The 134,601-nt window shown below is 36.6% G+C and overlaps 4 protein-coding genes across 8 annotated transcripts; 1 reads left to right on the top strand and 3 right to left on the bottom strand.

The window, feature by feature from the left end:
- Positions 1-19,222: 19,222 nt before the first annotated feature.
- LOC108710293 (dual oxidase maturation factor 1) lies at positions 19,223-33,713 on the bottom strand. The gene is made up of 7 exons (XM_018251435.2): positions 33,626-33,713; positions 29,300-29,461; positions 26,234-26,291; positions 25,184-25,318; positions 23,340-23,553; positions 20,221-20,435; positions 19,223-19,377 (listed from the first exon to the last, which is right to left on the bottom strand). Exons 2-7 carry the CDS (start codon positions 29,444-29,446, stop codon positions 19,223-19,225), a joined length of 924 nt encoding a protein of 307 aa, XP_018106924.1. The 5' UTR covers positions 29,447-29,461; positions 33,626-33,713.
- A 167-nt stretch (positions 33,714-33,880) lies between these two features.
- duox2.L (dual oxidase 2 L homeolog) lies at positions 33,881-78,073 on the top strand. Its single transcript, XM_041586725.1, has 35 exons — positions 33,881-33,962; positions 38,287-38,318; positions 40,027-40,092; positions 40,688-40,765; positions 43,325-43,489; positions 44,017-44,204; positions 44,428-44,629; positions 47,191-47,357; positions 49,305-49,365; positions 49,817-49,913; positions 50,155-50,245; positions 50,885-50,987; positions 51,324-51,490; positions 52,000-52,163; positions 53,539-53,654; positions 55,081-55,218; positions 55,829-55,945; positions 57,646-57,848; positions 59,201-59,386; positions 60,217-60,433; positions 61,768-61,861; positions 62,170-62,342; positions 63,891-63,933; positions 65,068-65,151; positions 65,434-65,618; positions 66,448-66,678; positions 70,516-70,615; positions 71,157-71,206; positions 73,161-73,288; positions 73,641-73,794; positions 73,907-74,136; positions 75,369-75,527; positions 76,043-76,198; positions 77,037-77,165; positions 77,601-78,073. The coding sequence occupies exons 3-35, from the start codon at positions 40,044-40,046 to the stop codon at positions 77,721-77,723; spliced, it is 4,548 nt and encodes a 1,515-aa protein (XP_041442659.1). The 5' UTR covers positions 33,881-33,962; positions 38,287-38,318; positions 40,027-40,043; the 3' UTR covers positions 77,724-78,073.
- A 3,997-nt stretch (positions 78,074-82,070) lies between these two features.
- On the bottom strand, positions 82,071-100,215 carry sord.L (sorbitol dehydrogenase L homeolog). 5 transcript variants are annotated; one of them, XM_041585110.1, is made up of 10 exons: positions 100,123-100,215; positions 97,602-97,804; positions 97,249-97,282; positions 96,138-96,302; positions 93,786-93,945; positions 92,246-92,364; positions 90,327-90,392; positions 87,297-87,472; positions 83,627-83,748; positions 82,071-82,321 (listed from the first exon to the last, which is right to left on the bottom strand). In XM_041585110.1, exons 2-10 carry the CDS (start codon positions 97,674-97,676, stop codon positions 82,156-82,158), a joined length of 1,083 nt encoding a protein of 360 aa, XP_041441044.1. In that variant the 5' UTR covers positions 97,677-97,804; positions 100,123-100,215; the 3' UTR covers positions 82,071-82,155.
- A 30,850-nt stretch (positions 100,216-131,065) lies between these two features.
- Positions 131,066-132,013, bottom strand: LOC108710291 (olfactory receptor 5F1). Its single transcript, XM_018251433.1, has one exon. The coding sequence runs from the start codon at positions 132,011-132,013 to the stop codon at positions 131,066-131,068; it is 948 nt and encodes a 315-aa protein (XP_018106922.1).
- Positions 132,014-134,601: the final 2,588 nt, after the last annotated feature.

Below are 134,601 nucleotides of genomic sequence, written 5' to 3'. Positions count from 1 at the left end.
TTTGGAAAAACTACCTGTCCATCATTATTGTTCTTAGAAATACCTATTCTTTATTTATCAGAAAATATTTGCCAGCCTGTCACAAGGTTGTAACCTTTTCTAAAAATATATATTGGCCTACCTATCTCATTAACTATTTTTTTTAATGTACAATACTGTGCAGCTGCTTTATTTACAACCCTTGCTTGGGCATCATAAAAGTGGAAGTGACATCACTGTAGGCCAGAAGTGGTATCATCAAAAAGCAGAAGTGAGGTCACATTTCCAACCCCCAGATGATCAGTTACTGAGTTCTGGTCATTGCTGTAAAGTAGAATCTATCCAATCTACCCTGATTACTTTACAGAAGGGGGAGGTCAGTGCCACCTATAGCTCAGTGTTTGAACTTCAACCCACCCAACTCATATGTTTGTAAATGGAATGAATGTGTTCTTCCAAGAGATCTCACCAAATAAAGAGAATAGAAGGTATGGTATTTCTCCTCCAAGGGTAATACACACGTCTCACTGTTTTAGGCCTGGTACAACGACACTGCCTTTATGGGGGATGTAAGAATACACATATTTGTACAAATAATATAACCACATATGTCTCTTTTTCTCTAAATGCAGGCATTTCTCTTCAGTTTAAAGTGGGTCACCTATTGTTACTGGAACATGTGACTGACTTGTCGAAAATGCCTTGTGATTTATGCACAGGCTTTCCTTACATCTTTGTAACTGTCTCAGGAGACTAATAGCAAGATCACAGATTGCCTATATCTTAAAGACCTCTGTTTTATATGTCTTCATTAACATAACCATAGAATGGGAATGATGCAATGATAAATGAAAGAATGCGGAAAAAAAAAAATTGTTAAAGCCATAATATTGTGCTTTGTGAATGAATTGCTTTACAAAGGCTTATTAAAAAAAAAACTACATAATCAAAGAACTTCTGAGAAACAGACACAAGCTACAGCTGTAATTAGCCCTGACCTAACTTGTGTTCTTTACTCTGATATCTAGGTAGAATAAATGTCGCAATACATTAATATATATATATATATATATATATATATATATATATATATATATATATATATATATATATATATATATATATATAGTCAACTACAAGAGGTCCTCTGCACTCAACCCATTATCAATATATTTAAGACAGCGACATTTTGTGCATACTGCTACTAAAAAATGCCTTACCCTTTAAACAACACAGGGATTGTTTGTCCATATATTGCAATATATTTAAGCTGGCCAACTACGTCAAAATCATCCCATATCTGGTCAGTCCTACGCTCAATTTTCATCTGATTCATTAAGAATTCAATTGCTTAATTATACATTTTACAAAGGGACTAAGTTTTACCTGCAACTTACTAGCTGCTTTCAAAGTAAAACTCCCAAACTTGGCTGCCCTTTTATTAGACACCAGTGGGATCACCTGACTATAGCTGGGAAGGGTGGGAGCTACAACATGGAGCTGGTCACTGCTCCTGTAGAACTATAACAAACAAGGGAAAGTTGTGCTCACCACTATTTTTTAAAACCATTAGGCGGGGGTGGAATGAGGGTGTGACCACAAAATACATATAGACAAATACAAGAGGTCCTCTGCACTCAACCCATATATATATATATAGATAGATAGATAGATAGATAGATAGATAGATAGATAGATATTCTCACAAAACTGGAGTACTCATGCATGAAAAAACAGCTGCCTGGGTGCAGTATTCTAAGATTATGTAGACCAAAAATATATATATACTTTCTGCAAAAATACATTATATCAGTAGGAATGATGTGTAAAATTGTTTTCTTAGAAATTGGAAGGAATGTAACTCCATCTTAAGGCACAAGTTCCCACAGCTTGCCTTATCACCCCATCAGCTCATTTAAACCCATATGTTATATACAGTAGAGTAGCCCAGTAGAAATTGCAAAGTGTCATATATCTGGTCAATACTACTATGGAGGAGGGCACTGAAAACACTGGGATTAATTATTTGTTGCTTGCTACAGTGAAGGTAAGAATTGCCCGGTGTTGGCAGCCTGTGACTGTTGTAACTAGTGTTTGTGAGCTTATATCTATGCTAAAGGAGTGTCATTCATACAACTTAGTGCTCCAGTAAGGGTTATATTTTGCTCCAGGTGTTCCGTGTAAGCACTGGGTGTATGTGTGAATATGCACATACATACATATATGCTATATACAGTAGATATTTTCATTCTCTCTTATTCAGAAAATAACAAGCCACAGCAAGCAGCCCAACCTTAATTATTAGAACAGGAATTCTAGGGAAGCTGCAATTCTACCTTCTCCCACACGTTCCTTCCATTATAAAAGAAAGTAACTACCTTTGTTCTGGCAAGAACTCTGGGTCCTGACATCACAGCTACTCATAACCAAAAGGACCATCAGACTGCTGCAAATGCCCAACATTAAGGGGGTTATTTACAAAACCTCAATTTTTTTCTGGTCAAGTTTTTTTGGGAAAAAAACTCAAATTTTTAGAGGAAAAAAAAAACTTGAATTTTTTCGAGATTTATTATACCCCAAAGCTGCTAAAAGTCTGATTCTGAAAAATTGGCATCTCAAACCTTCTGAGGTCATGTATAAATCAATGGCAGATGTCCCTTTTACAGTTTGAAAATATTGTGATCTGTACTGGGTTTCGTCCGCAAAAATCTGCAAAAAAAAAAAACTAGTGATTTGAGCATCAAAATCGATTTTTTTAATTATTTTATTGATAAACAAAATTACATTGTGGATGGGAGCTTGGTCAAGCTTGGTTTAAAAAAAGATGAGATAAATGTGAGTTTTAGTTAATAACCCCTAAATCTACAGAATCACTGACACGCGCCATCCTTTATTTGCATTTTCAAAGACAGGGTTTAAAGAAAATAGGCAACACGTCCAACCACAAAGGAGGCATTGGTCTTATACCATTGACAGACCTCTTCCGAAAACTTTTGGATTATGGGGTAATAAAGAATTAAAAAGCCCATAGGGGACTGATACTATCGCCATCTGCAGGGGGTATAGGGTAAAAAGTTCTGAGTAGTATTCAAAGTTATTGGCAATTCAACTGGAGGGTCTGCAATTCTCCAATCAGAGCAGTGTGCTCATTCTATCTCATTCTACTCATGTAAGATGGTGTAACACTGGCATTACTTGATAAATATGATTCTTAAAATCCCATAGGGATGAATAGAGAGTGAGTGATTTATTTCTGTGGTGAGCTCTAATCTCACATTTTGATAAATCTGCTGATTAATCTAAATTTACAGTATTTTGCTGTGCTTCTCTGAGCATTTTCACATTTGACGTTCAGTTGTCATTTTTAGCTATGCCCTGATTAAGTTTAAATCAATACATTTTTGAGGTTTAGATAACATAATAAAACAAGAATGTAATAACTTTATGATAGCTAGTAAAAACCAAAGTAAAATGGACCCCAATAATGTTAGTATATTAGTATAACAGTAGCCCCCTCAGGTTTAAGGGCTGTTAAGCTACCCTTCTCATCCTATTCCACTTCTTTGTTATATTATTGTTCTTATTCCCATTCTTTAATATATATTCATTAAAACAGCAAGAACAGAAAGAGTAAAGGGTATGTGCCGTTACCCGCAAGACAGAGAAAAACTGAATCGCGTCATGTTAAAGAATATGGAAATCACAATGCTGTTTGAACTTCATTACAGTGTCGAACTGGGACACTAGGGGCCCACCCAAAAATCTTGGACCAGGGGCCCACCAATTAATCTTAGACCAGGGGCCACTCTCAGTACTATTATTCTTCCTCTCCTCACTCAACCTCTATTCTCCTAGTCTCTTTTCTTTACCTACTATAATCTATTATTCCATCTATTTAGCCTCTTATATATATATATATATATATATATATATATATATATATATATACATACAGTATAAATAGGGAATGACCATGAAATAGACCAAATGGTTAGCAGCATGAGAGCCCACTGACACCTGGGCCCACTGGGACATTTCCTGGTATCCCTGTGGACCAGTCCGACACTGCTTCATTATACCTTCTTCTTGTAAGTATTTGTGATAACTAAGGTGAACCACCGTGTTTAATTGACCCTGATATACTGTATAATCTCCTGCACTTATTTTACATCTCAATTTCCTGGTTTCAGTTTACTAGAAAAGAGATAAGCAACAGGTACAGGAATGCAGACACAGTACTAAGTATTTCATATATTTAGTGAGACAGGTGATAACTGACTTAATAGGTATATGTGCCCCAGGCTGTTGTTGTGTGAAAGTTTTATTTATAAGCAAAGGACAAAAAGTGCTCAGTTGTGGTCTAGGTTTTTTGGGTAAAAACATGAATTTTTCATGATTTATTATACCCCGAAGCTGCAAAAAGTCTGAATTTGAAAATCCACCATCTCAAACCTATCGAGGTCATATATAAGTCAATGGGAAACATCCTTTTTACTATTTGAAGATATTGTGGTCTGCATTGGGTGTCGCATTGGGGTTTTTGGGTGATAACCAGAAAAAATTGGTTGTCAAATACGAAAGATTCGTACGATTGGGATTTTTTTTTAAATTTTAGCACGTTTTTTCCCGACCTGACATTTTCAAGTTATTTTATTGATAAATAAGATAAAATTGTGGATGGGTCGACCTTGGTTTAATAAAAATATGAGATATTTTTTAATTGTAGTTTTAGTAAATAATCCCCTTTAGAGTCAGTAAAATATGTACTTGTCACTGATAAGTTTGGGATTTACTGACACAGGAGAGTTTATAGCATAATTCAATAGGGGTGTATTATGTAGTTTCATTTTATAACGTTTTTATGGTCATTGCCTGTTCAAGGTATATTCATAGGAATACAAGTTAATATGTATCATAGTGACATCAAGTCGCTAGAAAGCAAGTTGCATGAACAGACATTTTAATACATGATTATGGGCAGAAGTAATTAGAAAATTGGGGGGTTGTGGAAGCACTCCTAAGGCTAAATCAAAGTATATTTAAGTATAATGGAAGTGCTACTTACAATGCACTTCCCTGGGCCCCTGTCTCATAAGCAATTCAGTATAAATGCAAGTGCATGTGTTTACAAAGACAGGGGTTTTTTAGTTACAAAGTCATGATCATAAAGTTGAAAAGCCACCATACCACGTCAAGGTAAACCCCATATGGCGGTCCCTAACTTGTTTATTCTCAGGTCATAATATAAAAAGACAATTCTCTGCATAATAGCATTACCTGTATTCAGTGTTTGTGGAACATTGGGGTATATTTATCAAAGAGTGAAGTCAGAGATAACTACAGACCGATAGAGTAAAATACCGCCTCTCTCCATTCATTTCTATGGGATTTTTAAAGGTGTATTTATCAAAGTTCACCCTTTGATAGCTACGCCTTTAAAAATCCAATTTAAATTAATTGAGAGAGGTGGTATTTCACTCCAGCGGACTGTGGTGATTTCTAACTTCACTTTTTGATAAGGATACTCCATTGTTGCAGTGCCGGGCTTAGTTCTATTAATGTCCAACCCCCCCCCCCCCCCTGAATGCTCCTAACCACCACCCCGCTGCTGCCACTATTCTGCCATCAACTAGTTCTGGCCCTGCATTTTTTCCAAAAATGACACCCTTTCGAAAATTTCTGACCTCAGTTGAAATACTCCCTGCCAAGTTCCAAGCTGTCCCTGGAAGCAACATCTGCACAAGAACTATTTATCAGGAGCATGTTTTTTTGGAGGGGGAAGGGGTGGCACACAAGCCAAGCTAGGTACATGCTCAAATGCATAAGCTATAAAGCTTAGTGAAAAAGAAATAATGGTCAATCAAATAATTAATCTAATAACAGTAAAACATAAAGCCACAGCATACAAAGACAGTTCTGTGCTTCCTACTGTGAAGCAACAGTTTGGGTAGGCTCTCTCCTGTGGCTGAATGGAAGCAAATCCCACCAAAAATGTTCCAAACTCTAAAAAAAACCTTCCCAGAAGAGCAGAGGCTGGCATAAAAGAGAAAGTTATACCAAGCCCCAATGTTTAGGGTATTTCATTTGTTTACATACCTATGCTTCTGAGATTGTAAGATTGCCATTTAGATTGTAAATTGTACAGGGCAAAGGACTTCCTTCCTACTGAGTCTCTTACCACATGGCACTTAATTTCTTAATATCTGTATATTTATACTTATGTATTTTTTATAACGCTTCTCCTCCCAGTGTGTACTTTTCTACATTGTACAGTGCTATGTATCCTGGTAGTGCTTTACAAATACAGTAAGACATACATATATGATGTATATAGCAATCCAATTGCAGAGACCCTGAGGGTTTGGCATCTCCACAAGCAGTTACCGCTGTAGTTTGGACACCTAAAGTGGTTCTTAGTGAGCCCTGGGTGTTGCTGGATGTTATCAGTAGATCTGGTTTATTGCTTGTCCATTAGGTGCAATTTTTTATAGAAGTAAGGAGAGCATACCAAATACAGATTGCTGCTGCAAGGTGCTTTATTTCAGGCTACAAAGTGTAGTAGAAGTTAGCACTCAGCAACGGAGACTTTTGCTGATGGGGTGCACGTCTCAGGCAGCCACTTCCACCCGAATTCTAGACTCTATTTTCGCATATATATAGCACCCCACGTTCAGTAATTTTTCTTAAAAAGCCTTTATTGGCAAGCTTGAGGAAAGGCTGTTGTTGGCCTGAAACGTCGCTGTATTCCTGTTCAACAAAAGCCCTTTTGCCAATAAAGGCTTTTTAAGAAAAATTACTGAATGTGTGGTGCTGTCTATATGTGAAAATGATTTAATTATTTTAGATTACATACACACAACATGTTTCGGGCTACAAGTACCTTTTCTCAAGTGTAACACAGCAGGAAACGTATTAGCCTTTTAAACCAACGCCCTATTAAGCCCGACCCCTCAGTGCCCAGGTGAAAGTTCAGGCTTTTGGGTTTCCATTATACAAAAATTCAGCACAAACCAAAGTGTTCTATTTAACAAAGGATTCCATATGCAAAAGTGGCTATATTAAGTCCCAAGTGTCCATTCTTTGTGAAACTGTAGCTTAATACGCCACAAAAGTCCAAATTCCAAGTGTCCTTGAATTGTGTAGTTAAATTGTAACTCCTCCTGTGAAATTTGTTAAATGTTACAAAAATGTTAGTTCACAAAATTCACTGATCATGCACTTGGGTACTGCGCTGCAGGCGCCTACCTTGCATATCGAAACACGTTAAAATAAAAAAGTAGAACAAAGGTATATGTATTGTCCAGTAGGTGGCAGTGTTTAAAAGTATAAAAGGGAGAGCACAAATGCTCAGGGCTCTATTCATGGGTCCAACTTTGCGTCGAGGTGGGTACAGTAGTAGGTCTGAGCAGGTTATAGGCCCTGGTTAGGAAAAGTTTATTTAGTGGTAGAAGTTTTATTAATAGTCGCTCTAGGAGCAAAAGTTAGAGGCAGTGTATTTAGTTTTGGAGCTTTTTTGGAACTTTCTAGCTCCAACAAAGAGGGTATTTGGGGTTATCACCTTTGCGATGACCAAGCTGCCAGGGACACAAGTGGGTGAGCTCAGGAGCAGAGAAAGTGCCAAGGAGCAAGATAACCATGGGTAAAATCACTAAAACAGGCTGCACTACCACCCTGAGAGGATCTACTTGCAATATCGGAAAATGTGAAGATTTCCATTAATTGATGTGACTGTATTTGAAGATTGTATTGCCTGACTGCTGTGAGCCAGATCCACTGCCACTGTTCAATAAATAAGTTATTTGTTTGAAGCAACCCTCTGGACTGCTGTTACTTTCCACCTGGTTGATCTGTGTACCAGGAGACACTAGATTCACCTGAGGGTAAGGTGCCTAAAGGGGTCAAAACACACTGCTGGGAGTTGCAGGGAGTCACCCACAGATTATGGGTGCCAGGTACACTGTTAGCAAGTCACACTTCTTCTTACTCACTTATCTCAGGCCTGCCTAAGGGTGTGCTACATAATTAAGATGTTAAGGGTACACTGATACAGATTCCTGGCTACTGGTGTAAATAATACTGAATATTTATTTTTCTGCCCAACGCTCACCAATAGGTTATTTTTCAGCTTTTCCTGTTTAGTGATGTCTGGCTCTTGTATTTATAGTGATAACTCTTTAGTGGTAGTGAATGAACATCGTTTTGTGGCTTTGCAGTCATATCCTGTCATAGATGTAGAATAACGTCATAAACAAAGCTGTTTATCTGATCCAGTCTTCCCAGTGATTTCCAGAGAAATATGTTTATCTTCACTAAGGGAAGTTGTGTCTGGAAATGGTTTCAATTACATATTTACTAACTGTCATGCCAGAAGAAAGATTGGTTTACTTTGTCAAAGGGCAAATAGTTTATTTACTCAAGCAATTCTCTTAGCTGTGCTCTTCTGTTAATATGTTGAAAGCTTGCAAATTCTCTCATACTTTTTATGAAAAGAGGCAGCATACTGCAGCACGGAAAATAATGAATGGCGTTTCCCCTATAACATATAAAAATCTTAAACAAAAATTTCCGTGTAAAAATAAAAACTGGGTAAATAGATAGGCTGTGCAAAATAAAAATATTTCTAATATAGTTAGTTAGCCAAAAATGTAATCTATAAAGACTGTAGCGAGCTCTTGAACTCTGAGTTAGTGACTTTAAGTGGGCCCACATTGGACATAAATGTTCAGCGAGTTTGCAATTGATCTTAGCATGCAGGTCAGATTCAAAAGCAAAAACAGTTATGACCAACGTGGCCCTCTTCAAGTCACTGATTGGTTAGTGACTGATAACCAATCATATCCTGGCTATTATGTTACACATTCAGTCACTCCAGCCTTTATACATTACATTTTTGGCTAACTAATTGTATTGAAAACATTTTGTATTTTGCACCAGTTTTTTGCACTGAACAATTCCTTTAAGATGTCTTCATAGATTTCATGAAAATGCTATTTTCTTTGCTTACAATGGGTATTCAGTTTCAACATCCTCTCTTGTTATAATAAACTTACAATAAGAGGGCAGTGGAGTAAATTAGAGACCAAAATGGTGTTACTTGATATCAGAAAGCATTGTTATAGGTAATTTTTACTAGAAGCAATTAGGGAGGTCATCAAAAAAGCAAGACAGAGGGGTCCAGTTCAAGCCTGTCATACTGTGGCAGGTCCCTGGCAATGGAGATACATTTGTTGGCAGTGCCAAGTTGAGAAAGTTCCCAATTTATTTAGTGGGACATGGTTTGGAGTGTCCTCTCTAAGAGTGATGGGTGTCTGGGAGGTTTTATGTTACTTGGTTGTAATCCTGCGTACCCACCACGATGGCCTGGTACAATTGTCATGCATCTAGTTAGTTCCACTGTCAGGGACTTTCGAGTTTTTAAGTATTACTGTTAATATTATGTTATCAACACTGCTATTATGTACCTGTTCTTTAATTTTTATGGTTATGTATTGTTATTGCTGTTGTCATATAATAAAGCTGTGGCCAACATAATTTCCAAATGAGTTCAAGTTGTAAGTGATAGTTTGGGGGAAAAGGCAGGTATTTCGCCCTGCCCATGTCATGCTTTTATTTAAACCAGGCTACTCTGTAGGATGTATAAATAACACAAATGTTCTTATATTAAAAGTTGAAAATATATATTTTGTTGTGTCAATATGTGTTAACGTTTTGCAGCTTGGCTAAATACAAATGGATACAGTGGATGTAAAAATGCACTTTTTTGCATTGATTTTATAGATGTGAGAGAAATCAGATAATTAGCATTTATGTATAACCGAAAATAGCAAAGAGAGAGAGAGAGTAGGAATGAGCACGAGACCACAAATGTGAATGTTTATCTCTGAATGTAGATCTCTTAGGGGCCTATTTATCAACAATCTCGTTTTCAAAACCACAACCAAACTCACCAACTCTAAAACTACAAATGTCATGACTTTTATTAAGAAATCAGAATAAAAAGAGTGCGAACAGAAAATGATTGCGCTAAAAAATCAAAATACCTCAAAAACCTCTATGGCAATTCCCAGTGAAAAAAATACGAAAATCTCTAGTACGAATGGCTTTAGAGCAGTCCAAAAAGACCAGCACAACTCCCACTGACTTCTATAGGACCCAGACAACTTTTACTTGGAGAAGTTTTGTCTTAGTGGTTTTCCTGGTTTTTACACATAAAGGGGAACTCCACAAAAACATAACTTAAGCTTTTTAAAATGTAAACATAATTTCATGCAACTTTGCAATATACATCAATTAAAAAATATGCAGACTTTTCATGATTTTTAATGGTTTCTGACAGTTCCCCTAGCCCTCTGTGCTCCAGCTGATCTGTCTGACTACTTTGCTGAGCTGGCTGACTACCCCACAATTCCCTGTATACATGATTTCAATAAGGAACAGAACATCACAGTGCAATGCATTGTGGGTTATGTAGTTCCTGCATGCTGTCTGTAAGCTGTGGAGAAGTTGTTACAATTTGTAACATCAGTGTTTAGTCCCTCCTTCCCTGCCAGGATTTCAAATGATGCAGAAAGAGAAGAACTGTTAAACAGCTAGATTTCAGCATAGAAAATGGCATTTATTCATACTTTTTGAAGAAACAGGTAACTGTGATGGATATATTAGTGGTTTCTGTGTTTAATTCTAATTTTCAGAGCTTTTTAAAATAATGAGAACACCTCATAAAAAAAAAAAATCAAAATCCGATTGTCAGTAAATGACCCCCTTAATGTGTATGAATATAACTGTAAAATGCAACATCAAAGTCTGTGTTTTTGCCAAAAATATCCGACACCCTTTCTACAATTTCATGTCTTCAGTTGAAACATTCACCAAGTTTCAGATTGTCCCTGGAAGCAACATCTGCACAAGAACACAATTGGGGGCTGGAGAAGTATAAAAGCTTGGAGTGATGAATTGCACTTCATCATCTGGAAGTCATCGGTTGGTAGATACTCGGTACATGCTCAACTCCATAAGATGACTGTAAAGAAATAATGGTCTGGAATAATTATTAATCTAATAACAGCAAAACATAAAGCCAAAAATGCAAAAAGACATTGACAGTTCTGTGCTTCCTACTTTGTTGCTTCAGTTGGGGAGGCTCTCTCCTATTTTAGCTGGATAATACTCTCTGTACAGAATGAATGTAGTGAAATGTGGAAAAGTGGAAGAATTTCAATGGCCTGCAAATCGCCCTGTCCTTATATAGCCGCCAGTGGAATTAATAAGAATACTGACTGTGAGCAAGGCCTGATCTCATCAGTTCCCACTAATGTTCATGTAGCTGAATGAAAGCAAATCCCGGCAATTATATTCCAAATTCTAGTTAACAGAAGAGGAGAGACTGCTATATAGCAGTAGGCCTGGCACAAAAGCCAAACCCATACACTGTATTTGTACACTTTATATTATTAATATTGTGCTGTATATTGTGCTAAGGAGGATCTATGGTTGCTGATTGCAAGTGAAAAGCTTAAACTTTACATACATCATTCTTGCCATTACCTATTAGATATTACCATTTAACATTTTTTTTTCTAGCTAATGACTTTTTTTCATTTTACACTTTGTATAATATCTGTAGTGTGTGAAGGTTTTGCCAATCCTGATTTCATGTAGTTCCCAGTAGGGTTTTGGCCAGCTAAGAGCTGGGCCCGATTTACTGTTGGGTGTACTGTTAGGTTTCCCTATCTAGATTAAATTATTTCCCTGATAGTTCAATAACTGAGCAGGGAGTGTCAAGATTGTATGAGTGTATGAAATGTTCTCCCTGTTTCTTATTCTGTTGTGTTCTTACCCTGATTGTGTGGGAGTGTCACTGTGCGTCACTATATAACTGTATGTATATGCTTGAATGAATATGTGTTTGTAAAAGGAAATAAGAATATTGTAACATTCGTCATGAACATTATAGCATGATGGGTCGTACCACCTCTAAATGTCTGGCTAAATATCCAGATATGAATATGACTAGATGTGGAGACATGATTGTTATTTGTCTAACATAGTTGGATACAATAGATTTATCTAATCTAAATATCTGTAATCGACTGTATTTTAAAAGAACATAAAACAACAGAAAATATGTTCTAAAAAACTAAAAATATACTAAATATACTAATACTAAAATAATAATGTATGTGGTCATTAACCAAAAGCAGCAAGCCCGGTTCTATTTGTTTTCCTGCAACATGTACAAATGACTACACAAAGTAGAAATACATTCGATTAAACTTGGATTTTACTGATGAATACATGGTTACGCAAACAGCCGATTTCTGTAGAATCCAGGGAATGCCTAAACTGGGGGAGTAGGTTTAAAAGGATTAAGACATGGGGCAACAGAAATAGGTAGTGGTGGGAAAAGTCAATTCAAAGGCATTCAAAGAATTACCCTTACAGTGGGGGATTATACCCTCTCTAAAGTAGGGGGGGTTAGAAGGATTGGATTCACAGAGCTCTAAAGACTGAATTCTGAGAATTCAGGAATAATAGGAAAAGACTATATTACCCTTTCTACAGTTTCTCCAATAAATAGTAACTGGGGTTGTTTATGCTATAATTCACACAAGCCTGACTTAGTCGTTTCTTTGGTGAACCACACAGATCCACTACTATTTAAACCTCCATAAACCAAATCACAAAATATGCCACAATTTGTTACCTCGGCAATATGGAAGCAAAAGAAAATAGTCTTTCCCAGAGTGTAAAAGTAAATACATTCCTGACTGAGAAGCTGGGTTTACCCGTCTGGGTGGAAATTACAGTACCAGTTTATTATCAGAAACCCATTATCCAAAAAGCTCTGAATTACGGAAAGGCCTTCTCTCATAAATTCCATTTTATCCAAGTAATCCAAATTTTCAAAAATGTCCTTTTCTCTGTAATAATAAAACCTTGATATAAGGATATAAGAAGAGGTCTGCTGCTTACAATGGAGTTTAGACAGGATCTATGCCCACAGTGATAAACTGCTCTATTACAATTAGGTACATAAATATTTGGACAGAGACAACTTTTTTTCTAATTTTGGTTCTGTACATTACCACAATGAATTCTAAATGAAACAACGCAGATGCAGAAGATGCAGTTGAACTGTAGAATTTCAGCTTTAATTCAGTGGGTTGAACAAAAAGAATGCATACAAATCTGATGAACTAAAGCCTTTTTTTTAACACAATCACTTCATTTCAGGGGCTGACAAAAAAACTGAAAATAAAATGTTCATTTCTAATACTTAGTTGAAAACCCTTTGCTGGCAATGACAGCCTGAAGTCTTGAACTCATGGACTTCACCAGATTCTGGGTTTCCTCTTTTTAATGCTCTGTCAGGCGTTTACTGCAGTGGCTTTCAGTTGCTGTTTGTTTGTGGGCCTTTCTGTCCGAAGTTTAGTCTTCAACAAGTGAAATGCAGCTCAATTGGGTTCAGACCAGGTGACTGATTTGGCCATTCAATGATATTCCACTTCTTTGCTTTAATAAACTCCTGGGTTGCTTTGGCTGTATGTTTTGGGTCATTGTCCATCTGTCTTATGAATCACCTCCCAATCAATTTGACTGCACTTAGCTGGATTTGAGCAGACTGTATGTCCCTGAACACCTCAGAATTCATTCAGCTGTTTCTCTCCTGTGTCACATCATGGATAAACACTAGTGTCCCAGTGCCACTGGCAGCCATGCACGCCCAAGCCATCACACTGCCGTTTTACAGATGATGTGGTATTTTTTTTAGCAAAGTCCAGTCTAGCCTTTCTATTCTTGATGCTTATGAGTGACTTGCACCTTGTAGTGCACCCTCTGTATGTACTTTCATGCAGTCTTCTCTTTATGGTAGACTTGGATATTGATACACCTACCTCCTGGAGAGTGTTGTGAAGGGGTTTCTCTTCACCATGGAAATGATTCTGTGATCATCCACCACTGTTGTCTTCCATAGACATCCAGGTCTTTTTGCGTTGCTGAGTTCACCAGTGCTTCCTTTCTTTCTCCGGATGTACCAAACTGTAGATTTTGGCACTCCTAATATTGTAGCAATTTCTCATGTGGGTTGTTTCTGTTTTTGCAGTTTAAGGATGGAATGTTTCACCTGCATGGAGAGCTCCTTTGACCGCATGTTGTCTGTTCACAGCAAAATCTTCCACATACAAGCACCCCCCCTCAAATCAACTCCAGGGCTTTTATCTGCTTCATTGATAATGACATAAGAAGGAATTGCCCACACCTGCCCATGGAATACCTTTTGAGTCAATTGTCCAATTCTTTGAGCCCCTGGTCCAATTACTTTTGAGCCCCTGAAATGAAGTGATTGTTTTAAAAAAAGGCTTTAGTTCCTCACATTTTTATGCAAACTTTTTGTTCAACCCACTGAACTAAAGCTGAAAGTCTGCAGTTCAACTGCATCTGAGTTGTTTCATTTAAAATTCATTGTGGTGATTTACAGAACCAAAATTAGAATAAAAAGTTGGCTATCCAAATATTTATGAACCTAACTGTAAAAAGGTTACTAGAATCTTAGTCGCAAAGTAGAAAATGACTACTGCTTTTTGTGCCTTTCAGACAGGATCTGGAAAGCTGTGTTGCTTGCAATTAGTGGACATGGGGACAGAATGTTCTATTATTAAAAAAAAGTTAAAATCATAGAAAAGAAACCATAAAGAAAGTTTACAGAGTGTCTCACTGTGACCAAATGCTATTTCATAAAGAGTAGAGAATGGTATTTGATTGTAATTACACATAACGCCCAAAAGTCGACTCACTAGGGGTTGGCAGAAGAGGCACGTGCCTAGGATGTAATTGTGGGAGAGCACCAGGCACATACCTCTTCTATCTGCTTATCCCTACTCCGGGCACTTATCCCCCTACTGCCTGCTGACGCACATACTCGTGCACAGCCCCTGCACCATGACCATGCATGGTTCATATGGGGGAGTAGGATGGGATAGGTGGCCAGTCGGGTTGCTCAGGGTACCCAGCCAGCTAGACCCGACAATGAGTGATTCCACCCACAACCACTCAACTTCCACATAGCAGGCCTTCTCTCTAGTGATTCATCTTCCTCTTATGCACTTAAACATCTCATCCAGATCACCTAACCCCCTCCAACCCTATTCCATAAATTTCTGCACAGTTCATTGGCTACAATCATTTATTTTATTTGCAATGTCTTCCCTCTCCACTGTTTACTTCATCTCTTCAAGAACAATTCATCAAGCTTTACCAGGTGTTCACAGACCTTTTCAGACAGAAATCTGTAGTGATGTCTGATGAACAGTAGGTATTAATGGTAGCGTTCACCCATCAGGAATAAGATATTACTAGTGATGGGCGAATTTGCGCCGTTTTGCTTCGCCGAAAAATTCGCGAATTTCGTGCGAAATGGCGAAAAATTCACGAAACTGCGACAGCGTCTCGTTTTTGAGGCCGGCGCCGTTTTTGACGCCGGCGCCCGTTTTTTTGGCGCCGGCGTCCGTTTTTTCGAAAAAAAAATTTTTATTCGCTGGGGCGAAACGCGCAAATTCGCCGCGAATTCGCGCCTGCCGAATAAATTCGCCCATCACTAGATATTACAAAATATATGTAAAAAATCAAGTCATTTACTTACTTTACCTTATGATTGTATCAGTAAACCTGTATGTACAGTAGATGCACGGCTAGCCATTATTCAAGCTAATATATTATAGTTTTATTAATTTGTACTTACATAAGTTTAAAATAGAAATATAATTTTTATTACAAGTGCACAACAGTTTCAGTTACAAATCTTTCATTAAGTATATGGATATCTTGGTTAAACCACACCTATAAATAATAGTCCTGCTGTTGCAACAGCACATGCTTATGCCATAAACTCATTTGCTAATAAAACAGCAATTAAGCCTATATCACGTATGCTACATTTGTTTAGTTTGGCTAAATAATCCTTGTGCCTAAGTTATATCACAGGGACCTTGCACATCATGTACACAAAAATAAACGTAACGACTTCATATTTAACATTTGGGGGCAGATTTACTAAGGGGCAGATTTATCAAGGGTCGAATTTCGAAGTGGAAAATACGATTCAAATTATTTTATTGTACGATCGTAAGATTTTCCTTCGAATATAAAAAATTTAGAAAATTGCTCTGGAAGGTCCCCTAGGCTAACATAGCACTTCGGCAGGTTTAAGCTGGCGAAGTATTGAAGTCGAAGTTTTCTTAAAGAGACAGTACTTTGATTATCGAATGGTCTAATAGTCAAACGATTTTTACTTCGAATTGAAGTCGAGGTAAATTCGAAGTCGTAGTATCCTATTCGATGGTCGAAGTATTCAAAAAATTACATCGAAATTCTAACTTTTTGTACTCCGAAAATTCACTCTGCCCCTTAGGATCGAAGTGAATTTTTCGAATTTAAAAAGTTCGAATTTTTAACACGTTTTTGGGTACTTCGACCATTGAATAGGCCTAAATTCGTCTTTGATTCGAAGTATAAAGTTCGACTTGAAAATCGAAGTACTGTCTCTTTAAAAAAGTTTGACTTCGACACTTCGCCATCTTAAACTTGCCGAATTGCTATGTTAGCCTATGGGGACCTCCTAGAACCCACAGCCAACATTTGGCTAAGTCTTTAGAAGTCGAAGGAAAATCGTTCGATCGATCGGTGAAATCGTTCGATTCGAAGGGTTTCATCGTACGATCAACCGATTTTCTTTTGACCGAAAACGTACAAGTTCAATACAAAAAAACATTGACTTCGACATTCGAAGTTGAAGTAATCCAATTCAATGGTCGAATTACAAAGTTTTTTCCACTTCGAAATTCGACCCTTGATAAATCTGCCCCTTAAAGGTATGGGGTGCCGTTTGTCCTAAATACATTCTGTATACAAAACTATCCCTAGTACACAGAATGAATGTCTCTTATGGTACATAAGTATTTGTGACCATATACAAAGAATTAAAAAAATATACAAAAGACCTATTTCTATTAAAGAATGGGAAAAAAATCTGGTTTGTGCGCAAAAGGATATCATTATATTACAAACTCAGAAATGTATAACATCCATGTTACAGATGCAGTTATGAGTTACTTACAGAATGAATTATGTAAAAAAAACTTGGACAGAATACATAATGGTGTAACTAACAAGTGCATGCTAATCTAGATTTTAATGACAAAATAGAGAACTATCTAGGGCAGTAGATGGGGCTTTTCTTATTGGGGGGTTAGCTCTCCTTTAATAATGCGCTTAGCTATAGGCTCAACTATGAAATAATATGTTTAGCTAGAGATGTGGGACTGATCATGTGCACACATTCATGGGCGAATTTGCACGATTTTTCTTCGCCGGAAAATTTTCGAATTTCGTGTGAAATGCTCGAAACAGCGCCGGCGTCCATTTTTTTGGTGAAAATGCCAGCGAATCGCGCAAATTCGCAGCGAATTTGTGCCTGGCGAATAAATTCGGCCATCACTAATTCTGTATAGTATGATGTGCAGGTCTTATGAGCAGTCTCCTAGTTATCTGTAGTTTAACTACTACATACAGTACTTGGTGTAGCAATACAATTCAGCCACTCCTGTGTACAGTGTGCAAGAGAAGAGATTCTCTAATGCCCTAGACATGAGCCCACCCTTAAACAAATGTTGCATGCCCCTCAAATAGTAAAAACAATGTTAAAATAAAATTTTAATAGTTACAACTTTTAAAGAAAATCCCATTTTAAAGTATGAAAAAATGCCAGCGTTTTTTTAAAATTTTTATGACTTTTCGGCATACAGGTATGATGTCACTGACATAATATTGAGAAGGATGTAGCTTCGTCTTATCAGTTCATCAGGTCTAAGCTGGCGAAGGAAACTCTGGCAAAAGAGGTAACGTACTGTAAGATTCGCACTTTAGTGAATTTGCGATTCAACAATCGCTCGTCTGAGAGAAAGTACACCTAGCGAAAGGGCCAAAACTGCACTAGCGATGGTCTCTTTCACTAGCGAACTGTCCTCTATGCCTGTTAAATCTGTCTACTTGTCTAGGTTTCAAGTGCAAACCCTTCCTTCCTGCTCAAACAAGTTGGACTCTGAAAATGAACCACTTGTGCTCAGCTTATATATTAGCAATTATATATTGTGTTTTCCACAGAAGCCTTATTTTTCCCTTTAAAAATATATAAAATAGCAGGAGCCTTCTGCAAGCTTTTATTCATATACATGGAAGCATATTAGTGTATCTAACAATCATATATACTGTATGTGATCATATGTCTGTCAGTCCAAAAAGGCAATGATCCCCAACTTGTGGCCTGTGAGCAACATGTTTCTCACTAACCCCTTGGATGTTGCTCTCAACGGCCTCAAAGCAGATGCAGAAATCCTGGTTTGGAAGAAAGTTTTGGTTGCATAAAAAGAGAAAGAGAGCATCCTGTAGGCAACCAGTCCACATAGGGGCTACCACAGCACTTATTTTGCACCACCCATGAACATATTTCATGCCTGTGTTGCTCCCCAACTCTTTTTACATTTAAATGTGGCTCACGGTTTAAAAGAATTACAAATGGGCCCTCACGTATTGTTATCTTATTGTATATAAAATAGGTTATGTAGTCAAATCTGTGTATATGAAATTATGAATTTACAAATATCTAAACCATTTTTTAAAGATTATTTTATTAAAAAGTTAACGTTAATTCACAAGTAAACAATATCAATCAATTCCTATAAAATAATACATATACATTTACAATAATGTCATGTGGTTCCTAACTTATTGTAACTCCGGGATTTCTAGTCTGCAGCTCTCCTGCAGTTGCTGACCCAGTAGCCATCTTCATTAACCTAACCTGTGAGGTTTTTGTTAGTGCAAAAAGATTGTAGATGTAGATTTGAAATGTTGCTAATGCTGCTTTGGAGATAAGATTAGCAATAGCATTGCTGTCTGATCAGTAGGTCATAGCAGTTCAACAAAAATCATGTATCAGATGCTCACATAAGTTCCTTTGTGATCTCCCATATCTTGGTAAAGATATAATGAAGCATTACATATGCTGCGCAGAATGATATAAAGTTCTGTGAAACTTTCCTCTTCATCTTTCTCAGTCAAGTTAAAAAACAATATTGGTGATGTAAATGTTCTGTTTCAAAATGCTATTGTTTTATGTCAAGTTCATCTTGTCTGATCACTCAGTTAAAACGCTGATATAAATAACTAGAAAGGTCCATTTGGAAACTCAAACGTCCGGTTGATGGCAATATTCATTAACATAAAGTTCTGAGGAATATTCTTCTTCATCCTCCTCAATCATGTTAAAAAAAACCTTCAGTTTTTCAGGGACACACCAATCCAGCACAATAAATATTATCCCAATGATAAAGCAGAAAAGACCTAAAAAAAATACAACACAGATGTAAATTTCAATTTTTTTTCTTACGGTCTATTTTGCTAGGAGAGGTTTAGAAATACTCTTAATTTTAACATAGTAATGTAAGCCAGCAAAGAAGCCAGTATTCGCACTACTAATAGATATATATAATCATGAAGAACAGGGTGGTTTTATGTAGTATGGAAAGACATTGTTAAAAACAAAGGAAAATATATATAGAGAGTTAAGCTGGATGATGTATTTAGTGGCTGTTGCCGGTCCACAGCTTCCACTGAGAGTTGTAATTCAGTAACCTGTGACTGTTTTCATTGTCTTTGCTCAGCTCCACTGAACATGTACAATCTGCATAGCTTTATGAGTCTTTTTTATTCCTCTCAAAAAGTGGCAGGCACTCAAAGACTGAGGTACCATTGTAATATATGGACATTTTCTGTACTTTCATGCACATGTACATAATGTTTAGGATTGTAAATAGATTTATAATTGCCATAAGGAAAGCTCAAAAAAGACAGGTGAAATAATTAGGAAGCCAATACACTTTCCTTGTTGCTTTTATTTAATTCTTGTGTGCACAGGACATTCTATGTCTATATAGAGTATATTATTAGCATTGATGTAAATAACAGGAGTTACATTCGCCACCCTAGTGTTTAGAAAACTGTTTAATTACTGATACTGACTGCATATAGAGATTAGCAGTATGGCATTCTGCACACTCCTGTAACAAGTCAATGTTCTGAAAAGGGAAGCTTTTGTTTTTTACAAGACTACCTAAGGGCAAATAAATGAATGCTAAAGATTTAAATGTGTATAGTTTTGCTAAAGTCACTCTGTCTCCATCTCACCTGTTGCAAGAGTCAGCCAAAAAGAAGCTCCAAACTCTGTTTTCAGAACGTCAGTACCGAATTGAATATTACAAAATGAGACATTTTTCACAGTGGAGAAGGAAATTAGTGAGAAGATTATAAAAGCTGCTGTCACCAAAGTCATATAAGCTCCATAAATGAAAGACGGCATGGAAAAGAGGATATTGCTGATGATCCAAGAGCAAAATGCCACCCTAAAATATAAAAAAAGAGATTAATTTATTAACGTGCCAATACATGGTGATTGTTGTACAATTAAAAACATGTAAGAGGTTATGTTCTTCTTAATATTTTGTTCTTATTATTTTTGTACCTTAGTCACTGACTCCCAAGGGCAAAAGTGTATATATATATATATATATATATATATATATATATATATATATATATATATATATATATATATATATATATATAACAAACAAGGGAAAGTTGTGCTCACCACTATTTTTTAAAACCATTAGGCGGGGTGCAATGAGGCTGTGACCACATAATATATATAGTCAAATACAAGAGTCCTCTGCACTCAACCCATTATCAATATATTTAAGACAGCGACATTTTGTGCATACTGCTACTAAAAAATGCCTTACCGGAGCAGTGACCAGCTCCATGTTGTAGCTCCCACCCTTCCCAGCTATAGTCAGGTGATCCCACTGGTGTCTAATAAAAGGGCAGCCAAGTTTGGGAGTTTTACTTTGAAAGCAGCAAGTTAAGTTGCAGGTAAAACCAAGTCCCTTTGTAAAATGTATAATGAAGCAACAGAATTCTTAATGAATCAGATAAAATTGAGCATAGGACTGGCCAGATATGGGATGACTTTGACGTAGTTGGCCAGCTTAAATATATTGCAATATATGGCCAAACAATCCCTGTTTTGTTTAAAGGGTAAGGCATTTTTTAGTAGCAGTATGCACAAAATGTCGCTGTCTTAAATATATTGATAATGGGTTGAGTGCAGAGGACTCTTGTATTTGACTATATATATATATATATATATATATATATATATATATATATATATATATATATATAATTCTGCTATCCAGACCTGATTCAGAATCTGTAATGTACAGTATTTTATATAAATTTATTCTATGGCCATGAGTTCTGTCATCCAAGTTCCAACAGGGCCGACATTAAAATAGCAGATAACAGATAAGCCATTTGGAATAAAAATGGTTTTTATGGAGATAAATAGGGGTCACAAACAGGATAAAAATGTCTTCATATAAAATTAAACTGTTACTACAAAGAAACGTTTTTGTAAATGCTAGACAAACAGAATTCCCATGTTAATACATCCTTTTCACTTGATGTTGTTACTGGTCCTTTAACTTAATTAGACCCTGTATTATTTATCATCCACTCTGCAGCTCAATAAATATAATCTAAGGGGCAGATTTATCAAAGGTCGAGGTGAATTTTTGAATTGAAAAAATTTGAATTTTGAGCTATTTTTTGTGTACTTCGACTAGGGATTAGTCCGAATTCGATTCGATTTTGAAAAAAATTAAAAAATTTGAATATCGAAATGTATCATGTACTGTCTCTTTAAAAACTTCCACTTTGACCATTCACCATCTAAAACCTGCCAAATTGCTGTTTTTGCCTATGGGGGACCTCCTAGAACCTATTTGGAGTCAATTGGTGGAAAACTTTGAATTGGATCGAATGCGCTATTACTTCGATTGGTACGATTCTAGTTCACCCGAATACAGACCTATTCGATCGAAAACTGACCTATTCAGCCAAAAAAAACCTTCGACTTAATTTTGGTTGGTCTCCCCTGTCTACACAGTTGTAAAGCAGCATTTTCTATAAGAAACACCAATTGTGCTTCATTATTACTGCCCCATCCTATTACTAGAAGGAAGTCTCCATTATGGTATCCAATTAAAGATGTGTCCTACACAGAGAATATGCCCATGTTAAGTAATTATTGTACCAGTCATCATTTCTTTGAGCATAGGGAGCACAGTATAAGTGATGGAATAATTGAAATACAGAAATAAACCCTATATGTTTAATCAGATCCCAGTTACCCATGTGATGTACTAAAATGACTAATGATTTTAATTAAAAAATAAGTTATTGAAGAAATGATCATCATTTTATGTCCCTGTGACTGACTAAACTCCAGCAAGCTGCCATAATGTGTTGTAATCACAAAAATACCCATATAATAAAAAGTAGTGGCGAAATACAGACTCTAGCAGCTTCTGCTGTATCTTTATGTTCATTTATCTTATCTAATCATGGGTACAGCAATAATTTGCTTCTCAATAAGGAAACATTAGCTAGATTATCTTTATCCCCTTTCCTAACATTTAGTCATTATTAAAGGATCCTCTCTGCACAAATACAGGGGTTAAAGCTCACTGTAAACAGAGGAATAGAAAAACAAGCCACTTGTTCTGACAGCCAATTGTTGGACACATTTTGCACAGCTGCAATAGCAGACTGACAGTCCCTCCTGCATATTTTAATGTAAAACTGAAGGTGGTTTATCAAAGCTGTCAGGGAGAAATGCTACATCAATGATATAAGAATAAAGTTAAAGGTTTTTGAAGATGTGCATATAGATAATACATGTATTACCAATTTTATTTTCTTATTCTGTTGTATGTAATCAAATCAAGTTTTGGAAATGAATTCATAGAAGACATTGACATAAATTGTTCATGTGTGTACAAACATACAACATTAAAGTTATTATTTTCATCCAGTGAATATTTTGGTCTCTAAATAAATGTAATCCTATGCGATTAGAAAATTAGCCACACAATGGGCAGCTAGATAGTTAATTCAAGTTAATCATGTTAAGTATGTAAAATAGTATTCAATACATTCTATTCATTTGCCAAGATGGTAGATGGAGATGAGCAAGAGTATCAACAAGAGTAACAGTCTTTATATATTTACTTTTTTGTTTGTCCAGGTAAAAATTATTAAAATAGTTTGAGGCCAATTTATCACAATTTGCTAATGGATTGGATCTATTCTCATCAGTTTGCTGATACCGCTAAACTTTATACCACTCTTCAAGGCAGGACGAAATTTTTCTTTCTCTTTAACTTCAATTTAACATTACTTACCACATGCAAGCTGATGCATAATGACCAGATATTCTGTACTGGGCGAACATCCCACATGGATTATACTGATTAAATTTTTCAGCCACATACAGAATGGGGTTTGGGAGACCTTTTTTAAGTCCATCATTATAATATTGATTGTAATCTGACCCCAAACGCCAAACAAACTCCTCATTGTAGTTTATTGTCTCATTAATTTGATGAATAGGATTGCCTGTTTGGAATAACAGAAGAGAATACTTGCTTAAGAAGTTACAATAGCTATTTCAAATATGGTTGGTGCATAATATAGTAAATAATGTGTCCCCTGTCGTAAATTATAAGGATAATATAAGTCACCGAGGAGTTCCATGACCTTATTAGGGAGCTAGCACACAGGCAGATTTTTATAATGAGAAAAAAGCCAGCGCCTATGCACTCGCGGCGCTTCGATTTCCAAAGTCGCACGTAGTTTCCTTGTGAGGCAACTGCGAGCGACTTCGGAAATCGAAGTGCTGCAAGTGCATTGGCGCTGGCGTTTTCTCATTATAGCAGGTGGAAGGCAGTTCGGGGAGATTGTGGCCCCGCAGAAGAGGCGATTAGTCGGCAAGTGACAAAATCTCCCCGAATCTGCCCTTGTGCTAAAGCCCTAAAAGCATGAGGCTTAATGACAACTTCTTTTATACAAGTCCAGGCCCGGATTTGCGGCAAGGCCGCATAGGCCCGGGCCTAGGGCGGCAAAAAAATAGGGGCGGCATGCCGCCCAGCTGCATTATGGGGACGCGTGCGTCCCCATTCAATTACAGCAGCTGCGCCGGCGTTTCTTCGCCGGCGCGCTGGGAAGGGAATGTGAAGTGGGCGCTAGGACCGCGCGGCCGCCTGGTCGGACCGCGCGGCCTAGGGGCGCCCCTTTTTGAAATCCGGCACTGTACAAGTCATGGAACTCCAATGTGACTTTTAGGGGCATATTTATCAAATGTCGAATTTAGGGGCATATTTAGCAAGGGTCGAATTTAGAATTGAAAAAACTTCGAAATTCGAATTCAAAAAGACCAACTGAAATTAAGTTGAATAGGTCTGTTTCAATCGAATAGGTCCGTATTCGTCTGAATTCGAATTGAAGGAATATCGCATTCGATCAAATTCAATTCGAAGTTTTTCCCAATTCGGCAGGTCTTAGATGGCGATTGGTCGAAGTCGAATTTTTAAAGAGACAGTACATGATAAATTCCGATATTCGAATTTTCGATTTTTTTTCAAATTCGAATAGAATTTGCACTATTCAATAGTCGAAGTACAAAAAAATAGCTTGAAATTCTAATTTTTTTCATTCAAAAATTCACCTCGACCTTTGATAAATCTGCCCCTTAGAGTTTATGAAAGTTTATAAAAAAAAAAAACATTTTGTGCTCAGGCAATCATAAAAGAACCCCCCCATTAGTTTACTAATCTAAAGTAAACTAATTATTTAGTAAATTAATTATTGTGCCGAAAAAAGCTTCTAAATCTTCGTAAGTTTGCCCTTACTTTAGGCTTTTGTAATATAGAAAAACTTTAGCAGCGTTTACATAGGCCCTAATATGTTAGCAGCATTTTAATAAATGACACATCCCAGCTGATAGCTGATGGAAGCTGAAATTCAGCAAATGCGGAGACAGCATAATCAAATCCCTGCAATTTTCTAGCTCAATATGCTACATAATATCTTTGCTTGCTTTCAACAGAATATGTTTCATGATTACTGTAATTTTTTCATTTATCATTGAGTAAAATGTTTCTCCAGATCCATTCACTACACAATATTTTCATAATTTTGCCTCTCCTGTGTTACAAATATTTTTCATTAGTAAAATAACTTGCCTTACCTTTCAGAGTAACATTAATGCCATTAAGCCCCACGTGTAGTCCAATATCAGCATTTACAACAGCATTACTGAAGCTTTTATATGTAGTTGTTGCATTCACTGATCCCACCTCCCAGTCCGAGGTAAAGTTAACAGCTGTAGATAGTAAATGATATATAAATCAAGTGATGTTACTTATATACATACTATAAGGGCTCTCAGCGACATACATATTACCCTTGACTGTAATAAAAATTGTAGGCTTCTTTTAAAGGAGAAGGAAAGGCTAAAATTAAGTAAGCTTTATCAGAAAGGTCTATATAAATACACCAGTAAACCCTCAAAGTAATGCTGCTCTGAGTCCTCTGTCAAAAGAAACACAGCATTTCTTTCTTTCTATTGTGTACACATGGGCTTCTGTATCAGACTTCATGTTTTCAGCTGAAACCTGCAGGGCAGGGCTTGAGCATGCTCAGTTTGCTCCTCTCCCCCTCCCTTCTCCCATCCCTGCTGTAATCTGAGCTCAGAGCTGTAAGTGAGCAGGGAGAGACTCAGGCAGGAAGTGATGTCACACCAAGGTTATATGGCAGCTTCTATCCTAAACAAACAGAGACAGCGTCTAGAGCTGTTTACTCAGGTAGGGTAAAGCATTCTGCAGAATAAATATAGCATTCTAGCTTGCACTATTGTGGCTAATATGTTGGCAATAAACTGTCTTTGAGCTTTCCTTCTCCTTTAAGTCTTGACATGGGATATTTAACTTTTAAAAGATGGAATTGCAAGACCATAGAACACTGTAATGGTAGTTGGTACAGGTATGGGATCTGATATCCAGAAACCCAATATAAACCCAATAAAAATCCCTTATATAGAAAACCCAAAATCCCAGGCATTCCAGATAACAGATTCAACACCTGTATAGGAAGGGCACAGGAATGTTATTGTTTTAAACATTAAAAAGAAGTCTGGAGCATCTGAAAATGTACAATGAACAACTATATTATTTTTGGAATACAAAGTGAATCCATACTCTTCAGTGACAGGTATCACACGATGAAAATATATACTTACCAACTATTACAGATCCAATGAATAGGCTTGTTATGATTCTGCACGCCCAGGATATTCTCTGTGAAAGCAAAAGTACCGGCTTTATTTGAAATATAATTTACTAAGAGTTGAATATTTGAAACAATTCAGTGACCTTTTCATATAATATAATTGTAAATAAAATCAGAGCTGTAATAAAGCCATCAGGATATAATAATTGTAACATATCTTAAATTCTAGATTTGCTGGAAAAAGATGAACCTGAGTGGGATTGTTTAGTACTTATGTAATATAACAAGAATATATTATATGTTGGACCTCCTTTCCTTTCCATAAAGAAGAGAATTAAAATTGCCCAATGATTACAGAAAGAAGATGTGGCAAAGAATTGGTTGCAGTTAAGAGCATGGCAGCTATAAAGTGAGAAGGGTGAACCAAGGCTGTAGGAAAGGCATTCTTACAAACCCAGGTGTAAGTATAAGGTGGGGGTCAAGGACCCAAGGTCTATCAACCTCAAGTTTTGGTGCCCAGGGTTTCTGACACTCATAAATAAGGATGAATATATTGCAGGTAAACAATCCAGGGATTTTTTTTATACTCCATCAAGTATGGCAATCTGTCAAATTACATAGCATTATCTTTTACTTTCTACTTGAACATATTAATAAAGATTTTGGCACATGGACAGATGTTAATAATGGAAGAATAAAGTTTTTGGCACATGTGCGTATGAGTCATTCTCTTTTATACAAAAGTCAGTCAGTGATGGCTCATTATCTAATTTTAAATTATTTTCCTGATGAAACATAATCACATAATTTTATCATTAAGTTGAAAACATTGTCTTATTGGTAATCGTTTATACTATGTAAAAGATTCCATAGAGCAGGTATCCTTGCAAGGTATAAAATCAAATATAGTTAATTAAATCTACTAGATACATCTTAAAGGGAAAATGGAGTACATTTCAGTGGTAATAATCTTTTGCATCCCTCCACAATGTATGGGTACGTAGTAAATCTGAGCAGCAATACCATTTAGTTATTATTTCTTTCTTGAGATTTGATATGTTGGGCATCAACCAAATATTTCTTGGCCAATTATATCCTGTGAATGACTTTCACAGAGTTTACCACCCTAGAGTAATCAGGAGTTAATAGAGTGACGTTTGGTTCATCTAGCTGAAAATCTTTAAGATTTGTTAAGTGGAATGAGGGACAATGTTTTCCCTTCAAAAGTAAACCAGTGGGAAAGCTGGACATATTTAAAGGGGATATAAATGCCATAACTATTCACCAGCACACAGGAATTGTGATAGCAAGGCAAGCCCTTGCAATTTTATTAATGCAGTAGTGCAACGTTTCGGGAACACGCCCCTTTGTCAAGTATACTCCAAGGAAAACCATCTTTTCATTGCCTTCTCAGCAGATGACATGAGTTATGTCCTTTGGATGATTTCGCTCTACAAGTATTTTCAAATTGACTAATTTAAAAAGTTCTAGCCTAATTTAGGTATTTTAAAAGAAGGGTATTAATTAGGTATTTTAAAAGAAGGGTAAACCTATACACTAAGGGGCAGATTTATCAAGGGATAACTCCCATAACTTTGAAATTCGAATTAAAAAAAAGACCAAGCAAAATTTATTTAAAAAATCAAATTGAGGGTGAACAGGCTGTAGTCGATCGTTTGAATTGAAGTAAGATCGTATTCGATTCGAAGTATTTAAAAAAAAAAACTTAGATTTCCACCAATTGACTCCAAAAAGGTTCTAGGAGGTCCCCCATAGGCTAAAACAGCAATTTGGCAGGTTTTAGATGGCAAATGGTCAAAGTTTTAAAGAGACAGTACATGATAAATTTCGATATTCAAATTTTCTAAATTTTTTTAAATTCAAATCGAATTTGGACTATTCTCCAATCAAAGTACACAAAAATAGCTCGAAATTCGAATTTTTTTACTTCGAATTTTCAATTTGACCCTTGAGTACAATGAAGTAGTAGGTGAATAAATCTTTTTGCACATACTATTTTAGCCGCATACTCTTAACCAGACTCAATCTTGTAGTGTCTACCTGAATTAATAGTGTCAATAAAAAATACTGTATATGTATTATTAGACTGCATCTATCCAATGATCTTAATTGTGGCTGTTACTATAATTAAACTATAGTGTTCTGGTTTTAATAAATTATATAATAAAACAAAACATTTTCATAAATCATGGGATATATTTATATATCCCTTGTGCATGTTCTTCTAATAATAATATTGCTTATTTAGAATGAGAACATACTTAAAGTGCTTATTATATCACACCTTGAAGGCACTAGTAAAATCATTATAAATTTATAAGCATGCTTACGAGTGTCTAGGCAATATTAAAACATTAAAATACATGTAAAGTGAAATTAATCCGCAAGGAAACCCTGCCAATATGTTAGGCATACCCCAGGTAATTGAATCACTATGTTTTTTCCCTGGGTTGGTTATCCTTTTAGGAAGAAAATAACTCAAACTGGAGAGAGCACAATGAACCCTTTACACTTCAAATATTCAGATTTTACCCTTAGGGGTAGATTTATCAAAATATGCATAAATGCACAATAAGGGGCAGATTTATTCAAATGTAAGTTTAGAGCTTAATGCATAAAAATTCACCCAAGTTCTATTCATTCCTATGGGATTTTAAAGCGTTGGTTGAAAGTTAGAGCTCACCATTTTTAAGTACGCTTCTAAAAATCCCATAGGAATAAATAGAACTTGGGTGAGTAAAATGGCACTGAGAAACTTTTTTCCTTGTGTTGGTGCATTTTCTCCATAAAAGGAGCACTGTGTGAAAAAACTTACTGATTGAAATCACTGGGGGTGCCTAACATATTGCCATACCCACAGTTATTTAAATTAAATTAAAGATAATATGTTCATTAAAATAAAATGAGCATCCTGTCTAACAGGGCTACAAGTCCTGGCATTATCAGTGAAGAAGAAGTTGTAATGCAAGAACAGATGCAAAGTTTAATTCAGGTCTTCCTATAAATACAAGCCAGTTTAATGCATACCAAAATGTAATAACTGTAAATGACTTACCCCTCTACCTCTTATTCCAGGCAAAATGACAAGAAAGGACAGGGCGAAAACTAGAAAGACAATGATGATAATGATGCACTGGACATTAAACACCCATGATCTTCTTTCATGAGGATAAAAGGGATACTGGCCATCATAAAAAGTCATGATTTACAGTGCAGTCTGAAAAAAAGATAATGACAGCAAACAATATATGAGCATCACCATTACATGGTTTCTAATTTATACTTTGCACATAGACATGTATATTTATATTTCCATGCTGAGCAGGTTTGCCTAGTTTTTCAGTTTCCCATTCCAAATCCTGGATTACGTGCATCCCTAATATGTGCACTTTAATACTTTAATTTGCATACACCGCAGTATATAGTCAATCATGTATTTCTGTAGTGTCAAGTTACAGAGCACAGTATAATAATATTATAATAAACAGTGGGCTTCTTGAACGAACTAAGATCTTAGAATAAAAGAGTAGATTGGCAGGGCCGTTCTCCCAACCTCAGGCTTATATAGTTACGTACTATTCAAAATGGTAGATAAATTGATTCATTCTAACACTATAGTACATGATAATATATAAAATTGACCCTAACATTTTCTAGAAGTGGTATGAATCTTAAGAGTAATAGGAAATCTTCATCATTATAGTCTGTGTTAAATGGGGAAAGAGGCAGAGAAAAGGGTAATCATTTCTATATTTTGCTGATTGAATAGTTAAGTTAAATTCCCTTAAAACATAAACTTTCCCTTAAAAAAAAAAATAATATTGGACAAGTTCATTGTGCCCAGAAAGCTTTATTTAACAAAATACTTCTGGTTAGTTAAAAAGCATCCAAACAGTTCCTGGTCAGAACAATCAAGTGTTGTTTTAGACTCCAATGCTTGCTTAGGTTTATCAAGCAATTACTTTTAAATGCATCATTGCTCAAACATGAGTGTACTCTTGGCTTCCCGGCAAACAAAGCTTTATAAAATTGTTACTGTTTTTACTAAATAACCATGTATAGTTAAGAATAAAGGGTAGCAAACTCAGTGACTGTTAAGGGCCCAGGAATATAGAGGGCGTAAATGGTTTACTAACTGATATTAGTATATGGGAAACAGGTAATCTTATTACAGGTATGGGACCTGTTATCCAAAATAGCTTTCCATATAAAGAGTCTTTCTGTAACTTGGCTTTCTATGCTTTAAGGAGACTTTTTATTATAGGGGAAAACTCGAATATTTAGAGGAAAAAAACCGTGAATTTTTGACAGACCCCAAAGCTGCTAAAAATCCAAGTATGGAAAGCACGTTTCAGTTCATGTAGAAGTCAATGGTAGATTGTAGAAGATGTCGTGATCTGTGCTGGTTTTGTGCGATAATTTGAAAAAGTTGGGGGTTTCGGGCAACAACTTAAAAAAATTGTACAATTCGGACGACAAATTAAAAAAAGTCACACGATTGGAATTGTTGCGTAATTTTGGCGAGACTTTTCCGGCACCGACTTTTATAACCTGATTTTTTAACAAATAAGTTACATTTGTGCATAGGAGTTAGGTCGACTTTGTTTTAATAAAAAAAAAATAGATAAATTCAAATTTTAGTAAATACCCCCCTTAGTCACCAAGAAAAGATTTAAACATTAAATAAACCCAATAGATTTGGTCTGCTTCCAATAAGGATGAATGATATCTTATCTGGTATCAAGTACAAGGTACTGTTTTATTATTTCAGAGAAAGAGGAAATATGTTTAACATTTTTAAATTATATTATTAAATGGTAGATGGTCTTTCCATAATTCATAGGTTTCTGGAAAATAGTTAAATAGCTCGTTAAGTTGGGTTGAAAAAAGACCAAAGTTCATCAAGTTCAACCCCTCCAAATGAATCCCAAAACTGCACTGCATTTTCCAGGTGAGGCCTTACCAAGGACCTATAAAGAGGGTTTATAAATGGGTTGTTGGACAATTGATCCTATACCTGTACAAGTTTGGCTGGAATTAAAAAGGCATGACAGTTTAACATCTTTGTTTTTTCATCATAACTAAATGTCCTTGTTTCAGCTCAGTTCACTCAAATGGATCATTTTGCTCCTGAATTAGATTCACATTTAAACTGCCATCTTTAGGAGTTGCAATCAATCAAACTGGTTTTGGTTTCACTTAATAACACCAACAGACATTCATATAATGAATTCAGTGAGCACAGAGATAAACTATAAGAATAATTACAACGATTAAAAAAAATCCCACACCATTCGGACTCTTCCTGATGATGCAATCAAACATTATTTGCAGTCATATTCAAATGTAGACCAATAAACTAACAAAAGGATATTCCCTCTTTCAGTATCTTATTTTAGAATATGATGTAATTCATTTACATGCGGAAGGCTATTCACTTTTTCTTATTCCCCCAGTTTATTGCTGCATTAATAGTGTGCACTGGTATTTCATATTGGTTCTCTATATTATCCTTGCTTGCACTGTGAGAACAAGGAAATGCTTCTGACATTTTCCCTTGATCTACAGCCAACTCGGTCAGAGTTACTGTTTTCAGATAGCCATTTGTTGTTAAGGATCAGTTATATTTCCACATACTGTATTTAAATAAGCCTTTCTTTTCAAGAAGGAGTTATTAGGACAAGTCAGAGAAGTGATCAAGGGCAATGACACCAAATACAAAAAACCAACCATAGCAATTGCTGCAATACTTGTATTGGACATCTAACAGAATACTTATACATTGTTATACCAAAACCAGCATTATTTGTATAATTAACACACACACATATATTATGTACTATATCAAAGCTTTTCAGACTTTTTGGGTTTAAGCACGCCTTAGAGGTCCAACATTTTTTTCAGGGCCCCCTTTGTTGAGAAAAGCTTACAGGTCCAGGAAACATTGGTGCTCCAGCTATATTCCAAGAAGTTAGGTCAGTGTTCACCTCAAATCTCACTCTAAATTACTATTAAGCTGGGCTTTTAGGTGTGGTTTAGCAACGACTGTACTATATGGTAGAGAATACATTTTTCACTTAAAACATTTTTATGAGGCTAATTTTCCCCCACCAAATACGCCAATACACCAAAGAGTTTTTATGATATTCAGTTTTCTTTTTGGACTGAATATGTTGCAATGAATAATCCTTGTCACAGCAGATACAATACTTTAAAAGTATCTGTTATCCAGAGAGAGATACGTCAGGTGTAATTGTGTGTGAAGCACACTTGCCCTATTCGTCTAACAACATGCTGTAAACCCAGGCAAAGTCTCACTCTTTCTACCAGCGAAAGGCTCTATAAGCCAAAGTGCCACTTAAATGCTACTTGTTTTTAGCTGTAGAAGAAGCTAACACACCCGGCTACAGGACAAGGTAAACTGGAATTCATCTTTTGTCTAGTTTCATTAATACTGCTAAATTATCCCATCCTTTACCCTCTATAAAAGTACTCATCTTCTATCCCACGCATCATTTAAAGCTGTCAAAAGCTCTGAAATGTATTTAATGACAGCCCCCTAATTTGAAGGTAGTACAATTATTACTGTACAGCCACATTAGTAATGCAGTAAAAAAAAACACAAATATATTTATTTAGTATAACAGCACATTTGTTAACAAAATAAGTAATGTATATATATATATATATATATATATATATATATATATATATATATATATATGTAAATCGATATCAGAAAATGCTTCATTCATATTCTCACACATACGCGTGTATATATATATATATATATACACACACACACACACACACACTCGTATGTTCTGATCTTCTTTGGATGGATGTATATATATGTATATATATATATATATATATATACATCCATCCATCCAAAGAAGATCAGCTCTCTCAGGGCTTAAAAATATGAAAAAGGTTTTATTGAAACAAACACAGCATAGGATATATTGATTGTGCACCCAGGCAAACGATCACTTTATTCGAGAGTGCTGGCTCTTCGTTGGTTATATATATATATGTATGTATATATATATATATATATATATATATATATATATATATATATATATATATATATACATACATATATATATATATATATATACATACGTATGTATGTATGTATGTATGTATGTATGTATATATATATATATCTATATATCTATATATATATATATATATATATATATATATAAATCAGAAAAAAAAAATTGTAAATATAATTTACTGCTAAAAAGACCCGCGCATACAGTGTTTTTCTTTCCAATATAATCATAGCAGCCATACATTCACTTGTGCGCAACCTTTATATACCTATATACAGAAAATCAAATACATCCAATATGTGTGAAAAAAGACCTACCTCAATGATACAGAACTTGCAGCAGTGTTTGCAGGTATCTGCCTGTTCCAGTAACCACTAAAGGACTGAGTTGAACACTAGTAAGACTAATGGTCCATCCAGGACTTTTATGGCAAAATTGAACTGCCCAACCATTGAATGACATCACTGCATCCTAATTGTATCATTTTCAAATTATGTTGTAACAGTAGGAAGTGCAGGTAGTTAGTCCAGCCCAGCCCAATAAATGAGTTATCAAGGATTTACTTCCTTTAAAAAATCACATACACAAGATCACCTAGCCAGATCATACGTGCAGAAGAGAACTCATAAAAGAGAATTCACCTGCTTTTAACAGGTAAGGTTCATCTACTAACATAACAAAGCCAAGTACTTCTTTTCTGCTGAATGCATTTGTGTATGGGCTACTATAAGCAGAACACACATTTCACACAGCAAAAAATTCCATTTGATAATTATGTTTGATGTTTATTTTTTCAAGTTTAGAAGCATATAATAACAAGTAACTTTTATTTCGGCTACAAGACTGTACTCGATTATATAATAATAATGTACAGAATTATTACTGTTTGTAAATGTGTTCTATACATGGCCACATGAGGCACGAGGAAGCTAAAGAATCTGTACTGTATGATATTATGTTACAGCCACACACTAACACACACGCCTAAGCACTAGCAGCACTTGGTGAATTCAATGTTTCAGAAATAAAAAAGAAAATACTGGCGGTTTGCAAATGATCAGTATCAGTATTATAAGGAAACATTTCCTTTCTCTAGTTGTCAACAATATTTTTTTCTAGTAGTTGCTATTAATTCACGTACAGTACATGGAGAGTCCAGACTGAAAGCTTTGATTCATGTACAGTAGATGGAGGGTCCAGATGTCAATGTTGCATCAAGCTGAGAATTGCTGAAATCATAGTGCTGTTCAGTCATTTTCCCCATAGTTATAGCATATTCTTTAAAAGACAGATTTTTAAAGGTGAATTGAACCCTTAAAGAATGAATGAATATACGGAAGCAATATTATGTTTCCGTTTACACAGTTAAAACTCACAAATCCTTCAGCAGACTTTTGGAACATGTCCCATGCTGCCTTTGCTCACCGGTATCAGTGTGTGATGAAACAGCTTGTTAGGGAAGTTGTAGGCAGAGATCCAGAAAGCTTGCATGCTTCATATTCATATAACAGACTATTTCATTCAACGTTTATATTGTATTCTGTTACTGATAATAACACTATGCACACTGTGAAAAATACATACCGTAATCATCATTTGAGATAATGAGGATTAAAAATGTGACAATATTTTTTACATCTACAAGTTTAGAATGATCTAGGGAAGAAATAATATCCAGCTCTGAATTACAAAGGTGGTGCAAGGATACATGAAGGGGCAGATTTATGCCATTTTGAGAAACATTTCTTGATTTTTTTTTACTTTTGTGAAGTTTTTATTTCTCACGCCAATTTTTCCTAGACATGACGACATGCAAAGCCGAGCATGACAAACATGACAGAATGAATAAATAGCATAATAAAATATTGATCTGTGGGAGACATGCTTTTTTAAGTGCCAGTTAAACTTTGATTAAACTGCCTCCAAGAATGTCTCAACAAATGTACAGTCTATGTAGTTATCTACAATCAGAAAATGCAATGTGACATTAAGGGGCAGTTAAAAATACCTCGAAATTCGACCATCGAATTGAAATACTTCGACTTCGAATATCGAAGTCGAAGTTTTTTTTCATTGAATTTGGGTATTCTGCGGTTGAAGTAAAATCGTTCGAACCAAACGATTCAAAGGATTTCAGCGATCGTTCGAATTATTTTACTTCGACTTCCAAAAACTTAGAAAAATTCTCTAGATGGCTAACATAGCACTTCAGCAGGTTTTATTTGGCGAAGTATTGAAATAGAAGTTTTTTTAAAGAGACAGTACTTTGATTATCGAATGGTCGAATATTTGAACGATTTTACTTCTAATCGCATTCGAAGTCGAAGTCTTAGTATCCTATTCGATGTTTGAAGTATCCAAAAAATTACAAAAAATTACTTTGAATTTCGGATTTTTTTACTTAGAAAATTCCCTCTAATTCACTTTGACACTTGATTAATCTGCCCCTAATAATAGAACAGGCCAGTGAATGATAAAGGCAACTTACACGCAACCTGTATGCAATGAAATATGGTCAAATTTGTTAACACTCCAGAAGAGAGTGCTTAAAGGGATACTGTCATGGGAAAAAAAAAATTCAAAATTAATCAGTTAATAATGCTGCTCCAGCAGAATTCTGCACTGAAATCCATTTTTTCAAAAGAGCAAACAGATTTTTTTATATTCAATTTTGAAATCTGACATGGGGCTAGACATCAATCCCAGCTTGATCCCAGCTGCCCCAAGTCATGTGACTTGTGCTCTGATAAACTTCAATCACTCTTTACTGCTGTACTGCAAGTTAGAGTGATATCACCCCCTCCCTTTTTTCTCCCAGCAGCCAAACAAAGAACAATGGGAAGGTAACCAGATAGCAGCTCCCTAACACAAGATAACAGCTGCCTGGTAGATTTAAGAACAACACTCAATAGTAAAAACCCATGTCCCACTAAGACCAGGGTCGGACTGGGGGGACCGGGGCCCACCGGGACTGTTGCCGAGGGCCCCCCTCCGGCCACCCGTCCCCCCACTGTGATGCACCGGCTCAGCAAGGAAGCCGCTCGGTGCGCATGCGCAACAGCGCCACTTGGCGCGCATGCGCAGGCGGCGCTGCTCAGCGCCGATAATTTGTATTTATTTTTTTTAAATATAAATATTTAGAGAGGGGTTCTGGCCCGGCGGGGGCCCATGAGGGTCGGGGCCCACCGGGTATTTTCCCGGTGTCCCGCCGGGCCAGTCCGACACTGACTAAGACACATTCAGTTACATTGAGAAGGAAAAACAGCAGCCTGCCAGAAAGCATTTCTCTCCTAAAGTGCAGGCACAAGTCACATGACTGGGGACAGCTGGGAAATTGACAAAATGTCTAGCCCCATGTCAGATTTCAAAATTGAATATAAAAAAAATCTGTTTGCTCTTTTGAGAAATGCATTTCAGGGCAGAATTCTGCTGGAGTAGAACTATTAACTGATACGTTTTGGAAAAAACATGTTTTCCGATGACAGGATCCCTTTAAAATCTTAATTAGATATTTCATTATTCTTCATAGGGAAAGACAGAGATTTGTTGTACTAGAATAAGCAAGAAGAAAACATTTCAGAGGTTTGGTCTGTCCTGGATACAATAAAAACCTGCTCTAATATAGCAGAGTTCTATTCACATCTATCTGCAAGTTTCATCACAAATAGACCAGTATTTGTGCATAAATAGCAAAAATTGGCATAGGTTCCATGAGTCAACACTCTAAATACATATTGCTAAATATGAGTTCTACTTGTTGACAGAAGTGCTTAAAAGCCACTGTTAAACCTTAGCAGGATTTCAGATAAAGCGACACCTGTACCCTGAAGCTGATACACTTTAGTGTCAGCTACTAAATATTTCTGTTTTAGGAGTGCTTTAATTGGACATACCTTGTGATATGTCTGGGACATATACCGGTATATAGTTTACAGATCACCAACTGTATCACTGTGAAATAATACGTTTTAGTATGTTATAGAATGACCAATTCTAAGCACGTTTCAATTAGTCATTATTATCTATTTTTTTTAGTTTTTTAAATTATTTCTTCTTCTGACTCTTGCCAGCTTTCAGATGGGAGTCACTGACCCCATCTAAAAAAAAATGCTCTGTAAGGCCATTATTTTTTTTATTATTATTGCTACTTTTTATTACTCATCCCTCTCCAGTTCATGTCCAGTCTCTTTTTCAAATGAATGCATGTTGCTAACATAATTTGGATCCTAGCAATGAAACAGCAAACTGGAGAACCGCTGAATAAAATGCTTAATAATTCAAAAACAACAAATAATAAAAAATTTAATCCGGTTGCAGAATATCACCCTACATCACACTAAAATGTAATTTAAAGGTGAACAGTCCCTTAAATCAACTACAGTAAAAAAAAATATGAAAAGAATGACATATATATATATATATATATATATAGTCTTAACCATACAATGGCCACATGAGGAAGCTTAAGCATCAGTACTGTATACTATTATTAATAGAACCACACACTCTCCTAAGCAGCTCTTGGTGAATTCTGCACATTTGCGTATGATTGTTTTGTGTATGACAGTCAGAATGTGATCAAAATCTTGTTAGAAGCAGTATTATAAGAAATAATTTCCTTTCTCTGTGTATCAGCACTTGTTTCTACCATTTAACAGTTACAATGTGTACTGGCCATTAATGTAATGTTGTAAATGTAACATTTTTATCGTCAAAATGTCTTTAATGCATTGTAACTTGCAGGATTCTTTGGTACATGGGCAAGATGGTCCATTGAATATATGGTTTTTATCAATGGAACAAAGAACAATGCTTATGTTAAAATGCTTGTTTTTAGCAAAAACCTTTGATTAATGTAGAGTATATGAAGGGTTCAGACATATGTGAAATATTCGATCAACAAATTAAAAAAAATGTTTGTGATATCTTATATAAAATGCCTTCACTATCCTCATACTTTTTCTTGTACTGTCCTTAGCACCAACATCAGAATTCAGATAGATGCCAATAGTAAGTAATGTACATTTAAGGTTATTGTACAGTGTGTAATACTGAGAAACTTAACTGTTATTTTTTCTGCTCTTATTGAATGCTCAATTACCTCATAGTGAGTTTCCTATCATACATCACTGCCAGGCTCTGTAATTGGAATTATTACAGAAAGGGAGTGCCCCAAGGTTAAGGAAATAATCAGTGATGCTCATTACTTGATACTTATCATTTCCATTCATTACATTAACACCAATGTGGAACAAATTGTTTTAGTAATAAGTACTTGTTAAAGAAAAGTTTAAAAGTAAGTAAGCTTTATCAGAAAGGTCTATATAAATACACTGGTAAACCCTCAAATTAATGAATCCTCTGTCAAAAAAACACTGCATTTCTTTCCTTCTATTGTGTACACATGGACTTGTATGTATCAGACTTCAGAGCATGCTCAGTTTGCTCCATTTTCCCTCCTCCCCTACCTGCTGTAATCTGAGCCCAGAGCAATGAGTGAGCAGGGAGAGACTCAGGCAGGAAGTGATCTCACACCAAGCTAATATGTCAGCTGCTATCCTAGAGCTGTTTGCTCAGGTATGGAAAAGCATTCTGCAGAATAAATATAGCATTCTAGCTTGCACTTTTGTGGTTAATCTGTTGGCAATAAACTGCCTTTGTAGCTTTCCTTCTCCTTTAATGAGCCAGGGGAAAGAGGCACATTCACGTAAAGATTGTTATTGAATTCATAAAATTATATAAGATATCTGGGTATGTGTAACACTGTTATTGCCCCCCCCCCCTAAAATGTAATATAAGGATCCCTCACGTTATTAGGCATGCCTGCAGCATATACTTCAACTACCATTTGGTAATGAGAATTTAATGGCATCAAGCATTTTATTTTGCTTGTTTAACTGGAGTGTTTTATCATGCCTTATAGTTTTGCTAGCCATTTTAGCTCATATTCTTACTACTTTATTATTTTAACCTTAATCAAGGCTACTTAGAAAAAAATTAAAAAGACACACTAATGTCTTAGGGGCAGATTTATCAAAGGTCGAAGTGAATTTTTTGTGTACTTCGACTAGGGAATAGTCCAAATTCGATTTGAATTTGAAAAAAACCCTGAAAATTAGAATATCGAAATTTATCATTTACTGTCTCTTTAAAAATTCTATAACCTGCCGAATTGCTATTTTAGCCTGTGGGGGACCTCCTAGAACCTATTTGGAATCAATTGGTGGACTTTGAAAAATCTAAGTTTTTTTGGGAAAAACTTCAATTAAAATTCGATCGAATGCGCTATTACTTTGATTCACCCTATTTGATCGAAAACGGATCTAATCGGGCAAAAAAAACTTTGACTTAATTTCGTTTGGTCTTTTTGAATTTTGAAGTGTTTCAAATTTGAAATTCGACCCTTGATAAATATACCCCTTAGTGATGTTTACAACTATATATCATGTTCGTGTAAAACATCTTATAAAATTCATAGCAAATCATCTTCAAACTACAATCATATCTTCAGGATAGCAGCTGAATTGAGCCATTCTATGGGAAGCCTTTTATGCTACCTGAAAAGTTATGAAAGATACCTGTAATTACAATTTTATTGCAGCTAATCTCTGATAAAACCACTTACTTCTGTTTACATTAGTTACAATGTGCATTCTTCTAGTTTGTAAGATGTGATTTGTTTGGAACACTTTTGATTGTTTGCTGTAATCTGTTTTAGACATCAGCTACAATAACATGATTTGGAAACTGAGCATTTTATTGGCCTTGGGATGGATTTTTGTAGGTATGTATATTTTAAATGTAATTTCAAATGAGTAACTTGGCATTGAGTTTTTTATGGCCATGTTCATTTCCAGGCTAATGTAAAAGAAAGTTCAACAATAGTTTATATGAAATTGTTTCCACTATTATTTTATATTTTATGTGATAACACATGTATTGATATCATATAGTGGGCAGATTGTTGTTTGTTAATTTAAGGCCTAGGTGAGACCTTAACTGGTTTAAAAAAATTTATGAGTGCACACAAGCACACACATGAGAACTCACCGTTAACTGAGTTAAAATCCTATGGATAAATTAACCATATGGAAGAGTTGTATTTCCTACATGTTGATAACTATATTGTACAGAACATGCTTTCACATAGTGATGTACAGGTTAAACATTAGCCATTAGATATGGATTTTGATCTATATGAGTGATAATCTACAGTCTTCTTGCTTATACTAAACTGTAATACCCAGAACCCAATGTGAGCTAAGAAGGTAATGGCCTACAGTGGTTGTGGGAACGAGTCATGATCTACTGTGATTTACACTGAAAATGTATTTTGTTACATGCTATATATATTGATATATGAACATGTGTATTTATAGATGCGAATATTAATTGGGAGGTACAGCGTTATGATGGATGGTACAATAATCTGGCACATCACAGTACCGGTTCACCAGGTGAGTAAAGATGCCAAAACTTCTTTTTATTAACAAATGTGATTGCTATTGTATATAATTTCCTTTGGAGTTCATAAGAGAGCAGTTCACAAAAATATACTTGCCTTTTAAATCAGTATCTAACAGACAATTTGCCAAAATCTATTCCAGAATCTATATGGGAGGAATTACTAGACACCATTAGACTTGCTGCAAGGTATATATAAATTTCAAATCCAACATCACATGCCAAAAATAAATAAAAGCTCCAAAACCATACGGTGATGTTGTTTACTCTTCAAACAGTCTAATACCACAAGCAAAAAGCAATGCTTCAGTACCGTACAGTAAATTTTTATTTACATTCTGCATAGGGCATATGGTGCAGGTGCTTACATTAATACTTGCTGTACAGAGGCATGGGTGCAGTATATGACAATAGGAATCATAGGAAACTTGATACCGCACTCGTAGAGCTTAGGCAAACATAAGGTGATTTATTAAACCATCTTTAGTTGCTTCAATAAATCATCTTATGTTTGCCAAAGTCCTGCCAGTTTTATTTTCTGATATTCTTACTGTAAAATGTTCTATGCCTTAAAGATTTGTTGTTACTTGAAATGATAATAGATAAGGGATGTAAGCGATGCCAACTTCTGGGAGAAAACAACTATACTGAGCTATTTTGATTTTCAAAGCACAAAAATGTATGGATGGTTTAAAGGGGGTTGTCCACCATTGAGTTGACTTTTACTATGATGTAGAGAGTGATATTGTGAGATAATTTGCAATTGGTTTTAAGTTCTTATTATTTGTGATTTTTGATTTATTTAGATTTTTATTCAGCTGCTCTCCAGTTTGCAGTTTCAGCAGTCTGGTTGCTAGGGTCCAAATTACCCTAGCATTGATGCATTGATTTGAATAAGAGACTGGAATATGAATAGGAGAGGGCCTGAAAAGAAAGATAAGAAATAAACAATAGCAATAACAATATATTTTTAGCCTTACAGAGCTTTTGTTTTTAGATGGGGTCAGTGACCCCCCCCCATTTAAAAGTTGGAATGAGTCAGATGAAGAAGGAAAATAATTTTAAAAAACTATGAAAAAATAATGAAGGCCAATTGAGAAGTTGGCCATTTTATAACATACTAAAAGTTAACTTAAAATTAAACCACCCCTTTAATGTAATGGACCGAACCACTATTATTTGCTACTGGTTTATTACTAGTTACTAAAAACGGAATGGTACAATTATAATGCTCCATACAAATATACTGTACATAAGAATCCAACGGTGTGGTGAATAAACTGAATAAAAAGTATGTTAGCAATTCACTGCAGATTCCTTGTAATTACACAGTTAAGTTGTAAAGAAACATTTAGAAAACAATGTTGTTAAAATACGTAATAAATGATTCACTGCATTCCTCATCTTTACACTGTCAACACTGCATTTTTGTCATAAAGCCTAAAAATAAGGAAACAAGACGAAGGGTCAAAAAGGGTGAAAACACACAGTACTGATCTGATTGCTACATTCATGGGTGGTGAATAAATAAGGGAAACATCAGGAGGCAGATTTATCAAGGGTCGAATTTCGAAGTTGAAAATACTTAGAAATTCGAATTGAATTACTTTGACTTCGGATATCGAAGTCGAAGTTTTTTCTTCATTGAATTTGCCCATTTTAGATCGAAGTAAAATTGTTCGTTCGAACGATTAAATCCTTCGAATTGAACGATTCAAAGGATTTCAGTGATCGATTGAACGATTTTACTTCGACTTCAAAAAACGTAGAAAAATGCTCTAGAAGGTCCCCATAGGCTAACTTAGCAATTCGGCAGGTTTAAGTTGGTGAAGTATTGAAGTCAAAGTTTTTTTAAAGAGACAGTACTTCAATTATCGATTGGTGGAATAGTCGAACGATTTTACTTTGAATTGAAGCCGAAGTCGTAGTAGCCTATTCGATGGTCGAAGTATCCAAACAATTACTTTGAATTTCGAAATTTCCCTCAAATCTACTTCGACCCTTGATAAATCTGCCCCTAGATGTCTTAACAAAAAATATGTTGATAAAATATCATGTTGCCTTTTAAAACAGCCTGCATTCTACGTTAAAATAACTGAGGTGAAAACTTGATTAAAGGAACATGTTGCTACATTTTTTAGTAAAATAGATTCAAGTTCCTTGGAGATATTGAGGTGTGAAAAGCTCGGTGTTCAAAAATGACTACAATGTCTCTATTTTATATAAAAAGGTTATAAGATTGGATTGGCTACTAGAGGTTTTGAATTTCATCCTTGCACAAACAATCCCTGTTCTGTTTAAAGGGAGGGCATTATTTAGTAGCTTAAGGCACAAAATATTTAAATGTCCTTAATATATTGATAATGGGTTGAATGCAGAGGACCTATTGTACTTGTCACTATGAACTGTAGTTATGCAACCTGTGATGCTAAGGGTTCCTACCCTTGTTTTTATCAAATACATGAAATATTTTCAGTGTATTGTAGACAGTGAAAATGTGTTCCCCTTGCTGTGATATTAATAGGAAGCATATGTTCTTGTTTATTTATCAGGTTCTAAACTGTTACGATATATCCCTGCATTTTATACTGATGGAGTATATCAAGTACCAAAGGAACCAGAGTATCCAAACCCACGTAGCATTAGTAATGCGGTGACAAAAGGAAAATCAGCTCTTCCATCTTCTAGGAACTTAACAGTTTTGGCCATATCTTTTGGTAAGATGATATATATTGCACTAGATACAGATGAAAGTAAGTTGACAAGAAGTCATATATTTTATTTATATATATATATCTTATATATATCTTAAGGGTTTACTATAACAGCAATATACCAGTCTACATTTGGTATTGTATGTAATGGCTCCCTGTAATTTCGAAATTCTGAAAATTGTAAGCAATTGTCTGAACAAAGACACACACAGTCGTTAGAGGGTGTCCATCCCATGCTATACTGAGCTCCTATGTTGGTAATAATATATGCAGTGCAGCAGTAAAGAGTGACTGACATGTATCAGAGCACTAGTCAAATGGCTGTGGCAATCTCGGAAACATGTCCATTATGAAATTAGGAAATTTAAAATGTCATCATTGAATATAAAAAATCTGATTGTTGTTTTGAAAAATGGATTTTAATGAAAAATTCTGCTGGAGAACTATTATCTAATGCATTTTTGTAAAAAAAAAAAAAAAAACATTTTCCCATGTCAGAATCCCATCATGCTGTTGACATTTGTTTTCAGGCTACCACATGCTTTCAGAAGTAGTGTTTACAGGGAAGCCAGCCTGCCCAGCTGAATTCATAAACATTCAGATTCCTGGTGGTGATGAGGTTTTTGATGGCAAGAATACAAGCAAAGTGGTAATACCTTTCCAAAGAAGTAAATGGTATCCAGACACAGGAAGAAGCCCCAATAATCCACGGGAACATGTAGGCACAACATTATTCTTATTTAACCTACTACATACAAATGATTTCTTTTTGTTGGTTTAAGAAAATTGTGTCCTACTAGTACATTTATTCAACACTGAATTCTAAGAAAATATTATAAGAATTTACTAGATCTATTCAAGCTGGGGCAGTGGGACTAATATGTTTGTATACAAATTCTATTTTTCAGTGCAGAAAACCCACATTTTCAATTTCTTTACAGGTGAACTCTGTAACAGCGTGGATTGATGGCAGTGCCATATACGGTTCTTCTCACTCTTGGTGTGATGCTTTAAGAGACTTCTCTGGGGGAAAACTGGCATCAGGGCCTGATGCAAAGTTTCCTAGATATGCAAAAAGTGATTTACCAATGATAAAAGTACCAAATCCTTCCACTGGTGAAACAGGCAATAATGGGTTATATGGTGAGTTTTGGGATTCATGTTTATGTGTGATTGTATAGACATCCTGCATGAACATTTATTTGTTTTGATCTATATCAAAATATCATTATCTTATCTTACGATCTTATCTTTATCTTACCAAATCGTTAGCAGGTGGACAGAACACTACAAATCATGTGAATAGAAATTACAGCAACAAACAAATACAGAAGTAAATGTTTAAAATGTAAATCTATGAACCATTTAAGATAGCAGTCTTTATCGAAATATATTAATGTAGGTTGTATTTATCTTGAAAATGCAATAGATTCGACTGCATACCATTTTCTTAAAAAATTAACAACCCCATCATTTTTCAATGTATATTCTCTCATTAATATGAAAAGGGAAACAAATATCCAAAATAAAATGGTTTTTTTTTTTGTCTGGTGGGCAACATTATTTTATACAATATACCATAACACTCTTCAGTTGAAAGTATTAACAAGTATATATTATAGTAATTTCTAAGAAGTGCAATCTATCCAGTTGTTTTTTTATTTACTAAGAATGTGTTGACTCAACACTATAGCTCATTTTTTCATTTAAATGCACACTTTCAACAATATTTGTTCATATTTCTTACTCCTTATAACAAGAACAATATCACACTGATGGCATATAAGATAAACTGTAATTATTTTATGTGACACTTTTTAATTATAGTACTTACATACATTCTATCAGGCTGCTACTTCTTATAATCAGTAACAAATAATGTGAATATGCTTGTAAGATAATTCATTGCTTCATTGTGCATTTCAGTGAGATAGTCTTCAAGAGTCACAACATTCTTATTAGGGATGTCGCGGACTGTTCGCCCGCGAACTAGTTCACGCGAACATCGGGTGTTCGCGTCCGCCGAATGTTCGCGAACGTCGCGCGACGTTCGCCAATTTGGGTTCGCCTTAGCTGCCGCTTATTTTTGACCTCTCACCCCAGACCAGCAGATACATGGCAGCCAATCAGGAAGCTCTCCCTCCTGGACCACCCCCACACCCCCTGGACCACTCCCCTTCCATATATAAACTGAAGCCCTGCAGCGTTTTTTCATTCTGCCTGTGTGTGCTTGGAAGAGCTAGTGTAGGGAGAGAGCTGTAAGTGATTTGAGGGACAGTTGATAGTAACTTTGCTGGCTAGTAATCTACTTGATACTGCTCTGTATTGTAGGGACAGAACTCTGCAGGGATTTGAGGGACATTTTAGGTTAGGTAGATTTGCTGGCTAGTAATCTACCTTCTACTGCAGTGCTCTGTATGTAGCTGCTGTGGGCACTGCTGCTGATCTCTCATCTGCTGACTGCTGCCTGTAACCCAATAGTCCTTGTAAGGACTGCTTTTATTTGCTTTTTTGTTTTTTTACTTTGCTACTATAAGAGCCCAGTGCTATTAGTCTAGCTGTGTTGGGGAGTGGGATTGGTGTGCTGCTCCTAGTAGTTCAGCACCAACCAGAGTAATTTGTTTTTTAATATATATATATATTTTTTTATTTTACTTATCTCACTGTTCTTTAACGTGTCCAGTGCTGTTTGCTGTTCTTCATAGTAGTGCACCAATAGTAGTGCACTTGCAGGCATTATTTGCCCAGTGTGTTCTTCAAACAACTGCCACCTAGCTGTGTGAGCTTGTTCACATTCTGTCTAAATATCAATAATAATACCGTCTCCAGAAACACCACCTGAGTGACGTTTTTCAAGCAGCAATAATATATTCCGTATCCACTGCTGTAGTGTATACGTTGACCTTGCAGGCATTGTTTCAATTTGTTTGCCCAGTGTGTTCTTCATTTTCAAACAACGGCCACCTAGCTGTGTGAGCTTGTTCAAATTCTGTCTAAATATCAATAATAATACCGTCTCCAGAAACACCACCTGAGTGACGTTTTTCAAGCAGCAATAATATATTCCGTATCCACTGCTGTAGTGTATACGTTGACCTTGCAGGCATTGTTTCAATTTGTTTGCCCAGTGTGTTCTTCATTTTCAAACAACGGCCACCTAGCTGTGTGAGCTTTTTCACATTCCGTGTCCAGAAACATCACCTGAGTGACGTAGTGTGATTTCTGCCCTTTACAGCACAAAACGCAGCGCTGTGTCAACAATGTATTTTTCAGAAACATTTTTGCCCTTGATCCCCCTCTGGCATGCCACTGTCCAGGTCGTTGCACCCTTTAAACAACTTTAAAATCATTTTTCTGGCCAGAAATGTCTTTTCTAGCTTTTAAAATTCGCCTTCCCATTGAAGTCTATGGGGTTCGCGACGTTCGCGAACCGTTCGCATTTTTTTCCGGAAGTTCGCGAACATGTTCGCGAACATTTTTTTCCGACGTTCGCTACATCCCTAATTCTTATTAAAAAAGCTTGTAGGCAATGGAAAGACAGCTTGTACATTATACTACATCAAGTTTTTTTTTCTGTTTCGTTTTGCTATATGAGTCACTTAAAATTATTTGTTGAACATGGTTATGCAATCCATATACATTATCAGAATCCTTTTACTGCCATTTGTCAAATTAACTTTCTTTTTTTTTTCTCTTTTTTTAAGCTTTTGGCAATGCTATGGCCAATGAAAGTCCATTTCTTCAAGCTCTTGGCATACTTTGGTTCAGATACCACAATTACAAGGCAAAAGAGTTTGCTCAAAAAAATACAGAGTGGTCAGATGAAGTGTTGTTTCAACATGCCAGGAAATGGGTGATCGCTGTTTACCAGGTAACACACTGATCTTTTACAAAAAAGGCTAGAATGCAGGCGTAAATAGTGAAGTTTCCAAACAACTACATGCTTCGATGCAAACTGAATTTACATAGAAGGTTCAGTTCACATGAATACAGAAGAGAAATGCATTACATCACCAAAAAGCTTTATACTTTATAACAATGATATTAATACGCTGTCAAGCAGTGCTCAGTTAAGACTAAATGGGGCACTGTTCTCATTCCACAATGCACTTCTATCTTATTAGACAGGATACAGCTGGAATATAAAGTATAAAATAGCTCACCAGTAGCACCAGAAGTGAGGGCCTTATGCCCTATCTATAACTATAGTTTTGGGAAGTAATCCAACCAACAAAAGATAATAGCAGGCACAAGAGATACCACAGATAGTGTTTTATTTCAAACAAACATTGCCTTATGTGTTTCCTGTATGCAGCATTTAGTTATAGGCTAAATGAAATGACAAAGCACAAGATATAAAACCCATTAATTAACCAAATGGGTAAATGGGGAGGGAAAATAAAAGCACGGTAGATGCTAAAAAGGCAAATTCCAAAAAAACACAATTATTCATAGTAAAAAGTTAGAATTTTATCCTATTGGTTGTCTAGTTTTTAAGTAACATGGAAGAGCTATCCCCTCTGCACCCCAGCATGAGTCTCTGTATTCCTGTTACAAATAAAGAATCAACTTTTTTATCAGAAAAAGTGTTTTGATATATTGATTTAGTTTTGGTAAGATATATCCAGAATGTGTTCTTGGATAAATTCTTTCAACATTCCGTAGTCTGGCCTACATATTGTTTACCCCACTTGGTACAAATTATAACTAAATCACATTCTTTGTATTATGTAGAGGGCTGCTCCTGCCATGAGGCAAGGGGAGAACCTTACCTCAGATGGCAGAAGCGGGCGGTTACAAGGGCTGGCAAAAAGCTGCCTCTTGTAACTTAAATCCAGAATTTCTGGGGGTTAAACCCGGAAATTTCAGCTCCACTATTGCACAAAGTGCTATTGCACTCAAGGCACTAGCGATGCTGCCCCCTTTGACTCTCTCCGACGTTGCTTTTTAAGCAAGGCGCGGGAGGGCAGCATCTGGGCTGGGGCCTCAGGGAGCAGCCCCAAAATCGCCCCTGGTTATGTATTGTCTAATGAAATAACTCTTTTTTTGGTCATTGTTGATATAAAGGTTTTCTCTACCAACTCTTGTTCAGGTTAAACATACGTACCTGCCATTGTTTGTAAGCAAGGAAGAAGTGGTAGGCCAGAACAGATCATGCTGGATGCAAAGATATTGCTTAACATTTTACATGTTATTAATCTACAGCCATTATTCAGAACTTTATCCAGAGAAACATGAGTCTGAAGTATAGACAAGTTCTTTTTTTAATACCCATTATCAATGGAAATTGAGTACTGTGGGTGAGGATTTATAAAGGTGCCTCAGATTAAGATACCACAGACAGATGGGGAACCAATTTGATTTTTTATTATACTTATTTAATAAATCACTCCTCGAATACAGAATCTCAAAGTTGAACCTCCTCCAAAGAGACTTTTTTCTGAGCGCATTGTGAGCAGAATCAGACCAGTCAATGTTAAGATTTTCAATTGTGGACAATGTTCAGTCATTAAATGTGACCCTGTCCAAAAGATTCTCATGGCACACCATTTCTGGGCCCCTTGCATATGACTGGCCCTTGGCGAGTACCTCTCAGGTAATCCAGCAGAAATAATGCCAGACAAATACTTTTCCGTCTACTATATAGTTATATATAAATACTCAACATGCAACCACCACTGTACACCATCTGCAGACTTTAATCAACAACCTCCCTAATTCACTTGCTGTGTTTGTACTGATATAGGACTATGACATAAGAATGGGCACTGTAAAACAATCCACATTCCTTTCTAATGAAAGTTTTTTATCTTTGTAGAATATTGTTTTTTATGAATGGTTGCCTACATTTCTGTCAAGGAACGTGACCGCATATTCAGGTAATTGATATTCAAAAGAGCTTCTTTGCTAAACATATTTACTGTTATAATGCAATTATTTAGTTTCCTTTTGATCTGTCTCTCCATATGCAATAAAAGGCACAAAGTTTACCCAGGTGCACTAATGCAATAAGATGTTTGCTTTTAAAGAGGGGACCAGTAAATGCTACCTGCTGAATGGTTGCTATGCGTGATTAGAACTATAACAATTTTCATGGAATACTTCATAAGATAAAGTTTACCCACTTGGATTAAATCTTAGCCAGGGTAGGTGCTGATACGATTTAAACTATAGACTGCTTTGACCCTCTCTCGGGTTTAATAGTTCCCAAGAAGTAAAAAAAAAATCAGCGAAACTGTAGCTAATAAACTGCAAAGTTTATAATCGTGATAAGAAGTAGTGTGGTGGTATTATTGCGGTGTATAAAAATGCATTTTTCATTTGTTTCAGGTTACCAGCAGCATGCGGATCCAAGTATCTCCCCAGTATTTATGGTTTTATTATCACAAATAATAAATACCATGATGCCTTCAGGTTTTTACATGAGGTAATTCCATTAATTATTTTCAAAATCTAAATTAAAGGGAAAATATACCCCACCCCATGTTTATAAATGAATGGTAAAGCACATTACCCATAGTCAAACTTTAAACTAGAATGGTTCTTGCTTTAATATATTCTATTGTCAAATGATTCCAAAGAATTACCCGTTTCCGGCCAGTATAATGAGTTGGAATAATTCTTAAAATTCTCCTTTGTTAAATGAATCCAACTTTTGTTGTATGCAGAAATAAAGACTGTGTTTTTCAAAATGTGTCTGGATCTAATGAAAGTGTGTGGCCCGCTCTCCGACTGTGTAATAACTACTGGAACAGAGAGGTTGGTATTTAAGATAACAAAGAGTGATTTCAGTTTTAAACAGTGATACAATCGATGATTTACTGAGAGGTTCAACTGTCTAAAAATAATAAAAATTACTTCATACTTCACAATGATGATCATGACATGTATATAGAATGTTTCATTGCAGTTGAGCGGTAATGCATTCTCCAGTTTATGTCAATACAGTATCTTCTTAGTATTTCTGGATGTATCATTCATTTATGATTGGCCTTTCTGGAAGAGTATTTGGTTTATACAGTATTAGCCTATCATATAACATCTCTTATAATATTATTTTTGATTAACTTATAAAAAAATAACAATATGGGTAGTGTACAAAATAATACATACACATTTTCTTTGAGCATCTGTAACTGCATCTTTAACTTCGCCAGCGTTCATCTGGCGAGACATAACTTTGCATTTTGATAAATAAGCATATTCACTGCGAATTCACGTTAGCAAAGTTGCTCGAAGTGTGGCGGAGCCTTCCTAGGCAAGATTTTGATTTCTAGAGTTTCTTGACATTATTTCCTACTAAGAGGATCTTCAATAGGTACATTTGCCGTGCTTTTTACTGGAATTAAGAAATGGCTAAATGATACATATTTTTAATTGCATTTTCTAATGTTTTAGAACCCGAACTTGAAGAATTCATCCAGTATAGATGAGCTCTTGATGGGTATGGCTTCTCAAATAGCTGAAAAAGAAGACAATGTTTTAGCAAATGATTTAACAGGTAAGGCAGTTTATTGAAGTTTTTTGAAGAGCAGGCTTGCCAGTGATGCCAAGAGTTGAATGTGTCTGCAAGCATGCCAGTGTGGCATATCATTCTTGTGGCTGGGTAACATATATAAGTGGTGTCTGCGGATCTTCTTGTTCATCAATAATATTCAAGGAAGTCTGAATTATAGTGCACCATTTATGAACTCCAACCTTGGGGTTCAGTTGGCCTAATTATTCATGAAGTGTTCACACACAGACACAAGCACTGGTCTACATAGCTGGAGTCAAAACATCTTAAACTCCCTGCTGAAAAAATGGTATTACAAGTATGTTGTATTTATGATTACAGATTTCTATTATGGTCAAATAAAATACTCCCGCACAGATTTATTTGCTGCTAGTATCCAGCGTGCAAGAGACCTAGGCTTACCTAGTTATAATAAGATTTGTGAATACTACCAATGTCCTCTTCTGCATGACTGGGAGAATATGAAAGATAAAGACCTTGGAAAAAAGGTTAGTATTGTTTAACTTCATTAATGAAAACAATGTAAGCAAAAGTAAATTTGCAATGCATCAGATAATATTAATACAATATTAAATAGAAATGAAACACCCAAAAGAAGCATAGGCTTATTAGTGCCAGAAGCCCTATGTGACTTTAAATTGAGTCCACCCAAGCAGTGTAATTAACTACTCAGGTAGTGCTAGAGCCTTTTCTCTTTCTCCTATTACTTCAGTAAAGAAGTACAACAAAGTCTTCAGAACAATTAATAGAATTACTGAGCACCGGGGCTGTGATGGATACTGTTTTGTTGTAGCCTGAGACCCATAACAATATCTTCTGCCAATCAAAGATTGTTTGTTGAATCATTCATTGCTTTTATGTATTTTGTACCATTTGCATATCTCCTAGGAATGAATCCATGTAATGAAGCAAAAGGTAATACAATTCTGTGAATTTTAATGTTTGAAAATGATTTTAATAACAATGCTCTCTTCTCATGTCCAATTGTTTTATCTAGCTTGCATCACTATATGGAAATAACATTGGAAAACTGGAGTTTATTCCAGGGCTCTTGTCAGAGATGGATGAGAATCTAAGCAACTTTTCATCCAACATCATTCTGGAACAATTTTATCGTTTAAGGGACGGGGATCGATTTTGGTTTGAGAATGTTAAAAATGAGTAAGTCTTTGTAAAGCCCCCAAAATTAACCAGCATGTTGGATAGAGAGATCATTCAAAAATGAAGTATATTCAGCAAACAAGATTAGTTAATATGTACAAACGAGATCACTTTTGTAGTAAACAATGTTTTGATTTATGAATGCAGTTTAATGCAACAGTATAACTTTAACCACTTTTATGTCTTGCTCTGTGTATTCTTGAGAGGTCTTGTGTAATACACGGTACATTTAATTTCCCATGATTTGGTGCCCATAAAATCATAAACATTTGACTGAGACATAAAAGTTTTTCAGTTTTGTAACAAACAATACACTAAAAATTTCTGTCTGTGTTATTCATATTTTTATTTAAAGGATAAGCAAAGGTTAAAACTAAGTAAGCTTAGTTTCATCATAAAGGTCTATATAAATTCACCAGCAAACCCTCAGAGTAATGCCACTCTGAGTCCTCTGTCAAAAGAATCACCTCATTTATTTCCTTCTATTTTGTTTACTTGGTCTTCTGTATTAGACTCAGTTTGCTCTTCTCTCTCTTCTCCCTCCTCCCCTCCCTGCTGTAATCTGAGCCTAGAGCTATGAGCAACCAGGGAGAGAATCAGGCAGGACGTTATGTCACACCAAACTAATATGGCAGCTGCTATCCTAAACAAAGAGAGAGATTCTAGAGCTGTAAGCTCAGGTTTAGTGAAGCATTCTACAGAAAAAATATAGCCTTCTAGATTGCACTATTGTGGCTAATCTATTGTCAATACATTTTGTAGCTTTCCTTCTCCTTTAAGGTAGTCAGATTTTACTAAACTAAACTGTAGTTCAAGTTCATTTTAGGTTATATATATATTACATTTAGGGGCAGATTTATCAATGGTCAAGGTGAATTTTCGAATTAAAAAAATTAGAATTTCGTGCTATTTTTGTGTACCTCGACTAGGGAATAGTCCAAAATCTGATTCGAATTTGAGAAAAATGTGAAAATTCGAATATCGAAATTTATCATGTACTGTCTCTTTAAAAATTCGACTTCGACCATTCGCCATCTAAAATCTGCCGAATTGCTATTTTAGCCCATGGGGGACCTCCTAGAACCCATCTAGAGTCAATTGAAGGACTTTTTTGAGGGAAAACTTTGATTCAAATTCGGCCGGATACGGACCAATTTGATCGAAAATGGACCTATTTGGCCAAAAAAAAACTTCAACTTAATTTCAGTTGGTCTTTTTGAACACAAAATATCTCTTCTTTTATTTGTATAACTTTTTTTTTAGAAAAGATCTTTCCTTTGTATGTTAAAGATAAGCACATAATAATTATGTTATTTGTAATTTTTCAATATCTTTATGGGAATGGTTTTTTTTATTCATGTTGAGTTGTATGCAGTTTATTTACAGAGGAAGACATAAAAAACATTAGAAACATAAAGCTCCAGGATGTGCTCCTAGCAGTCACAAATGCTGGTAATTCTGTTCAACAAAATGCCTTTATCTGGAAAGAAGGTAAGAATTTTTGTTTGTATGCTGTATGACATTAAGGGTAATGGCACACAGGACGTGTTGCTACCCACACTTTGCTGATGTGGGTGACAAAACGTCCTTTGTTTCCTTCCCATTGGCTAACATGAACATTGCTGGTGGTGAAACATACACTGCATGAAGCTGCTACTTCGGAAAGTGGCTGTGCAACGTATGTATCCCCACCAGCGATGATTGTATGATTGTATGATAGCTGCTGAGACCTATAGACAAAAGCACAATCATGTAAAGCACCTTATGTACAGTATGGGTTCATTCATTTAGGGTGCTATTATATCTGTAATCATTGTATTAAATGACATGGTAACTTTTGGCATATTACTGATATACTGCATTATAATACACAAGAGATATGAATATGCTACAAAATATGGCAAATTCAAAGTGGGAAAAGACTATAAGTAAAGCAGTAGCCCAAGTATTATTAAAGTTAAAAATACTTTATTAAGGCATGCATAAGCATGAGTGGGCACTTACTTATAGGCCTCAGAGATGTTTAATATCAATAGATGTTTCTGCTTTGTTCACTACTATGGAATTGTAATTTCTGACTAAAACCCTTAAAGAGATATTGACACCAGAAAATGAACCTTTTTTTACATATACCATAGAAGTGACTTTGCATGCTCTTATAATTTTGCCATAAAGTATTTGCCCAATGCTTTTACATTACCTTTCTGACTCCCTGTGATCGCTTATGAGGGGGCTGCCATATTTGTCCAGCAGAAGTCCGTTAGCATTAGAATCTCTAACTGACAGGCTGAGATGGGACAGTCAGGTTGGCAAAACAGTCAGGTTTAGGAACTTCAACTTACAATAACTTACAAAAACAATCCTTTTAGCAAAAAACTATCAACATGACCTATAGGTAACTTTAAAATGTACATACATATTTTAAAAAAGTCGTTTTTTTGTCAGTATCACTTTAAGGGACCAGTGGTATTTTCTGCCAAAAACACCCATTAGGGGTTGTCCTCTTAGTCGAATGTAGAGAAAAAAAATCAAAGAAAGTGAGGAGAAAAAAAAAATAGACAGAATCTCACAAGTAAGTGAATATGGAGGTGAAATTCATATGTACCTAAATGATTTAACTTCCTATTTTATTTACTTTATACACATGTACTTTCATGATATCAATGTTTAATTACCCTCTCTTCATTAAAATGTGTATGTACACAGTTCTTGCAACACTTTCTGCAATATGATTTGTTAACTAGGAGGTTGTAGTTTTATCAGAGCTGTATACACAGCAAGAAATTTCAACTCTTTTTATTGTGCAATTAATACTATATCATCTTCATAGGTCAGTGCCAAACAAGAGGATTGGTTTTTGCTTTGTATAACTTCTGTTTGTTTTATTTAAGGAAAATATAATTTCTTTTCTTGCCAGGTGATCCGTGTCAACAACCCAATCAATTAAATTCCTCGGTTTTAGAACTCTGTGTGGCTCTAACTGTTACAGACTACTTTGAGGGTTGTGCTGCTGGCTTTGGAATTAGCATTGCGGCTCTGTGCTGTTTGCCTCTAGGTATGGAAATGTTCCACGACTTTCTTGGATCTCTTGTTCCATCATAAACCGTATTAGAATATCAGCTGCTTTTATTTTCTGTTACCTTCTCTTCATTCTATCAGACAAAAAGTATAAACATATATAGTATCTATTTGTGATGACACTTTAATACTCATTCTTTGCTTAAAGTCATTTGGAAAAATGCATAATATCCTTGTATTCTTCAAAGCATTTATTGTGGTAATATGCGTGATTTTCTTGGATCTCTTGTTCCATCATAAACAGTATTAGAATATCAGCTGCTTTTATTTTCTGTTACCTTCTCTTCATTCTATCAGACAAAAAGTATAAACATATATAGTATCTATTTGTGATGACACTTTAATACTCATTCTTTGCTTAAAGTCATTTGGAAAAAAGCACAATATCCTTGTATTCTTCAAAGCATTTATTGTGGTAATATGCGTGATTAATTAAATCATATCGATTTTGCAAACATCAGCTAAAGTTCTATTTTTGCACCATATAAGTCCCCCCTACAAAAACTTATATTGTATTCAAGGTAATCATAGTCATGTTAAATTAACATCTATTCTGTAATATTTTTATTTCTCCCCCATTTCTCTAGTGAGTTTCCTAATTGCTTGGCTGATTGCAAGGTCACAGAAAAGAACATTCAGAGCATTCCAAAAAAAAATTACTAACACTAATAAAAAATCTATGCCAGGCTCAGAAGGTTTTCCAGGTAATGTTATTAAAGTAAAATGTTTCACTTCCATCTGAATAACGTATGGCTTGTACAGTAAAGTAGTGTAGTATTACAAACAGTTTCTTTTTTTTCTAAATTATTGAACTTAATCCATTACAGGGATGGGATCTGTTTTCTAGAAACCCATTATCCAGAAAGTTCTGAGTTATGGAAAGGCTTCCATCGACTCCAATTTAATAATAATAAAACAGTACCATGTACTAGATTCCAACTAAGATACAATTAATCCTTTTTGGAAGAAAACCCAGCCTATTGGGTTTATTTAATGTCTACATGATTTTTTAGCAGACTTAGGGAATGGAGATCCAAATTATGGAAAGAAAACCCCAGGTCCCAAGCATTCTGGATAACCGTACCTATACTACAAATACAGTTCCACGACATTTCCAAACATACTTTATAATCAAACAAAAACAGCAAAAATAGCTCTCAAATTATATTTTATGTCAAAATAATGAAAAAAATATATGACATTTATTATTTAGAATTAACTTGTATTTATTTTACCTTAACTGGATTGTTTCCAAAGGTAAATAGCTTGTTTTATTGAATAATACTGCTTGATATATTTCTTTTTATACACGAGTAGAAACTGCCATTGCACTGTATACCTATACAGACATAACGTCCTTGAAATTGATATAATAAAGAAATTAGATATGGTCACTAGATATATTTTAATACTATGTCTATGGAGTATGTCATGGATATCAACAAGTCAGCTTCTCCTCATGTAAGCAAATGTTAACATGGTTAAAAGAAAATATCCTTATTTAAAATAAGCAATCTTCTCAGTCGTCTCTATTTACAGCAAAATAATATTTAGCCGATTCACTAAATTCGAGTGAAGGATTCGAAGTAAAAAAACTTCGAATTTCGAAGTATTTTTTGGGCTACTTCGACCATCGAATGGGCTACTTCGACCTTCGACTACGAATCGAAGGATTCGAACTAAAAATCGCTCGACTATTCGACCATTCGATAGTCGAAGTACTGTCTCTTTAAAAAAAACTTCGACCCCCTACTTTGGCAGCTAAAAGCTACCGAAGTCAATGTTAGCCTATGGGGAAGGTCCCCATAGGCTTTCCTAAGTTTTTTTGATCGAAGGATATTCCTACGATCGTTGGATTAAAATCCTTCGAATCGTTCGATTCGAAGGATTTAATCGTTCGATCGAAGGAATAATCCTTCGATCGTAGATCGCAGTATTTGCGCTAAATCCTTCGACTTCGATATTCGAAGTCGAAGGATTTTAATTCCTAGTCGAATATTGAGGGTTAATTAACCCTCGATATTCGACCCTTAGTGAATCAGCCCCTAGGTGTTGTAATAATAGTATAAAAAGTTTTTGTTTTATACACTGTACATAGACATTGCAATTTCTTCTTTCATAAAATACATTATATTAATATATTAAGCAATTCTGGATTTAATTAGCTATGGAAACGTGACTTCCTCACAGAACCATATACAGTAGACTTTTTTGGGAGTGGTACAGAAAAGCTATGGGAATTAATGAATAAGGAAGCATGATAAATTACTTAAAGCTTACCTTTCTTGTTCTGTCATAATGTATTATGAAATAGGATTCAATGTCCTCACGGTGAAAGGCAAGTGAGCGTGGTGTCCAGTACAATTTATAATCATTGTCTGGATATTTTCTTCTTTGCTTACAGCTTCTGAATGGTGTGGCTATAAAGAACCTAGTCAAGATGTTATAGTTCAGCTCCATCCAAATCAGATACTCAAAGTTTTAGATTACAGCAAGAAAAAGCCCAAAGTTGTCAACTTGCATAAGCATCCAAATGTCAAAGTTGTCTTGTCAAACAGTGATGGCAACAGAACAGCACTTATTAAGATCCCTAAGGAGTACGACTTAGTAAGTATTTCTTTTACAGAAACTCAAATGATGTATATAATGGTAGGAGAGTCCATAAATAAGCACTAAGGCCCAGATCAAATTCACTGAGAAAAATTAATTATGTCTTACTTTAATTCCTGATTTCCCTATAGACTTCAATAGATTTTCACATGATAAAACATGAGAAATAATTCTTCTCATATTGCTCTGTGCATGTACTGTTAGATACTGGGTTAATTTAGATAACAATTTAGTCATGCTGTTAAATAACAAATTTTTAGCTGTGTCACCTACATACTATGTACCCTTTAAAATACACCAGACAGTTTCATTTCTATGTGTAAAATGTATCCCTGGTTATCTCATGAAAATATAATTGAAGTTTATGGGGCAATCTGGATCAGGTGATAGGTTTTTCTCATTGAATTGCATCGAACCCACTGTATCTGTACAAGATTCTATTTAGATAACAGTACAAAGAGTACATTGTTGCTTAATTCTCTATCTGTAAAAGTTGGTAGGAACATTAAACTGATGTTTAATCAAATATTATAATAGTAATCACTGTGTAAATGTCTGTCTGTGTGGCTATGTGCAAGATGTTTAAGTGAGGCTAGCAAAAAACTAAAATTGCTGCAATACTTGTATTATCAATAGGCATGCTCCTTTTGAATATTGTTTAATGTGGACACAGGGGACAGACCAGTAGGGTGTGTGAAGTTATTTCTAAGATAACTTATTGGGAAAACTGTTGACTCCGGCTGTGTTTCTTCATGTAACAGTTACATAATTGCTGAAATACAATTATCAGGAAAAAACACATTGCTATCAGATTTTCTTTTTATCCGCTGGGCTATTTTCTTTTTATCCGCTGGGCTATTTTCTTTTTATCCACTGGGTTATTTGAGCTTACCCTATTTCTGTTCTTGACTTCACTTGGTGAGTTCATAATGAAATAGTTTCTGTACTACCTATGAATATCTACACAATCCTTCATGTTTGCACCTACCTCTCTAACTTATGTCAACAAACTGTCCCACTAGATTAATAATATTTTAAGAATTATTATAAACTCTATCCTAGCAAAAGACTACACCTTTTTATTTACATTTTTTATTTTATTTTCTGCATCCTTTATTTAACCTATGAAAGGAAACCTTTTTATCCAGGAAAGGAAGACTATGTCTGCATTTGCTCTGAGTGTGTCTAATATGCTCCGAGTGTGTGAATTTTTCTCTGGTGAGCTTTACTCTGTTGCACACTAGAGGTGGTATAGGGTATATGTTTTAGCCCTTTATGGGTTATTGCATTAAAGTTTAGAAATATAGTTTAATATAATGTTGTTATTTTTTTTTCTTTCGCGATTCTAGGTACTCCAATTTAACAACCAAAGAGATAGAGATGTCTTTATTGAAGAACTCAAAGCATCTTTGGCAGGCAGCAGTATATCGCCCACTTTCTCCCATATGAAGGAAGCAGCCTTGCTAAAAGAATCTTTTACTAAAAAGCAGAGACAACAGATGCTGGAGACCTTTATTCGATATTCTCTTTCCCATGTAAGAAACATTATATTGAAATTGCAAAGGGTCTGTGTTTATGTGTATTATGGAAAGTGCTGACTGATTTGGTGGTACCATTATTACTAATATGATTATTCATATAACATATAAAACAGAGATTGTTCATTAGTCCAAAAGAAAAATTGAACACCTGTGATATACCTCTAAACTGTTTTCTAGACCTATACAGGGGTCAGTTTATGCAGTTAATTAGAAGGAGAAGATAGAAAGTACTTTCTATCTTCTCCTTCTACGAGAATGTACATTAGTCACATTAGTGTCTACCCAAGCCAGCATTACAGTGTATGCCCCCTATCATGCACACACAAACAAAGAGCTTCATTTCATGCAGGTCATTTAACTGGTCTGTATATTTGTTATATGTAACCCTAAGACCCTTGCAAAACCCATGGGCAGAACATATAAACTCAGTCCAGATGGTGCCCTGGTCATTATCGAACTAGAATTGCAGAAATATTTGGTGCCAGGACTAATCATTACACCACTAAGCTTCTATATAAAGAAATAGTGATGAAGAAGATGTCATAGAGTCTCTATGAGGAACTACTGCAAATATCATTGGCTGATATTACAGTGATCATTATATATAGTACAGATATTCATTTAATACAAACTTGAATATTAAAATGTTTTAACAGATTGAATCAAGTCCTTTCCCCAGTTGTACTTTTGTTCTGTGTGTTATAAAACCTTCAGTTAAACAACAGAAAAAAATATTATGCTTAAAGTTCACTACGGAAATAACAGGTTTTGTATACAAGGTTGATAGATTTCACAGTTCTCACTAATCTGTAATAATTATTTAGGTAATTGACATCAATAAGGAACATGCAGGAACCATGCAAAACCAGAACTTCAGAGATGTACTTCAGTGTGAGCTTTCAAGAGAGGAATTTGCTGATTCTTTAGGGCTAAATCCCAATGCCCACTTTGTTGAATCAATGTTTTCCATGGCTGACAAAGATCAAAATGGATACTTGTCATTTGAGGAGTTCTGTTTCATACTGTGTTCATTAATAAAAGGTAAGGGTATTATTGAATACTACAGCGTTACCTGGTAGTTACTTTTAGGTCCCAAACATTGCCATTTTTTCATGAGCTAATAAACAACCCACACTGGTTCAACTGCATCAGTAGTGCCATTGGTTTTTGTTTTGAATACTTTTTTTGGGCCCTTGGCAGTTTTTGGGTCATACACCTAGAATCATCTGATACCAAACAGGTAGTAGTAGCACTCCACTCTGTACCACCATAAATATGGACTTGGTCTTAAAAGTTCTTGTGGTAACATGGGTGTGGCTTAAAGTGTGTGTGGTCTAAACCAGGGAGTGGTCAACAATGGTTTCCAGTATCGGCTCTCTACCATGTAGGCCAGAAAAATTCTGACCCTTGGCACAACTGAAGTTTTATAGCACTGCTATATACTATATTTCTGCCTGCTTATTTTACTCTCTTATAAGGGCTTATGATAATGATTTTGGTTTAAAGAATTGTATTTTATCTTGGTTGGTATCATAAGTAGGGATGCACCGAATCCACTATTTTGGATTTGGCCAAACCCCCGAATCCTTTGTGAAAGATTCAGCTGAATACCAAACCGAATCCAAACCCTAATTTGCATATGCAAATTAGGGGTGGGAAGGGGAAACATTTAATTTCCTGTTTTGTGAAAAAAAGTTACGTGATTTCCCTCCCCACTCCTAATTTGCATATGCAAATGAGGATTTGGATTCGGTTTGGCCGGGCCGAAGTATTCGGCCGAATCCGAAACCTAATCCTGGATTCGGTGCATCCCTAATCATAAGTCAAAGAGGACTTCAGCACTGTATGAAGAGCCTCCTGAACCTAGTGGAAAATGCAAAATCTAGAGTAAATATTAACAATGAAACATTAAATAAACAAAATTGACTAAATATCATAAAGTATAAATCTGTCTGCCTAAAACAAGGGTACCAGCATAACCCTGTCTAGTAATTCCTGCCATTTTTCCTGTATTATTCATAAAGGTATGCTTATTTATGGGCCTCAACTTTATGATTTATTTATGTGAAGCTGTAATTTCCCATGTTTCAGCAGACAAGGATATAATGCATTGTAATGTGAAGGGATGAGTATGCATGTGAATTTTGTTTCATCAAACTAATTCCTAAATTTGCCAACAGCAAAAACCATAATTGCAAATCCGTATTTGGCTATTAAAGTGGCTTTTATTTTATTTTTTGTATTTTTTTTAAGTGTGCTTTCCTTTCAATTCATATGTCTTTATTGGTATGTAATTCCTAAAAATAACTTGTGCTATCTAATTTTTTATATTGTATTTGTAACTTCATGGAAAATGCTTCTGTTATAATTATTAGGTAGTGCAGAAGATAAGCTTAAATTCATATTTTCTATGCACGATGTCAATGGAAATGGAATACTGCCAAAGGAAGAGTTTTCCAGAATGCTTAGGTATGTCCATACTGCAATACTTAGACTTAATCTTAGACTAAGCTCCAAGCAAAAATGAATGGTGTATTATACTTTGCCATCTTAACAAGTACTCAGTAATGTTTGTATTTTGTAATGAAAAATGTAAAAGCACCATTAAGTAACAAATGGACTTTTTCTAGTATGATATTTTTAGAGCTATTATCTTGAATAAAGTATCAGAGTATTAAATGTCCAATAGTTTGTCAGTACAGACCAAGCAGTCTAATTGCCTCATGTGCATTTGATTTCAAGACTCAAAATAAATGACATAACATGTGGAATTGCAGGTCTTTCAGCAATGTATCAAACTTCCTTTCAAATGAGAAGATGGAAAATGTAATTCAGAGTATGTTTAATGAGGCTGGCATTCCAAATAAACAAGAACTTGCCTGGGAAGATTTCTACGGTTTGTTCAAGGATCACAAGAATATTCTGAACCAAACAAAATTATATCTCGATGGTAAGGATCTTGAGCTTTAAATTATTGTTTTTCTTTAATATTATAATTTAAAGCTTCAACGTATCTAGCAGCAGTATATATATATATACTAGAGTTGGGATACAAACTGCATTACAGAAAGAATGAGAACAATTACAAATGATGGAACATGAATACATTTAGATATAAGGCATAGCACAAGGACATGCCTGTAAGAGCTCTCAGTCTGGGGGGGTCACTTTACTCTTTATTATTTAGTTGTACAATAAAGAAACTCTTACTAGTCCTTTAAATGTGTAAATGTAAATTGCAATAGAAATTTTGTTCTGCGACTTGCATACATTAACACCTTCCTGAATCAAATATTTTCTTGCTTTGTAATGGCAATACAAGGATGCAAATTTTAAAAGAATAAAATAATAAATGACAGTGAAAGTCATGCACCTTACACAATATTACAGCTATTTCCAGTATCGGTTATAGGTGTAATGTATTACATGTACATGTACTACTACTATTACTAATTATTATTTTATACAAATAATGAGAAATAAATTTTAATATTTTAATTATATTAATCTTTTTTTTTACAATTGGTTTTGCCTTGCTATCATGGTATAAACTATTAGGGGATAGCTTTTATGCATAAAAAAGTTCAGTTTAGAATTAATAGATGGCAAGTATCTTGCTGATATTTATGCTGAATTGCCCAGAACCATCAAGCAATATGGGAGCATATGCACTGAAACCAACATGCACCAGATATATTTTGCAATCCATCTAAGTGAGAATTAAAAATGTAGCTGTTCATCACTGTGTTGCTCAAGTCTGTAACACTAGAGACTTTGTCCCTGACCTATGCTTTCAAATTGATTATCTCAGTTATACTCCCTTCTTCTGCTCTGTAGCTGGTGTTTGACCTGTAAAAGATAGTAGATTGTAGAATGATTACATACAAACTCAATTTATTTATCTATAACAAACAACATGTTATGAAATCAGAAGCTCTGCAGAAATGGGTTATACACACTTTCTAATGACAAAGGGGCATTTACTAAGGGTCGAATTTCAAAGTGGTAAAACTTCGAAATTCGACCATCGAATTGTAGAAAGTTTTTTTTTTGAGTGAATTTAGCTGTTTTCGATCAAATACAAATCATTTGATCGATCGTAGAAATCGTTCGAATCGAATGATTTGATCGAACAAACGATTTTCAAGAAAAAAACTTTGACTTCTAAAAACTTAGCCAAATACTGCTTATAGGTTCTAGGAGGTCCCCATAGGCTAACATAGCAATTTGGCAGGTTTAAGGTGGCGAAGTGTCAAAGTCGAAGTTTTTTAAAGAGTACTTCGATTTTCGAAGGGTCGAATATTCAAAGTTTTTTCAATTCGAACCAAATTTTGGCCTATTTGATGGTCGAAGAACCCAAAAATTACTTCAGCATTCGAAGTTTTTGAATTCGAAAATTCACTTCGAATTCACTTCGACCCTTAGTAAATGGGCCCCATAATTTGTAATGTTAGAAAACCATACTTTTCTAATACCATACAATATCATTTATTCACAGGAGTCAACAAGAAACCTATTACAAATACAGTCTCTATTAACAGGTAATACATCATTCCTAAATTTGTTTGTATTACATCATTGCTGTGTTTTTCCATCATTTTACTCCACATTTTGGCACATTAAAAAAAATCAAGAGATTAATAATATTCTGTTAAATAGGCCAAATAAAGGCATTATGAGGTCTATACAAAACTAACTGCACAAGGGGACCATAAAAGGATTAGAGCACACCTTTATTTCTTAAATCTTCATGATTAAAGCAGATGCCTAGAAAATGTTTTAAAAAAAAACCTAAGACATCAGAGGGGCTATTCATATAAGACCAGCTGAGATCAATGTGTCATATAAGGTTGGCAATTATAGTCATTTGTATGACCAGGTAGAATGTATTCATTTATAGATCCACTCATTTTCATTTTGTCTTTATAATAAGTCTTCCAATTTCTTTTTCATTAATAGACATTAAAGACACTTGTTCATTAAAACTGCCCAACAGAAATATGCTTAGGGTAATAGTTTTCATAGAGTGGTCGGAATTTATTATAAGTTATGAGTTTTCAGCAAGCTGCATTTGCACATAATCGGATATGCCACAATTAAAGATTATTAAACTTTTAATATGATGTCCTAGTAGGTTGTTATTCATAATTCTTTTAATTGTATCAGCATATTTGTTAAAGGAGGTGATAAAAATGGTTCTTGATTAAGTTGAATACTGGACAAAAATGCAGCTTGAAAATCAGCTTGTTTGTTGAAGGTGGATGATAACAAGTGATTCCTGATATTAACATTGCATTTACATTTTGTCACCTTCTTTTTCAGAGAACCACCAACTCTAGCCATTACATAAGCGGGAAAAGTACAAATAAAAGGGAGAAAAGCTAAATACATAGAACATTTAAAAACATTCCCAAACTATAATTCCCATTAGTGAAAACCATTAGTGTAATTCCTCTCTGCTTTTTTCTATAAAAAATTCCATGTGTTTAAATATCTTTTGTATACATAGAAGTACTGCAAATTTATTTGATTTTCTATTCCAAAAATGTCTTATCCTCGCTGTTACGACTGATAGATAAAAACGTACAACAGTATAAAAAGCTAAGACTAAGAAGTTGAATGTCTCAAGTTGTGAACAAAATTATTCTGTAATGTTATGTTTTGTTCCTATTTAGAAATACAAACCAAAATAATTATGGAAACAATATTTTTACCATGGGCTCAGTAGAACAAACCCTTCGAAAGAGGACTGGAAAAATGTAAGAATCGCTAAACCTGATTTTATATATTCATTAATATTTATTATATTCACATTTTCATAATAAAAACAGCTTGATGTTAAAGGCATTCTAAAACTGTTTGTAATTGTTCTCAGCACATGGGAATAAATATTCTAGACCAAAGTTAAGGTCTATGCACCATTTGTGCAGTGCATTAAAATATATACAAAGTATTCTTCAATCAAGCTAATGCTGTGTTTTGATCATATTTTTCATTAAACAATGTTACTTATTAAAAAAGTATTTATATCTTCCAATTAGGAACACATCTCAGACACAACAGTCAAATATATATACTGTAGCAAGAAGAGATAAATATGAAACAAGCAAGATCCGCCAAAAAATTCAACAGTATAAGCGCCTAGTTGAAAATTACAGACGTCATATTGTGTGTTTAGTTATATTCTTTGGTATATCAGCTGGTCTTTTTGTTGAAAGAGCTTACTGTAAGTATAAATATACTTATTACTATGTATTCAAGCTGTATGCAATTTATTTATTTTTTTCAGGTTGATATGCAATTTTTCACTTTGTGAAACAATGCTTTTTGTTAGACCTAACCTAAGTGACTGTCACACTAAATTCAAGTAACGTTATTGCCTTTTGTGTTAACTTAAAGGGAAGCATTCCTATTATTGAAAAACTCACGATACTGTGGTGGTTCTTTCACAAATAATCTTCATTTAATTGTGATCTGGCCCTGATAGATTTCAACTGTTCTAACTAGTTATTCCAGCATGACTCAACAATTTCAATTCACTACTGACAACATGGCTGAAAGAAATTGAAAGAAATTTTTTTAAGCTGGGGAAACACACCAATAACTAGGGATGCACTGATTGCACTGAATTTCAAATTCGGCTGAACCCCTGAATCTTTCGCGAAAGATTTGGGTGAATACCGAACCAAATGTGGTAAAGGGAAAACATTTTTTATTTCCTTATATTGAGACAAAATATCTTTCCCTGCCCCTAATTTGCATATGCAAATTAGGATTTGGTTTGGCCAGGCAGAGGATTCAGCCGAATCCAAAGAAGGCCGAATCCTGCCCGAATCCCAAACTGAATCCTGGATTCTGTGCATCCCTACCAATAACTAATTTATATCTCAAAAACCTTCCTTAAATAAAATGAATAATCTCTGTTGTTCTACCATGACTGTTGACTGGCTAAGGGTGACAATGGTTGCAGTTTATTATCTGCAGTTTGAGTATCCATTTCATGTCATTGTCTATATGGGCCCTATATAAACATACCATTTTAATTATTTTTGCAGATTATGGCTTTGCTTCTCCTGCATCTGGTATTGCTGATTCCACATATATTGGACTCATAATTTCAAGAGGTTCAGCTGCTAGCATCTCATTCATGTTTTCTTACATGCTTCTGACTATGTGTCGAAACCTTATAACCTTCCTCCGAGAGACCTTCTTAAACCGATACATACCATTTGACGCTGCAGTAGACTTTCACCGTTTCATAGCAGTAGCTGCCCTTGTTCTGTCAAGTAGGTTCCTTAAACTATTGCTTTTATTTTCTGTTTCTATGTACATTTTAATTAGGATGTAGACTACAACCTCAGTGCCTGCTATATATAAACACGATTTCCCCCCTTTTCTTTTCCTTATTGCTCTTACTTATCTCATATGCCATCAAGTATGTTTTTTAATTTGTGTCTCTCTCACGATCTTACTTTTAATGTGCATATGTCCGTCTGCCGCTTGCACTTTTTCTTTACGTGTGTCATTTTATCTCAGAAGCAATGTTCAAAATATTGCTCAGAAGCAATGTTCAAAAATGTCTTTTGACATTTTCATGGTTTCTAACAGGTTGCCCCAAATGCCCATAACACTGCACTCATAGAACTTTCTATGAATACAGTAGTGTCTGTGTTTGGCAGTGCTGTTTCAGGGGGTGTGGCTATTCTCCTGAATGCCCCCTAGCCTGCCTGAGGTGCTCAGGTTAGAGGTCCCAAGGTGCACAGATGTCCTGCAGTTACCACCTGGCTATGCAGGGCATCCTTGCACCCAAAATCATTTTATTCTGTACCTTGTATTGAAATTTAATCAAATGTATAGCCATTGACCTGGACACAATTGCTTTGCACATTCGGCCCTAAAGGGAGTAATATTTTGCCTCATGAAAATAGAAAAAGCCATTGTCTTTTTGACTGTCTATCTCTCTGTGTGCATTTCTTGAACTCTCTAATTATTGGCCTCTGTATATATACGTTCCTTTCTACATTTGTTTGCCTCTTTGCCTTTTTTCACCCTTTTAACTCTTATATAAAGAGCAAAGTTCACATAAACAACTGTTACACAGTTATATAAATTGCAAGGGTGCAGGATAGCTTTAAATCATGCATAGCATGCCAGTAAAAGAGGTCATATTAGTACAATGTAGGTCTATAAACCAACTTCAGATTTTGTAGTTTTCCATAAATATCCTATGTAGTTTCCTACACAAGCAGTTCAATTATAAAAATAGAACAAAGCAAGTCCCTTATCCTACATGCACAGATAGCAGATTAATTAAAGAATTTGATAACTGGAAACAATATTGAAAATATAATTCTTTAGTAGAGATGTCGCGAACTGTTCGCCGGCGAACTTGTTCGCGCGAACATCGGGTGTTCGCGCTCGCCGGAAGTTCGCGAACGTCGCGCGACGTTCGCCATTTTGGGTTCGCCATTGTTGGCGCTTTTTTTTGCCCTCTCACCCCAGACCAGCAGGTACATGGCAGCCAATCAGGAAGCTCTCCCCTGGACCACTCCCCTTCCCTATAAAAACCGAAGCCCTGCAGCGTTTTTTCACTCTGCCTGTGTGTGCTGAAGAGATAGTGTAGGGAGAGAGCTGCTGCCTGTTAGTGATTTCAGGGACAGTTGAAAGTTTGCTGGCTAGTAATCGTTTTGATACTGCTCTGTTATTGGAGGGACAGAAGTCTGCAGGGGTTTGAGGGACATTTTAGCTTAGGTAGCTTTGCTGGCTAGTAATCTACCTTCTACTGCAGTGCTCTGTATGTAGCTGCAGTGGGCAGCTGTCCTGCTTCTGATCTCATCTGCTGACTGCTGCAATAACAGTAGTCCTTGTAAGGACTGCTTTTATTTATTTTTTTGTTGTTTTACTACTACTACTACTACTACTACTATAAGAGCCCAGTGCTATTAGTCTAGCAGTGTTGGGGAGTGGGACTGGTGTGCTAATCTGCTGCTCCTAGTAGTTCAGCAGCACCAACTTTAATTTTTTTTTTTTAATATTCATTTTTTTTTTTTTTTACTTTTTTTTATTTTACTACCGCTGTAGTAGTGTATAAGTTGACCTTTTAGGCATTATTTGCCCTGTAGGCATTATTTGCACACTGTTTTCTTCAACCCGCCATCGAGCTGTGTGACCTTGTTCCCATTCTGTCTAAATATCCATAATATTACCGTCTCCAGAAAAAACACCGGAGTCACTTTTTTCAAGCAGCATTCATATATTTTACGTAATCCGTATCCACCGCTGTAGTAGTGTATACGTTGGCCTTGTAGGCATTATTTGCACACTGTTTTCTTCAACCCGCCATCGAGCTGTGTGACCTTGTTCCCATTCTGTCTAAATATCCATAATATTACCGTCTCCAGAAAAAACACCGGAGTCACTTTTTTCAAGCAGCATTCATATATTTTACGTAATCCGTATCCACCGCTGTAGTAGTGTATACGTTGGCCTTGTAGGCATTATTTGCACACTGTTTTCTTCAACCCGCCATCGAGCTGTGTGACCTTGTTCCCATTCTGTCTAAATATCCATAATATTACCGTCTCCAGAAAAAACACCGGAGTCACTTTTTTCAAGCAGCATTCATATATTTTACGTAATCCGTATCCACCGCTGTAGTAGTGTATACGTTGGCCTTGTAGGCATTGTTTGCCCAGTTTTTTTGGCCACAGCCACTGAAGCACAGAGGCCAGAAAAAATATGCCATATAAATGCTGAAAATAGTCATTTTTTGCCATACGTTGACTCAACGTATATGGCAAAAAATGACTATTTTCAGCATTTATGTGGCATATTTTTTCTGGCAACTGTGCTTCAGTGGCTGCAACCAAAAAAACTGGGCAAACAATGTCTACAAGGTCAACGTATGGCGAAAAATTACTATTTTCAGCATTTATATGGCATATTTTTTCTGGCAACTGTGCTTCAGTGGCTGCGTCCAAAAAAACTGGGCAAACAATGTCTACAAGGTCAACGTATGGCGAAAAATGACTATTTTCAGCATTTATATGGCATATTTTTTCTGGCAACTGTGCTTCAGTGGCTGCGTCCAAAAAAACTGGGCAAACAATGCCTACAAGGTCAACGTATGGCAGTTGTTTAAAGAGAACAGTAGATTACTAGCCAGCAAAGCTACCTAAGCTAAAATGTCCCTCAAATCCCTGCAGACTTCTGTCCCTCCAATACAGAGCAGTATCAAGCAGATTACTAGCCAGCAAACTTACTATCATCTGTCCCTGAAATCACTAACAGCTCTCCCCCTACACTATCTCTTCCAAGCACACACAGGCAGATTTTTCAGATACATTTTTGCCCTTGATCCCCCTCTGGCATGCCACTGTCCAGGTCGTTGCACCCTTTAAACAACTTTAAAATCATTTTTCTGGCCAGAAATGTCTTTTCTAGATGTTAAAGTTCGCCTTCCCATTGAAGTCTATGGGGTTCGCGAACCGTTCGCGAACCGCTCGCATTTTTGCGCAAGTTCGCGAATATGTTCGCGAACTTTTTTTCCGACGTTCGCTACATCCCTATTCTTTAGAAGGATCATATAGTTACGATAAGGATCATTATGGTTGTTCCAGTCATTATATTTTTATGATCATGATTAACCATACAGCATAAATTATTGTTTTCATCTTGTAAAGTGACTCAACAATAAATAAGTATTAGTCATTAAAAAAAACTGTCATAGCAAGTAAATTATGATAACTTTTCATAGATTTTAGCTTCAGTGAGATGGGTTCATTATAAGACTGAAAAAGTACAGTTAGGAGAAGCACATACACACCTGTCTCTTTGTAAATACACACAAACCAATATGGCTTAGTGACTTCGATTTTGCATTTGCCAGCCTTAGACAACCCTAAAAACCAGTGCACAAAACCATGGCAAATTTGAAGCCGTGGAGCAGAGTCCATCCTTCAGTTCATTAGAAAGCATTAAAAGGGTTCAATGTCTGTACTAAAGGTGCTCTGCAGAAACACAAAACCTCTATTTCATCTCAAATGTTTTGGTGATTAAATGCAGTACCTTTAACTTTTATACTGACAGATTAAAGTAATCATGTTTTTTTGTTTTCATTTTAGTTCTCCATACACTTGGCCATTTAGTAAATGTCTACATCTTCACCGTTATCCCCCTCAGTGTCCTCAGCTGCTTATTTCCTACTGTATTTGTTGATGATGGGTATGTATGAACAAATGTATGAATATGTATGTATGTAGAACCAACGAGACTTCAATGTAATGGGCAAATATAAGCAATGAAATAAAAAGATAAATAACTCAGAGTATGTTTGAAATTAAAACATGAAAGAAATCGAGACATTTTGAGAACATTGCTTTGTTCTACATTTAAATCTATTACAGGTTTTTGAAAATGTTGCAGCATCTTTTGTGGCCCAATATATTGGACAGCTAATCACTTTATAATGGATATACATATCACACATATTCTTAAGCAAGAATTTATCTAACCTGCTATAATTTTGCCATAAAATGACAAAATAATTAGTCAGTACATTTCAAAAAATCTAAAAAAGAAAATACCAATACTTGCTTCTGATGGTTTTCATTGACTTGAATTGGAAATACATGTCTTCGTTTACCATTCAATTCAGTTATGGGAAGTGTTCAGCTGATAATATGGGCAGTCATATATTAATACTCCACAAAAACATTGTATGAAATGTTTAGTCACACTGCTATTTTGTTTTCTTTTTCATTAGCTCTGACCATCCACAAAAATACTACTGGTGGTTTTTCGAAACTGTACCTGGTAAGTTTTAATTATGTATGGTAAAGATAACCAGGATGTCTTTACTAATGTGAGGGCATTTAGCAGTATATTTTATAAATATAAGAATTAGAGTACTATAATACTATATACTGTGTGTTTAAAACCATTAGGCAGGAGTGCAATGAGGCTGTGACCACAAAATACATATAGACAAATACAAGAGTCCTCTGCACTCAACCCATTATCAATATATTTAAGACAGAGACATTTTGTGCATGCTGCTACTGAAAAATGACTTACCCTTTAAACAACACAGGGATTGTTTGTCCATATATTGCAATATATTTAAGCTGGCCAACTACGTCAAAGTCATCCCATATCTGGCCAGTCCTACACTTAATTTTGATCTGATTCATTAAGAATTCTATTGCTTAATTATACATTTTACAAAGGGACTAAGTTTTACCTGCAACTTACTAGCTGCTTTCAAAGTAAAACTCCCAAAGTTTATGTGAGTGTATAGAGGGGTCAGTGTGAGTGTGTGTTTGGACGCTGGGGATCATTTGGAGGGGTTAAACTTGATGAACTTTGGTCATTTGTCAACCCATGGAAGTATGTAAACCTGTGGACTTACTGTACATTTCATGAAATGATCTCTACTTCCTTGTTCAAATTGTTATTTATTTTCAGGATGGCATGACATCAACTTCTATGCTTCTATGCTTTCAGTTGCATCTTCTACTGATGACTAAATTAGCAACAATTAGGAAAAAGGAAATGAAAAAATAAAATCATAGAATCATAGAAAAATATTATGTACATTCAGGAACTATATCATTAAAATATAAAAAGAAAAACAATACCAGTTGAAAGATGTCGAAACACTAACAGGATATGCAGCTACATGTATAAATTAAAAAGTTGAACTAAACATTATTTGAAAAATATGATAACCATAATTAGATAAAAACTTCACAAAACATAAGACTAGAAATGCACCCCTCAAAGATTAGACAGCAGAACATACTCCAAGTGAAGTAAAATAAAATAATAGTCTTTATTGGTTCTACTTTAAAAACAGGCAAGAGGATAAAAAATCTGATGCATTGTTTTCTCTTACACCCCTAATCATAGGCATAATTGTTACAGCTGTGATCAGGGGCGATCCTGGCCCCTCCGCCGCCTGAGGCAGCAGCACTTGCTGCTGCCCCCCTCCCCCGGAAATTCGCTCTTAAAGTACCAGGAGCAGCATTTTTGCTGCCCCTGGTACCTATTGGGGCGCTGCCGCCTGAGGCGACAGCCTCTACTCGCCTCATTGGCGGAGAACCCCTGGCTGTGATCGCCCTTATAGAGACATTGTCAACAGTACCATAAAAATTTCAAAAAAATAAAAATTAACACTGCATAAATAAATTTCCTTATTGTATATCTTTAAATAACTCTTTCACTTCCATGGAGAATGGGCCAAAAGCTAAACTTGCATTAAAAGTCTCAAATATTCTACACAATTCAAGATCTATTTTCTTATCAAAACATCTCCTTGGACACCAGAACATGAGTTATAGGAAAACATCACAGAGCATCACTGAAACCGGATATAAGAAAAGACACATTTGACACTGGTAGTACCATGTAGTACCGATAGCAACAATAAATGAGAAAGGGAAGCTTGCGGAAAAAAATGGAATTATCACCATTAACCATTAGATTATTACCATTAACAGATCACAGGATATTACAGAAGGCAGGCATAGGGAAAAACATATATGACCATGTCATATAACTATGTCCTACCAAAAGCAACTGTGTCCCAAATTCTCTGCAATTTCCAAGAGAGGGAAGTTTATTTAAAAATTAGATTAACACTATTTAAAGTTTGAATCACACCAACTCCATTTCACAGGGACATTTTTCATAAAAAAAAAGTGAGAGAAAATAAAATTGACATAAAACATTATTACAAAAGTAGCTAACATCCATTGGTATTTCACAGGTATGACTGGAGTTCTGCTGTTGGCAGTCATGGCTCTCATGTATGTGTTTTCCTGTTGCCATTTTCGACGTGTCAGTTTCCGTTGTTTTTGGATAACACATCACCTTTACGTCGTCTTTTACATTTTGGTAAGCAATGGAAACTACGTATATATATTATTTGGCATGTTGTTTTAAAACTTGCTGTATTCGATCCTCACCTTCTTCATGGTTATAGAGTGGTGCTAAAGTTAAGGTAATCCTATTGAAATGAATGGCAGATTTAATGTTTTAGACTTGATTGTGATGCCTGGTCATCATATAAATTAGTCTTTGATTAGACCTGGCCCTAGGAAATCATTCAGTAAAATGTATGAAAATTGCCTTCTTCCTTAAAGTGCTGTATAAAGTAGTGGTATGCTATGTAAGTCTATTTTTGTATAATAAACTCAAAATATATTGACATTAATGCTACATTAAAAATTATTCAATCGTTTTATAGACAATAATCCATGGCAGTTTTGCTTTGATCCAAACACCACGATTTCATATATTTTTCATCGTCCCTGCACTCATCTATTCAGCAGACAAACTGATAAGTTTGAGCAGGAAAAAAATTCATATTGATGTTCTGGATGTAGAACGACTTCCTTCAGGTATGTCTTAAATGTGCTTTTTTATATATATAGATATATAGGAAAATGTTTACATATGAGGATTACCATAGATAAAAGTATTATGTATCTAAATATACTGTAATTCTTTTAGATGTCATTCATCTCGAATTTCAACGGCCAAATGATTTTGATTACAAGTCTGGGCAGTGGGTAAGAATTGCTTGCTTGGATCTTGGCACAAATGAGTACCACCCTTTCACATTGACCTCTGCCCCTCATGAAGATACATTAAGTTTACATATTAGAGCAGTGGGTCCATGGACAACTAAACTGAGGGAGCTTTACTCTTCTAACAAAGAGGAAAATATTCCATATCCAAAGGTAATGATAAATAATTTAAATGTATAAATGGTTATGGCAGGGGGTGGGGAAATTGACATGACATTATGTTGTAACACTAGTTAACAAATCTATTTAATTGCATAAGACCTTTTGTGATCTAAATGGATAAATCTATTATATATATATATTTATTTTTATTTTTTTTATTTGTTTCCATATGGTAATTAAAAGTTGAAGTATCTGATGAGTTAATGTGTTGAAAAAATATGAAAAAAGATGATTTTGGAAAAGGCTGATGATACAATTAGTCATGGTAATGGCCAAAAAGTTATTTGATCTTGCATTTTAAGCATTACAATACATTTGCTAGCAATGTATCACACTAAAAAAACAGTCTGATATACAATTATTATACAACAACATTATCTAAATGCTTAATATGCACACTCAGAACCATCAGTTCTGCATATAATTCTGACATTTCTGCACACTTTGTTATTAATCACGTATGGTTAATAATTCAATAGCATTGGCAGCACACACCTTTTTGCTTTGAAAATAACTGGGTACACATCCCTCAATGTCCTTCCAACTCTTGGCCACTTCCACAAACAATTGGGCACTCCAATAAAATTAAAAAACCTTTATTATCACATGGGCAACAGCAGAAACATTTCCAACTTGGCCACATTTGTTTGCCTACTCCTGCCTAACTTGATAGTGATAATCAAATAAGTAAAATGTTATGAAGTGCTTTAGGCTGAGCTCAGATCAGTTTCAAAACACAGCAACAATGTCACCAAACATCCCTTTACATTCCCTTATAATGGGGAAAAATAGCTTGTAATATTCATATCTGGCCATAAGTGATGGTTATATTTCTCATATGTCTGTATCCCATGCACCCCAAAATACAATGTTGTATCCCAATTCCCACACAATGCCTCCCTGAAATTTCTTTAAGAAGAACACTATGCGCATGGCTTTAACAGTTACGGTAACACTGGGTTAGTAGAGAGTTAAATACTGTACATCAGGTGGAGAAATTAGTTGTTTTCAAAATCATTTAACAATTAAAGAGATTATAAAGATTAGATACAATTTTTAGCCTTCGTTATATTAAAAAGGTATATTTTTTGTAGTTAGCTAATATGTGGAGACTGCTATTTGCAACATTATAACCACTTTTAATATGTGTACTATATCATCAGTTATCAGATTAGAAATGCGTCTGTGCTAATACTGATGGTAAAAACTATTTTGGTTTCCAGCTTTACCTGGATGGACCATTTGGAGAGGGGCATCAAGAGTGGAACAAGTTTGAAGTATCCGTGTTAGTAGGAGGAGGTATTGGTGTTACTCCGTTTGCTTCAATTCTAAAAGATCTGGTCTTTAAAGCATCTGTTAATTCAAGGATCCATTGCAAAAAGGTAGGCTTACTTTATTTCAACAACATGCTTTTTCAGAAAATGCACTTTTATAATAATCTTATGGGTTAATGTAATAATAATGTATATGTTTGCTCCAGTTCTTGTAATCCATGGCATCCATGGCATCAGCAGGTAGCATTTAGTGGTCTGTCATTTAAAAACAATTAATCTAATCTTGAAATTATATCCTTGAATGAAATTCAGAAACAAAGGGGGTTATTTATAAACACTGGGCAAATTTGCACCTGGGCAGTAACCCACGGTAACCAATCAGATGATTGCTTTCAGTGTTCAACCTACAGCTGGCTGAAAAAAGCTAGTCACTCATTGGTTGCTATGAGTTACTGCCCAGGTGCAAATTTGCCCAGTGTTTATAAATGAGCCCCACAGAGTCTACAATGCTGGTGCTTTTTGGCCATAAATATATATTTTACGCGGCTGGCAGTTATATAACATATAAAAAGTTTTCTGTATTAACAATAAAGAGATATTCTTAATATTTCTTTCCCATTTAGGTTTATTTCATTTGGGTTACACGCACTCAGCATCAATTTGAGTGGTTAACAGATATCATCAGGGAAGTGGAAAAAAATGACCAACAAGACCTCCTCTCTGTCCACATATACATAACGCAACTGCCTGAAAAGTTTGACTTCCGCACGACCATGCTGGTAAATCTAAACCTTCTCTCTGTGACATTAGAACAGAATTAAGAAGATTGTATATTTGAAAAATATTACTTTTACAACATATATAAGGATTGGATTTGCCTGAATACCAAATACTCCTCCACAGATCTGGCCAAATACTGAACCAAATCCCAACCTTAAGCTGAAAATTTACATTTCAAATAAAATTAAAAATGTAATTATCTGTGAACAAAAAAGTATCATATCTCGTTGCCCAGAAAAGTCACCTGATTTTAAGTTTCCACTGGAACCAAATCCAATTCCAATGATAAATATCAATCCTGCAAAAAATGCTAGGATTAGTTTGAATCCCAAACCAAATACTGGATTCAGCACATGCCTAATTATATTTAATAGTTAAACCACCTAATTAGCGCTTTATCTGCAGAGTTGTTTTTGGGTGACTGTTTGATGGCACATGCAGAGCAGGCAAGAAAAATGGCAGCAATTACTACATGCGCCATTGGCCTAAGTGCCCTACAACCACTAAAAACTGCTCCACGAAAATGTGAATTATAATTCAACACCACAAGGTAGTTGCTTCAGTAATTCATGTGAATAAAGTTTCTTAACACTCCACTAGCCCTAGCTGTATGAAAAAAACCTTTGTATTGAGCTTGTATAACAATACACATATATACAGCTTTAGAATAGCTTTAGAATAGTAAAACCATATAAGCAGCGCCGGATGTGATAGCAGTATATTCACACTATTTAACAGACTTTCATTTATTTAAGGAACCATTCATGTTTTTATGATAACAGAAAATACAAATGGTAAAATACATTTGAATAACATTTCACCTTTCCTTTGTTTAAGTACATCTGTGAACAACACTTCCAAAAAGTAAAAAACCACAGTCTGATGACTGGTCTGCGCTCAGTTACTCATTTCGGAAGACCCCCATTTGCAGGTTTCCTCAGTTCTCTCCAGGATGCCCATCCTAAGGTTAGTAGTATTTCATAATTTTATTTCCTGATGGTAATAGCTCTTTGATGTTCAATATGTTAAAAAGTAACAAGGAAGTATGTTCTAGTCTTTATTACTATTTTATAAAATGAAGATAAGAAATACCAAAGTATGTGGTAATGAAAGAATGGGCAAAAGTTTCAACCTCATAACCACTAGTAGCAACCAATCATAGGAGTATAAAACTTAATTAGTATCCAAGCAATGTAGCAACAGGAACAGTAACCTCTCTTTTATAAAAATTCAGTTTTTAAGCTAGATAAAACACTGGAGAGCATTCTGTTGATTTATGAAAGATGTTTTAAAATTCCTTACATAATAAGCACCTTGTTCATACTGTATGTTGTAAACAAACAATTTGAAATTGATATTTCTAGTAATAAAAAAATAACAATACGCTGCATATATTTAAAGGTCAAGAAAATTGGAGTGTTTAGCTGCGGCCCCCCAGGCATGACGAAAAATGTGGAAAATGCATGTCGGAAGCTAAATAAAAGGGACGAGTCTTATTTTATCCATCATTATGAGAACTTTTAAACACCTGTATACAAGATTTTTTCAAGAAAATGTACTTGGCTTTTTTTTTTGGAGAAAGACAGAATCTGTATGAGTTGGACTGAAATGTCCTGTTTATAAATAGAAGTTTTGTTTGTTTACTAAATTCCAACCATTAAAAAAAATGTTACAAACATAAAATAATTTTTTGTGCAATATTTACACTTAAATGTTAAAAAACCCTTTCATAAATGTTTGTATGTGATAATGCATAAATATATGTTTGATAATACTGTTATGTAATGATTTCTGTCTGCATTATATTAAAAGCTGAAAAATTGTATAATTTATACTTGTTGATAAAGTACAATTAAAGGCATCTTTAAAAATGATTCCATAATTCTATTAATTTACTAATCCTACAATATTGTGAAATACTACTTAAGCCCAACATCGAAATTTTACAAACTTCTCTCTCTGAAGGCAACATAATATGCACAGCAAAAAACAAGCACAATATTTGCTACAATTTTGGGCAATTTCTCCCCATTTATATAAGGACTCATTATACTGACTCAAATCTTCTACTTCTAAGTTTGTCATTTTAAAAATCAGGATATGTATTTTCTTCTTTGCTTGCTTAAAGGAAAACTAAACCCTAAAAATGAATATGGCCAAAAGTGGCATATTGTATATACTGCTCTTATTGCACCAGCCTAAAGTTTCAGCTTGTCAATAGCAGCAATGATCCAGGACTTCAAACTTGTCATAGGGGGTCACTATCTTGAAAGTGTCTGTGACACGCACATGCTCAGTGGGCTCTGAGCAGCTGTTGAGAAGCTAAGCTTAGATAGATTATTATTTTATGATGCTAATTTCACTGGTTTATGTGCTGTCATGTAGTAAATATCTGTATTAATTACTAATCAGTCTTATATTGTGACATTTATATTCTATGTGTACTGCATATTGTGAGTTGGTCCCTAAGATTAGTAAGTGACAGCAGCACAGAGCATGTGCAGTGAATCAGCAGAATAGAAGATGGGGAGCTACTGGGGCTTCTTTGGAAACAAAAATCTTTATTGCTAAAGGGCTGTGGTTTCTTGGGCTGGTATAGAATCTCAAAATATAATGTACAACATTTCTATCCTACTTCTTTAGCTAAGCTTTAGTTCTCCTTTAACAAAGTTATTAAATTGCCACAGTTGCTGGATCAGTAAATTATTTATACAATTAAAGTTTTAGTCTGATTGCTGCTGTTAATTGCTTTGAACATAATTAAAGGCTCAGGAATATACCTAAAATAGACTTGTAGCTGTCAAAACACCCAGTACTAAAGAATGACAGCAAAGTGGGTCACAGCAAATGACACGGTCAATTACTCACAGAATTCATTGTCTTAGTTTCCTACCACATGAATTAAAATGTGGAGTTTGGCTTCTGCACGCAAGCTTTAAATAAGCTGCAATGAGTTTTTACAACCTGTTACTGCTACACTCTCAAATGCTTGAAAGAAACCCCCATAAGGAAACAAATCTGACTTCAATTTGTAGATGGGACATATCATCCCTACAGTACAAAGTTATCATTATGGGCAAATGGTGTATATTTCTATTCTTGCTTTTTCAGAACTAAGTTATATGTACTGAATAAATATACAATATATAAAACTTTAGGAATCTAGTATTGTGATTTACATGTAATTGGACTGCATTTTTTAATAGTTGGTTCTACTATAGAATCTATTGATTATGCAGACCTCATTTATAATAGTTTACATAGATACCATTCATAGTTAAGTTGGGTAGAAAAAGACCAATGTCCATAAAGTTCAACCATTCAAATGAATCCCAGCGCACATACTTACACACACCCACTGAATCTATATATATCAATATCTATATTAATTGTAAAATAAATCCTCCAAGACCCACTTAAAGGTGTTTACAGAATCAGCCCTCCAAACTTCACCCATCTTAACATTCCACAATCTCACTGTCCTCAGTGTGAAGAACCACCTATGTTGCTTGAAATAAAGTTCTGTTCCTCTAGACTAAAGGGATGGCCTCTGGTCAGATGGAACAGGCAGGCAAGCATACGCCCCGTAGGACATGTGATGCGCAGTTCCACCCTTCCCAGGGGTTAAACCACCTGAACCACATAAAAAGAAAAGGAAGAAACAAGCTCAATACAAAATTGTCATTATATACATTGTACCTAATATTATAATGAAAATTTTGTATTGAGCCCTGGGAGGGGTGGAACTGCGCATCACGTCCTAAGGGGCGATACGGGGTTGGGTGAGTGCTAATTGGTTTTACTTATTTATTGACAATATGTTTTATTGCATGTTAATGTTCTTGATAAAGGTCTCAGGAACAGACCGAAACGTTGACCCATTTTAAGATGTATTTAATAAAATGAACCTTTTAAACTAAACAAAAGTTCCCAGTATGCACCTCACTTTTTGGATATATATATATATATATATATATATATATATATATATATATATATCTCTATATATATATATATATATATATAAGGGATGCACTGAATCCACTATTTTGGATTCGAGTGAACCCCCGAATCCTTCGCAAAAGATTTGTCCGAATACCGAACTAAATCCGAATCCTGCTAAAAAAGGCTGAATCCTGGCCGAATCCTGGATTCGGTGCATCCATAAAAAAAAAAAATATATATATATATATATATATATATATATATATATATATATATATATATATATATATATATATATATATATATACATACATACAGTCTTAATGATCCGCACTCCTCTTGGCAATTCCTCTTATCCACCCGGGTGCTGCTCCTGGGAAATAGTAGATACAAACGGAAAATAGTAGCGCACTCCAGGGATTTCTTCGATAAAAAATTGGTTTATTTATTCATCATTACAGTAATCAACGTTTCGGCTCGTGTCCAGAGCCTTTATCAAGATTACACATCCATATAAAAATACTGTTTAAATACACACTGCCCCCCAAGGGGCGTACCCAGTGTCCCCCACCAACCACCAATCACTACATCCCATTAGACATCATCACTAAATAGCCATCATTCTTATGTTCTCATTTTTTTTTAAAAAAAACAGTCTCAAAAGTTCATTATTATCAGAACATATAGCTATTACTGTGGCATCTACTGAAATCACCTCCATGTAATAGATACAATAATAAATACGTAAATATCTTATAAATAATCCGCAGAATAAATATTTAATATTAAATGCTAAAACACAGGCTTTGAAGCTGAATTGCACAATAATCCCCTAACCAAGGACTTCATTCTAAATGTAACTATTTTATCTCTGACTGAGGAAACAGTTAAAGAAACATTGTTCATTCAAACCTTTTGGATACATAGTGCCTAATATCCTTATCCAATATGTTTCTCGTTGTAGCAGTAACCTAGATCTATCACCGCCCCGTCTAGGTTCTGGGACATGGTCGATACCAATATATTTGAACGTAGGCAATCTATGTCCCTTTTCAAGGAAATGTTTAGCGACTGGTTTCACAGATTTCTCATCCCTATAGGCTGTACTAATAGCGGATCTGTGTCCGTCCATGCGTAATCGCAAGTCAGTTTTGCCTACATAGGAGAGTCCGCATGGGCATGTTATCATGTATATGACATGAGTAGTTGTACACGTAATACGGTGTTTGATTTTTATTTTCAGTCCCGTATGTGGATGGTAAAACGCCTCCCCAGGTGACATGTACCTGCAAGACGTGCAGCTGATACACCTGTAACACCCCGGTTTCCCAGCTTTGAGCCAACCAGACGATGGTTTCTGGTAGCACCCCACTGGATCTGTCGCAACTAGCAAATCACGCAGATTTTGCCCTCTACTATAAGCCATCATTGGAGGATTAGGACACAATCTACCCAGATCCTTGTCTGCCCTAATGATGGACCAATTCTCTTTCACCAATTTGTCTATAACGTAAGAGGATGTATTATACCTAGTTGTATATATATATGGATAATGTATATTAATATGTGTGTGTTTGTATAGATTTGTGTATGTATTTAAAAAGATGCAAAGTTGGAAAACTTTTCTTTCCTAGCGAGTGAGTGATGCTGGGAGATCCAACAAGGGATAGACTTGACGAACCATTGTCACTTTTCAACCCAAATGAAATTTGCATCTCTAACCTTATTATTAACTAAAGGTCATCTGAAAAAATGTTATATTGAAAAAGGGGTCAAAAGCAGACATGCTTGCAGCATCAGTGTGCACATTGGTATACAGTACATAAAGCCATGTTTCAACCTTACATGTGAATTAGTGAAGACGAATAGATTTCATGTAAGTACAGTACAGAAATCAGTTCTGAAAAAAATGTCAGTGGAAACACATTTTTTAATAACTGTCTTGTGTTTATTTGAATTTTTTACTGAAAAGAATTACATTTTTGAAGAAACAGCCACTATTGCGTTCATGTTATGGTTCCTGGTCATTCTTGTCACACTTTAGCATTACTTTTACTCCCACACCTTTCTTTGTGGTTTCAAATGCCTCAACAGCCTTTTCTAAAGGAAAACGGTGAGTGACCAGCGGGGCGACATTGACTCTCTTTGACGACAGCATCGATATAGCCATTGGCCACCTACAAAACACAAAAACCCTATATTTACCAAATTACCTTAAAGTAAACTCCTCAGATTATGTCTGATTTGTTGTTCTTATAAATATCCAAACATGAGAAATCTGCAAAAAATACTATTGTAAATGTAAATGTGCTGGTTATTGCTGCCTCAGGTAAAAGGTAATTTCTAATAAAGGGGCTTTTCCTTGATTATGAAATTTAAAATACATTGCACTTCATATTCAAATCAGCCTTTTGTTAAAACGATTCAATAGGAGTCTATACCAGTGCTTAAATGAGGCAACATACATGCCATATACTGTTTCAGTGTAGTTTCTTTAGTATATAAGGGAATGGCTTGTTGTTTAAACACTGGAGTGTGACTCACTGAGGACTATATTTGTTTCCTGGTGTCAACTCCCTATACCAATGGATAGGTCACTTAACAGATACTTTTATCTCAATGATGCATGGTCTAATTGTTCCTTAGTAACTCTGAGTACCACAATCAATTCATAAATCAAATAATATGAGGGCTATGCTACTATAAACTGATTTAATTTTTCTTAAGCAATATTGCCAAAATCCGTCCCTTCCTTTCACCTGCTACGGCCAAGACGCTCATACATGCTCTCATCCTATCCAGACTACATCTCATCTCTTGTTTCTTTATATGTTCTTGGCCAAAGCCTCCGCTCCTCTAAGAGCAGCTGCTTGGTTGTACCCCCCACTACTACTGCTGTTTCACATATCAAACCTTTCTCTCTTGCGGCTCCTTATATTTGGAATGCCATTCCTGAATCTCTCAGGAGAGAATCCTCCTTCAGTGTTTTTAAAACAAAACTCAAAGACTACCTCTGGGAGCACCTGGATAACACTTGCAATTGGTACTGGCACTTATACAAACTTAAACTGTAACCTACAGCACTTTAATACCCCTCCGAATTGTGTGTCTGTATGTTACCCTCCCATTTAGACTGTAAGCCCTACAGGGTAGGGTCCTCTAGCCTTTTGTTTCCTTGACACTGAGCACTTAATCTGTATTGTAATTATATTTTATATTTATGTGAATTGTATTTCTTATAATGCACCTATTGTAACTTTTTACTTCAATGACCCCTTGTTTGTCAATACTAATTTATTGTTCTGCTGTTCAGTGCTTTGCCCTCAAGGAGCGCTATGCGAATAAATATACATACATACATTTAATGAATTGTAGAGGCTTTCCTTTTTTTTTAAATACAGGTATATGAAATGTCTACTTCTCAAGATATATGAACAGTTTGCCTTGTATCTACAGTATTAGGCACTGGCAAAGATACTTACGTATTGCAATATCTGAATATGCCTCTGATATCAACTTCCCTCACAGCCGCATTCACAATAGGAACATTAACCATAGCAGGACCCAAGCCAACAAGTATTAGAGTTCCACCAGAGCGAGTTGCCTGTAAAATAAATCAAACATTGAAACATAAAAGAATGAGAGAGCCCATAAAGAGAATAAATTAATTATCTGTGCCATGAAGACATTCTTCGATCCAAATGGCTCGTAGATGCACATTTGGTAATTCAGAAAGGGTGTGTCAGAATGTAAGCAATTTAGGCTATTAATGCAAACACCAAAGACAAACTTTAAAGGGGCTGTTCACCTTAAGCTGGCCATGGGACGTGCAGATTTTACCTTTGTATCTGATAATGATCGGACATCCCAATCTCCCAACCTACCACTCACTTCAGATTAAATAAAGTAGTAAAAGAACAAAACAGACCATATTCAGCCCGTGAGGGACAGGCAATACATGCAGTGAAATTATAGTTAGCTGACAAATATTTTTTTTTTTTTTTTTTATTATCTTTATTTAGGATTTTTTCGATACCAAAGTATTCAAAGGGGGGGGGTTACAAAAAGGAAAAAAGGAAGGGGAAGGTGGGGTTTGGGGGTAGGTGCCACATATCATATCATATCATAAAAATTATACAAAAAAGTACTAGACAGATAATCAAAGGATCTATCAAGTTAATTCTTATTTTGCCATATGAGTTTAGCGATTCTCTAAGTAGTCTATCCAAGCTGACAAATATTTTCACCTGACTGATCGCCATGGTACGAAAAATGTTGGGGCAATCCACACATGGTCCGAAAATCGTACGAGACTATATCTTTGCGTCTATGGCCAGCTTTATTTAGTATGTTATAGAATGTTCTATTCCTAGCAACCTTGCATTTTGTCTTCATTATTTATTTATTAATTCTAATTTGAGGTTCCAGCAGAAACAGGGATCAAGCAGCTGATGGCACACGAAAACAAGTGTTGAAAAACTGAACAAAATGGTGAAATAGTATTCAAATCAAGCAGTGTAATAACATTATTCTCTGTATGAGATCAATCAGCTCAGCCAGAATGCATCCAAATAGCTAATTGGGAGCACTGACTTATGCCCCTGCACAAAGGACTTTTTCCCCACCAACATTGTATTTATGGCGGTTTCCTTGTTTTTAATTCTTGAAAAATTCCACCTGGCACGCTAACAGACTATTAAACAATCATGGAATGCAGTAGCTGAAGCAGAACCTTAGAATCTTTATTTTAAATTCCTATAAAAGAAAAATAAATGTAAATCTTTCAATGTCCAGAGTATTTTAACAACCACATAAAATGCAAATAAAATGATTATACTTTCATATAGGAAAACTTCTGAATGCGGTGGTTCACCTTTCCACCAGATTTATTTCCTCCTACAGGAAAATGTAAAACAAGATATTGTATTTTACATGTAAAGCTACATTGTTCACGTGAGAAATAAAAAGAGGAAATATAATAATATAATAAAAACAAAGATATACAGGATGAAAGAAAACTTAGCCATGCTTGGTTTTCATTACAATAGCAGGGTTTGACAATAGTCAAGGAATATCAATAAAAGTGACACCAAGGTTGTAGATTTAATATCCTTGTGTCAAAGGGCTGTTGCACAACTCCACTAGTAAAGCAGAAATATGGCAAAAAATATGCAACCATACACACACCGTGCACATTAGAGGCCTAACACAAGATCAGTTTCAACTGGAGTTTTCTTGGTTTATGTAGACTGAAATGGCTAGATATCTCTCTGCACCTGCCTACCTGGGGTAACAGAACAAACATTTTGGGGGATACAAAGTGGAGATCTAAGTAAGTATGGGTGATAATGAGACATTCTGAGAAACATGCTTTTGCATTAAACTAATTTTAAAGATTTTACAGCTGGCTATTAGAACTACTAATCTCCTAACTCATCTACCAGTGCTGCCACGAGTGACCTATAACTTCCACCAGCTCATTTATTCTTATTTTGAAACATTTCTCTTGGTGTGGGTTACCTATATCAAATGCCTAAGCAAACAGAAAAACTTTGTTTTTTTCCAGTCAGGACTCGACACCTCTGATGACTTTCAAAGATTCTCTTTTGAATAGAGCATTCTGTGCTGATAAAAGATCCACATATAGCATATCATGACAAAATATATGAGTGTGTTAAAAAGTTTCCCCCATTTTGCATTCTTGCATTTTTATAATCATTGAGTTTCTAAAGAAACAACAAATAATTCATTGTTTATTCACAATTTTATATGCATCTCTGCTGAGAACTTTCTCCTACAACATCATCACACAATTTCCCAGCAGTCTTTATTTATTACATGTATTTCCTTGTGTTTAACCCTTAAATAATACAGCTAGGTGTTCGTAAAAGCTATTTAACCATCACTATTGCTGTTGCAAGCAAATGACCCATTCTCAATGCACTATAAATGAAAAGCTGTAGCACCCAAATATAAATATCACAATATTTAATTGATGTACACTAAATAAGTTAAATATGTAACAAGCTGGTATATTGTCATATGGGGGGGGGACGTCAAAAATTTAACCAACATGTGTTTCACCCATGCACCACCTTTATTTTCTCCTAGGTAAAATCTAAATACTGCGTTAACAAGCACTGAATTACAAAAGGAAAAATAAATACTGTGAAAAGAGGAAGACAGGAAAGGCATAGTAAAAGTAAAGTATATTAAAGGGCAACCAAGGACCTAGATTTCATATCAATGTTTTTAAGAACTCACAGCAGCCATACTGCAAAAATAATATATATCATTCAAACCTAGTGCAAGTCAGAGGGCCAACAACTACTTGTATGTATTTGGAGTGTGGAAGGAAACCTACACAGACTTTGGGAGAACATCCAAACTACTAGAAGTATACTAACAGTGTCACTCATTAATACTTTATCTTTTTTAGTATTTCTAAAGAAGCCCATTTAGTTAAAATCACACATACTGTCTGATTATACCATACAATTTAGTCACTTCCAGATCAACTGCATGATTGCTGGAATGAGTGGGCTCTCTGACAAATGACTAATAAATCACACAAGCACTGGTCAAACCAAGTGCAAAACCAGGCTAAATGGTGAAGCATCCTATCTAATTACCTTAGATCAATGAAATTTGTTTGTCTTCTCATATGGCTACACTAGAAACATTTAAATAAAAGGTCCACAGGATACTTGTGTGGTGGGTGATAGACAGGGTTACCAGAACACCTGATGGATCAACAGTGGAGGAACTTGAGGGGAGGTTGTATACTGAGAAACTGGTGGGGTAGAAACACTGTGGACCCCAGGGGGGCAGGCAGATATACTGTAAAAGATATAGAGTCATGGGAAGGGAAAGAGAGCAAGAATGTGAACACTGGGTTGTGTGAACCAGTCTTATTGATATAATTATTCTGAAAAGTTCTAAAGGTGACTATTTGGACTACTAGCCCACTTATCTGTCTGCTTCTGTGTGTATGAGAACACTGCTCCACAAGTTCCAACACTGTTTGCTTTTTTTTTTTGGTTATTTTGCAATAGCTGTTATGGTGTAGGCTACCTATTCCTGGTTAACAGTCAAAGCATTAGCACAAAACTGTCCCTTCCAAACAGTCAGGAGTCTCAATATTTAACTTACATAGATTCCTGCTTGGATACAGGATTCTGCTCCAGTGCACTCAATAGTAATTTCTGGCATGGTTCCAAGCAATTCCTCAACCTTCCGTGCAATAACCTCTGGTGGCTCAGTGGCAACTTGAACAACAAAATCGGCTCCCAGTTCTTTGGCCTTTTCTAACCTTGATAAAGATAAATCTAGTAAAAAGTAAATGAAGGGAATATGAACTTGGTCTGTTCATTAGTTAAAACATACCATTACTACTACATTACTACTACATTAGTTAAAACATACTATTACTACTACAATTACTAAGAAAGTTCTATATAACACTTGGAAAACAACAACTGCAATGCAAGCCTTGTTACCACATTTCATAGTTCTTTCATTATATAGGTGTGGGGCCAGTTTACAGATTGCTCAGACCCTGGGTTTCTCCAGATAAGGGATCTTTTGGTAATTTGGATCACCATACCATAAGTCTACTAAAAAATCATTTAAACATTAATTAATACCAGTAGGATGACTTTCCAGGAATTTATAGCTTTGTGCATAACGGGTTTCCGGATGATGGATCCCATACTTGTACAACAATTATGTTACAAGTCACGTGAATGTCAGTAAAATGATATTTTGCACCATAATCACAAGCAGATTATGGATCTAATGACATTTGAGATTGATATAGTGCATAGGTGGTCATACACTTGAAGATCTCTTTGCGAGGTCCCCAATCAAGCTGATCTTTCCCAGATATGCCCATCCTGAGGTGGACAATATCTGGCTCATCTGATCATTGGACCCTAGGGGCCAATGATCGGATCACACTGACGAGAATACAGGTAGTCCGAGCAACAACCGCATCAACAAAGCAATGCGCCCCTCACTCTGACAGGATTTTTGAACCTGTCCAATCAATATCTGATATTGGTCAGGCCTTTCAAAGGGCCCCATATATGAGCCAATAAGCTGCTGACTCAGTCTGTTTTTATCTGCCCATGTATGACCAACTTTAGTGTACAAAACAATACATGAAAGCCAACCAAACTGAAAAAGTTAGCAGCTTCACCGATGTCTAGGTCTACGTGTAAGACATGAGCATGTAAAAGAAGGAATGTTTTTCTGGGAACTGGAAATATACTGGACTAAGTTGGCTTTCATTTATCGAATAGCTTATCATGGTTAGAGCCAAAGCAAGCCTCATATCATATAGTAATTATTATGTGTACGTGCTTATTTCCTTTACACTGACTTTGGTCTTTCCCTGCACCCTGATCTGGCTGATTGGCATGCAGATGTTGTAACTACTCATAGGACAACATCAATCAAGCAACTGACAGATGATTGTGTCATGCAGCTAACTAACAAGTGTAAGCTGATACTGTAATAATGCATCTCACTTCCTGGAATCAATGTCTTGCACAGCAAATGTACGAGGAAATACAGCACAAGGAGCTCATGCATGGGGATACCCACAGCATTCCACAGCAAAAATGCTGACAATTTGTGCAAATACTAAAATTCAATTTTCACATACACCTTAATTTGAGTTTTCTCATGCAGTGAAAAAGAAAATGCCCTGTTTTCATGAAAGGCTGCTAAATCGAAATGTTATATTTTGATAAACATTTTCTCATAATAGATATTATAAAACAAAGTATTGCTTTGCAATCTGTATGGATTTATACTATCATACTTATCATCAAGGACAAAGTGCAGGATTATTATTACAGAATAAAACAAATCAATACATAAATAGCCTGTTCCTAAGAATTGCTAAGAAAAATGGCACTGTTGTATTTTAGAACTTTCTCAATAAATGATTTCAGTTTAACACATGCCATACCTGTATATGAATAAAATATGTAACAAAGGAAAACGATTTAGTGACTGATGGGAGCAAATATACACAATGAATGTACACTCCACCTGCAACCATTGACTCATGTCAGGGTTTTCTGAACAAGGAAATAGAAGCAATGACAAGATGGCAACACTCTGTATTTTACTAGTCACTGTATCTATAGACAACTGAAAATGTGAACTGAATACAGAGATCTCTATTGTAATTTAAAACAATTTTCTTGTGAAAATTTCCTCTTGGCTTCTCAAGGTGTGGAATAGATATTTAAAGGACTTATATTCTTTGTTGGCAACCTCAACCAAAATGATATAATTGCAAAAAGGATAATGCAACAATAGGCTGTAACTGAAGACAACATTTACCAAGCAGGCGGTGTGTTCCTTGTTTCATTTTTAACTAATTTACCAAAATTAGTAAGAGGTTTTGCATTACAGAGAGATGAATATCACCATACTAGCACAAAGGGGTAGATATATCAAAATGTGAGATTAGAGTTCACCACAGGAACAACTCATCCACTTTCTATTCATTCCTATGGGATTTTTAGATACATACTTATAAACTCTAACTTTCTTTCATTGATAAATACAATACTTTTAAAAAAATGTTTTTTTTAAATTTTTTACAACTATTTTGCACTTATTTTTATACCTATGAGTAGCTGTGTTAATATTAATCAGTACAACTTAAAGTAAACAGTATCTTTAGATTATAATTTTGCATTATATTTAAAGGTATTAGACACTGTAGATACATAGACAGACAGACAATATTTAAACCGTTTACAAGTAATAAGTAAACAACCACCATTCATCATCCAGAATTAACCTGGATCATATATATATATATATATATATATATATATATATATATATATATATATATATATATATATATATATATATATATATATATATATATATATATATATATATATAGACAAGAAACCTCTGTACTCTTTGTTTAAAGGGTAAGGCATTTTTTAGTAGCAGTATGAACAAAATGTCGCTGTCTTAAATATATTGATAATGGGTTGAGTGCAGAAGACTCTTGTATTTGACTATATGTATTTTGTGGTCACAGCCTCATTGCAGCCCCGCCTAATGGTTTTAAAAAATAGTGGTGAGCACAACTTTCCCTTGTTTGTTATAGTATATATAGATATATATATATATATATGCACTTACCACTTATTACAACTTGAGATGCTCCCATCATCTTCGCCACAAGAAGGGAAACCAGCCCAATGGGCCCTAAAATACACAAAGGAAATTAGAGCTAAACAATAATGACAAAAAATACAGATAAATGAATTTACTTCCTCAGGTTGGCCATGCTGTAGACCAGGGCAGCCCGCAACCCCCCCCCCCCTTGTGTGCCCCCCCCCATTAAAATCTTCCTGCTGTGTCTGCTTTCCTTTTGTAAACTTTAAACGGTATCACTACAGAGATTAACTGGCCCCTTCATTGTTTAATCAAATTCAGACATTAATCTCCTGTATTGCTCACACCTGTGACACCTCTATTGTTCATACCCTAAAGCCCTGTACTGTTCACACCTGAGACCCAGACTGAAACTGCCCACATTGTTCACCTCTTCACATTTTATTCAAAATGATAATGGGGCACCAGCATTGTGTCACTGTATGAAGTACATCTTAGATTGGTCCTGATAGGTTTCCCTGTCTCCTGCTCTGTTCTGCCCTTTGCTCCCTGTGTGTGCCATGCTCTGCCTGCCCTATGCTCCTTGTGTGTGCCATGCTCTGCCTGCCCTATGCTCCCTGTGTGTGCCATGCTCTGCCTGCCCTATGCTCCCTGTGTGTGCCATACTCTGCCTGCCCTATGCTCCCTTTGTGTGCCATACTCTGCCTGCACTATGCTCCCTGTGTGTGCCATACTCTGCCTGCCCTATGCTCCCTGTGTGTGCCATAATCTTGGCCTGGCCTACTCTGCCTGTGTGTACCCTGCTCTGCCTGTACCCTAAAGCCCTGTACTGTTCACACCTGAGACCCAGACTGAAACTGCCCACATTGTTTACCTGTTCACACCTTATTCGAAATGATAATGGGGCACCAGCATTGTCTCACTGTATGTAGTACATCTTAGATTGGTCCTGCTAAGTTTCCCTGTCTCCTGCTCTGTTCTGCCCTATGCTCCCTGAGTGTGCCATGCTCTGCCTGCCCTATGCTTCCTGTGTGTGCCATGCTCTGCCTGCCCTATGCTCCCTGCATGTGCCATGCTCTGCCTGCCCTATGCTCCCTGTGTGTCATGCTCTGTCTGCCCTATGCTCCCTGTGTGTGCCATGCTCTGCCTGCCCTATGCTCCCTGTGTGTGCCATGCTCTTCTTGCCCTATGCTCTATGTGTGTGCCATGCTATGTCTGCCCTATGCTCCCTGTGTGTGCCATGCTCTGTCTGTCCTATGCTCCATGTGTGTGCCATACTCTGAATGCCCTATGCTCCCTGTGTGTGCCATAATCTTGGCCTGGCCTACTCTGCCTGTGTGTACCCTGCTCTGCCTGTGGAACGTAAGCCTGGTATTTGTTCATATAAATGATATCCCTGCAGTGAGCACCAATCTTTTGGTGTGCTACCGCCATTAATGTGGACATGGTCTTGTGGTACAATGTAATTATCCTACCGCACACCTGCAGTTCACCAATCCTGCAAGCTGGTGGTGCGTTCCTTCCGTTGACCCGGCCGGGTCCCTTAGCAACCAATGTGTAAAAGAAACGGATCCGCACACACACCGATTAGTGCAGTCGGGGATTATCCCCTTTTATTCAGCCACCAAACATCAAGGTTTCGGGGGGGAACACCCACCCTTCATCAGGATCATCCTGATGAAGGGTGGGTGTTCCCCCCCGAAACGTTGATGTTTGGTGGCTGAATAAAAGGGGATAATCCCCGACTGCACTAATCGGTGTGTGTGCGGATCCGTTTCTTTTACACATGGTCTTGTGGTAACATGGGTGTGGTTTAAAGTGAGTGTGTTTTAAAAACAGGGAGTGGTCATCACTGGGTTCCATTATCGCCCCTCCACCATTAGGCCAGAAAAATTCCGGCCCTCGGTACCACAGAAAATGGACAGCACTGCTATAGACCATACCTGCACCACAGATAAAAACTCTGCTTCCAAGAGTCACTCCAGCTCTTCTACAAGCATGGATCCCAACAGACAGAGGTTCAATCAGTGCACCTTCCTCAAATGTTACATTGTCTGGAAGCCTGAAATAAAATGTAAGCCAATCAATTCATTGTTGATTACAGAGAACGTTATTGTCTCACTAAAGAGAAACAAAGGACAGAGGAGAAAGAAAAACAGCAAAATGGAAAGGTGGTGATAAAGGCAGACATTTGTAAAAACAAAGATCATGAAAAGAAGAATATTATGGAAGAGGTCTGCTAGTTGTCCTTCAATAATTTGTGAAGTAGCCTTTTACCCTGCTGTATTTTCTGAGATATTCCACATGCTTTAGATACTGGCTTTCAACCTGCTTTGTGTTCACATGATATAGTTACTTCAATGTTTTGATAATAGCACAAAATGGCATGGAGTGGATGAACAGAGCAACTTGAAGAGAGAGATAATGAAGCCTAAAGGGATTTTACACTGCAGATAATTCACTCTAACATATAAAATTTCATTACTAACCCAACAATTGTATTTTTTTAGTACTAATATTGGTGTAGGCAGCCATCTCAGATCATTTTGCCTGGTCACGTGTTTTCAGAAAGAGCCGGTGCTGCACTATGGAACTGCTTTATGGCAGGCTGTTGTTTCTCCTACTCAATGTAACTGAATGTGACACAGTGAGACCTGGATTTTGCTACTGAGTACTGTTCTTATATCTACCAAGGAGTTATCTTGTGTTAGGGAGCTGCTATCTGGTTACTTTCCCATTGTTCTGTTGTTAGGCTGCTGGGGGAGAAGGGGTGATATCACTCAAATTTGCAGTACAGCAGTAAAGAGTGACTGAAGTTTATCAGAGCACAGGTCACATGACTGGGGCTCCTGAGAAACTGACAATATGTCTAGACCATGTCAGATTTCAAAATTAAATACAAAAAAAATCAGTTTGTTTTTTTTAAAAATGAATTTCAGTGCAGAAGTCTACTGGAGCAGCACTATTAACTATGTGTTTTGAAAAAAACATGTTTTTCCATGACAGTATCCCTCTAAACAGACAGAAATAGAGGAATTGACATCTCTAGCATGCATGTGGGAGTTCTTTTATTCTTAATTAAATTTTGTTAAATGAGATGTGGCATAATGAGCTTTGAAAAGCAGCACTTTTGTCACTTAAAGTAGTACCTACCCACAATTATGAGTTTTGATTCAACATGTATAGGAAGTATAGTCAGTTCTGTTTTTTTAAGGCTCCTATCTCCTAGTGCACAGGAACACTATTTAAAATAAAGTTGAATAGAAAAGCATTACAGGCAGATATGACAAGACTTCCAATCTTAGAATTATTCTTCTAAAATTAGATCAATCAATGACAGCTGGTTGGGGAATCAGTCTGCACCATCTGGAGAGCCAAAAGCCCTTGGCTTATGTTGCATTGAAGTTGCTAAATGCAGGTTGCAGTTCATACTGAAGTCGCTCAGTGGAATAAAACTGTAGCTAAAATTCAAGTCATACTCACTTGTAGCAAAAGTTGGCATTATGTGTATAATATCTGCATAAATTCCCATCATCAGGTGGCGTAGCACAGAAAAAAATTGTAGGGGACAAGTTATACCTCCCCATTTTGCAGAATTCATCTGTTTCTCTTGGAACACCAGGCTCTATAGCAACTCGGTCACCTGTATAAAACACTTGTAATTAAAACAAACATAAATTTGTGTATATCTATACTTAGTAATAGTGTCTCTGACAGCTGTTGTCATTAAACAGATTATGCTGATGGTTTTGTTAAACACACTACAGTTTAACACAGACCTGAAATATCTAGACACAATTCTCTGTCTTCCCTTCCCTCTAGCTGTCCAGGTCGCATAGAGACAGGAATGCAAGAGGCATTGCTCAGTGGAAGTTGAAACATGTAACCGGTAAAATATAGGGTTGACTATTTTGTAAATACTCCAGTGCAAATGCTGACATCTCATTAGACATCTACATTATTAATCAATAAAAAATCACAGATCTCTTTGGAAAAACTAAACCCCCATATGTTATGTACACAGTAATGCCTATAGTATGCACACTTATATATTTAAAATACCATGTTAACTAACTGCCACAATGCTGCCGCTGCCCCTTCTTTTCATGTTGTCTTAATTATATGGTTTAGGGTTTTTGTGATGTGCAGAATTTTGCTACACCAAGCAATTTATTTTCTGTACATCACAGGGAATGTGCAAGTGGCAGTAGGCAGTAAAATCCACCTTGCAGAGATGTTTGGCAGCAGAAAATGGAGGAAAAATAAATTGGGTGCAGTTATTAACCATACATTTTATATAACTGGTCTCTCAGCTAATTCAACAGTCTATAACCTTTTTATGAGTTATTGGTGGGCCTGACTACATTTTGAAACACAGAAGAAAATCTGAGCCTGAAAGCAATGATCTATAGCCTACCATAATTCTCAGAAATAGACCTGCATCTGAGTAGGCAGCAGCATTCTACAATGCAGGAAAAGCTTGAGTAATCCATATACTGTATTTACAGCACACAAAAAAAATTCAATGTCCTTGAGAGAAATTTGTAAACATGTAGTTTAAACAGCTCTATGCAAATATTAAAGAGTAGGATCATGTATTGACAGAGGCTAAAGTTCATGTCAAATTGTTTAAACAATCCAACAACGTTCTACTGTAAATGCTTTGTAAATGCAAAAGACTTTGGAGACATTGAAGGCATCCAGTTTTTGTTACTTTATTGCATCCATATTGCCTTATCCCCCAGTTTCTCTATTTTTCGTTTAACACCAAAAGGAAAAACACAACAGTATGAACCCTGCTCCTTTCATGTTAATCTGATTTCTGTGCGTGCTAAACTGAATTTGATTGTAAAGAGAACCTAGTCTTCATTGATTCTTCTGCAGAGATGGAGCAAATCTTGTTTTTAAATAACGCTGTACACTATGGAAAATGTCACAGAATAGATTTTAATTGGAAAAAGTGAGAAAACTATCTATTGAAATGGAACAACGTGCTTGAACATGGCAAGCCATCTTAGTCACCTATCTACATGAAGAAGAAAAAGGTAGGCACGCCATTATGTTAGATCAAGCCCTTAATATCATTTATCAAAAGATGGTCCCTTGTGTTCTACAGCAAGCTGTCAGTGACAGAGGAGGTGACTCCAATGAGTTGACATTATTACATTGTATATGGCAGAGGATCAGACCTGCAATGAAATGCACCTAATCCAATGAAATGACAAAAACAGCCAGATAGGTAGGAACTATGGACTATATGTACTGTATGAATCTTTAGTAAAAAAAGGTGAGAAGTTAATGTAGCTCTAAGAAACTGTGTGGTAGTTGTACCTTTATCAGGCAACAAGCAGAAACTGCTTAAGATTAAGTCATTCTGTACAGAAAGCATTGCTTATTGTTACAATCCTCATTTGACTGAATATATTTGTACAATGATACATATGTCATATTCAGCAAATTGAGGTCATTTTCTGACAGAAAACAAGCAAGGCTTATGTAGTGTGACTCACTATGTGGATAGTGTTCAATACAGATGAAGTGACATTTTGTTTACTGATAGCAGCCCTTTGGGGAAGTATAAAGGAAACAAATGAAGCACCCCCCCCTCCGCAGGTAATTGCAAGTGTTGCTTCAGATTTAAGCAAATCACTCTTTTAATTTTATCAGGATGTCAGCCTCCCATTTGGTGATTACAAATGGCATCAACAATCCCTGTGTACCACAGGCAATATAAGTTTATGAATGCTTAGAGGAGTTTAGTAAGGAAGAAGTTATATAAAACACTTATAGGTACTATAAAAAAAGCATGTAAACACAATACAGCTTTTATTTTACCTGGCTTAAGATGAGATACAGAGGCTCCTACTTTGACCACTGTTCCCGATGCTTCATGCCCTAGAACCATTGGTTTTTTCACAATGAAATCTCCAATACGGCCATGCTGCCAATAGTGGACATCTGAGCCACATATTCCGACAGAATGCATCTTCAGCAAAACTTCTATTGGATGACAAAAATAAAAGGAAAACTATAATATATGTTAGGACTCATCAAGGATAATGTAATAAACATTTTGCCAAGTCTAGCAACCCATTGCAACAGTTGGAGACAAAGCAATTCCAGATATTTAACACAGGAGGAGAATTTACAAAGGTGGAGAAAACATAATCATAATATCATTTTTAAAAGGTTGGCTTCAAGGCTGTTTTGCTTGGGGTTCTGTCACAAAATAGACCTGTCTGAAACATGATGGGTAGAGTGTACAGAGGTGCTGCAATTGAGGGGATTTATTTAGTGCAGGTTAGCACTCTGATTCCCTGACTGTGCATCACAGGTGACAGCTGCTACAGACAGCTGAATGCTACAGACAGCTGAATGCTCAGCCATCTATTGAGAAGGGGGAGATGTACGTGGCTGGCAGGATAATTTGATTTGACATAAACAGTGTCTTATTAAAGTCAGGCATGGTCTGGGAGAGCCTCCTTGCTATTAGCTGTAAACTAATAGCAAGGTAGACCCAGTAAGGTTTTTGTGGGTTGGGCTGCTTACATATTACTCAAAAGTAGCCCACTATGTTGTATTTCATCTCTGTCTGAAGTCACCATATTACACAAAATGATTACACCCATATTATACCCCTGCCTATATCATTTTCTTACACGGCACATTGTATGACTGCAGCACTCACTTTACCATTATATTCACTAAGATTCTCAATCCTAAAGGCTCACACGCTGAGCTAGAGTTTAGTTTTTAACGCTGTCCCTTTGAAATGGTAAAGGATTACAAAAGGAGCACAGGCTTGAGTAGCAAGCAACATGTGACACAATAGAACCCCTCTAAATGATCAGACTTTATGGATAGGCTTGTCCTGGAATTTAAGAGGCAAGTCAATTACAGTGATACATTCAATTGAGTGATAGATTGTGTCATTGTTAGAACTCACCGTTTGGACCAGGTTCTGGAACTGGGCGGTTTTCCTGCAAAAAACGAATGACATTTTTTAACGTATACCAAATATATGCTGTTACATATTAGGGACAGAATCCAGGATTAGTTTCGGGATTTGGCCAAATCCTTGTGCCTGGCCTAACCGAATCCTAATTTACATATGTATATTAGGGTCGGGAATGGAAATCACATGACTTTTTATCACAAAAAAAAGTCCTTTCCAGCCCTTTATTCCCTTATTTGCATATGCAAATTAGGATTAGGATGTGGTTCAATGTTCTGCTAATCTTTCAGGATTAATACATATTAAGGATGGGGGACAAAAAGTGTATTAAACTAATATCTTACCAGACGAAGATCTCCAATTCCATGGACTACCACAGATAGGTTTTCACCTTCCACACTTGGCTTACTTGCTGCCATTGCTGTCCCTCTCTCAATCCACTCTGCTGCTCTTTCAGCACTGTTTTTTCTTTTACTTCAACTTTCAGGTTAAAGTTTTAACAGAGACTTTTGTTTGTCTGATTGGGTTTTAGCTTTTGACCCCAGTCCTGCAATGGAGAGTTTAATAATATTTGGCTTAGCCTTTTGCTTGCCTAGAGAAAATAAATAATTAGACATGCACTTTAAGTTCCAAGGCTGTAAATACTCCAACTAATTATTAAACCAGTTATTAACTGAATGCTGGGGTGGATGCCAATCAGCAGATAGTACCCCCCTTCCTCCCCCCTGCTTACAAGTGTTACCAACTAATTCTAAACAATAATTCTCTTTATATATTCATATATAACATAGTAAACATAGTAAAATAAAAGTATCAATGGCAGAGGGATAAACTGACAGAAAATGACCTGTCTGGCAGTAGCCAATGCAGCCATGAGGCACACATAAACAGGTAATTTATCAGCAAATCACTGCCTTGATGTCATATGTTACCAGTTTCTAAAGAATAAAGTGCAAACCTGACTGCAAAAGCAGATAATTGTAAAGCCCCCCCCCCCCCATAGAAGGATAGAAATAATATATGGTAATACCCACATTAAACTATATTTAGAAAGAACACTTGTGTTTAACCTAGTTTACTATAGTGCTAAACTACATGGTAGATTTTGTAGGATGGTGTCAAATTGACAGATTGCATCCTACAAGTCGGATGTAGCTGCACGGCTAGGAATTATAAAATTATAAAAAAAAAAAATCTGATGTGTAAGCTACATGGATGCTTTGGATTCTGACATGACAAGCCTGTCGGAAGGGAATACTTACTGCATGCTGCAGCTGCACCTGACAAGATAAAATCTGACAGACTTTTTCTTCACATTGAAATACATTGGCTGTGATGTAGATGCATAAATAAAACTCACCATTCAGCTTTATCTGATCTGACTTACATTACAGCAGTGAGGAGAAAATGTTGTAAGATCCTAAAAACCTTATGCTGTTGCATGGCAAGATTTTGTTGTTCAAATAAAATATGACCCACAAAGTCTGGTCACAATTTTCTGTGTACTTAAAGGAACATTAACACCAAAAAATGAAAGTGTTTTCAAGTAATGAAAATATCATGTAGTGTTGCCCTGCACTGGTAAAACTGACCTGTTTGCTTCAGAAACACTACTATAGTTCATATAAACAAGCTGCTGAGTAGCAATGGCGGAAATTGAAATAAGGCTATATGGTACAGGTTAAATAGTGGATAAAAGATAACATTATGTTCTACAGTAGTGAAGTGTGGGTCGAGAATTTCTCAACCCGCACCCGACCCTAACCCGCCCGCTCCCTACCCGCATCCACCCGGGCCTGCTGCTCCCCTTTATTTATAGACCCGCGCCCGACCCGTCCCGCAGTGACGTCACAAAAGGGGTGGGGCAGGGGGAAGTCTATAAAATTTCGGCGCCGGAAGCCGGCAGTACTAGGTCGCGGGCGGGGAGAGCAGAAGACCTTGACCCGCAACCGCCTCGCGCATTTTGTCCAGGGGTCGGCCCGAACCTGCCCAACCAGCGTGTAATCCTCGGGTCGGCCTGCACATCACTATTCTACAGAGTTTATCTGTTATCTGCTGTGTAACTTGAGCCTTTTCACTGCTAGTTCATGGTACAAGTACTGATCCCAATGCAATAACACCCAGCAAACTGAAGACAAGGGTAATGGCAATAAAGTTTAAGCAGCATTGCGATAGAGGAAACAGACTCTGTACTGCAGGGGTAGCTGGGACTACTGAGGGCCTTGAGAAAACAATAAATGAGTAAATTCAATATATTGGTAAGAGACACTGACGTAACTACCTATACAGCAGACCCCATGGCCTCTGGGGGGGGCAACAGGGGGGCCTAGACCGTGGGGTCTGCTGCATCCCAGTCCCCCTCCCCAACCCATCTTTTACCTTTAAAATAGTGTCGCAGTGCTGGCCCAGGAGGAGGGGGCCCCAACGCTACCAAGTTATGTCACTGGTAAGAGACGTACATTTCTTAAAATAAATTTGGAGTGGGCCAAGTAATATTTATTTACTAATATTTAATTATGTGTGACTTCAGTAGCAACACACATTTTTAATAGCCTAGCCTCATTGCCTTTTATGTGGCTATGAACACTTGCTCAAATACTTGTTCTTTCAGAAATAAAATAAATTCAGTGCAACCCTTCTATCTGGATTTTAAAGACTTCTTATAATGTTCATTCTTAGTTTGGGCAGAAACTGTGATTAGTATTCTCAGGAGGAGTAGCATTACACACCCAGCTGCCTTGCAGGTTAGTACATTACCGCTATATTCCCCCAATCCCTGTCACTGCAGATTCAATTTGCTAAACTAACCCCTATAACATCCCTTCACAAAGAGCACATGCAAATGGACACACGAGTATAACACACCTGTTCGCTGTGCAAAGGTTGCAGCAAGCCTGGCATGTCGGCTACAGATTTTTTTTTACTTTCGATCAACTTTACTCAGCAGTGACATGAAACAGAACTGGCAACTGCTTGTGTTGTCTCCCTTGTTTGGCTCGTTTGTAATGTTTAACTTAGTTCCCAGAGGGCTTGGTAGGAAGGTGTCTAAGGATTAGAACAACAGTCAGGCAAATGGGTGTTAAAAGTCAATACATTCCTGTTTGGAACTGATTTTGCATAACTACCTTAGAAATATATGGAGTCATTTACAGTAGTGCTGCTTTTTCTGTTAAATAAGAGTATGATTGACACTATATATATATATATATATATATATATATATATATATATATATATATATATATATATATATATATATATATAATAATTTTTTTTATTTTTTTTTTTTTAATTATTTTTTTTATTTAACTTCAATAATTATTTATTTTGCCATTATTAAACTTTCTAATGTTTCTTTTGTAGTTGTGTTTCTGTTAAATGATTTAAAGGAACATTTCAGTGTAAAAATAAAAACAATAGGTTGTGTAAAATAAAAAATGTTTCTAAGATAGTTAGCTAAAAATGTATGTATAAAGGCTGGAGTGACTGGATGTCTAACAGATAGTCAGCGACTTTAAGGGGAGCCACATGGGACATAACTGTTCAGAAAGTTTGTAATTGATCCTTAACATTCAGCTCAGCTTCAAAAGCAGTTATGACTAGGGTTGCCACCTGGCCGGTAAAAATGTTGCTTGAAAAAACAGCAAGAATATAGGAAGGCTGGTATTTTTTTCCAGAAAAGGTGGCAACCCTAGTTATGACCCATGTGCTCCCCCCTCAAGTCACTGATTGGTTACTGCCAGTGGAAACCATAAGTGCCGCAAAGCAGGAAGTAGTTTTCTTATGTTAGACATCCAGTCACTCCAGCCTTTATATCTGCAATGGGAGATGTGAAAGAATGGCGGAGCCTTACCCAAACACACAACCTCTCGTCAGCGGTTGCAGCTATCGCGGGATCCCGGCACTTCAAACAAGAGCTCCAATACATGCACAAAACCTTTACCCGCTGTCGGCACTGACCGATATATCTATGGGAGGCAAGTGTTCTTAATAACAATGCGGCTTTATGCTAGACATACATAGTGGTAGAATTATAGTAGTGGGTGTGCTACAAAACTAACGCGTTTCGTGCCTCTACAACCGGGCACTGGACGTGTAGACATGTTTAAATAGTATTAGCATAGGGATGGGCGAATGTGACCTGTTTCGTTTAGTCAAAAATTCGAAATGTCGCCAACGCCCGTTTAAGTCTATGGGCGTCAAAACATTTTTGGCACGCGGCAAAATCTTTTTTCGACGCGTCTTTTTTTTTTGACGCGCGACTCCATACAATTCTATGGGCGTCATTTTTGCGGCGAAACAAGGTGAAAAAATTCGCCCATCCCTATATATGGGTTAATCATTATTTGTCTTAGATTGCAAAAAAAAAATTTTGTAATTGAGAAATTCTGAGATCGCTTTTTTATAGGCTATCACACTTTAAATTGAAATTTGCACTTTACCACTTTACCTTTAAATAATAATTGACCCATATATGCTAATACTATTTAAACATGTCTACACATCACGTCCACTGAACTCTGAGGAAGTGCCCGGTTGTAGAGGCACGAAACGCATTGGTTTTGAAGCACGCCCACTACTATAAAATTACCACTATGTATGTCTAGAATTAAGCCGCATTGTTATGCATCAGGCTAAACACAGTTTCATCGTTTTCTGTGGGGCAAAACAATATATATTACAAGTAGTTGTCAGCAATACACCCTGGGGCACATTTATCAAGGGTCGAATTTCGAGGGTTCATAAACCCTCAAATTCGACCCTCGAATTTAAATCCTTCGAATTTGAAAGATTTAGCGCAAATGCTTCGATCGTATGATTCGAATGGTCGAATAGTCAAACGATTTTTACTTCGATCTAATTCGATCGAATTTAACCCATTCGATGGTTGGAGTACCCAAAAAAATACTTTGAAATTCTAATTTTTTATCATTCGAATCCTTCACTCGAGCTTAGTAAATGTGCCCCCCCTGTGTTACACTCAGGGGCAGATTTATTAAGGGTCGAATTGAAAATTCGAATTCACATTTTTTTTATGGTCAAAACCGTCAAATTCAACTAGGGAATTATCCAAACTCAATTTGAGTTTTTTAAAAAAAATTTCGAGATTTATCATACTCTTTAAGAATTCAGATTCGACTATTCGCCACCTAAAACCAAATTGCTACATAAGCCAATGGGAGAGGTCCAGTGAGCAATTTGGAGATGTTTGCAGCCTTCCTGAGAAAAAACTCGAATCAAGTTTGATCGAATTCTTTCAATTCTTCCAACTTTTTCTAAGTCGAAATCTGAAATCAATCTGAATTCAAATGAATTTAAGGGAGTTTTAAAAAAAACAAAAGAATTCGAAATTCGACCCTTGATAAATGCGCCTCTCAGTGACTGACTCTGAAGTTCAGAAGCTGAACTGTGCAAGGGTAACAGATAAATAGGGATGTAGCGAATTGCCGATTTGGTGTTCGCGAACGCCGTTCGCGAACACCGGCAAAAAAGTTCGCGAACTTCGAACACCCGCTAAAATCGTTCGATTCGAACGATCGAAGGATTTTAATCGTTCGATCGAACGATTTTCATTCGAATCGAACGATCGAAGCATTCGATCGAATGCTTTTCATTCGATCGAATGCTTACAATCGTTCGAACGAATGGAAATCGTTCGATTTTTAGCGGTCGAAGGAATTCGAATGGTCGAACGATTTGTATTCGAATCGAACGCGAACTCAAAATGCGAACGTCGCGCGACGTTCGCGAACATTCGGCGGACGCGAACGGTCGAAGTTCGCGCGAACAAGTTCGCCGGCGAACAGTTCGCTACATCCCTACAGATAAACAGTCATATGTATGTGAATTCAGAATAATGCCTAGGAAATCAAAGTAGCAAGGTGTGTGATCTGAGGATTGCCACCTCATAATAACAAAGAAATGTTAATATTTTTTTCTCACTGATTTCAAGGTTCTCCATATTAACAGTTTGTTGCACTACAGTCTGTTTCAGATATTGATTTTTTAATACAATCAGTGTGGCTGTTGAAGTGATCACAACAACAAGCTGGAGGCAGATACCTACTGCGGTAATGTGCCTAAAGTGGTAACTTGGCTTTAGACCAGACAGCTGTATGTAAAAACTCTTGTCTCCCGAGCCCAGACTGCATTTGCAAGTAACCTTCATTTCAAATTTTCACATAATAAACCTATGTCACAGCAACTACAATTGGGGTTTATGGAAAAGTGAGTCTCTTTTACTAGGTAAATACGCAACTAGGTTAAGTGTAACTGCTGTTAACTCCTAAAAAATACGTATCTTTAGGTAGCATTCAGATAAAAATACACAAATATATATTTACTGTATATGAAATAATCTCATGTAAAACCATTTATGGTGTCAGACTTTGCTTTTTCATTATCAGTAGAAGACATCTTTTTTGCTGCTTAAAACATGTTGATAAGAGTACACTAAAAGATAACTCCTAAAGCAACGACACTTACACCGATTTCCAATTTAACAGTATATTATACATAATTGCGCCAAAGCAATAATCCCATGTATAGTAACATTTAAAACTTTATCTATAATAAAGTTCATCATGCAGACTGAAACGGAAGTATACTGCTTCTAGTTAGTTCCTAAGAATTGTTTTATGGTTTTAAAACATTTGTTTATACAGCCTATTTGTACATACTTGTCATGGCAGAAAATATGCATTTTCTGACATTTTGCTTACAGTATTTACTCAGGGAACAAAGTAAGACACGCACAAAATATTCAGCAGTAATTCGATTCGATTTTTTTTTCTCAAAATTTCAGAGGCCTCAGAAAGGCAAGTAAGATGGTGGAGTGGTGCTGTGCTAAGTGCAGTTTTTTCCTAAAAGGAACACCAGCAAGGGAGAAAACATAGCTAGCAGTGGCGTAACTACCGGGGAAGTGGGGGGTGCAATTGGGCCAGGGCCCGCACCTCCTCAGGGCCCCCGGCAGCTAGCGCACCACTGGATTCAAGCTGAAAATAGCGTACGGAGGGGGGCGGCTGCGAGTCCCACGCCAGGGCCCGCCCCCCTCTAGTTACTTTACTGATAGCTACTGGAGGGTACCTAACATATTGCCACCCCCACTGAATAAAACTTTCCTTGTCCTTTAAAGGACAAACAATGGTAATATGTAATTAGACAGCATCTAAAAGGGCTCAGTTTTTTCTTATTTACAGGTTTCACTTTGCTAATTGCACATCATAAATTTTGTTGATGTCAACCAATTTGCTCCATTCTTTAACCCTTGATTTTGGGCAAGGAGCATACGCACTGCTAAAAACCCAAGTCTTGTGCAGCAGTACCAGTGCATCATTGCTAACCCTACAGAGTTCGCTGCCTAAACACACATTTGCTTCAGTACAAAGCGAATACATTTGATCCATTGGTATGCCTTTATTTTCTTAATTTAATAGAAAAAATGCATAGTTTTAGAACACTGAAGACCTATCTATAAACATAAAAGTCAGTGTGTGGCTTTCTATGTTGTAACCTAGTTAAGACTAGAATAAGACTTTGTAACCACAACAGCTTTTCTCAGAGACTCGCCAATGCACAGCACAGTTTACACTCAAGCTAGAGTTGCATAAGGGTAACTTCTTGGGAATCAGTTCTTCAAAGGAGAAGGAAAGCTACCAAGGCAGTTTATTGCCAATAGATTAGCCACAACAGTGCAAGCTAGAACGCCATTTTTATTCTTTAGAATGCTTTTCCATACCTGAGTAAACAGCTCTACAAACTGTCTCTGTTTGTTTAGCATACCAGCTGCCATAATAGCTTACTGTGACATCAATTCCTGCCTGAATCTCTCCCTGCTTCATAGCTCTGAGCTCAGATTACAACAGGAAGGGGAGGAGGGAGGAGCAAACTGAGCATGCGCAAGCCCAAGCCCTGGAGGTTTAAGATGAAAACAGGAAGTCTGATACAGAAGCTCATGTGTACACAATAGGACAGAAATGCAGTGTTACTTTTGACAGAGGACTCTGAGCAGCATTACTTTGCGGGTTTACTAGTGTATTCAAATATACCTTGACATGGACATTGTCAATTTCAGGACCCTCCCTCCATTTACCCACAACCCCTCAATAAACACACTTACACATTTCCTTTGTGGATTGAAAAGGCCGCAGCCATTTTATTAACATATAAGTTAACTTGAAATCTCCTAACATTCCTAACCAAATAACCTTCAACAATTAATCAGTGGAATCTCCCCGACCCCATTAGCCGCTGAAGGCTGCTCTTGTGGAGATCCACTTGCCAAGCACCTGTCCAAATCCTGAGGCCATTACTTGTCCTTTCCCTCTCCTTTTACAGTGTCCAGTCACCATCCCCCTAGCCTCAGACCTACCCAACTTCCGCCATATGTGACTCAAACCCTTTTTCCCATTAGCTGCGACTGTAAAAGACCCCGGCCTGTCTTATCCCAATCTAGGGCGGGTGGGCGGGGGTTGATTCCTAAAATGGCGCCGACTCTTCTCTGCGCTCCCTGCTTCACGCCTCATGCTCCTCCCCCTGAACTACATTTCCCACAAACCCTTACTCCTACCATCCGGGTCCTACTTCCTTGCCCTGTCATGTCCCTGTCCTTCCATTACATTCAGTCCCCACGGGCCTGCTTTCTTATAAAGCTTTCTTAGTTTTAACTTCTCCTTTAAGTTGAACTGCATGAGACTATTTTTCAACTCCCTTCAACACACTCCAACTCACACACAAAATTCCCCTTTTTTTTAACATATGTTTTTATTTAGTTTTCAAATAAAGTAAATAACAAATAACAAAGTGGAAAATTTGGAGGTACATAAAGAAGATTCCAATATCCATACATTCTTAGCGACTTATCTGAAACATGCCAAGTTACAAGTAAGTGTAGATAGCCTGAATAAGGAAAAAAAAATTTAAACAACAGTATTTCCTCTCATCATAGGTTAAGAATAATTAACAATTTGATTGTAACATCCGATTTATTTGGTGACTCCTTGGGGGCGATCGTTGACCCTGTCCTTGTGGATGACAAAAGTTTTGGATACATAGATCCGTTTCTTGTACGATGGGATTGTTAGATAGTAATTCTGTGTCAAACCAGGTAGTATGTCTAAATAAATAGTTAAATGTTTAATGTGCATGGGAAGGAAGGCTATGTAACTCATCCAGGTTAAAAAAAAAATTCTGTATGCTGTTCTTTATTTGTCATAGATTCCAACCAATCCATGTGAAAAATATGATGGAATTTTTGTTTGACTAGTGAGAGTGGAGGGAAGATGAAGAGAGCCAGTGATGTAAAATAGTTTTCCTGTTGCGGCCGTTAGTCTTTCTGCTAAAGGTCTCTCGGAACGCGTAAGTTTCAATTGTGGGGGGCATATTCCGAAAATTGCCCATGTTAATGTAAAGGGGACTGTCAGTTGTGTTAAAGATTTCCAATATCCCTGAACTTCTCCCCATAATTGTTGGATATTAGGGCAAAGCCAGAAACAATGTAAGAGGTCAGCTCTAGGTTGTTGACATCTCAGGCACTTGTCTGTATTTGTGGTGCCTATATGATGTCTCCGAAGTGGTGTCAGGTCGGTTTGATGTAGTATCTGTAAAGACATTTCCTGATATTTACTAGTAGATAATGTTTGCATAGTTTTTGTATGAAATTGAAGTATCTTAGCAGTGTCTGCCTGCAGAATTACAGAGGTCAATTTGCTTATAAAATTATCTGGAGCTTCAATTAATAGCGTGGTCCTAATTGTACAATAGATTTGAGATGTAGTCCTTACTGTGGTGCCTCTGGGCCATAGTGTGTTTATTGGGTTACTTTTATCAGTCTGAGAAAGATGTTGTAAAACGTTTGTAGCAAAATGGAGAATGTGGATAGAAAGTAAGTAGTCCTCAGATAGAAATGGAAATTTCTGGGTTAAATTTTCTTTAGTGAGTATGGTGAATTTATCAGTAACGATGTCTTTGATCAATCTCAAGTTTTGATTTTGCCAATTCAGCAATGTTTTATTATTTTTCCCTGTTGGAAAGGTTGGGTTATCTACCCAGGTGAGATAGATGGAGTGACCTGGTGTGAGCTTAAATCTGTGCCTTACTGTCTTCCAAGTTTTACATGTATCTATGAATAGGGGATGTTCCTGTATATCTTGAGGGATATCTTTTAACTGAGAGTGGAGTATGAAATTAAGAGATAGACCTCCTGTCAGTACTTGTTTAAATTCTGTTGAGGCATATATGTTTCTATTGAATATACAGTCCCCTGAAAAACATAAAAATGATGCTTTGTTGTATTCAACTATATTTGGGAAATTTACCCCGCCCATCTCTTTAGTTTGTTGCAACTTAAACAGGCTTATCCTAGGTCTTTTTTGTTTCCATATAAAGGTGCGGAATATATAGAGTAATCTTTTATAGTCTGAGGGTTTTATGCTGTAAGGTAGCATCTGCAGTTGGTATGATATTTGGGGGAAAACAATCATTTCTATTAAATGAATTGTACCTAGAAAGGTTAGATTCAATGTCTCCCATTTTTTGAGTTCTTGTTGTGTATTATCTATAGTATGGTGAATATTCAATGAATATATTTCTGTATGTTTTTTTGGTAGTTTAATACCTAGATATGGTATATGTGATTTCACTAACTAAAATGGAAAGTCATTCCTGATATTTATTCCCCCGACACCAAGTTCCAATGCTTCTGTTTTATTCAGATTTATTCGGAAGCCTGCAAATGTACTGAAGAGTTGGATGGTATCTAGTATTGTGATTCCTGTGAAGGTTTTATTGAGAAGGAGATGTTGTATTAAGGGGTCTAATGCTATATTAAATAATAAAGGGGAGAGAGGACACCCTTGCCTGGTCCCTTGTTAAATTTTAAAATTTTCTGAGTTGTATCCATTAACATAAAGAAGGTTTGAGGTGAATCATATAGAGCTTTGAAAAGATTAAGCATATGTATCCCAAAGTGTTGAAATTTCAAAAGCCGTCGTATATGTGTGTGTGAGATTCTATCAAAAGGCTTTATCTGCATCTAAATTGATTAATAAACCTTGTCTTCTTTTTTCCAGGTTACATTGGTAGATTGTGGCTATAGCCTTCCTGATCACTTGGACCGGATGCCTGTTCTGGAGAAAACCCATCTGGTTAGGGGTGAGTATAGAGGGGAGAATTCTTTATAGCCTGTTTGTCATTATTTTTTTAAATGATCTGTCATTATTCTAGTGATGTCTTTTGTATCCCAGGCCCATCCCGTAGATTATGGCTGTCCAACTGGCAGCCTGCGGGCCGCCCCCCTTTAAATGGCCCTCCACATCAAAGTCTGCCTGCTGCGTCTGTTTACCATATGTAAGATTTAAAAGGTATCACTACAGAGGTTAACTGGCCCCTGCATTGTTTAAACCTCAAATTCACACTGTAATCCCCTGTATTGTTCACACCTGTGATCCCCCTGTATTGTTCACACTTGTGAAACCTCTATTGTTCACTCCCCTAAAGCCTGTACTGTTCACACCTGAGACCCAGACTGAAATTGTCCACATTGTTCACCTGTTCACACTTTATACAAAATGCTAATAGGGCACCAGCACTGTGTCACTGTATGTAGTACATATTAGACTGATAGCTTTCCCTGTCTCCTGCTCTGTTCTGCCTTCCCTCCCTGTGTGTGTCATACCTTGGTATTTGTTCTGGGGGGTTGTGAGCAATTGAAAATTATTGTTAGTGGCCCCTAAGTTGTTTAATCATATGCTGGGGTACTGTATTATACACAGGGGAGGAGGAGGCATATGGATTTATGGGTATGTCTTAATATGACTTAACTTTTTTCACATATGAGTGACATCCTTGCCAGGGCAGGCACAAGGTAGTTTGGCACCCTAGGCAAGTGCATCAATCAGTGCCCCCTGTCCTGCATTACCATTTCCCTCCTTACCATGATGTTTTTTAAATAAAGAGAGCTAGAAAGTGTACAACATGTTTTCATTTATATTACTGCTCCCCATACCTGTACCAGCAAGCCCACCAGCCATCCATAATACACCCTGCCTGTACCTGTACCAGCAAGCTCAGCAGCCATTAATCATACAGCCTTCCTGCAGCCATCATATTGCCCCCAATCTTTACCTGTGTCAGCAGCAGCCAAAAATAAATCTGATCACATCATATTGCCCCCAAGTATTTATGTACCTGTGTCAGCGCCCAGCCCAGCAGCAACAGCAAACATATGGCCCCCAAATCTGTACCTGGCTGTGCCAGCAGGAAGCTTCACACTTTACAGTAATAGAAAGAAAGTCTTCAGTTCAGTGCAACTGTGCAAGGCTGAGAGCAGCGAGAGCCACACCAAGCAGGCCGCCAGCTCTCTGCTTCTCTCTGTCATCCAGCACATTAGTGACATCATGGGTGTGGTTTAAAGTGGGTGTGGTCTAAAAACAGGGAGTGGCTAACACTGGTTTACGTTATCGGCCCTTCACCATGTAGTTTAGAAAAATTCCGGCCCTCGTTACCATAGAAGTTGGACAGCACTGCCGTAGATGTTTTAAGTTTCTGAATAATTGTGTTTGATTGTTATCTTTTAACTATGTTTGCTAATAGTTTCCCTGACTTATTCCCCCAGCGATAATTTCTATTTGCTGTATGACTCAGTTTATGTTGCATTTGCTCTGTCAATAAAGTGTTGAAAAGCATCTTTGTGTCTGTATATTTTTTTTTGTCTGCTGATGAATTGGTAAATTTAAAACGTTTATATGACTGGGTGAGCTCCTTCTGTAATAACCGATATTTCTCATCAAATGACCTTTTCCGCTTACTCAAATATGAGATTAATATGATGTGGCCCAAAGTACATTTTTATTATCCCAATGTGTTTTAAATTATCATCAATATAGTTCGTCCAATTTTGTTTAAGATAGTTTCTAAAATCCTCATTCTGATACAGGTAAATTGGAAATCTCCAATTGTGAGAATAGGGTTGTGGTTTGGATAATTTTAAGATCAGTCTCATAGGGGCGTGATCTGAAATGTCTATGTTACCTATACTGGCATCTTCTATTGAAGCTAAATGATTAGTTGAGAGAAATATATAGTCTATTCTTGAATTATGCACTGCTGAATAGAAAGTATAGTCCCTAGTGTCTGGGTGTAGGTATCTATAGACATCTTATAATTGTAGATGTTTACAAAGGGTGTGTAGAGGTTTGATTTTTCGCAATGTGTGTGTTATAGGTGTACCTGATTTGTCCATATATAAGTCGTACACCGTATTCATGTCACCACCGAGAATCAGTTTCGATGCCCCCCAGGAGTCCAACCCCTGAAATAGTTCTGTAAAGAAAGATTGCTTGTCAGTGTTAGGAACATATACATTTACAAGGGTATAATTAGTCCCATAAATATCTATGTCCATGATTAAGTATCTACCCATTTTGTCTTTATATACTTTCCCAAACTTACTATTTAAGGAATGGTTTAATAAAATTGGTACACCTCTGGATTTTGATGTATAGGATGCAGCAGTTATGGAATTTATCTATCTGTCACACATTGATACTGTATCCTTTCTGTGCCAGTGGGTCTCCTGCAAAAAGGCTATCTGTACTTTTTCTCGTTTGAGATGATCTAAAACCTTCCGTCTTGTGATGGGGTATTTAAGCCCCCTACATTCCATGAGACGATTTTAATATTTTCAAGATACTTGTCGGATGTAGTATCCGTGATATCATTAGTAATAGCCATCTTAAAGTTAACCTATACCCTTTTTAGAGAAAACATATGACTTGAATCTAATATATTGCCCAGTCTGGCTGTCCCAGCATGCAAGCTAAGGTCCTGGGCTAATGAGGGTCCTAAGGAAATATAATGTTTCTAGACAGTCTCAGCTGTATCACACCCATGGTCATGTTTTATAGTGAAACTAGTAAATAAGTCATAACCCAAAGATCAGTTATCTCAACCATGTTATTGATTAATTCAGCAATACTAACACATGACTTAATATTAAAGATGAAATAACTCTTTAGTTGTTTCTATGTTTTAACTGATCCTTAACGTTTGAACCAGCCTAAATTTTACCCTTTTCCAGGATATCAACTGTTTGTCCAAAAAGATTAGGAAATGTCGCTTTACAGCTGTAACTAGTCGGGAAAAGCCATCGTGGGACTAGAAGTCCTCATCTAATTGGGGCTCGTTCCCTGTCTTAAATAAAGAAGTCAAATCTCCTGGACATCTTGATTTTCATAAGTATTAGGCATGAAATCAGTGGAACAGTTGAACATTAGTCTAGACATGAAAAATAAAGTATGTTATTGAATAATTCAACCTTGCTGACATATGTCTTAATATTAAGAGATGAGATAACTCTTTAAGCTGTTTGTGTACTTTAACTGGACCTTGAAGTTTGAACCAACCTAAATTTTACCCTTTTTGGGATATCATCCATTTGTCCAAAAAAGTTAGGAGATGTTGCTGTGGTGAGGTTCAGCATCATCTAGTCAGGAAAAGTCACTGTGGCATTAGAGTTCAGCAAGGTGAGGAGGAGCTGGGTTGTTCTGTTTGTTCTTCGTCCCTCGCTTTATCCTCTGTTTCCCGTTCTCTTTAGTCTGATTTTCGCTGACCTAGAGCGGGTTTTTAGCTTAATCAAATCTGTCTTAAAAGCGGCCATCTCTAGGGCCCGCCCCCGGAAGTGACAAAATCGCTTTTTAACACCTCACTTTATGAAAGTTTCAAAGAAACCTGATGAAGCATATTTCCTGTATAGTAGAATTTATATAACAGCTTCCCCTACGAGAGGTAACACCATATTGTACTTATGTGAGTGTATGTGTGTTTATTGCTTATACTTGGAAATGTTTAGGTAAATGTTATGCCATGTAATGCTATGTTAAACTAGGAGATTGTCAAGTAAAAGATGTTTATTGTAAAAGTTTTAATTTTTTAAATGAAGGGTGCCCCAAGAGACTATAATAAAGGGAAGGAGACAGGGCCATGACAGGGCTAGGAAGGGAGCCAGGAAGGTGTTAATAGCAAGGAGTTGTGGGAAATGTATTGCACAATGTGACTGGCTGGAGGTAGTTGGGAGAGAATGCAAGAATGCAGAGTCAGTCGACATTTTACGATATTTTACCTTTTCATCCACCACCCTCCCTACCTTAGTGGGGTAATGGTAGCAGGGAGTGTGTTGAAATGAATAGTCACACCCAATGGTGGAAGTGGAGGGAAGGAAAGGGGGCTAGCCTTATGGTTTACAATATTGTAGGGAACAGGGGATCTCCATAAAATAATACTTCATTGGCTAGTGGGGGAAATCCAGTTGGTATATTATAAAGTGTATTAAGTTCACACAATGTATAGTTCCTGTATATGATACAGTGATAGTTTAAAAAACTGACTGCAGCCTTTTCAATCCATAACGGTGGTGTAGACTTGAGTGTTTTTAGTTCAGAGGGTGATGATGGTGGTGGGAGGAGACTTGACACTCATAAAAACATTATGAATTACAATGAAAGTTTGACGTTTGAAACAACATCTACAAATGCATTAAACATAAAAACATATTTGTTAAAATTAAATATTAACTTTATTCAATGTAGCTTTTTTATTGAAAGAAAAATCCCTACAACTTGTAAAACTGATATTGCTGTGACATGAAGAAGCAGGTTAAGTGCAATATTCAATTTGTTTTTCCCAAAGAGAAACTATTTTCTGAATTCATATTAAGGCAGTGATGATTTTGAGTTCTGAAAATAGTATATATTTTTGAATATTTAAAGGGTAACTATAATCCCTTACTAAAATTTGACTGTATAACTCATGTCATGGGGGCAACTGCATGTATCTAAAGCTTCAGTAGCCTTTTAGCAGTAAAGATGTCACCCCTACAATCTGACTGTATCCTTTAGTCTCATACTTTCATACTTTTAGTCTCATACGTTATTTAAAAATCAGAAAGAGGGACAAAATTTTTGACCATGCCCATTCTATGACCACACCTCCAAAATACCATGTCCATTATACAAAATTTGGCAGGCTATGGAAAGTCTGAACACATTTCTGGGGAAATTTTTTATTTGTTATAACAGCTAATGAAGGTGAATTGTCCTCAGTTCTCAGTTCTCCCAAGAGACCTGCTTATCTTGAATAGTTACAATTGTATCTTTGCTTACCTTAAATTGTTACAAATATATCTAAGTGCAGGTGCTGAGTATTCTGGGCTCTCTGCCAAAAAAGCCTCTTGTTTGATTAAGTTTTCGAAACTTTGTTTCTTTTTCTGTCGTCAGTGCAAGAGATCAAAGATAAACTCAGGAAATTTCAGTAACAATCCAGGACCGCGGGCAGAGCTGTCAAAATCAGGACTGTCCCACAAAAAAATGGATCAATTGGGAGGTATGTAGTCTCCTAATGTAAAACTAGTCTGCTATGTAAGTAACAACTGCACAAACTTTCTATGCCTCTAGACTGATGTAGGTGCCCAACTAAAATTCTGGTCAGAGCACTGTAGGGATTGTGTCACGGTCCAATGAGGAGTGATAAAATCTAAGGCAATGCATTGGTAATGTCAGTGCTAAAATGGAAAGAAATGGTGTGGTGCATAGGCATCAGAACCGGGGGAACACAGGGGCTCTAGCCCCTCCAGAATTTTCATTCTCTGATTTGGGACTTCTGGGCAGCCAGTAGCACACTTGCAGAGTACAGAAGTAAAATTGTTGCAGGATCGGTGCGCTGCGAGTGACATCAACAACAGGGGCAATGGGGCCCACGTCACAGGAGAGTAGTTTGGCGCTGCGTGTGACGTCGCTGGCAGCCCGGCGGTGCATTTCTTGTAAAGTCACATCGCGCTCGTCTCTGAAAATAGTTTTGGTGGGCCCTGTGCTGCCCCCACTAATTGGTACCTGTGTTGAGGCAGAGAGAGAGCCGTTTCAACATGGCTCTTCTGCCAAATGGGGTTCAAGGATCCAGTCAACCATACTTACATTAGCCAGCAGGTATTGGGGCACATAAGGGATTTCTACAGAAATAGTATCTTATCTCTAGGTGTTGCCAGTTTTCTGCATGATGTCAAATAGTCCATCTACATTTAACTGGGTTTTTCATTTTAAAATATGTGCTGAGCTTTTTAAGCTAACAAATAACTGCATTCATGAGTTATTAGCTAGAAATCTGCCACAGTGTCATTTTGATATGAGTTCTGGGGGTATTTATACATGGAATTGTCACCATGCCAACTTGATAAAAGTTCTAGGGGTATTTATACATGGAATTGCTATTGTGTCATTATGCTATGAATTCTGGGGGTATTTATAAATGAAGTTGCAATTATGCTGTGAATTCTGGGGGATTTATAAATTAAGTTGCCATTCTGCTATGAGTTCTAGGGGTATTTATACATGGAATTTCTACTGTGCCATCCTGGTTATACAGAAAATAAAGGTTTAAAGATATTAGTACAAAGTTTATCCAGGAAATGCATCTTGGAGTCAGGAAGAATTTTTTTTAAGCAAATTGGAGAAGCTTTAGAAGGGGTTGTTCTCCTTCCTTTGTATCAGCTTGAAGTTAGACAGGTTTTACTTAGGCCAAAAAGCTAGATGTGTCTTTTTTCAACCTAAATTACAATTTTATATATAATTATTATGCTGATGCAGTGGGATTGGAGAATGTGTACAATTGCCCCATTATAATACAACATTGCTGTCAAACTAGCAGAAAAGGGATTCATGTAGTGAGAGATATTTGAATTTTTCACATTACTAATGCAGTCATTGCATGGCTTTCCTTGCTACAGCATACACAATGTTCCTCATACCTTGCATTTTGGCAGAGCAATAGAGTGAGGCAGTGCATGGGGAGGTGCTAGAACTTACAATAGGCTTGCATTGCCTGTGCTCACTGATTCTGACTATATAATGCATTCTTGTACTTATACCCACTTTATTGTATATTGTGCCTGCAATTATTCTCTATATCGTACTGCTTGTGGTGCCATTGTCCATTGCTGTCTATGTATGTATTTGGTGTGCCAGTGCCCTCTGCTTCTTACTATATAATGTTCATTATAGTGCTTGTGGTTCCTTCTCTATATTATGTTCTTGGGAGAACAGTACCTACTGCTCCTTAGTATGTCTTTTGAGTATCTCACAGTCTCTGCATGTAATGTACTTTAGGTGCCAGAATCTTTCCCCCCTTTTTCCCCATAATGCATTCGCAGCATTCACAGCACTGCTATGGTTTGATTTTCTTAGAAAGTCAGTGAAAAGCACACGGGAAAGTGGGTGGAGTCAAAAGGGTGTGGCCAAAAGGGGCATGGTCATAAATTTGCTACGCGCACCTCCAGCTCTCTTCATCCTGGCCCCCCCAGCCAAAACCATCTTCTGCTGCCTATAGTGTGGTGTCTTGAAAATATTAATGTACATTAGGTCAGGTTGATTGTTGTTTGCTGATATGCCTGCTTTATAAGTAATTGTTACTTGACCTGACTGTTTTGCTACCTGACTGTGCCTTCTCAGGCTGTCAGTTAGAGTTTCCAAAGCTAACGGAGTACTGCTGCACAAATATGGCAGCCCCCTCATACAGGAACATGAGGGATCAGATAGGCAGTGTAAATGCACTGGGCAAATACTGGTGCCAGTCTGCTTGTTGTGATTGTGAATTCCAAGATTAAAAGAAACAACATATGAACAATATATTTAGTGAAAGCGAAGTTCAATTTGCTTGACTAACAACATAAAATAGGATTTGGGATTATTTTTAGGGTGATATTTATGGTTACATTACACTTTAATCTGGTCTCCTTGCTGCTAATCACTATGTCTTTGGTAGATGCTCTTGCTTATCTTGTTGTCACCTGCTCTTATCCTGTCAAAGACTTTTGTTTTTTTCCAGGTTCTTTGGACGTGTTTGCCCTTCCTGTACCTTGCCTTGGGCTTTTATCAGCCTACCATCTTGTTTTGTTTTGTCTGTCTGTGCCTCAGTAGATTATATTCAAGGAAAGGCCCTTGGTCCTGTTCAAAAAGTGAGAACACCATCAATTATTATAAAAATAATCTTATATTATTGTGTTTTATGTAGAATGTAATCTAAAAATAGTGCACTGGTAGATTAATTGCCAGTTAAACAGAAATACCTCGGGGCAAGACATGTAAAGCAGTGAATCAATACTGAAGATGTGCATTGCACATACAATACATAATGTATTTTTTGTTATTGCATTGAAATGTGTCATGCTGAAACTGATCCTAAATATAGCAGTGTACTTGAATTAGCAGAATTGCAGAAAATCAAGTGCAAACCGATACTGATGAGTAAAACTATATGGGAGATGGCCTTCATGTGTTTCAGAGCTTTCTAGATAAGAGTTTTCCAGATAATGTATCCCACACCTTAATAATTCTTTATAATTAAAGAGGTTGTTCACCTTCCAAGCACTTTTTTCAGTTTAATTATTTTCAGATTGTTCTCCAGTAATACTTTTTTCAATACTTTCCATTATTTATTTTTTTACAATTTTTTCAAAATCTAAGTTTAAAGTTCCTGTATTTCGATTCTGCACCTGAATTACTGAGCTGCCAGACTCAAACTGTTACAGCTTGACAACATTTAGTTAATACATTGCTCAGCAGCATCTGTGGAGTATTAGCAACTATTGTATCAATTCTAACAGCTGCCTGTAATGAAATTCAGAGATTCTGCTCAGCAGGGCCAAAGATAAGAAATGTATGCACTAAATGTATCAATTTAAAACAGTTTTTTATGGGGTCAGTGACCCCCCCTCCCAGAGCTGCTTTAGAAGGTGTAAAATTACACTTTACACTTCAATGTTAGAAAAACAATCACACATAGCAAATAGAAAGTAATTGGAAAAAAGTCGTTATTTCTGGTGAACTATCAGGTGTTTGAAGGTGAACAACCCCTTTAATGGTTCTCTTTGGAAGTGGTGGTTCAGGTGCACTACAGCATTTGTTCATAAAATCTCATAAAGCATCATAGGAATGTAGAGAAACCTAAATCAAAATTCAAGTGCAAGGTCTCAGCAGCTCAGTCATAAAACCAAATGGAGTAAGCAGTCAGAAATCATGCTCGCAAGTGACACAAAGTACTTTACAGTGAAATAATAATAAGAATTATTTACAAACTGACTTCTGTGGAAGATAATATTAAAATAAATGTTACGTGCCCAAGAGTCATCCTTAAAAGTGATTCAACTAAAAGGAAAAAAAACATGGCCTTTTGTTAGTACAGGCAGAATGATGTATGCCATGGGAATAAGGAAAAGACTCACATTTCAAACCTGTTCTTTTCTATAGTATTTAAAAGGAAGAAGTACAAATAATGGGTTGTAACATATGTACACAATTAAAAACCTATTTGCTAACAAAGAGGAAAGTCTACAAATGATTAATAAGGTTAAGAGTGACAAGGTACATTGCTCTGATGAAATCTGTGATAAAGTGAAAAAAAATAGTTCAGACAATGACTGTAACAATGTCAAGACAGAGATTATAATGCTAACTTGTATTCAGGTATCAATTAACATAACTTTGATTTTGACACAGTGAACCAGAGCTTCTCATACTGTGGGGCATCTCAGCCTACCCCTTATTCCTAATCAGTTCATGCAGCGTAGAACTAGACCACTAGGGCCATAATATATATATATATATATATATATATATATATATATATATATATATATATATATATATATATATATATATATATATATATTATATATTAGAGACAAATACTTACAGGCACATTTATCAAAGGTCGAATTTTGAATTCATGTGAATTTTTTTAACTGTAATAAATTCGAACATACTCAAAATTCAATTGGGAGGTTATGTAAGAAAAAAATTGAATATCGAAAACTCGAACGAATATTACCGACCTGAAAACTCGAATAGAATTATAATTGGATTTGACTGAACTCGAATCAAGTTTTTTATCAGAAAAAAACTTGAATGTCAGGAAGGCTAATAACATTGGTCACTGGTCATTGGTCACTGGAACTCTCCCATTGACTTGTAAATTAAGGTTTTCGGTGGCGAATAGTCGAATTCGAATTTTAAAGGGCCACGGTTTGATAATCGAAAATTTGAATTGAGTTTGGATTATTCACAATTTAAATTTAAGAGTTTTTGCCCATTAAAAAAATTCGACCCTTAATAAATCTGCCCCTTATACATAGTATAGGTGCCCAAATACGGCCAAAAAGCAGCCAGATATTGATTGGGCAGGTTTGATTTTCTTGGCGATCAAGGACTACATTGGCTAGTTGGTGTCCGTTTCCTTCTTTGTAATCCATACGTTTGGTTTTAGGGCGAACAATCGGATTAACCCTATATCGCCCTGCCATTGGTGGCGACCTTGCCAAACAAGCTGATCTTATTGTGTATTGCCACCTTAAATTACATAGTAACATAGTAAGTTAAAAAAATACCCATCAAGTTCAACCTTTTATGTCTATATATAACCTGCTTAACTGCTAGTTCATTCAGAGGAAGGCAAAAAAACCTCTCCAATTTGCCTCAGAGGGAGAAAAAATTCCTTCCTAATTCCAAGATGGCAATCGGATCAGTCTTGGAATTAATTGAATATCTGTTTGGTGCCCTAGATGTTCATGAAGCTGAAATGCAAGGCTACTACAAAAAACATTTTTTTCCTCATGGGCCGGTACAAGAAAATACTTGTTGCCCCTTGCAACACATTGAACAGTGCTAAATAATAATTTACAGGGCTCTGGTGATTATTGGAATCACCCTATAGTTGTGCCTGCCCTATTGTCTGGCATTACAACTTGATGGATTAGACTGAGATCAATATAAAGACGGGGTCAACCAGGTTGTTAATCTGAACACAGCAGCAATGTACATAAGGGACAATAAAATAGTTGCTGAATAAAACACTATGATTCAAACAAGTACACAACAACAGACAATGAGTAACCTTGCAATAAATGTGCAGCAGGTGAAGGGAGAAGCAGGAAACTTTACTAGATTATTAAAGATCTGGAAAATCCCAAACATGGAATAGGGCCTCACCCTTTTTCCACAAAGCAGGAAGCCCTAAATTGTCAAGAATGTCATTGTACTTGGTTGTATTTCATAAATACAAAGGTCAAAATAAAAACCCTTACAAATACCTCCAGCATTCGGCTCTGGTGATTATTGGAATCACCCTATAGTTGTGCCTGCCCTTTTGTCTGGCATTACAACTTGATGGATTTGTCTGAGATCTATATAAAGACGGGGTCAACCAGGTTGTTAATCTGAACACAGCAGCAATGTACATAAGGGACAATAAAATAGTTGCTGCATAAAACACTATGGGGCAAATTCACTAAAATACATTACATTACATTACACTACACAAGCCTGGGAAACCTTCATAAAATAAAATAGAGGTGTTATTTTGCCCTACACATGTGCCCACTGTATAGTTTAGGTGCCATATGTTAGGAAATGTAGGGGGGAAGGAGGGTACCCCCAAAAAAAATTTACGATCTTTTTCAGCCTATCACCCTTAAAAAAGGAAAAAACGCCAGCGTTTTTTGGTACTTAGAAAAAATTTCAACTTTTTTTGAAGCATTTCCCTATCTACTCTATTGCACTTCACCTGGTCTGAGGTGGCGAAGGCAAGTCTGGCGCAAGAGGTTTAAATGCGCAAGTTAGTGAATTAGCGTAGTTACATTGATCCTTCGCCAAAGCGCAACTTCGCCTGACGTAAAGGTGCGAAGTAGCGCTAGAGTAGGTCCACTTCGCTAGCGAATTTACGCCAGCACCCGTTAGTAAATCAGCGAATTAAGAAAATGACATGACGCTGGCAAATTTGCACTAACGTTAGGCGATTCACGCTTTAGTGAGTTTGCCCCTATGATTCAAACAAGTACACAACAACAGACAATGAGTAACCTTGCAATAAATGTGCAGCAGGTGAAGGGAGAAGCAGGAAACTTTACTAGATTATTAAAGATCTGGAAAATCCCAAACATGGAATAGGGCCTCACCCTTTTCCCACAAAGCAGGAAGCCCTAGATTGTCAAGAATGTCATTGTACTTGGTTGTGTTTCATTAATACAAAGGCCAAAATACAAACCCTTACAAATACCTCCAGCATTAGGCAATCAGACAAGTAGTGTCATCAGCAAAACCCAGAATTGTCCATCACTCCATTTCAGTGAACACTTTGACATCAATCAAGACAATGTTTGCAATTGCATATGATTGTAGCTGCTCACTCATAAAAAAAACAATGCTTGGAACAGGCAAAACAATTTTTTTAATAAAGCCAATTGCCTTATTGAAATAAGTTCCACACAATAAAATTGGTCTTTTTTCAACCCGACTTAACTATGTAACTATATATCTTATTTAGCTCTCACATGAAATAATTTACAATACCATACCAACTTTCTATAATGTACATTATAATTATTAATTTACCGTATATACTCGAGTATAAGCCGAGTTTTTCAGCATCCAAAATGTGCTGAAAAAGTCTACCTCGGCTTATACTCGGGTCAGCGGGCAGTAGCCAAGATTGCAGTCACTTTTAATCATTCCTATACCAACAGTTCACTTGGGGAGAGACTGCAATATCCCACAATGCCCTCTGTTGGTTTTATGAAAGAATAACAGTGCGCCCTCTGTTGGTTATATCAAAGAATAACAGTAACTGCAATATCACACAGCGCCATCTGTTGGTTGTATCAAAGAATAACAGTGACTGCAATATCACACAGCGCCATCTGTTGGTTGTATCAAGAATAACAGTGACTGCAATATCACACAGCGCCATCTGTTGGTTGTATCAAAGAATAACAGTGACTGCAATATCACACAGCGCCATCTGTTGGTTATATCAAAGAATAACAGTAACTGCAATATCACACAGCGCCATCTGTTGGTTGAATAAAGGATTAACAGTGATGGCAATATCACACAGCGCCATCTGTTGGTTATATCAAAGAATAACAGTAACTGCAATATCACACAGCACCATCTGTTGGTTGTATCAAAGAATAACAGTGACTGCAATATCACACAGCGCCATCTGTTGGTTATAGCAAAGAATAACAGTAACTGCAATATCACACAGCGCCATCTGTTGGTTGAATAAAGGATTAACAGTGATGGCAATATCACACAGCGCCATCTGTTGGTTATACAAAAGATCAGTGATGGTTTTATTACACACAGCACTCTCTGCACAATTCTCTGTCACCATCAACTTTGCAAAGAAGTCCGGTCGATCGCTGGGGGAGTCTCTTTGGCGGAAGGTGCGCTGCTGGGAGACAGGGCTGTAGTTGTATCTAGGCTTATACTAGAGTCAATAAGTTTTCCCAGTTTTCGTAGGTAAAATTAGGTACCTCGGCTTATACTCGGATCGGCTTATACTCGAGTATATACGGTAATAGGTATAGTTTTAACACTTGTATTTCACATGTAACAAGTTACCTTCGCCCCACAACTGATCTGCATCATATACTGTCTGATTGTAAATACAGAAATGAACTGAAAATAAACAAATGCAAAATAGCAGAAGGAATTAATTACATTGCATATAGTAGAAGGCAGTCCATTACACTTTTTCTTCAGCACACCACTTACTTCTTTTAGGGTGCATACACTCCCAAGCCGCCTCCAAGCCAACCAAAATACTTTCTTGAATAACGGAATATGAAGCACAGCATGCTCCGGCTTTGCCTTTAAAGCATTTTTATTACAGCGGGAAAAGTAACACAAGCTTTCAGGGAGAACCCCTTCCTTAAGTGCATTGCACAAATAAGAATCAAACTTTGACTGAATACAAAAAGGAGAAGGGCCTAGGAGTGTCTACAATAGTATAGCAGGTTTAGCTTTACCAAGCACATCTAGGCTGTAGCATTGTGAGCAAGCAAGATATTGTCCTTTGTTAAAAAGGGTGTGCAGACTCTGGGAGGAGAGTGTAATCCTGTCGCAATAGGATTTTTTTTCCCACAAATATGGATCCATGTCTTAGTTACCATCAAGTACAAGGTACTGTTTTATTATTAAAGAATTATTTGCTTAAAATTGACTCTGTGGCCTACCGTAATTCAAAGTTTTTCGTATTTCTGGGAAATCCCATACCTGTTCTCAGGGCCGCCATCAGAGGGGGCAGGGGGGAGAGTTGTAGGGGCCCCGAGGGTAAGGGGGGCCTGGCCACGCCACACTTACTTAGCCGGGCCCCCGTCTTTCTGAGAGCTGCTGACTTCGGGAAGGCATGGATGTTTAAGAGGCCCTGGCCACCAATTTCCTTATAATGTGTGGGGGGGGGGGCCTGGCCACCAATTTTGGCCACCAATTTTTTTTTTTCTCATGTGGGGTCCTAGCCACCAATATTTTTAAATATGGGGGGCCCTGGCCACAAATGTTTTTTTATGGGGGGCCCTGACCACCAATATCTTTTTATTTTTTATTAACATGTGGGAACCCTAGCCACCATTATTTTTTTTTGTTTTTTTTACTGTGTGGTGGGGGAGGACCTGTGAGGTTGGGAGGGCGAACCTGTAGGTGGGGCTTGCGGTGGGCGCAGCCCAGGGGGCCCAGGAAATTTTGTCATATGGGGCCCTGCAATTTCTGATGGCGGTCCTGTCTGTTCTAATTAAATACAGAAACTGTTCAACTGACTCTTTTTGTTTAACTGCCATTACATTATTACATAAGCTTTAAGGGGAATGTAAACCCAAAAATACAATTTTGCTTAATGAAAGAAGAAGTAAGCAACCTTCAAATGAATTACACATTTCAGGTGGTTTTAGTTATTTGTATTGTAATTGCTACTGAAAAGTAGTCTCTCTCTTTGTGCACTGCTGGTTCTAACTGTAGTATCGGGCTGTGTTGTACCTGTAAACTGCAGACACTGAAATCCCGTATTTCAAGTGCCCTGTAACTGAGCAGTAAGGGGCATGATTTTGTGTCCCTTAGTGCTCTAGTAGTTGTAGCAATTGCTTTCAAAAATGAATACAGTCATCGATTACTTTAAAACGAATGAAATGTTACTCATTGAAATCTGCTTAGAATAACATCTACTACATCTAGGGGCAGATTTATGAAAATGTGAGTTTAGAGCTTAATAAATGAAAACTCACGTTGCATTGATTCCTTTGGGATTTTTAGAACCGTATTTATCAAATGGTGAGTTCTAACATTCACCCATTGATAAACACAATTCTAAAAATCCCTTAGGAATCAATAGAATGAGGGTGAGTTATTATTTATTAAGCTCTAAATTCACATTTTCAGAAATCTGCCCTCCAATGTCTCTATTTTGAATTTCTTTCAAATTTGAATAAACTTGAAATTTAACAAAATGTGAATGTTTGCTTTTTTTATTAAAATCATGATCGCATAAAACTGTGGAAAAAACTTGTATACAAATATAAATCAAATTTGTATTGTACGCCTCATTTTTTCAATTGGTCTACAAAAAGAAATAAAAAAAATGTGAAAATCGCAATTTAAATGATACAACTCCAATGCTGCAGCTAGACTCATTCATCTATCTCACAGATCAACATCAGCTGCTCCCATATGCATGTCCCTTCACTGGCTCCCAATCTCTCAAATCTAAAATGAAATTCACTACCCACACTTACATTCAAGGCCCTTAACAGTGATGCCTCTCCCTATATTTCATCTCTGATCTCCAAATACACTCCTTCACACAACCTTCGCTCTGCTTCTGACCTTCGCCTTGCTTTTCCTCTCATCACTTCAGCTCATTCTCCTCTACAAGACTTCTCTTGGGCCTCTGCTTTTCTCTGGAACTCTCTGCCTTCAAGCTGGAAGACTTACTTCCTCTTTCCAAACTTGTAAACTCTCCTTAAAACCCACCTGTTTAGGAAAGCTTATTCAATGTACCATAATTAGTCAGTCATTGCTTTATCATAAATTACAAATTTGTTTCTAAAATCCTAATGTCTCAATTGTACCCTAAACTGTAGTTGTAAACTTATATGAGTAGGGCCCTCTAATCCTGCTGTACTCTGTAAGTCGTTATTTGTTATTCACCATTTGTTTCCAGTTTGTTATAAGGCAAAGCACTGCATAACTTGTTGGTGCGATATAAATAAATGATGATGATAATGATGATGAATACATGTCCTTTTATGATGGCATGCAATATGTACCTATTCACTGGAAGCCCCACCTCCTGAAAAACAACACCCTCTCCTACTAACATTATCGACTATCTTTCTTATCACATATTACTATTTTTGACTTTTGAACTTTCTTACTGCTGAAGCTTTAACCAAACATAAAAACAATACTGAAATGTATAAAAGGCATAAAACTTGTATCAGGCACTATTGTGACGTATCTGCATTTACATGTAACTATGTAACTGGGGATTCTTCAGAAATTGTATATTGATCATATCTTCTCTGGAACAGGGATTAAAGTCTTGTGAAGCAATCCAGGTTCTATATTTAGCCTTTGCTTAAAACTTAAAACATATGATACATGTTAGGGCAGATTTATCAAGGGTCGAATTTCGAAGTACAAAAAACTTCGAAATTCGACCATCGGATTAAAAAACGTTGAATATCGAATTCAACGTTTTTTCAACAAATTTGCAACGGTTCGAACGATTTTAGCGATCGATCAAAGGATTTTTATTCGACCTCTAAAGACTTAGACAATGGTTGTAGAAGGTCCCCATAGGCTAACATAGCACTTCGGCAGGTTTAATTTGACGAAGTATTGAAGTCGAAGTTTTTTTAAAGAGACAGTACTTTGATTATCGAATGTCGAATATTCGAACGATTTTTACTTTGAATCGAAGTTGAAGTAAATTCAAAGTTGTAGTATCCTATTCGATGGTCAAAGTATTCAAAAAATTGCTTCGAAATTCGAACTTTTTTAACTACGAAAATTCACTCGAACCTTAGTAAATCTGCCCCGTTGTGTTTTCATATTAGAGTTGAAGAGAGGGTATTAATAAATTGACCATATTTCTTGCCTTTTTGTATGACAGGCCAGTACAGCTTCACAGTATTCACAATTGCTTTGTCTGTCTTCCAAATGTTGATACAAATTAAATGTGATTTCTTTCTTGACATAACTGTTTTCTTTCCCATTGCCCCTGGCTTTCAGGGTTCTATTATTGTGCCTCTTCTCTACAGTCATTGTTGCCAAAATCTAGTCTATGTACATGTAAAAACTGGCCTTTGGAAACTATTGGCTACTTAGATTATATTGATGTTTGTGACCTTGAAATGTAGAAGCACATCTAGTCTGTTTATTTGGATGCATCATCCAGGCCCAACCAAAACTGCCAAGAAGGTGGCTTATGTACATTACATACTTTATCTAGCAGGAGAGATGTAGGTCAACAGACTAGTGTCTGGGATATAAAACTTTAATTTCAAAATTAGATATAGAGGTATTTTTAAATAGAGCTTGATTTACATCTGAACTGTACAGTATAATGTGATTATATACTTTACCTAATATGTCTACATTACAATTAAAATTCAGATGTAGAATCCAGTGTAGAAATGCTGATAGCTTTATAGCACGCCTGCTGAACTACAGGCATAGGGACAAAATGCTGGCTGAAGCTAGTAAAAAGCAAGAAATAATGCATGAGAATGTGAAAGTTTCTATCTACCCTGACTTTTCAGTAGAGGTCCACAAACAACGTCATAGATTCACAGAGGTCAAAAAACGCTGCACTTGCAAAACCCACCATACGCCATGATGTTTCTAGCTAAATTGAGGGTTTTTATTATTAACATGTATTTATTAGTGATGGGCGAATTCGCGAAACGTCCGTTTTTGACGGCGGCGTCCGTTTTTTCGTGAAAATTTTTTTTGACGCCGGCGAATTTTTGCTGCGAATTTTCACGGGCGTTTCGCGAATTTATTTGCAGGTGGCGAATCGCGCAAATTCGCCACAAATTCGCAGCAAATTCTTACCTGGCGAATAAGTTCGCCCATCACTAGTATTTATATAGCGCCAACATATTGAAGAGGCTATAGCATGGCTAGAAGCAAGAACCCAGGGATCCCCACCTCGCTAAAGGCAAGATAAATTACAGGCGGAGATATTGTGTTTGAACCCACACCTGGCCAAGGCCTTTTCCTTACAAGCACTGAGCACTTCATTGCTATCACGTAAAATAAACTCTTTATCAGGACTCGGGGGTCCGTTTACTAAAGTGCGTTAAAAATATTCGCACAATATATAGACAGAATTTTCGCCAAATATGTTATCGCCAGTTTACTAACATGCGGTAAATATAAATTTGCGAATATTCTTGCGCAAGAATAATTGTTCGCCAGTTATCGCATTCGCTGAAAATAACGCTACGTACACATTAACGCATGGTTTACTAAACAGCGAAATGTGCTAAAGACAAAATTAACGCCAGAATATTCGCAAACTTTTACCGCCACCTATGTAGTGGCGTAAAAGTATTTTTTTCGCCAGAAAATTTTTAAGGGGCAGGAAATATCCCATAATACTGGTTTTTTTTTTACCCATCATACTTTACTGACAGGAGAGAGGTCTGTAGCTGTTGCTGACAGGATGTTTTGGCTTCTGCTTCTATCTGGTGCAACAGCAGCAGTTTCAGCTCAGAGGCGTATTATTGGCAGCGGGCACCACAGTCCAAGGATTTGTCAGCCTCTACGCTTTTTTGGTTTCATTGTGATTGGCTACATTAAACTGTGCATTTCTATGAAGCAAAGAGATTGACTGGTATGATTTCTTGTTCCTATGATTCTATTGGCAGAAGGATTTATATGATGCATACATGTTTGATTGATGTTACTCTGGTGATGTTGTTGGTTGGTATAATCATCAGTCAATAAAGTTTATGAGTTTTGAAGATGCATTTCTGGCCATAAATGTCACAGTAAAAATTGCCATAATAACCGCCATAAAACAAGACTATTCTATAGCATAAATATTCGCAAAAACTTAATTTTTCGCCAGAAAATCCGCAACTCGCTAAAATTACCGCTAACGTAAGCTGGTTCCTTAACGTAGTTACCGCAAGTGATCGCAATGACTTCTGAGCACATCGCTGTTTAGTAAACTTAGTCGCTGCGAATATTCTGGCGTAAAAATATTCTCGGCGATAACATGCGGAAACTTAAAGTCAGATTTACCGCACTTTAGTAAACGGACCCCTCAGCCTTGTGGTCTAGTGGGCAGCGGGGTCCACAGCAACTCCTTCGTTGTGGACACCCGCTGCGCTGCTCCTTTCCCCTCTGTGTTCCGGGCTCCTATGGTGCACGCGCCAGCGTGCTTCCTGGTTTATTCGCCGGCGTGATGACGTCATCACGCATGGTTCGAAATTCAAATAGTATAAAAGGGGAATTTAGATCAGCACACTGCCCATTGTTAGGTTCTATTTAGAAAAGTTCCTGGGTGTTAATTCTTAGTGAATTCTATCTGATCTACTGTGTTTGACCTTGCCTGCCTTCTTGACTTGAGTTGATTCTCTCCAATCCTGATCCTTGCCTGCCTGTTAACTCCGAACTCTCCAATCCTGATCATTGCCTGTCCACTGACTATTCTATGCTCTCCAACCTTGAATCTGGCCTGTCTGACGATTCTCTGCTTGTGCTGGCCCGGCCTGCCTGTTCCTAGTGGTTTTCTTCCTTTTGCAATATAAAACGCAAACTTGCAATATGTATGTTTATGTATGTACTTCTTTAATAAAAATGTAATTGTTAAAAAAATATCTATGAGAGAAGGCCCTTCTCTAATTCAGAACTTTCTGGATAACTGGTTTCCAAAAACTTTGTAGTACAAAGCCAAAGTAATGCTGTAGCCCACACTACCATTGCAAGGAGACTCTTAGGCTTGACACTTTAGTGAAAAATAACTGGAGAGCCACACAGGTCTTAACAGTCCTTCATATGTTCTCATTCAGAGTATCACTATGAAGATAGAATCATGTTTGGATTATCCATCTGTCCACCTTCCTGAGGCTCTCCTTTTCATATAGGCCTTTGTGGCTCACACAGATGTCTGGCCCAGGATGAAGCACACACATCAAATTTGTACTACTCTAAATGTATCAACTAAGGGGGTTATTTACTAAACCTTGAATTTATCTGGTTGGCATTTTGGGGCAAATATTTGAATTTGTTGTGAAAAAAAAACCTCAAATTTTTCGAGATTTATAATACCCTGATGCTGCAAAAAGCCAAAATCTGAAAATTTGCCATCTCAGACCTGTCCTGTATAAGTTAATGGGAGAGGCACCTATTTCGATTTGGGTTTAGCCCAAACATCTGACTTTTTGGGGTTTTTGGGGTGATTCAGGGAAAAAAGCCTGAAAAATTAGAGCAAGATTTTATTGAGTTTTTCCAAGATCCAATTGATTTGAGTTATTTTATTATTAAATAAATTTAAATTGAGCATGGCAGTTTGGTCGTGGTTTTTTAAATAAAATATGAGAAAATGTAAAATTTTAATAAATAACAAAATTGTACCAGTTCAGAATCTGCACCTGAATTACTCAGCTGCCAGACTGAAGCACAAGAGACAGGAACATTCAACTTTAAACTTGAAAAATGGAAAGCAACTGAAATGTGTCTTTATTTCTAGTGAACGATCTGAACAACTGAATTGAAAAAAGTGTTTGGAAGGTGAACAACTCCAAACTCCTGTACAACAGAAATGTTGTCACTGTTTTGGAGAATAAATAGCACAAAAGCAAGAATTGCAAGACTGGAGACACTGGGCCTATGAGCCCCTGGACTGGGTTGCTAATAAAAAGGTGGCTTATTTGAGAGCACATTCTCCAACCACATATGCACTGTAAATTCTGATTGTCTGGCCAAGCAATTTGCCTCTATAAAAAAAAATCACAATTTGTATAATTCCTCCTCTAAGGGGTCCATTTATTAAACCTCAAGGTTTTAAGGGGTAAAAGTTGATTTTTTTCATGGGAAAAAACTTGACTTTTTAGAGATTTATCATATGCCAAAGATGCTAAAATCCAAATCTGAAACTACACCATCTCAAACCTGTAGAAGTTAATGGTAGATGTCCCTTTTACCGTCTTGACATTGTGATTTGCGCTGGATAATATGGGTTTTTTTATCCAATAATCCAAAAAACTTTTCAAGTTTTCACAGCGTCAATTGTAGAATTTGAATTGATGCTTGATTTTTTGGTGACATTTTGTCTCTCTGATTTTTAAAAAAATAATATTAATAAAACATTTACATTTATGGAAGGGAGTTAGGTAGACTTTGTTTTCAGTAAAAAAAATGAGACAAATTCAAGTTTTAGTAAATCGGCCCTCAAATCTTTCTAAGAGTCTTAAAGGCCATTCTCCAAATACAATTACTATGGCATTTTGTTGAGCCTTCCTGTGACTAACTTTCTCAAAAACCTTCTGGAACTCATTTGAATGTCAGCAGTTCATTACATTGTTGCACTATTTCCATAATAGGAACAATTAAAAATATATATCTACAGCAGTGCATATACAAAGTGCAGATAATAATATTTAACGCAGGTTAATGCTGTTAAAGGGATCCTGTCATCGGAAAACATGTTTTTTTCAAAATGCATCAGTTAATAGTGCTATTCCAGCAGAATTCAGCACTGAAATCCATTTCTCAAAAGAGCAAACAGATTTTTTTTATATTCAATTTTGAAATCTGACATGGGGCTAGACATTTTGTCCATTTCCCAGCTGCCCCTGGTCATGTGACTTGTGCCTGCACTTTAGGAGAGAAATGCTTTCTGGCAGGCTGCTGTTTTTCCTTCTCAATATAACTGAATGTGTCTCAGTGAGACATGGGTTTTTACTATTGAGTGTTGTTCTTAGATCTACCAGGCAGCTGTTATCTTGTGTTAGGGAGCTGTTATCTGGTTACATTCCCATTGTTCTTTTGTTTGGCTGCTGGGGGGGAAAGGGAGGGGGGTGATATCACTCCAACTTGCAGTACAGCAGTAAAGAGTGATTGAAGTGTATCAGAGCACAAGTCACATGACTTGGGGCAGCTGGGAAATTGACCATATATATCCAGCCCCGTGTCAGATTTCAAAATTGAATATAAAAATTTCAGATTCAGATTTCAGATCTCAGTGCAGAATTCTGCTGGAGCAGCACTATTAACTTTTGAAAAAAAATAATTTTCCATGACAGTATCCCTTTAAGTTCTTTCCACCTAGACAGCCTAAATATCTAACTATTTAAATTATTCTGTTAGGATTTTTCTTGTTTTTCATGTAAATGAGCAAAGGGTCTCCAAAGCCCAAATATGCTATTCGTGTGAAATTATTTCATCTCATTGTCACTTATTTTTCTTTTTTAGTGTATAAGACCCTTTATTGTAAGTACACAACATTTATTTCTCTTTACATTAATTTAAAGATGTAAGTAGAAACATGACACAATTACTTATGTCCTTTTACAATTAATATCATTTCTAAATGTTGTCATATGTATTTGTCCATTACATCACTTATCAACATTACCCTTTCTTAAAATGTTTCTATGCAATAACTGATAGATAAACACAAAATAAAGTCAATAACCCAGCTGTGGCAGTTCCCACATGTGTGTATTATTAAAAATACACATCAAATTTAGACTTTTGATTCAAGTTGCTATTTGGATAAAAGTGGTGTATTTGGGTCACTTGACAGAGAAACATTAATAATGGTATTGACTGCAAAGTACTTTGGCAAAAAACTGTGATGGAATGCCTGATTGGACTGGGTATCCATCTATAGGTATAAACATTGTTTGTTTGAATAATATAGAAGACAAAGTAATTAGACAATTTAAAAATACTTATTGAAGACAATTATCTTAGGTTTACCTCAATAATAACTTGTTTAGCCACATAAAATTGCAGTTTGCTTGCTTTAATGCTTGCTTCATTTCTCGGTTCCTTAAACTGTAAATTAGAGGGTTCAACATAGGAATAACCAGCGTATAAACTATAGCAACAATTCTGTCTTGATCCAGGGAATAACTGGAACTTGGTCTCATGTACATGAAAATAACAGTACTATATAACAAAATTACACAAATAAAATGAGAGCCACATGTTGAAAGAGCTTTGTGTCTTCCCTGGGGTGAACATCTTCTAAAAACAGCTTGTAGAATTGAAGCATAGGATATGACTATAACAATAATTGAACTTATAGTAACAGAAGAAGCAAATAATGATACAACAAGCTCATTTATGGTTGTGTCTGAGCAGGAAAGTTTTAGCAAGGGCACAATATCACAAAAGAAATGTCTGATCTGATGAGACCCACAGAATGAAAGTCGAAACATGCAACATGTCTGTATTAATGAGTGGAGAAAACCAGCTATATAGGCTCCAGTCAGCATCTGAAAACAAGTATTTTTGGTCATTTTCATTAAATAAATAAGGGGATTACATATTGCAACATAGCGATCAAAAGCCATCAGTGCAAGTACAAAGCTCTCAGTACTGCCCAGAGCTACAAAGAAATACATTTGCAAGGCACACCCTAAGTAGGATATGTTCTTTTCTGAAGACATCAGGTCAGTCAGCATCTTAGGAGTAATACCAGAGGCATACCAAAGGTCAATGAAGGCCAAATTGGCAAGAAAATAATACATTGGGTTGTGGAGATGTTTGTTTGTCCATATCAACAATATGATTCCAATGTTACCTGCTACCGTAATAATGTACATGAGGAAAAATAATGGGAAGAGAAAAATATGGGAGGGAACTTGGTCACTGAATCCTAAGAAGTGGAAATTATTTTGAGATGACTGGTTCTCCATATTGTAGCCTTTAGACAAATATTAACAATACTGGAAAATAATGATTAATTATATTGTAAATATTTTCAAGTGAATAGTATCTAAATTCACAGCAATGTAATGAACACCAGTTATTTATATAAAAGATGTAGCACATCTTGCACTGGTCATAACTAGTTTAGATCACTGATACTAGGTACAACAATATAAAAGGACATATTAGTTCTGGCCCAGCCACTTAGGGGCCGATTCACTAACTTGGAGTGAAGGATTCGAAGTAAAAAAAACTTTGAATTTCGAACTGTTTTTTGGGCTACTTCGACCATCGAATGGGCTACTACGACCTTCGACTACGACTTCGAATCGAACTATTCGAACTAAAAATCGTTCGACCGGGGGGGCGTGGTCTGGTGCTTCATGTAGGGAGACGTGTTAAGGAGTTGCTCTGGTTCCCGATCCCAAGCATCCTGTAAATATCAGCGACATCACCCAGCAAAAACGGATTACAGCGACCAGAACTGGGAGCCCTTACCACACAGATCCTTGATGGGGCAAAATCGGGCACAGAAGCGAGCTTCTGAAGCTGCAGCTAAACTGGAAAGGTTTGGCCGCGATGCGCGTCAAGGCCAAGATGGCGGCGATGGGCCTGACCCGAACGACAACGACGATCCTCAGCTAGTTGAGCCCACACTTGCAGACTTACTTACTGAAATAAGATCCTCCAATGAAGCCTGCACATCCCTCATATGCACGAAGACTGACGAGATAAAAGTTGATCTTTCCATAATTAAGCTAGACTTCCAAAAGCTGCGAGAGCGCACGGCCACGCTGGAACGCAGAGTAAGCTCGGTGGAGGACCTGTGTAACCCAATGCCGGAGCGCATGCAGCAAATGGATAAGGTGATTCATGCCTGTGCAAGTAAATCCGACGACCTGGAAAACAGGCTCCGTCGCAACAATCTCCGGTTCATCGGGTTCCCAGAGAAAGCTGAAGGAGGCTCCCCCGAGAATTTTATCGAGTCCTGGCTGGTGGACAAATTTGGCAGGGAGGCCTTCTCAACTACCTTTGCAGTCGAGCGTGCACACCAGATTCCATCCAAGGCCCCTATCCCAGGTGCGGCCCCACGACCAGTCATCGCAAGATTGCTCAACGCCAGAGATCGTGACTCAGCGCTGTCTCATGCCAGGAAGTCGGACGCGCTGACATACAACGCCACCAAGATCTCCATCTTCGGTGACTTCTCGGCTGAGGTGCAGCGACAGCGTGCCAGATTTATCGAATCCAAGCGTCGCCTCCGGGAACTCGGTTACCAATATGCCATGCTGTATCCTGCCCGGTTGAGAGTGATCGCGGATAACAGCTCGCATTTCTTCACCTCCCCGCAAGACCTCAGCGACTGGATTGATAACAAGAAAAGTGCGTTGCCTGAGAATCCGGCTGGCCCTTAAGCTGAGAATATGTCGTCCTATCCCCCGGGCTGTTAGGGGCAGAGGCGACACTTCAACCAGGTCGTATAAGTCTACCATGTTATTGCTTAATGTTACTTGCCGCTTGACTCTCTGACTGTCGTTGTAGGGGCCTCAACCTGCAGTGGCTATTCCTGTTGTGTTATGACTTTCTGTGTTCATTCTAAGTGCCCAGTGAATGACTCCCTCTGATTGTATGGGATCGGGGGGACGGAGTGACTTCTTTTCATTTTTGTTTCCCTTTTTTTAGTTTGTTTTATTTTATCTCACTTCCCCTTTTTCTTTTTCTCTTCGGAACTGTGGTACTGTCCATAAAGGTGGCCAGTGCGAAGTTCTGCCCTAGAGAGAAGGCCGGCCACGTGCCACACGATCACCCCCCACGCACATGCGTATGTTAACTGGAATTGAAAGTTATGGGTTACAAATCTGCCAGGAGTTGGGGATCTGGTCAGGTGGGGAGGGGGAACGGCTTTATGTTCATAAGTCAAGAGGTGTTAATGATTCACAAAAAAGGTTCAAATGTGATGTATTTGTCCAACAGCTGCAACCAGGGATGACAACAAAAAGGATGCTCAAGTGTATCAATGCCATTTATTTGTTAGAAAGGATCAATGACGCAATTACTTAGCTGGAATGTCAGAGGGCTTAATGACAGTATAAAACGCAGACTAGTTATGGATTTTGTTAAGAAAGCTGGGGCAAACATAACTATGCTACAAGAAACGCACCTAATTGGTAGTAGGACACTAGCCCTGAGGAAACCCTGGGTGGGCTGGTACTACCATGCGGAATATTCCACCCACTCATCAGGAGTTGCGATTCTTATCTCCCGCAACACACCATTCAGGGCAGTAACTGTCAAAACTGACCCCAAAGGCAGGTACATATTCGTACATGGTTACATCCAGTCCCAAGAGGTAATTCTAGCCTGTATTTACATTCCACCCCCATACCAAGATACCCGCTTGATACAACTCATTGAATTTATAGCAAACTATCCACACGCAGAGGTAATAGCCATGGGAGACTTTAATGCACCCCTAGACTGTCCACTAGACCGTCTCAGGAGACGCTCCCAAGTTGTCATAGATAAGGATACGAACATTAAAGCCCTAACCGAATCTGCAGGTCTCACAGAGGCC

This window comes from Xenopus laevis, chromosome 3L (assembly GCF_017654675.1).
Source record: "Xenopus laevis strain J_2021 chromosome 3L, Xenopus_laevis_v10.1, whole genome shotgun sequence".
NCBI lineage: Eukaryota > Metazoa > Chordata > Amphibia > Anura > Pipidae > Xenopus > Xenopus laevis.
The sequence above is the reverse complement of the archived record's forward strand: the minus strand, read 5'-3'. Positions and strand labels throughout refer to the sequence as shown.

Bases quoted from the DNA above. Each gene is read 5' to 3' on its own strand.
- LOC108710293 (XM_018251435.2), bottom strand. From the start codon at position 29,446: ATGACTTTTTATGATGGCCAGTATCCCTTTTATCCTCATGAAAGAAGA. The intron at 26,292-29,299 runs GTAAGTCATTTA...TTGCTTTCACAG, and splicing joins CTGGAATAAGAGGTAGAGGG to AGAATATCCTGGGCGTGCAG. The intron at 19,378-20,220 runs GTGAGATGGAGA...TATTTTTTTTAG, and splicing joins TTGGCTGACTCTTGCAACAG to GTCTTTTCTGCTTTATCATT.
- duox2.L (XM_041586725.1), top strand. From the start codon at position 40,044: ATGATTTGGAAACTGAGCATTTTATTGGCCTTGGGATGGATTTTTGTA. The intron at 51,491-51,999 runs GTTAGTATTGTT...TGTTTTATCTAG, and splicing joins ATAAAGACCTTGGAAAAAAG to CTTGCATCACTATATGGAAA. The intron at 75,528-76,042 runs GTAGGCTTACTT...TTTCCCATTTAG, and splicing joins CAAGGATCCATTGCAAAAAG to GTTTATTTCATTTGGGTTAC.
- sord.L (XM_041585110.1), bottom strand. From the start codon at position 97,676: ATGGCAGCAAGTAAGCCAAGTGTGGAAGGTGAAAACCTATCTGTGGTA. The intron at 97,283-97,601 runs GTAAGATATTAG...CGTTTTTTGCAG, and splicing joins GAATTGGAGATCTTCGTCTG to GAAAACCGCCCAGTTCCAGA. The intron at 93,946-96,137 runs GTAAAATAAAAG...TGTTTTATACAG, and splicing joins TGTATCTCATCTTAAGCCAG to GTGACCGAGTTGCTATAGAG.
- LOC108710291 (XM_018251433.1), bottom strand. From the start codon at position 132,013: ATGGAGAACCAGTCATCTCAAAATAATTTCCACTTCTTAGGATTCAGT.